At 44.0% G+C, this 144,179-nt stretch overlaps 1 protein-coding gene across 1 annotated transcript; it reads right to left on the bottom strand.

Moving 5' to 3' along the window:
* Nucleotides 1-48,478: 48,478 nt before the first annotated feature.
* On the bottom strand, nucleotides 48,479-142,765 carry ZNF507 (zinc finger protein 507). The gene is made up of 7 exons (XM_069217603.1): nucleotides 139,964-142,765; nucleotides 100,745-102,885; nucleotides 86,937-87,051; nucleotides 81,529-81,640; nucleotides 79,000-79,104; nucleotides 58,276-58,410; nucleotides 48,479-58,141 (listed from the first exon to the last, which is right to left on the bottom strand). Exons 2-7 carry the CDS (start codon nucleotides 102,878-102,880, stop codon nucleotides 57,778-57,780), a joined length of 2,967 nt encoding a protein of 988 aa, XP_069073704.1. The 5' UTR covers nucleotides 102,881-102,885; nucleotides 139,964-142,765; the 3' UTR covers nucleotides 48,479-57,777.
* Between the last annotated feature and the right edge of the window lie 1,414 nt (nucleotides 142,766-144,179).

The raw sequence follows: 144,179 nt of genomic DNA, 5'->3' as shown, positions 1-144,179 counted from the left end.
AGAGGCCAGGTGGAACTGGGTGAGTGCCTGCTTGGGAGAATGAAGGATAGGGGAGTGCAGTCTCTGCCAAATCTTGGCCCAGGGCAGTTGGGTGCTGGAGATCGTGTCGATTTTGATGCGTGTGCACCAAGGGGACTGACCCAAAGCGTTGTAAGTCGTAGGGGAAGGGCATTGTCATCTTCGATCGCTATGTGTGCCATGTATTGAGGCGGTCTGTGCGTATAAGTAGCAGAGTTTATAGTCTGGTGCATTCAACTAACCCCCCCCTTGGCATAAGGTAGAATCAGTGTTTCCCAGCGTTTGCAGGCTTGACGCCCTTCCCAGGCCAGGGAGACTAGATATGATTTGAGTGTTTTAAAAAAAAATGTTGCATCAGGGGTATGGTAATGTTGTTGAAGAAGTAAAGTAGCTTAGGGAGGATAACTATTTTAATCAGTGCAAAACTCCCCATCAAGGAAAGCGGAAGCGTCTCCCAACGAGCAATCTGCTTCCTGATAAGTTCATAGTGGTTCCATAATTTTTATGATTCACAGTGTCCCGGTGAAGCCAGATTCCAGGTATTTGACAGGCTGTGTCACCCATGCAAGCAAGAAATCCAGTGCTCAGGGCACCGTGGCGGGTATAAGGGGCAATATTGTGGACTTATTCCAGTTGATGGAGACCCCTGAGACAGTGCAAAAAAAGACTGAATTTCCGAATGACCAGGCTTAGATTGCGGATGGGGTCTGCCAAGTACAGGGCGATGTTGTCAGTATATAGGGACACTATTAAGTATTAAGAATGCCAGTCCCCTCTGGCCACGGAGTTGCTTTATTGCACATGCCAATGACTCTGAAGCAAGGGCATACCGGAGGGGGGAAATGGGCAACCCTGTCTGGTACCCCAACCAATGGGAAAGGACTCAGAGAGCCCCTCCCCCCATACGTATCCAGCTAATCGAGGAAGTAAACAGTAACTTCACCTTGTTAATAAAGTGCTGCGGGATGCACATTCCTGCTAGCTCTGCAAATAGATGTGGCCATTCCAGCAAGTCGAAGGTCTTGGTCACACCCAAAAAGAATGTGACTACCTCCTGTGTTGGGTCAAGTCGAAGTAGCAGGTCAAAGAGAGTGCGCAGGTTGTAGGACGGAGTTTTGCCTGGTATGAAACCAGACTTATCCAGAAGGACCAGCGAGGGCATCAGCACGGTCAGCCTGTTAGGCAAGATCTTGGCCAGTATTTTGATGTCAATGTTTATAATGGATAGGTGTGGTACGAGTCAGGACTATCAGGCTCCTTGCCAGGTTTTAGAAGCATGCTAAGGACAGATTCCTGCATCGAAAAGGGGAGTTCCCACCACTGGAGTGTTTCATTATACACTTGTAAAAGCAGAGGGGCTGAGGGTCATGAAGCATTTATAGAATTCAGCAGGGAACCCATCACCCCCACACCCTACATATGCGAAGCCCTTCTATGGTTGATTGTACATCATCCAGAATGAGTGGTTCTTCTAGGAGGCACATGTACGTCCTTCAATCCATGCCAGTGCCATCCGGTCAAAGTATTGTGCATAGTTCTCACCATGTGGTGCAGATGGGGAGAGTATAAGGAAGAGTAGTAGTCAACTAATTCCGTCAAAATATTGGATACATCATAGACTGTGGTGCTGTCTCCTTTCTTTAAGCAGGTAATAGCTTGGATATGCCTGAATGGCCGCAGTAGCATTGCAAGGGCACGGCTCAGCCTCTCAGCCTTAAGATGCTCCGGGAACCCTATCCCTAAGGTCAAATACTTCTACAACTGGGGAGAGGGGCATGTCTCCCCCACAAAGCCCAAATGGCCCACAGAGACCCTATCCCCAGGACCATATTTTAATTAAATGGGAGGGGGGGTGCATGGCCACCCTCTCAGAGCCTTAAAAGACCCCAGGGACCACACCCCCCAAAGCTGAATAACATAATTAAGGGGAGGGAGGCCACACAGCCCCCCCCCCCCTCCCCATGCCACTGTGACCCCGAGGACTTCAACTACCAGAGCCAAATGTCATAAGAAAGGGGATGGGGAGCGCAGCCCCCTTCTCCAAGCCTTAATAAGCAGAGAAAAAACCTTGCTCCCGTCAGGAAGGTGCAAAGCTGGCTCCCTGCTACACCCAGGATGGATGCATGCAGGGGAGCAAGTGGGGCATGAGGACCCTGGGGCTCACCCTACTGCCCCCAGTGAAAGCTGCATTGCCAGTGCCCCTTGTGGACACTGGGGCACCCACCGTAGGACCAGTATTGGCTCAGAAGTGGTGCCTCATGTCCCCCTCCCTTTTAAATTATTTTCAGCCCCTGGGCTTGGGGTCCTCACAGCCAATATTGGCCTAGGGAGGGGGGCTGCACACCCCTTTCCCTATAAATGAATTTTGGCCCCAGGGAACCAATATTGGTTACAGATGGAGGGCCACAAACCTTTAAATTAATGTCGGCCCCAGGGCATGGCATCCTCGGGGCCAGTATTGACTCAGGTAGTGGGGCTTCCCTCTCTTTAAATTAATTTCGGACCTAAAGGTGGAGTCCTCGGTCAGTATTGGCTCAGGGAGGGAAGTCCCACAGCTCCCTCCCCTTTAAGTGAACTCTGGCCCAGGGGGATGGGGTACCTAGGGTCAGTATTGCCTAGGGGACGGGTGCCGTATTAGTTTGGGGAGGGGACCACGGCTACCGCCCCCCCCCCATATTAAATAAAAGCATTGTGGCTCCCCACCGGCACCCAGAGTAGGTGCTGGCAGGGGAGCCAGTGGGGCTGTGGGGGCCCTGGGGCTTCCCCATCCCCTAATGAAACAAAAGTTATGCGTCTCCTTGTAAGGCCTGGGACATCCATAATGGCATTGAAAAATAAAAAAGGGGATAAAAGAATTGTAAATGAGCAGCAAAAGCAGCTCATTTATTATTCACTGCTCCTAGCAAGGAGCAACCCACAATGCCCTAGGGTTTTTTTCAAGTGTATTTTTTCTTGCTGCTGGTGCCCACAGAGAAGGGCGAGGCACCACCAAACATTGTTTTAATTTTGCAGGGAACCGCAAGGAGTACAACAGTTCCCCAGCAACTTAAAAAAAAAAAAAAAAACAGTTAGCTTACCATATTTTTTAAAAGTACTCCAAGCCAGAGCTGCATGCTCACCAGCTGGATTGCAGAGACTTCTAGTGGTTGGTTCTATAGTTGTTCTTTGTGTCTTGAAGAATATTAAAAGAAGGGCTCAAAGTCATGTTAATGCTTATTTTAAAAAGGCTTTATTCGAAATATTTTATAACAATCACTTTTATTGATTTTTGTCTGAATTTATGAATCATGCATTTGATTATAGTTATTGGTGACTTTTTGAAAAAGCCAGTATGCTTGCCTTACTTAAAAAGACAACCTTTATATTGCTACACATAGCAAGCTATGCAGGAAATGGGGGGTGGGTGTGAGACCTGGTCAGAGGCCAGGCCCTGTGCCCAACTCACTGCTGTGCTGTGCGCAGCGCGGGTTTGGCCACCAATGTGAGTTTAGGGTGGGGCCTGGCCACAGGTGTTGACTGACACTTGGGGGTTACCCTATCCTTCCCCACCGCACACGTTTCAAGGCTGAGTGCAGCAGGGAGTTGGGCTCCAGCTCCAAAATTACATAACTCAATATGTGTTCTATGAAAACCATTGACAGCATCACTGCAACATCTGAAATTACATCATCCATGACAACATTGTGCATGCCGGGGGAGTAAGGTATTGTTACTTTAGGGCAAGAGATATAGTTACTTGAGACAGCTATAACTGGTGATTTTCAGTGTTGTTTTTCATTTAAAATGTTATATTTTAGCTGACATTTTTACCTAACTAGTATGCCTCTTTAAGCTTTGTTTTTTCAGGTAACTATAACTCGTGCCCTTGCCATGCACAGTTTTTTTGTCAAAACTTTTACTGCAAATATTACATTGATATTATCAATGTTGTTATCAAAAACGTCATGAGTGCCAGAATTTGTGGGGTAAGTGGCAGTGCATGGCGAGGGCATGAGTTATAGTTACCTAGAGCACGAGTTAGAATTACTTGAGATAACAGATGAATTTCTATGGTTTTGTACATTTGAAATGTGGGCCTAACTATAACTTCCTTGTAACCTTTGGTTTCTTAAGTGAATTTCTATGTTTTTTTAAAAATTCTACTTTCTAACTATATTGTCCCTCTAACCTTTGTTTTTTTCTGTAAATTCCTATATTTTTTTAACGTAAAGTAATTGTCATTACTGTACATGAATCCAACCACTGCCATGCACGGCCAGTCCCTGTGGCCAACCCCCTAATCACCCAACCCCACGCTGCACATGGCCTTTGGCCATTTGCAATAGGAGTTAGCCACAGGTCCGTGTGACCCCCCTCACCCAGGCAATTTTGATCCCAGGGACCCCATCTCCCAGGCCCCGGCCTTCTAAAATTGATATTTTTGGGGCGAGGAGGGCCACATAGCCCCCTTTTTAGCCAAATTCGATCCTGGGACCCCGTCCCCCAGGCCCGGCATTAATATACTTAATTTATTTGGGAGGGCAGCTGCGTGGCCCGGCCTAAACATTTTTTTTTTTTTTTGTGGAGGAGTAGGCCCATGCAACCCCCCTCGCCAGACCGATCTCCAACCCCGGGACCCCATCGCCCTGGGTCCGGCCATGTCACCTGGGTGCCCCCTGGGGGCCCCCAGTTAAAATGGTTGGGGACCGCGGGGAGCCTAAAGGCCCCCACACTCCAAGCAGGCTCCCCACCTCCTCTCATGAGAGCAATAGTTTCCTCTGTTTCCCTGACTGCATCTCTGCAAGCAGGGAAACAGAGAAAACATCTGCTTGCAGCAAATGAGAGTTATTTGACAGCTCTCACTTGCTGCAATCGGAGTGTTTGCTCTGACTTGGCACGAGCTATCAAAGCTCCCGCCAAGTCAGGGCCAACAATTATCTCCCGGGGGGCATCCCGGGACATAGCAGAAGCTGGCCCTAGGAGGCGGTGGTCCCTAGGGCCATTATTGGCTCCACGAGGGGGGCCGCATGGCCTCCCTCCAACATTTCCCTGGGGCCAGTGGTCCTCCACAGACCCACCTATCTTATTTAAATTCATCCCCGGGGAGGTGGATCCCCAGGGCTGAGAGGGTGGCCCCCTTGCATTTAATTCTATCTTTGGTCTCGGGAAGGTGGTGGTCCCCAGGGCTGCGTGGTGGCGCACTGCCTCCCACGTACTTCATTGAATATTTTCTCCGAGGAGGTGGTGGCCCCTGGAGCTGCGGGGGGGCTGGGTGTCCCCCCGCATTCAATTCTATGTTTGGTCCCGGGGAGGAGTGGGTCCTCAGGGCTGCAGGGGCCGGACGACCCACTTGCATTTCATCTTATATTTGGCCCCAAGAAGGTGGGAGTCCCTGGGGCTGCAGGGGGGCCAGACGGGCTGCCAACACTTCCTTGTTGAAGTGTTGGCAGCCAATAAGATCTCAGCACAAGATCGGGTGTGTTCACGGAGTCTTCATTTCCCTATATATACAAATTTGTTTTTCTTTAATTTCACAGAAACTACTGAACGGATTTACACCAAATAACAAAAAGGGGCACTTCCTGGACCAAGAGCTACCTTTCTGCCAAATTTGGTATCATTTCATTCCGTCCAGTGGTTTGGGCGCTATTACTGTTCAAAATCCCTTTGGAAAAAACGTATGGGTAAAAAGCGTTTTGGGACCCCCCTTTTTCTCGGCCCCCGTTTGACCGATCATCCTGAAATTTCCAGACAGCAGCTGAGGTGAGAGTTGTATTTCTTTGCAAAATTTTGCGAACATTATCAAATGGTGTCAAAGTTATTAGCAAACCAATAAGCCCTTTTTCTGTAGAAACTAGGTTGTGACTATAACTAACTAGTGGCGACCACCACTAGGTTATATATATATATATATATATATATATATATATATATATATATATATATATATACACACACATATATCTATACATATAGATTTATATATATTCACTTAAAAAAACAAAGGTTACAGGGACATTATAGTTAGACTCATATTTTAAATTAACAAAACCATAGAAATTCACCAGTTATATGTGGAGCTCGTGGAGGGATGGCCTGGATGTAGGCAGCTGGCTTTGTACGTAGTGGGCAAATTTAAGGGCACACGATGAAAAAAGTCATGTCGACCCCTATTTGGTTTACAGGGCTTACTTTAATAATCCCAAGCGCTCTATTAATGGTAGTGCGGTCGAGTAGCTCATGTTTATCAGAGGGGAGTGTTAAGCATTTGCTGCTCACACAGAGTCAATAAATGACACACACACTCAAAAAGTAATCTGAGACCAATTTATAAAAAGTACACAGATCTTTAGATATTTTAGACACCAAGAACATCAATATTAGGTAAGTACTTTTGGAGTTATGAATTTTACAATAAACAGTTAAAATATACAGATACCGGTTTTGAGGCAGTAGCCTCGAATGCAGTAATGTTATCCTAAGGAAGGAAAGACATATATTGCAAACAAGGTACTTGTAGTTGGGGTTCGGGGTGCGCTTTGGAACGTAAGGAGCTAGGGGACCAAGATCCAAGCAAGCACCAGAAGTTTCTGTTTATCTGCCCTGGTGTGTTCAGGTACTAAGGTGCTGGACGGGCTGGTAGCCTCGAGTCCTACTCGGTTGAAAGCAAGGGGCACCTATCAACAGTGGCTGCAAGGGAGGACTTGGGGATAAGTCTGGCAGAACGCACAGGGTGTTCGGTCGTGAGGGTCTTTAGAACAAGCGGGGCACAGTTGGTAGTCATGAAACCGGGCTTGGGGGCTTGGGTGCAGAGATGTTTGGCTGGCTGGCCACGTGTGTTGGAGGCTCTCATGTTCTTGGGTTGACCTGCAGAGGGAGAGAAAAACACAGCAGCGGGGCCACTCGTCCCTCACTGGGCAGGTCAATTTTCAAGATGCTGGTGTCTGAGCTGGATGACGAAAAAACCCTGGCTAGCGCTAGTGCCCCGGTACTCTGGGTATTGATGCAGGGTGTCTCTGGGAGAGTCTGGTGTCTCGAAACTAGGTAGAGAGACAGGGCTGACCTCCTACAGCCACAGCAATCTCCTCCTGGTGTGATGATTCCTCGGTTGGCCCCCTTGGCCAGCAAATTGTTGAACCAGATAGATGTGGTTGGTGCCTGCAGATGGTAGGGTATGGCTACTCTGACCCAAGGAACATGCTAGATGGTGGTGAAGTGCTGGACAGTCCTCCAAGGGCTTGGGAGAATGCACTGCTTTTGGACAAGCTGGGTCGGTGCAGCTGCCAAGGTACCAACAGCAGGGCAGGGCTTGGCGCCAAGTCAGGTGTAAGTCCTCAGTTCTTGCGATGACTGCTCTTCTTTGTCCTTCTGCTCCCAGGTAGTCGAATCTGTTGCTCTGGTGTCAAGGGGGTCCCCTAAATACTCACTTTTGGGACATTAAGGGGAATGTAGGGTAGAAGCCAATGGGCTGCCTACCCCTGGGGTGACTACACCCTCTATGTGACCATTTCCTATGAGGAGTGGGCATAACCCTGACCCAGAGTTCCTAGTTTCCCAAATCAAGATGGTGAAACCCTTCCTCGACTTTCCACTTCAGGTGGTCACTCTTAGGGGTGTGCCCAACCGGTAAGTGTGACACACCTTCTGAAAACCTAATTTCCCGCCTGCTCCGGTGCCAAATGGGCCTCAGAGAAGGGGGTTGCATTCCCAGGTCTGAGGGAAGCCAGGGTCAAATTTCAAAGATGGCAGAGGCTTTGAAGCCTCTGTCTGGCCTAGATATGCTAAACTGCTAGCCATCCTGCTGAAGGAGGTGATAACACCTTCTGCTGAACAGGCATTGTTACTGGCCTCTGAGAGCGCAGACTATCCTTTGTAGGGTGCCAGAAACTCGGCTGTGGTGGCAGGCTGGATTACGTCAGTCAGCCACCACACTACAGGGCTGGTTGGGTTTCAGAGGGCACATCTAAGGTGCCCTCTGGGTGCAAGCCAGAATATATCTAATACTAGCATCAGTACCGATTTTTTATGACGAGGCGTTTGATACCAAACACCACTATTTTCAGTGAAACCATCATGTAGCTAGGTAACTCGTAATGACCAGTGCCCATTACATGTACTTGAAATGGCTCCCTGATCACTTGCAATGTCTAGCAATAGAATTAGGTATTACAGGGACACATCTGCTCATGCAGGGGTGCCCTCATATGTAGTATAATGCACCCTACCACAGGGCTCTAAGGCCTGCTGTAGGGGTGACCTCCTTGCAGTATGAGTGGGCTTTGCACACAGGGATTGTACAATGTTGTGTTTTCTTAATGGTTTACACCATTTCACACAACCTGAAATGGCAGTCTGCATACAGTTTGTGAGTGGGTTAATTAGGGTGGCATAATACATGCTGCAGCCCTTAGGAACCCTCTTTAGTACCCATGCCCTGGATACTAGGGGTACCATTTACTAGGGACTTACAGGGGTGCTAAAGTCATTGCCAATTGGGTTACAATTGAATATTTGTTTTGTTTTAGGGGAAAGAGCACTGCCAGTGGGGCCTGGTTTGCAGGGACCCAGTGTGCTATCAATCAACAACATCAGTGTCACTGAGCAAAAAGTGGGAGTGTCCATGTCAAAAAGTGGCACTTTCCTACACCTGAGAAACTGGACTAAAATTGCAGACTTCAAGAAAGGCGCAGAAGAATTGCACATTAAATTGACAGACAGTCCTAACCTTCAGAAAATCATAAGACATTTTGTTACAACAGCACATAGAAAGTTAGGGAAACACTCCTTGTTCAGAGGCAAAATATCTAAAAAATAAAAAGGAAAACATTGATTTAACACGTGCTTTATTCGATCAGTCGATCATCAAAGCAAATATACAAGGAAGATAATAATAAATAAGATAAAATCCAAAATAGCATATAGACATAAATACATAAAATATATTCCAATTTAAAAGAAGAGAAAAAACCTTCAACAGTACACAATACAGCTACAGACCCCCCTGCAATTCTAAAAGAATAAAGATAAAAAGTATAGGCCGCTTATAATTAAGATACAGTCCTGATAACAGAATTGCGTATGCGCCATGCTGCCAGTAAATATTTGCTGACAGCGTAGATTAAAATCTTAGAGTGGTGGCTTTTTAAAATCCTCAAGGCGGAAGCGCAGTCTCTTATCCCTATTTCACGGCAGATATTACAGATCCACTTAGACCTGGGAAGAGAGTAAGCGGGACAAAAGAACATAAAATGTTCAACTGTTTCAGGCATTACGCCACAGACAGGGCATATATCTGTATCTGTTTTTGTGCCCCATCTGCACGTCAATGACTTCAGCGGCAGTGACCCGAAACGGAATCTGGCATATAGGCTTTTACCTAAAATATCGTGAATAGTATCTAGGTATGGTTCAAATTGTGGATACCATGTGAAGTCTGTGAAGAGATTGGTTAAGCTGCCATTGGCTCTATGGATAATGTAGTCATTACATACATAAGACCAATATACGCGCTTCAATACATTGGAGTGGGCTTTTTCCAGTTTATGTGGTTTTTCCCAAAAATCTACGAGTCCTAATTTATTAAACCATCTAGATACGTGTATGACCCAGGGAATAGTGGTTGAGTTAGAACATTTTAACAGATCTTGGAGTGAGGTTTTATAAACATCCAATTCTGGTACAGTCCATAGCCTTATCCAATATAAAAGTGGTTTTAAAATAATTAAGTCAGCTATACGTCTCAAACCCAGATCTAAAAACAGCGGTATCAATGGAGTGCTTGGGGGACAAGCACATAAGGACCTTGCAAAGCTATTTTCACCAATAGTTAGCCTATAGCAGTCCGAAAAAACCCAAACCTCCGCACCATAGGTAGCGGCACCCTGTGCTCTGGCAATATAAATCTTAGTTGCCTGGGAGACAGTTTTTGCTGTCGTACCCCTATAAAAACGTAGGATAGATGCTGCACCATGCTGCAAACGACCCACGCTTTTATTAACCTGTTCTACCCAATTCAAATTATCAGTGAGTCTTATACCCAAATAGTCTATGGAACAAACCTTATCCAGTAGATTCCCTTCTAAGTGAATGGTACATTTCTTCCGTGCTCTTGAACAAAGTGCCATTAACTTAGTTTTCTTGAGATTCAACTCTAAGCCGTAATCTCGACAAAAAGAGTTGAATCTATTGATGAGAGTTTGGAGGCCCATAGGAGACTTGGAAATAAGAAGAGAGTCATCAGCGAAAAGGAGAATGGGGATTTTTTGAGCGCATAGGGTTGGGGCATCGTTCTGGCATGTCATTAAAACCTGTACCACCTCATTAATAAAAATAGAGAATAAAAAGGGTGCCAACACACAGCTCTGGCGAACCCCCCTGTTTATCGGGATTTTGTCCGTTAGTTCGCCTAGGTTGCCCCATCTCACTTGCGCATAAGTATCCTCATGCAGCCGCTTCAGAAGTTGAATTAAATTGGCTGGAGTCCCTATTTTGTGTAGCACCTCCCACAGCTTTTCCCTCGGAACTAAGTCAAAAGCTGATCTCAGATCAACAAAAGCAATATATAATGGTTGGTTTGCAAGGGCTGTGTATTTCCAGTACAGCACGGCCAGTCTGAAAACCTGGTCTACTGTGCTGATCCTCGGTCGAAATCCAGCTTGGAGGGGAGAAAGAATCTGCTGGTCTGTGGCCCAATGAGTTAGTCTGCCTAGAAGTTGCTTGGCAAATATTTTTTGGAGATTGTCAATTAAACTAATTGGTCTATAATTTGTCGGGAGGTTTGCGTTACCCTTTTTGTGAATAGGTATAATTTCGGCACCCTTCCATGTCGTGGGGATCTGCCCCCCTTCAGTGATTTTATTAGATAGTGTATTGATGTACCAGGTCCAAACTACTGGCTCAGAAGAGTAAAGGTCCCCCGGGATTTTATCTGGGCCTGGGGCTTTCCCAAGTTTTAGTGAGCGGATGGCCTCGGCAGTTTCTTTGATAGTGAAACGGATGTGGCCCTTACAGTCCTGTAAGTCCCCTTCGTGGGGGACTAGGCCAGGAAGCACATCCGAGAAGGAGGGGGGGTTTTCGGCCACTTCCTCTATGGCTGAGATCTTGGGGGTCTCAATTTTATCATATAGACTTAAAAAATGTTCGACCCATCTTTCTGGCTGTATATGGTTGCTAATACCAGTCCTGCCCCCCTTCTCTCGCTTGCCTATCAGTTCCCAAAACAGTTTATTGTTGTTGGATTGAGTAGCGTCCAACAACTCCTGCCAGATTGTTTCTTCCCAGTTTTTTTTGGCTCGGGTGATAGATTCTTTGTAAGTGCGTCTAGCTAGTTGTATTTCCCCATGAGTCCCTTCTATAAGGGCACTTTTTAATCCTGTCTTGGCCCTGTGGCAGGATTCGTCGAACCATGTACTAGAGGTACCTCCTTGGTGTCTCACCCCAGCCTTCTTGTAGAAGATACGTTGGAGTCTTACAATCATATTTTCGTGTATTGATAAGAGAGGGATATCATTGGGGTCATGGTCATAATATGGGGCCAAGTTATCTATAAAAGCCAGATAGATCTCACGTAGCAAATAGGGATTTGACTGAACCTTTGGCCACCTAACCTTCGTAGATTAATTATTCAAGGTGGGAGTAGGAACCATGGTAGTTTGGTTATTTGATGTTCTATCAAAAACATCCCCTGACATAGAAAGTATTATGGGGAAATGATCGCTTTCACATCTAGCATCCACCTTCATATCTTTCAAGAAGGGCCACAACCTCACATCCACTAAGAAGTAATCAATTACACTTGTGGCTAAGCCTCGTTTGAAAGTGGGTGCAGTGTCCAGGTCAGAGGGCATGCGGCCATTACATGCCCTGAGGCCGTACTTCAGACAAAGAGATGCCAGTTGGATAGCTACACAAGAGTTAGGGCAAAAACAATCGCTAGTCAGCTGTGGAATCCCCCATGTTTGGTCTTCTTCTCTGTGAGACCGGTTAGTATCACAGAGGGTTCAAAGGTACAGTTTACATCCCCAGCTATTATCAGATAAAAAGTTGGTTGTAGGGTATCTAGGAAGTCAAGTAGCTGTTTTAAGATCTGGGACTCAGTCCCTCGGGGTACTGATCGAGCGTAAACATTGATAAACATGATATTAAAATTCTGCTGAAACGTGATTTGCAACCCCATCAGATCTGGGCTATCAAATTTTAAAACCTTGGATACACATTGCACATTTTTGTTTAATAACATCAGAAGACCTCCTTTTGCTCGACCCGTCAGTTTTGTAGATGGCTGGGCCGCCGTATTAAACGAAAGGAACCCATCTATAGTAATCTTCTCCTCAGCCCATGTTTCCTGGAAAAGGCTTATATCTTGGGTGTTTATGTATGAGCACCAGTCAATATCATCTAGTTTCCTCCCAAGGCCAGCTAGATTCCAAGTCATAATTGATAGACCTTTTCCCTCAGAAACAGAACTTGAAGTCTGAACGTTAGTTTCCTCAGGTATCGACTCTTTAACAGTAGGTCCATGAGAAGCCGTCGGACTGGGTTCCTCAGAATCAGGCCCTAAGGTTGCCTCCTGGACTGTTGCCAGTCATACAGGATTGGGCTGGGTGGTATTGCCACACCTAAGTTGGTTACTTGTAATGTTACAACATGGATGACTGAAAACTTGCGTCTGGCCTTCATCCTCCAATACTGTCTCTAAGGTGATACATCCCCTCCTTTGTTCCGATAGATTACGGGTACGGTCATTAAACGCAATAAGGCTTTCGACTAAGGTTCTGTCATAAAATTCGATAGAGATTACATCGTGGGTTGACCCTAAGAGGCACCACCGCTTGGTGTTGCGGATATCTGAGCGTATGACCGATAAACAGTTTCGTTGGTGACACAGCCAGTGAGTTACCTTGTTAACCCTAGACTCATGGTCCTCGCTAAGGTCCGGCAACAATTTCGGGACTTTTTTCAAAAAAAGAATATTTGTCCTGGACTTGGGACATTGGGTGTTTGACAATATGGCTGGATCACAAGGATTTCTCTGATGGAGAGTGGCACTGATTGGACCGAGGGAAGGTTTGGGGGCGAGCGAGTCACTAACATTTGATGAAACATAAGACCTCTTAGACAGGGGGTTGTTAATCTCTTTGCAGCTCCTTATTGGCAAATAATTTGGGAAGTCTTGGGGGCGTCTATTGGGAGAAGTAGAGTTTTTCATAGTATCCCCCTCATCTGTTGGCTTTTTGCTGGCTTGATACTCCTGTGTGAAGTTATCTTTAGAGCGTGTTGCATTCACATCTGTATCAGCCCAGTGTGTCTTTCCCTTTTGATAATCAATGGCCTGGCCCCCCTGTACACGCCAGGTAAGTGGAGTTGGGTCAGTCACTGTATGGCCTTCTGTTCACCCCATCGTTTCTTAAATGGCATTTGCATCCAAGTTCTGGTCTCTCCTGCAAGCATTTTGCCAGTTGTAACACCAAGGACCTGACTTCTTCCACTCTCTTGAGTATAAGGGAGACTTTAGGCTCAGTGAGAGAATACGTTAAGTGAGGAGGAGAAGCTAAAACTGGGGTACGAGGGATAACCTCTTCATTACAGTTGACTACAATGGGATCAGAAGCTCTAGATGTTTCGTCCTCCTCGGCTAAGGCCTCAAACTGGTTCCTACAAGGTATATTCGGGATCAGTTTGATCATAGGACTCAGTGGTATAGTTGAAATAGGAGCACTTCCCTCTCTTCCCACTTGAGGAGACCCGCACTTATGCGAGGAGTCATTTACCTTGTTTATTAGGTCATTAGAGGGAGAGGTAAGTGGATGGTGTATTGCTAATGAGGTCACTTCACTGTTAGTCAATGTTGAATCCAAGCCTGGATCTTGTGTCTTTTTTTTAAAAAAAGTATTGAATCCTCCCAGGGTAGACTAAGGAGTTTTTTGAAGGAGGAGGACCATTTTGACTAGAAGTACAATTTAGTATCGCCTCAACCTCTTCAAATAACTGGTCAATCTCCTCAAAGGGTTTTTGGGGCTTAATAACTGGTTTAGCAGAACGCTTCCTCTGCTTTTTGCGGTCAGTCAGAAGGTCCAGGGGATCAGCAGCTTTCCTCTTTCCCATGGAGCCGGGGAAATAACAGCTACAGATGCCAAATAAAGAATGGAATGGTTTAAATCTTACTTGTATATAGGACAGCAAATGAAAGAAAGTAGGCCCAGCCCAGCCTCAGTCGGCCGTTGATGGGCGTAGACGGGCCCGTCTTGGCCCGGTCTTCGCCCGGGCGCGTCCCGCAAGGCGGGAGCGCTTGGTCGGATTTAAAGGGCTCCTGCCCTTTGTTGCTGAAATGTCCGTGTCCTGCTCCGGCCCCCGGTACAGTTGCAGCGCGTCCCGCGAGGCGGGGGCGCTTGGTCGGATTTAAAGGGCTCCTGCCCTTTGTTGCTGAAATGTCCGTGTCCTGCTCCGGCCCCCGGTACAGCTGCAGCGCGTCCCGCGAGGCGGGAGCGCTTGGTCGGATTTAAAGGGCTCCTGCCCTTTGTTGCTGAAATGTCCGTGTCCTGCTCCGGCCCCCGGTACAGCTGCAGCGCGTCCCGCGAGGCGGGGGCGCTTGGTCGGATTTAAAGGGCTCCTGCCCTTTGTTGCTGAAATGTCCGTGTCCTGCTCCGGCCCCCGGTACAGCTGCAGCGCGTCCCGCGAGGCGGGATCGCTTGGTCGGATTTAAAGGGCTCCTGCCCTTTGTTGCTGAAATGTCCGTGTCCTGCTCCGGCCCCCGGTACAGCTGCAGCGCGTCCCGCGAGGCGGGGGCGCTTGGTCGGATTTAAAGGGCTCCTGCCCTTTGTTGCTGAAATGTCCGTGTCCTGCTCCGGCCCCCGGTACAGCTGCAGCGCGTCCCGCGAAGCGGGGGCGCTTGGTCGGATTTAAAGGGCTCCTGCCCTTTATTGCTGAAATGTCCGTGTCCTGCTCTGGCCCCCGGTACAGCTGAAGCGGAAAAACATTGTATTAATCACACTTTTTACCTTACATACAATTGCTCATTAAAATGCATACACAATATATGTGGTATCAAGTTCAAGAAACCATAATTTGCAATGAAGCAAAATGGAAGCAGAAGGCAGCAAGAGTACTAAGGTCGATTATACCATTTCTTTTTTCAGAAGAAAGGATAACGTTGAAGAATTAATTTTGGCTAGATTATGTAAAAACTAGCCAATAGTTTAATACCACTTGGGTTAGTTCAGTTTAGAGTGTCACTAGCCTTCAAACTTCTACCAGATCCTTTGTCCCTGCAACGCAATTTATGTAGGACAACCAGATAGGAAAGTAAAGATCAGAATCAAAGGCAAAGCCTCCTCAATACGTACAAGGGAGAAGAGGCACTAGTGGTCGACCATTTGGGCAAACTGAGAAGGATTTAATCTGTTTTAGCATGAAACATATAAAAGCAACCCTAGAAAAGAGACAGACATATAAACATTAAATTTATATAAAAATTGCAGTGAAACAATACAGAATGTAGAAAGAGAATGAACTGCATCAATACTTCATCGTGGTACTTACACTGCCTCCTAAATAATCTCTTGTAAGCATAACGTCTTCTGAACCCTTTGGTTGAATAAGCCAATGTAGGTAATTTTGGTTCATATTCCACCCAATAATATCTCAAAGAACAGTCAACATCTCTAGAAAGAGCAATATGAAATTTGTAAGCCGCTTACCTATACTTTTTACCCAAAAGTCGAAGATTGGTTTTAAATTTGGATAATAAACGAGTTTAATTCCATAAACTATAACATTATGCACTGCTATAATTTTTACTATTATGATTATGTTTGTGTGAAAAGGACTTTGGCTGTCAAAAAATCAAAACTTTATTCGGCTAAGTTCACAGCCATAAAAGTGCTTGCCAACATCAATACATATTTAAATAAAAAGAGAAAATCAATTATAAAATTCTGGTTATAAATATGTGAGCAAAAAAGCACAATTAAGATGACTTTTTACAAAAACTGTTTTGCCATAGATTAAAACGATTGCTGTATAAGCCTCAGTGATAGAAATAAAACATTAAAATCAAACAAACATCAAAAATTCATTAGTCCATGTCAGTATCTCTTCCTAGTGGTTAATGAGCATCTTATAAAATTGATCACAGCATGGGACACCTCAAGGCACCCTAGACGCTCTGAAAATAAAGAAGCTTCTTTATGGGATCTAATACCAGAGAACTTTTCAGATGAGTGGTGTACAGTGATCAAAATAAAGTGCAGTGTACTGTGTCTGGATCGGTCATCACATGGGCACATGGGAAGGGCTGTAAACTGTAAGTCTTGGATGGGAAAGGCCAACTGTAGATGAACAAGATTAAAGCTCAGCCTTGCGAGGAGGAATCAGTGCTATTCATTTGGAATGAGATATAAATTAAGCTCTGGAGCAGGACTAACAATGCATTCCAAAGAGGCTTAACAGGCTGCATTGTACATAATTCCTGCTTGCGGGCATTATGGTGCCAGTTAAAAAATGTGGCCTTTCAACAATACTGTTGTAAAATGCAAAGTGTTCTCTGGGTTTGTGTACAGCTTGGAGATCTCCATTTCACTAAATGTGTGCCTAACGTTTGTCAGCCAAGAAATAAGCCGATATTACTGCTCTGGTACATTGGACTTTCGCGTTTCTCCACACTCTTAGCCACAACATATGGGGTTGCAATTTAATATATTCCTCTGAAAAACTTAAGCCAATCTCTGCACGGCAGAAGATGGTGGATGAGGCTTGTGGTAGAGCCAGAAGTCTACGTAAAAACTTATTTTCAACCTTTTGTATATGGTTGACATCTATGTATCCCCACACTCCGGCTCCTTATGTACCAACAGAGAGACATTTGCTCTTAAAGATGTGGACTATATCATTCACTGGCTTGTGCCCCAGACGTTTAGTGAAACAAAAGATAGAATCAACTGACCTATGAAATTCGAGAGCACTCATTTTTAATAAAAGCTTCCAATTGCTTGATATGTCCGTCAGGATTCCCAAATGAGTGAAGTGTTGAAATTTGTCCACCTCCTCGTCTGACAAGGTTAATATCTTGGATTTAGAATATTTTGGCCCACATTTCATTACAAATGATTTGAAGGTCATTCATTAAAGTATAAAAGGCATCCAGAAAGACCTGAAAACCGTTTGCAGTTATCGCTAATTACACTGCATTGCCCACATATAAAAGGATTAGAACAGAGCGGGAGCCTATGTTGGCCATGTCATTCCCCATTAAACACAAGATGTTTTCTAAACCATTAATATAAAGTAAAAAAACGAAAGGGGGCCGTAATAAAACCCTGTCGAACTCCCACACTAGAATTTATTTTAGGAATTAATTCACCCTCAGTGCTATATAGTATCTTCACTGAGGTATGCCAGTGTGCCCAGCGGAGCAAATCTATCAGTGCCTTACCTATCCCCATTCCCTCCATTATATCCCAGAGTTTAGGACATTGCACTGTTTTGAAGGCACAGGTGAGGTCCATAAAGGCCAAGTGCATAGTTCCTTTGTTTACTCGGATGTATTTTTGAACAATTAGATGAAGATTAAGCCACTGATCTAAAGTGCCCAACCCAGGGCAAACCCCAAACTGCACATCAGACAGTGCCCTGTTCTCAAGTGCCCATTCGTCCAGTTGTGAGTGTGTTACCCTACCTACGATTTTGACAGTGGCTGTCAAAAACCTTACCTCTTATGAAACCATTTAAATGAACATTCAAGGATATAGCAAAAAAAAAGAATACACTGTTCCTAATAGAGGAAAGTGGAAGAAGAACACAGGGCAACCCTTAGGTTAGAAGCTAGTGCCCTCACACATCCCATCGGATGTCATGCTTCATCATCGGGCAAGCTCCTCGTCAGACCTGCGCTGCAATGTCTGACAGGCACCCCTGAACAGGGGCTCTTTGCCAGAGATCTTTTTCTCAGTAGTACTGTGCCGAAAAAAGATGTCACGTGATTAGTGGCCCTATTCCAGGCACCACGTAAGCGAGGAGAGAGAAGAAATGGAAAACAATAGGGTAAAATTGGCTCAAAACCCTGGCAGAACATCAAATTTTAATGGACAAAAGAGGGTGATGGCCAAGATAAAAACAAGGGGGAGAGTGAGGGATGAGATGATGCTCAAACCACTCTCGCGCTATACCTAGAAATACGGGTTGCGGAATTAACCTAAACCCTAAGGCAAAGGGTCGACATGTTTCGTGTCTGAACGGTCCCAAGGGATCCAACAACACTTCATCAGGACCGACAAGTCTATCTCAATATTTCTCCTAACAAAATATCATTATAAGGTACAAATTGTCCAAACTGTCAGTCATATTAAACTCCAGTCACTTACATTAGACTAGCTTGAAGTGCAGTCTTATTGTAAGGGTCATCCGTCCCAACGAGAGGATCGGGTGTCATAGTAAAACACGAGCCCAGAGGAGAGTAATGATATTCAAAGTCGTAGCTCCTCAACCCAGGATCTACCCGCGGCTGTGTTCCTGCAGGAGTTTAATATGACTGACAGTTTGGACAATTTGTACCTTATAATGATATTTTGTTAGGAGAAATATTGAGATAGATTTGTCGGTCCTGATGAAGTGTTGTTGGATCCCTTGGGACCGTTCAGACACGAAACATTTCGACCCTTTGCCTTAGGGTTTAGGTTAATTCCCCAACCCTTATTTCTAGGTATAGCGCGAGAGTGGTTTGAGCATCGTCGCATCCCTCACTCTCCCCCTTGCTTTTATCTTGGCCATCACCCTCTTTTGTCCATTAAAATTTGATGTTCTGTCAGGGTTTTGAGCCAATTTTAACCTTTTGTTTTCCATTTCTTCTCTCTCCTCGCTTACGTGGTGCCTGGAATAGGGGCACTAATCACTTGACATCTTTTTTCGACACAGTGCTACTGAGAAAAAGATCTCCGGCAAAGAGCCCCCGTTCAGGGGTGCCTGTCAGACATTGCAGCGCCGGTCTGACGAGGAGCTTGCCCGATGATGAAGCATGACATCCGATGGGATGTGTGAGGGCACTAGCTTCTAACCTAAGGGCTGCCCTGTGTTCTTCTTCCACTTTCCTCTATTAGGAACAGTGTATTCTTGTTTTTTGCTAGTAAGTTTGGGAGAACATACACTGGACCTGTAACTTCCCTGTCCCTCATTTGTTTGTTTATCATTCAAGGATATAGTCAAATACAGGAAAATATGACTTTAATTTTTATTTTCTAAACCATCTTTATTGGCGTTTCAACAAGACAATACAGTTAATCACAACATCCCGTGCTGTGAGGGTTGAAACATTAGGTCAGAAACATGACAATGAGCCACGCGGGCATTACTCCACTCTTTACATTTAGAAGTACTTCTGACAGTAATACAACAATTGCTATAACTGTTTGCAAGACCACGCATTGCTGCATAGTGAACATATGTAACGGAATCTACCACTCAGTCCACCCCATGACGTCATGTAATCCCTCTAGTGTTAACCTGCAGGAACAGAAGAGACCCTTCCACAGGAGGGAATGCAATTTGGTCTGTTGGTGCCGTGGAAGGAGGGGCAGGGGTCCTGCCCTTAATAGGCACCAGGCAGGGAGGACAAGGAGGGAGCAAGTATGGAAAGAGAGAGATTAGGCCCCTCCAATGCAGTGGAAGATAGACTTGTGTTGTGTGAGTCTATTAGTCCGAGGGGATGGGCCTGTCTTGCAGAGTCTTGAGGGCAGTCGGCCGGTCCTCTCAGTGAGACGCAATAGGTCTCTTTCGAAGTCCCTGGGGCCTTGCCTCATTTCAGCATCGCCGCTCGCCTGCACGTCAACTCTGCCAGCGTTGCGGCCTTCCAAGACGTTGCTATCAGCCTACACACTAGCAAGAGCCCAAAATCTAGCCCCCCTCTTTTTTCTGTCCCTACAAAGGCTGAGTATACAGCCGGGTAAAGAGTTGACATCATTGCGGCCTATGGCGAGGAGCAGTACGTTCAAAAATCAGTCAAGAGGCTTTGGGCTACTGGGCAGCTCCAAAGCACATGTAGCATGTCTGCCTCCGGTGTGTGGCACCTAGGGCAGGCCGAAAAGGCCGTGGGATAGATCCTGAGTAGTCTGGCTGGAGTGAGATACGCCCTTTGTTGTATATTACGTTGGATATATTGAAAACCAGCGTTCCAGGACACTTTGCGTGGGTACAGTAATATCCTATTCCACTCCTTTGGCGTAAGTGCACAGTTTATATCATATCAGGTCCCCTTAAGAGTGGCCAGGGGATACTGTAGTGTGTGAGCCTGTGCTTTGCATAGCTGGCTAATAAAACTTCAGTCTTCGTCCATTATGTGCACAGTGTGCATCAATGGGTGGGGGCCCGGTTCCAAGTCTGCTATGTCCCACAGTCTGGCTAGCACACCCATCAGCCTGCGAAAGGCATGTAGTGTATCTCCAGGTAAAAAGGTCTTTTGTACTATTTCCGTGGCCTCTCACTAGAGGGCTGCCCACCTCATCTACAAGTCTCCTTGCGAGCCAGCGGACGGGCCACTGCAGCTGCGCTGCCAAACAGTACTTTTCAAAATGTGGGGCCCCAAGATCCCTGCACTCCATCAAGAGTTGTAATTTTGGGAATGCAACTGGTTGTCTACCCTTGCTCCAAATGAGACCACCCAGCATGACGTGCAATGTGCAAAAAGTAGTGCATGGCACTATCACTGGCAAGGGGGAGGGAGCACCAGAAGGTGATCGTGCGGGCAGAGGGATGCAATTGCTTTCGTGAGGTTTCTGTCTATAAGGTCACAGGGCATATGGTACACATTGATGCCCAAATATCGGAACGAGTTGGCCTCCCAAGGAACCACAAGCATGTCCACCTCCACGTGCTGTGGGGGGGCAATATGGGCAAGGCAGGAACAGACAGGTCTTCGTCCAGTTTATTTCCAGTCCTGAGGCATTCTGAAAGGAGTCTAGTGTATCCGCAATCCCTGCAGTGCCCGTCCTGATGTCCCTGATGTAAATAAGATTGTCATCAGCGTGTAGGGAGACTGCATGTGTTTTGTCTCCCAGTGCGATGCCACAGGCCTGACCTACCTGTCTCAGTCTTTGTGCCAAGAGCTCCATTGCCAGGCCGAATAGTAGCAGCGAAAGAGGGCAGCCCTGACCTGTGCCTCTGCTAAGTGTAAAGGGGCCCATTATGCATTGATCTATCTTCACCATGTCAACTGGATCAGGATAGAGAGGTTTAAAAAGCTGTAATAATCTGTTCTGTATGCCCACCTTCTCTACACTTGTGAACATAAATCCCCAATCTAAGGTGTTGAACGCTTTTTCTAGATCTAAGACCAGACAAGCTGCAAAGGGCCAGTATTTTGGGGTCTCTTCTGACACCTGGTGCAGCCTGTGGGTATTGAGGGACGTGAATTTGTTTTCGATAAATCCCATCTGGTCTGGGTTTACTAGATCCAGTAAATGTTCAAGAAACCTTGCAGCTATTGCCTTACTCAGTATCTTATAGTTGTTGCATAACATCAATAGCGGCCTGTAAGATGTTATTCCAGGGGATCCCGCCCCGGTTTGAGCAGTAGGATCAGGAATACCTCATAGGGGGTCGCAGGTATTTGGCCCGATGCAAGGGAGAGGCTCTACACCTCCAGGAGTTTAGGGCCTAGGATAGCTTCATAGGTTTTGGAAAGTTCAGTTGCCAATCCATCTAGACCTGGGGTTTGCAGGTGGGAGAGGCTCAGATAACTCCACAAAGTTCCTGATCCATTAGAGGGCCATTGAGGGTCTCACAGTGTTCCAGTGCCATTGCAGCTAATTGGATCTGCCCTAAAACTCCCCAGTTTGATCCCAACGATAGATGGGAGGGATTATATAGCACACGACAGTGAGAAAAATTGTCTCACGTATGTCTTCGTGGCTAGTGTTCTCAGGGAACTGCGGATGGCTGTGATAAGAGTAGCAGCTGTTTCAGATCTCAGGAGCCATGCCAATAAATGACCCACTTTATTGCCCTCAGCATGCATTTTGCCCTGGTATGCTTTAAAGTCAAGGCACTGCAGTGAGTTAAGTAGGCGTGTATGACTCTCTCTCCGCTCCACCAGCACAGCCTACTTGTTTGAATCCCACTAGCCTTTCCTGCTAGGGTTCCGGCTAGTTCTCTACCTGCGTTAGCTCTCTATGGATAGCACCACTTACCTCTATCACTGTGTGCATGCAATGGCTCTGTATTACCAATTTCATGGCATCCCATTTCACCAAGCGGGTGATAGCAGAGTCCCTGTTGTCAGCACGTAAGTTCGGAGGGCATCCCTTGTTGACCGTATCCTCCAGGGTAGGAGGCTGTAGCCGCCATGTTGATACAGCAGTAAGCAGAGCTCCCCATGCTATCTGCAAAAGCAAGGGATTGTGGTCAGATAGGGTTTTCCCAAGACACTCTGCTCGTTTCACTTGTAGCTGTATGGAGAGGCTGCACAGCAACCTGCCCAAGTGCACGTGCAGGTCATGGGGCGACAAGCAGTAGGAATACTCCCTTCAGGTCAGGTACAGTGTACGCCAACTGTTTGACAAGGCCCAATGTGACAGTGGGACAGGTAGGACACGGTGCTGATCACAGGAGAAATGGGCAGTAAGGGGGGTGGAAGCAATCCACTTTCGTGTCCAAGTCGCAGTTCACATCCCCGCCTATGAACCAGGGCAAATGAGAACACTGCAGCATCAAGCCGGAGAGGCGTGCCGGGAATTACTGCTGTGCTACATTCAGAGAATAAATGCTCTCCAGTAAGACATCTCTATCATCCAACTGAACCTCTACAAAACATATTGGCCTTGAGGATCTGCTACAACCCTTGCATTCCTGAAGGGGACTGAGTGTCTTACCCATAGGAGTGTACTCCTAGCATACCCCGAAAATGTGATCCTATATAATTGGCCATGTCAGCTCTTCTGGAGCGGGCTCCTTTCTCTCCTTTGGCAATATCCATCTCCTGGAGGAATATTATGTGCGCCACTCTACGTTTGACATATTGGTGTACTGTGTTCCTCTTGCACGCAGTTCCTATCCCCCCAGACATTCTAGGTTATAATAGATTCCCAAGCCATGGTGTGTGTGTGGCCAGTCAGGACACTATGAGGTGTGTAGTGGGTGAGGGGCTGTGTTATAGCGGAGGGCTGGGCAGAGTGTATAGAGGCATCATGGCATGTCATGCAGTGTAACTAAAACAATTAGCAATTTTCCCAACTCCCATACCCAGGCTGGCAGAGTAACATCTAACGGCCTAAATAATGAACACAGAATCTCTTCAGAGAAGGGCTACGAGCATTAAAACACGTCATAGCCAAAGTCCTGTGGGGGATCAGGGAAAAGGACAAAAAAGGGGGCAACTGAATCCTAATCAAATGTACAAAGTGTTTGGTGGTAGTGCTCCACAAGGCCCGATGATGGTATGGCCCATAGTTTCAACATCAAATTTATAAGTAGTTGGCCATCTAGGTGTAATATGCCAAGCCCCCGCCTACCCACACAGAATTAAACAATGTTATCAGCAGTTTGTGGGGTGACGAGCGGAAGTGCAGTCAAAGTCGCACTGTGTTCAGAGGAACTGGATCCAGACTCCGACGGCTCACTGTCCGCTGCGGGTTGAAACAAGTTCTCTGCCCACATGCTTGTAGCTGCTATGAGTGCCTGCTGTTGCACTTTTTGAGCCTGTTCTGGGAATGGTACACCAGACAGCAAAAGTCCGCTGCCTTTCTGGGGGCATCTGCCACATCCTGTAGCAGTCGCTCACCTCTGTGCATTCGGTGTTCCCACCACAGGAGATTTGTAGCTGCATTGTTATACCCAGTCCCAAGCGTCCGTGGGTTCTGTAAAGAAATATCTGGTGTGGTTTGCTAATACTTTTAATTTGGCTGGGTAAAAGAGCAAGTAAGTTAGGTCAACATTGCGCAGCTTTTTCTTCACTCCTGCCAGTGTAAAGTCTGGGAAGATGAATATGCGCACATTGTCGAACGCGAGGGGTTCGGGTCCTTAAGCTGCCTCTAGGATTGCTTCATTGTCACAGAAGTTCATGAGCGTGGCCACCACTGGTCTTGGTGCCCCCCCTGGGGGAGGATAGCAGGGTGGCACCCTGTGTGCCCTCTCCAGCAGAAGCAGGGTGACAGACCCCCAGGAACCACAACTGTGGAGAGCCAGTGTTTGAAGAAAGAGACTGGTACGGCCTCTCTGCGCCCTCTGGGAAGCCCACGATCCAGATATTACTTCAGTGGGATCATCCTTCTGCACCCTCCGCTCTATTTTCAAGTGCCTCTTATCTGGCCGTCAGGTCTCAGACCCTTTCCTCCAGGTCTGTTGTGGCTGGTTGCAGGCTTTGTAGGGCGGCTTCGGTATATGTAATTCGGTCAGTGAGCTTCCGCTGGTCATTGTGTAGCAGACTCAGTTCCATTGCCATTGCCATTGCATCCAAGCGGCCCCCAGGGTCCTGGCTAGTATCAGCTATGGCAGCCAAGATCCTGTTGAACTTTGCATCTCCAGGCTCTGGGGGAATGGTCATCTGTGGCAAGTCCAGCATTTACAGTTTGTGGCCTCCTCCCCGTGTCCAAACATCCCAGGGGCCGAGCTCCTCCTGTACCTCGGTGCCCCATGTGTTACCTGGGGTCGTATAGAGGGGGCAGGACTCTATGTTGGGGCCAAGGGTTGCGGGCCTAACCAATCCAGTATTCAATAAAGTGGTGATTGAATGGTGTGAGAGGCATTGGAATTAGGGATCCCAGCCTCCGAGGGTCCCATCTCAGTGGATCATGCCCAGGGTCAACTGCAGTCAGACCCAGAGACCCACCTCACCCCCCAGGCTGAAGTGCTTCTGGGTCTTGTTGGGGGAGGGGGGGCACAAGCAGTCCCCTTGTGGGGTGGTTGGCAAAGAGGGGGGGGGGCTCAGGGCCTAGGCACATACCCTCAAGCACTGTAATAAAAAAGGGGGACACGCGTTCCCTCCTCCCGTATGTGAAGGGATGGTAGCCATAAGAGTACCAGTTGCTGTGTGGTCCACTCCAATGAATCTCATCAAGAGGGCCCCTGTGAACGGATCCTGGGACCCAACTCACCCCCTAGGCTGTCCCTCTCTTGACTTTTGTCACTTGGAGCAGCACAAGCAGTCCCTGTGCATGGCATGCAGTGCTGAAAAGAGGGGGGTGCAGGACCCAAGCACCTCCCTCCTTAGTGCACTGTGAGGTGGGCCTCCCTCTCACCACTCATAGTGGCAGTCAATGTGGGGTTGCAGGAGGGCACTACAGTCCTTTAACATACTGGGGGAGGTGATGGGAGAAACCACAACCCTGAGGAGTGCCTTTGTCAATCCGGGGTGCACCTGATAGGGAGCTGTCCCCACTGTGGCCTATCTCCGTTCGTCAGGATCCCCATGGCATGTTCTAGGCAGGGTCGTGGTCTCCCCCATCCTGCTGCAGTTGGTTTCAAGGAGAGTAGGGGGGGGACACCGCTCCCATGACAAATGTGGTACCCCCGCAGCCTCACAATTGCATAGCCTCAGGCGGCTGTGTCCTCTGGGGTGGCCCTTGTGTCCTTCACCCTTCTGCACAAGGCCCATCCTGACCTAAGAGTTCCTGGACCTAAGGCCTCGCTCACCGCACATCGTCCCAAACATGGGCTCCACAGCTCTACAAGACCACCATGAGGATCTTGTTTGAATAGGTAACACTAGCAAACATTGTTCTTACAAATAAGTCTGAAGAGTTAATGTGACTTCCAAAATTCCACCTAACTTTTACAAAATACCTTTGGGTTCAAATTGATAAATACTCACTTATCACCCGATGTGTAACCTATAGTTCAAAATGACACCATCTGTAGCACCAAATGTTTTTTTCATATAAATTGCTCCCATTCGATCAGCAGACCAAGGAGCAGTTTTAAGCAAGCCATCTAAGTAAATCAGCATGCTGCACTACATCTATAGGAGGCGATTATATCTACACTCCAATAACGATTGCATCATGGGAACAAGCATGTATCAAAGTCAATAGGTCTTACTTTAAATAGAGATTGACAAGCTGTTTTGGGCTTTATGTTGGGAAAAAACAAAAAAGAAATGCAAAATGTCTCCAGGTGCATTACGACACATGTGACACGTGCTATGCTGGAATGTTTTTTCTTCATGAGAAAAATCATTGCAAGATGGCCGACAGGATTATAATTCATGTGCACACGACAGGCATCTTGGAATGGCTTGTCTAATAATGAAACATCATTCAAGATGACTAAAATGACTGCCGATGCATGTGCTTGTATTATGGTGCAACAGTAGCCATTTTGGAATTTTATTAATGTTAATTTAGTGTTATAAAATGGCAATGAAAATTTTAGAATGGTGAATTAAAACAAAAAACAAAGCTCTCTGCCTTTCATCTCCTGATGTTAAGCTATGGCTTGCTTTTTTTTCCCCAATCGGTAAAGATCTCTTGTGCCATACTGGTGATAAGTGACAACAATATTTAAACAATGACATAAAGAAATGTTAAATGGTAAGGTAGTGTCTACCCAATTTTACTTAGATGGCAGTGACATGTCAGAGCTGCTATGTGGTCTCCTGTCATGAGTGAACGCTTGCAGCCAGTTTACCTTCTTAATCAGCAGCATTTTGCGTTCTGGGACTTACTTCGAGTTTTATATTTATCATTATAAATTATGTTCAACGTGCTATATATATATATGCCAAGGGGCAGCAGATGTTGGGATTAATAGAAGAATGGATGGATGTGATGCTTTAGGAATCCAGTTTTGTTACGAGGGTGAGTCTCCAATGCATGACTGCTGACACGAAAGAGAGAGAGGGAGAGAGGAAAGGCTGTTTATATGCATCCCGATCAGCTCCTGAAGCATCCTGGCATTAGACATGTCATTGGTAAATAGTTAATGGAGTCTGTCCTTCAATCTGAGCCTGCTTGTCTCATTAAAAACAATACAGATTGATATATTTATACTTTATTGAACTGATTTTTATTTTAAGTAGCTGGTAGATTCCAATCCTCGCTCCCATGACCAGTTGAGCACTTTACAGAGAATATGTTGTTGCATCAAGGCCATCTGTAACATGTAAGTTGCTCTACGTATGACAATGTCATACATGGCCATGATGAAACCAGATTATAGAAACTAGATTCTGAAGGGGAAAATGTGGCTATTGAGGGTCGAAATATGGAACTCGGATAATGCAACCTAAATAGAAGTTATTCTTTTACATTGTACAGAATTATGCATTTGTACATAGTTTACACAAATGTATTTACAATTTGAGGCACAGGAGAGGGTTGTCACCAGATCATAACTAAAAACCAGTACACATTGCATACCAGCCTGCATATGATGTGGGTAGAGCTTGATCTCCCTAGTTGCTCATTGCAAAATATGGAAAAAGTATGCAAAATGTAAACCCCTCATTTAATACACACTGAGGTTTTGATTTGTGAAGAGGTAACAGGTGTATTTGGGCTAATAATAAATATGAAACTTGGATAACTTTGTTTCTTTCCATATTGTAAGTAATCAAGTCATTTAGCTAAGTTCTCAAATCACCTAATCCTTTGGCTTCTTCCATGATACCAACAAACCAATAATTTAATTGTTGGGGTCAATCTTGAGGTCTTCATTCCTTTGTAGGAGCCTCTTATTTGGTATTTCAGTTTCTATACATCCAGAATAGAACCCCTGAAACATTCTGAAAGGTGTCCTTGGTGTGATGAAACAAGCAAGTAGGGGACAACTCAGACATAACCTTACCCTCCAACTCCATTCTCCAGCTAAAGATGCACAAAGATGATAAGACAAGAGTTAGAGTGAAAATAGGGGTGACAAAAAAACAATGGACTGGACTCCTCTCATGGTTTCGTTCAGATCTTAGCAGAGCGTTGGGTAAACCAGGCACAATAACAGCATGACTCCCTTTCTGATGGCAGGAAGAGGAAATAACATGAGTATATTCACTGGGAAAGCAGAGAAAACAATTTAACTCAAAGAAACAGCTTACTGCATACCACTTCCGTGACAGCTATGCATAGCATTGGGTCATACAGGAACCATCTCGAATCACAGTGACAAGATGATAGGTGACAGTATGCGGGAGACCTTAAAGTAGAAGAGGCACACGCCAAACAAGAAATAGTTGTTCATTCAAGAATTTATAAACCTGAAACAGTAAAGCAACCAAATTAAAAAGGATGTAAACTTGTGTCAGCGGGAAAATCAGAAAAACATACGTAGCTGGCAGATGCTGTGGTGCATCTCATGTGGTCTTTTCTACAGCCCTGACCTTCTTGCCTGGGAAGGCTTCAATGGAACTCAAACGTGTGCTGACAGGCCTACAGCTGCTTTCTGCTGCCAGCCCTCCATCCCCCTGTCCTCCATATGCACCTTTCAGTCTCCTCAGGACTATGCAAGCAGTATAGCCGCCTTTTTTGCTCGAAATCTGTTTTATTGAGTTTTCACAAAGTTATACAATGCAACAAAAAGACAACAAAAGGGAACAGCGCATACCAATATCATTGAAAATTGAACAATGCAAGAAAATCAGAACAGTACAAGTAGGCTGTAACAGTAAGGTCACCATGAAAATCTATAGCCTTCTTCTGATACGTTTCCTACGTGCTGTGCGACCTTCAAGAAGTGACTTGTCACCCTGATTCCTTGATGTCCTGACATGTGAGCTGCAATATTCACAACAATGGGAGGAATGTTCATTCATACAGCAGCCTAAAGTCCGAAGACTATGTTTTTCCTGCCATTTTAGACCATTTGGAGCTTGTGATCCTGTAGGATATATCATGCGTTCTGGACCCTCCTACATGGTGACACGTCCAGAAAGGTTAACCTTACACATTCCATGATGCTGTGTGTTTTTCACCCACTATTTTACTCAACAAATGTTTAGCAGTTGTCCTGCAACAGTACATTAGGTTGATTAAATGTTCTTCAAAGTGCTCTGCAAATCGTGATGGTGACAGAGTTAAAGACTTTAAAAGGCACAGAGAGTGAATATTTGTTTCCTTTTTCCTCCTATAAAAACTCAGGCATTTATGAGCAATGGTTGATTAAAAGATAACCTGGTTAAAATCGGTTAATTCTCCGTAGTTCAGAAATTCTTTCAATTCCGAGTTCGATTTCCGTTTTAATAATGTCTCTTGCTACTTGGTGGTGCCACCAATTGATCGTGCAGATGATGTGGTCCTGTGTACATTTTCTGCCCATATTCCACTGCTTTCAATAGTGATGCCCCAGCTATGCCCATGAATGCTCCAGAATGTTTCATTAGTTTTCTGTTACATACCAAGGATGCATATTGATTACTAGTTTTTAATATTTATTTATATAATAAATACATCTACAAAAATTAGCTGCTATGCTCATAATCATGTTTTACTTTTAAAGGTTAAATAGGAGGAGCTTGGTAGCCTCTGTCTCGGGAGACTAGACGGCCTCACGAGTGACTGCTCGGACAAGGAGGAGAGACACCGGTCATGCAAGGCTTGTGCACACAGTAGTTTAGTCAGCAGTGAGCCACCATGCAAGGGAAGGCAGCAAGCAACCCGCCGCTTAAAGAAAGCTTTGGAGGCTTCTCTCTCCAAGGTTTACTTTTTAAAACTGGTGAGACATGGGCCAGTATTTAGTGCTCAACAACTGTGAGACTATCTTTCCTTTGCCTTGTATCAAATAGGGGTTGTAAAATTGCAAATCCTTTCAGCCTCAATTTTTTTTGTAAGTTGGCGATCTTTGCCAAGGGTGAAGCTTGCCGTTTTCTTAACAAGGGGTGCTGCCTTCAGTGACCCTGCGTAGGGGAGGGAAGTGAATTGTTCCAGTGACTCCAAAGGCCTGTTCTAAATTTGTAACACTTCGATGTTAGCCAGTCTGACTCTGGAGCACACCTGACACGCATCTTGAACAAAATATTACCAGATGAAATTATTACCAGTTTGAACTGCTTTGTATCACCACTGAATAGAGACTTCTCGTACTCTTGAGAATTTTTGACGGTAAGATGAATTCTATTAATAAGTAGTTTATCTTGGAAAAAAATACTGGAATGTATTTTTCCATGTAGATTAACTTGCTGACTGCCTTTCAAGAACTTAGATCGCTTTATAAACCCCTGTTTGCAGTCGCAACCGGTAGGATTTCTAAAGTGAGAGGTTACATTGTAAAGGAGGCCAGGTGAAATGTGTGTATTTATCAACTAGTCACGGGGTTTTAAAATGCGCTTTACACAGATTCTTTGCTAATTGGTATGAAAAAAAAAAAAGGTGGTAGCAGAATGGACAATGGCTGACATTCTTTGAAAGAATGTGACACTCCTTCCATCTACGTTTGTGGTATTACAGACCAGATACATTTAAAGTAACAATAGGAACATATGATCAATGAGCCACCACCTGCTGGACTGCCTTGACATAGCTGATTTCATGGCTGGTATGTGAAGGTTTGAGCTTATCTTCATACATTCATCAAACCGATTGTTTCTGTTTCTACTTTTCTTTCGAAATATTGAATTTTAAATGTAATTTCTTCTTCTATTCTCTCTTCAGATCTTATTTTGTAAGCGCATTTATTAGTGCTCCTTGCTTTTAATGTTGGGTCAAGGGATGTCCAAATGTTATGAATTTTCCACGTCCATTTCTGTGCAGTTTTCTTTATTTTTTTACATAAGTTGAGACCCATCTTGTGTCTGTTTGCTTAAACACTGGGCAACAACTAACTCAACAATCCCTACCACAACCTGGGCAAAATGTGTAGCTACAGGTTTCGTAAGGATAGTTGGCAATTTTAAAACCCTTTTTTTTTCAAAAAAGGACTATTACTTCTAAACAAAATTCTAAAACTAGCTTCTAATCCAGCACCGCCGAATTTTAATTGATAAGACGGAGCCCCTGAAAAATAGACGTCCATAGCCAGCTTGTTTATGGTAATAATCCAGATAGAGCCCAGGGTTCCCAATAGGATTCCATATCATAGCCCTAACATGACGAGTATAAGGATGAAGCTTCACAACCAACCACTGTGCTTAAATGTTAAATTTAAATGCAGGCAATCATGTCTCAATCCATGCATATTTTAGGTGTTGAAATGAGGTTTAGAGCCAACATGTTTGGGTAAAACAGAGGAAATAACCTTATCTAAATTTAAAATGTCTCTATACAATGTAGACCTGATGATGCATGCAGGGATATAGAACAGGAATGGGACAATAAGAGTAATCAAGACATTTCAGACTGATGCATGGACTGGGAAAGAAAGAGGTTCTTCTCTGTTGGAAAGTGGATTATTGGTAAGGACAGGTAAGTACCTACACTTAACGATAGGCCACCAACCCTGCTAGATTCAGTCAGGTCTCAATAAATTAACCCCAGCTCAACCCTTGGTAGCTTGGCAACGAGCAACAAGGCTCAACTTAGGAGAGAAAGGCCCTCATTACGAGTATGGTGGGCGGCGGAGGAACCGCCATGAAAAGGCTGGCAGTATGGGGACTCGTAATTTGAAGGGCAGTGCTCAGTGCTCCCCTGGTGGATTACAACCGCCGGGACCACAAGGCTGCCAACTGGCGGCAGCCTGGAGGTCTCAGCGGTTCGACGGTGGCAGCTCCCCCACGGTCATAATATGGCGGTCTTCACCGCAGGCCCATCAGTGGTGGACTACCACCGCAATTCTGGAGTCAGTAGACCACCAGACTCGTAATGAGGGCCAAAGTGTGTAAAGCATTCAAGTATCACAAAACAGTAATTAAATAAAACACAAGACACAGTTTAAAAATCGAAAACCAATTTATAAACATAGAAAATATGTTTAGCTTTAATTTGACACTGAAACAAATACGTTCGGATAAGGGGAACCGGAGCTATGAATTTCTAAAGAATTAATGTTTTCTAGCGCATAGAAACAAAAAGCGCTAATCTGATCATCTGGTCGCACCTCGACTGGGGCAAAGTCAAAGTTCCAGGCTGACCGAGATGGAGTCCTGCTCGGCTACAGCAAGCGGGAATCCTCGGTCAAAAGTTTACATTCGGACGTAGTCATTTTCTTGAAGATTTTCTTCAGCGGGACAAAGTCACAAATCCGATCTGACCTCTTCAGATACACGTCGAATGAGACCTCGGTGAAGATTTCTACATTCTGACTTAGATGATTTTTCAGGACAGAAATTTTAACCGGTCCAAAGCTAAATCTTGATCGGACGTCCCTGGAGCCCTCCTCGGTTATGCTGCGCAGGAAGTCCTGGTCAACTTTTTACCCTCAGTCACTTTTTTGGAGCTTTTTCTCTCAGATGTTGGACGACCCTCCACAGCAAGCCAATTTTGAGTCTATGTTGTCAGATTGCCTTTCCAAGAGCCCCCGTTGAAATCCTGGAAGTCCGGGGCTCCAGAGCTTTTCAGCAGGACGAACCTGCACGTCAGGCCGGGTCGCGGTCGACGTAAGCTGTCCTGACTCTTGACGGCAGCTTGGTCCCTTTACGGAGATTTTTACAAAAAGGTCTCTAATCTTCTCCAAACGTCTGGATCCTCTTTCAGCCAGAAGGTCTTTGAAAGTCTTTTAGGAGTTCACAGCTCACCCCAAGGTTCCAGCGGTCATCTGATCAGTTTCTTCAGGATTTGATGCAGGGCACTCACTCTGGTTAGCAATTTTTTACCTGAAGCAAGTAGGGAGTCCCTTTCGGAACCAGTTGAAGCCAGGCAAAGTTCTTTTTGTGGTGAAGCCCAAGTGTGCAGCTGGTGCAGTCCTTCAGAGTGCAGTGTCCAGGTGCAGCTCAGGGGTCCAACCGGGCAGTCCTTCTTCTGATGTTCTTCCTTGTAGGGCTCTGAGGTGTGGGTGCAGCTCTGCCATATTTATCCTTGCTCCTGGGTGGAAAGCAGGTGGACCCTAGTTGTCCAATCACAGGCATGCTCCTTCCCCCTTTGATGGCCACTTGCTGGGAAGTGTGACAAAAATAAATCCCAGGGAGCAACATTCTTCAAAAATCCAACATGGCTGAAAGTGATCTTTGGAGGTTAGATCTGGGTGAGCCCACTAACTGGTGTGGCTAAAAATCCTAAACACACCCCTCTCCTGCCCTCTTCTAATCAAAAGGGCACCTAATTGTCTGGGGTTGCAGGAAATGGGGGAGCTCCTGAGCTGCTCCAAATGTCCTTCCCTGCCTTTGAAGACCAGTTTGGCTGCTCTCCCCATCCTGTTTCACCATCTGCTGAGGCAGATCTCCTCTCCCAGGCACATCCTTTGTGTTCAGCCCAGGCCTCTTCACGCCTTATCAAGGCAGCCTGGCCAGGCTGCCAGAGGCTGGCCAACAAGAAAAGGGCATTACAGAGCTGAAGTTGGCAACTTTTAGGTGGAGTTTTAAAACTCTTTACCTGCACTAGTTATATTAAATCCAACAATGTCAAGTTGTGGGATTTATTAGAACAATTAATTTTTTTACAAACTCAATGGGGACTTTGTTAATTAAAATAAAGTCTCTCCATGTTAGCCTGCTGAGGCCACTCACTACAGTAAGGGGAAACAAATTTGGCTGTTTCACCTCACCAGGGCTTATAAAATACTTTTTATAGTTACATGGCACCCAACCCTAGGGGCACATAGGTGACATATGTAAAAAAAAAAAAAAAAAAAAAAAAAAAAAAAAAAAAAAAAGGTAGTTTAAGACTTTGGAAGCACTTTAATTCAAATGTGCATATACCTTTAGTGTAGAAGCAGCCAGAAAGGCAGGCCTGCCTTACAAATGACACTGGGCACCTCAGCAGTGCACCTATGTATGCACTACCAATGCTGGGGTCCCTAAACCTACATGCCCTACCATATACTAGGGACTTATAGGTAGGTTGATACTGCCAATTATAATCAGCCTAATTTGCATATTCACATTACATAGAGCTCTGGGACTGGTAAGAAGTACCTGGGGCACAGCCAAAAGTCAGTAACCACCAGTATCTGTCCAAAAAGTCTGGGTGTGACCAGGACAAAAAGGAGGACTTTACTACATTCTCAGAAATGGAAGAAAAAAGATGGGATTTAATAAGAGATTTCAGAATCGGAGCAAGTCTTTGTATGGTGCTAGAATACTGGGAATGAAATAAAGGGTGCAGGGATTATTGCTGGCTGTAAGGGCTGCAGTATACATGGGTATTCTATTGATTTAATGTTAGTATTTTGTTTTTCTATAATGTAACAAACATTACTGTTGACCCATTTTCCATGAGTTCTGTGCAGCTAAAGTTACATTTCTGTATTGCTAAATTTACAAACAATAAAAAGGTTTAGAAACTAATATTTACAGATTACAATGCTTTCTACTTCTCAATACTGTATATCAACAACTGTGTGCTTATCCCCAATTGTCATTATACAACCTCAGGTGTGTGGATGCTAACATGTATAGTGGCTGAAGAAGCATCCATTCATTTCTTGGCACTTGCAGTTTAACTGAAGTGAATGTTTTTTCTTTTATGTACTTTTGCCAACACCCTACTTCACTTACAGTAAAAACCAGTTCTGTGTTGAGGTTTGGGATTCTGCAGGATGTTCCCCTCTCACATTTATTTGTCTATCTGTAAGGTCTGGATTTTGGGAAGATCTTTGTTGATGGCTTCAAATGTGGTGGATTCATTCACTTATTATTTTAATCTCTCTTGGCCTGTGAAAGACGTGTGGTGTTTATTTGTGCTGCTACTGTGTGTTCATTCCTTAGCTGTTAAACGTTTTGGTTATGACTTTACGTGTAGCATGTATTAGCGAGGGGTTTGTTTGGCTGGACAATATGTCTTAGCGCCAATACTGGTATAATGATGTGCTGCATATTTGTTTTCCATGTTCAGTGGCTGAAGCCTTTAAAAAGCTGCCAATCTTCCTAGAGCGTTTATATTATTTGTTTCATAATATGCTCACATACAGTTAGTCTTCCGTGCTTGTGTAATAAATTGGAGCATGCAAACCTAATAAAAAAACTCTCTAGTTTTCTCATCACAGTCAAGTTGCGACGTCTCTAGTTACCAGTAATAAGAAAATGAGGAAGCTTTTCTCCTGTAATAACTTAAATTTAGTGCAGTTGAGTCGTGACATAATGCCAGCTACCTGAGCCAGCGGCCAAGGTGAAAGGTTATGGAGTTACATTACTGCTGCAGTTCAACCACTTTTTGTTCTTATGATTTGCGTGTTTAAAATGAACAGTGATGCTCACGAAGGAGACATTTTTGTAAACATGTTTATGTTTTTTGCACCCTATTGTTCATTATTGACCAAAAAGAATCTGCATGATTGTCACTTCTCATCCTGAGTTAGTCTTTTTTTTTTTTTTTTTTTTTTTTTTAATCTGAATGATATTAAACTGATCCGAATATGTTTTTGCAACACATTACAAACAGTTTTTGGGCGTGTTTAATTATGTACCACAAATTCTGCTTTTATTCTTGTGACACCAATGATTTAAGCAGTTTGTGGGATGGGTGATAGTTTGTCCATGTGTTATAAGGAAAAAAATATTCTCAGCTGTACATTAAAAGGATACTGCGAGTCACCAAGGAGTTTCATGACCTTACATAGGAACTCGTATTTCAGTGCCATTCCTCTTAGAACTCAAAGAACTCCTTCTGAACTTATAAAATGCATATAACGCACATTAGGAGGTACTTTATCCCATATATTATTTGTGTCCTCCCACTTTCCATCATAGTATGTCCAGTGCTTACATTACTTGTTTCATACAAGATCAGTTGCTTGAAAGCAAAGTTTACTAACAGGAATACGATCACGATGCTGAGATTTTTGATCTTATATCACATGCCCTGGTCTGTGGCATTCAGTATTTTAAGAATAATTACCTTAATTGTCAGGATCCTACCATGTTTACCCTATGGCATTTTCCGTGGCCTCTAATATAAACCATGCCAGGGGTGCATTCACACAGTTTTTTTCCTATAAAATCAAATCCGCTAATTGTAGAAGGGGAACAACAAAGGCAGCACTTGAAGGCAGAGGGGACAGGAACTGCAGAAAGAGGAGCTGTGGCATGGTGCCACTTTTTATCAACTGATATGATAATACAGGGAAGATAAGCTCTCAAGTTAATTTAGGGCAGATTGCTTCAGAGATAGCAAGGGAGCAGCTGGAGAGATAAGGACAGAGTAGTGTAAATAGTGCACAGCATTCGAATGCAAATGTGCATAAATATTTTTGCCATATCTTCATTAGTGGATTGCCTTGCCTTTAAACGAGAAACAATATTGTTGTTAGCACACCACTGTTTAAATTGCTATTTCTACAATAAACATTGTGAATATAAATCTTATCTATTAGTCTAATAAGTGTTTTTTTTCACTTTTGTCAGAATAAAGGCCTGATTTAGATATTGGTGGACCAGTTACTCCGTCACAACAGTGACAGATATCTGGTCCGCTAAAATTTAAACTCCATTAAATCCTGGGCACATTGTTCACATCCACTTAAAAACAGTTCCTTTCTCTTCATTGACAAAGGTAGTTTAAAGTGTGTGTTTTTTATTTTATTTTTATATCAACTTTAAATACCAGCAAAGTGACCATTTAGATAGCGATGTATTTTCTCTTTTTTTAATGGGTGTGTTATTGTTACATGACATTAGAGTTGTTGAAGCTCTGAATCATTGGTTGCATGGTGATTTACTAGTGTTGCCTTTACTAACAAAAATGATAAAATGCACGATGCAACTGAAAGGCACGCTCTTTAAAAACATAAATAAGACAGCCACTTAGGAGGCTGTATGTTATATTTGTTTCATTTTCTGGCACATTTTTGCAAGAAAAACAAAAAAGGACATTGCGCTACCATGGAAGATCAGATCTACTGGTTTTACCAATGCTTGTTCTTTTTATGCAGCACCCAGGTCTTCCATATATTTCTAGCTGCATAATAACGTCTTCAATCTATGCTGATTTGCAGAACAGGAGGGTGTCCTCCCTGTGCCATACACAGCAACCTAATATTATTGGGTTTTGCCTGTAGGCTCTTAAGGCTTTTAAAACAGGGATGAAGAAAAATAAAATAGATGTCATTTTCATTGTTATTTAAATAGCCTGCATTTTTCTCCCATTTTGTGAGATACCCCTGCAGCGGAAGGGTCTGAAATCTAAAAACTTAAATGCAAATTTATCACATAGCGGGAGACATTTGGTCAAAATAGATTTCTCTCTCTTATGTTTTATGCAACAAATAAGTAGGTCCTGATTAAGTCCTGGACGCCATATTCCATTTTTCACACGAGGTTACTTTTTCAATATGTTGTTTAATCAAGGCAGTTATTGTTTAAGTAACGTCATTAGAATCTGCCCACCCTGGATTAAGCTCAGTCTCTAACAATGATTGATAAACAAGAACCATCCAGGGGACCCAAGAGGAACAGAAGATCCTATTTGTTCTTAGAATAGGTACTGAATGATAGCTGTCGCCTGGCTCATAGAGAGCCTTGCCCAAACAGTATAGGTTTAGGACACGATCACTCATTTTCCTTGAAAATAAAATTATGGGATACCAAAATTAGTTTATGTTCGCACAACACTACAATTCAGCTCCTTGCAAAATGCTGGCTTCAGCTTTGATTTTGAAAGTTTCTAAGAATGCTGTAAAGCAGCCCTCGCCCCTTTTCATGTTGCAGACTGCAGGAAATTGAGAGGTCTTTGATAATACACCTGTGGTCTTAGTTACCTGGATACACGTGACCCTTGACTCTCGGAGAGCAATAATGGTACAATAAAATATAAACATTTCACGGCCTGATGAAATGGTATTTGCGTAGAATATTTACAGTGCAAAACACTAGCCACAAGGCCATGCAGTACAAGAGACGAAGACTACAGATGTACGTTAGGGACAGAAGGGCATCAGAAGTGCTTTTAGGTTAGGCAGATAATACAGATACACAGACAGCAGAGCTAGGCTGCACTTTTCTTACAGATGAGGCCTGAGACAGAATGTCCTTTTTGACACATAATGATAGTTAGATGATTAAAGATTATCAAGAAAGCTCACGATGTGACTATTTTATGAAATTACTGCCACAGCACCAAGAAGGTGTTCTCTGTGAACAACCAAATACCCAGATGTGAGTGCGGTGCTCACTGTACCACTGGAACCAAGCTAACCCTGACTGTAGAGCCCAAATCAGGACAAAACCAGTCCTGGGTTGCTTGTGTTCTGGTTTGGAGATGACCTGGCCTGGCAGCTCGGCCTGGACTGTTCCATAGGAGTAGGGTCAAGACTGATGTGCATATGGCAGGGTCTAATCTGAGGTGGCATGGCGGGCAAAAGAACGAAACGGTTGGGATGCTACCCCAATTCTTTGCCAGTGGTTAGACTTATTGCAAGTATACTCTAATCACCTTTTGTGTTTTGGAACCTACAAAATGATTCCACAACATTAAGTGCCCACGTACCAGTATGGATGATCACTCACACTTCAGACTTAAATTACTCATTTTTGTCAGTGAAAAGCATGTCAATAGGAACCTACTTTTCAACTAGTGCATTTTAAGATTCTCAGGGCTTCATTATGAACCTGGAGGTCTCATGACCGCCATGTTCGTGGATGGCGGTCGGACTGCCGCCAGTGCGGTGGTCCAAGCGCCATATTACGACCGCGGCGGTCGTGCCGCGGTCAGATCCCAAGGATTGGATATCCCAGTAGTCTGACGTTTGTGGCGGTCCCAATCTGCCAGGGCAGTGCTGCAAGCAGCGCTGCCCTGGGGATTACGACTTTGTTCACCACCAGGAAAAGGCTGGTGGAGAACGGGTGCGGCGGGCCCTGCACTGCCCATGCATTTGCTTTGCAGACAGTGAACACTGCGAGGGTGCTGGTGCACCCGGCATCCTACAGAATTGCTGCCGGTTCGATTAAGAGCTGGAGACAATGCTGTAGGGTGTTTCCCGCTAGGCAGGCAAGCGGAAACCCAGGTTTCCCCTGGACGAATCAAGCCCCAGGTACCCCATCCCTCAGGGCCCAGCCATGTCACCTGGGCAATCCATTGTAAGTGAAAAGCTTTGGAGTAGAAAGTGTTTATAAAGACATGGAATGAGGGGGTCACCCTACACCTGACTCTTGCAGAAGGCTAGATAAGTATAAAAAAGCAAGTTTTGACAATCTCATGAGGAAGAAGTAGACATGGTTTACATACTTTGGTCATGCTGTAATGGCAGTAAGTAGTCTAGGAGAAACTAGTAAATTGTACAAGCAGCAGCGTATTGAGGAAACCTAGAAGAACCTTAATAGAGAAACATATAGCTAAATGGATAGTGGCAGGCACAATGGGTGCCCAAACATTACTACAAATTATTTTTCTAATTTTGAGGCCACTCACTGTATTACATCTCCCTAGATTGATGGATACCACAGTTAGGGATGTAGTATAATGCATATCACCAGCATGATTTGAACTAGATAGCAGCAGCCATGAGATTGGGTTAGTGGGTGCAGGAGTGAGCAATATAGACAGAATCATTCTTTTTGTACCAAGTGGTGTTATAAACTAAAGAGGTATTTAGAAGGTATTTAGTGGGTTCACTCCACTTCTATTTTTCATATATAGTTCATCATAAGAGAGGGAACACACTCAAGAGATACTTTTAGTTTCTTTCATAGATTTTAGTTTTAAAAAATACTCTCCCCATTAATGATTTCTAGTGGCATGCTTCATTAGAGAGCCCTCAACCAGATACAATCCGGTTCCGGGCAGGCTCATCTTTGATCATCAAGGGAGCTCTTCTATTCTGGGGAGTGATTTGGAATTAATATTGCCTAGGGATACTCCATGCTTTATCCTAATATTTATTACAGGATCTACTGGCAAGATTAAAAACAAATTGCAAAACTGCTGGAGAAATGTATTGACTCTAGTATCTGAGGTCTACATGTTTCAGCTTAAACTTGTGCCACAACTGGTCAACTGGCTTTTTTTTTTTTTTTTTAAACTATCCCAATCCCCCCTAAAACCCTGGCCCTTGTTTAAAAGAAAACTAGTGACCCCCGTAACCCATCAAAACCCCTAAAACCTTCACCTACCCCTAAAAATAAAACGACCCCACCCCTAAAAGAAGATCCTGTCTCTTCTCTCCGCCCTTTCACACCACTAGACCGCTCTCTGCCTTAACCACGCATTTGCGTGGTTTAGGCACATGGGTGGTTAAGGCAGAGAACAAGGCAGTCGTGGTTAAGGCAAGCATTGTTCTGCTTGGGTTGTAAACATCCATGTGGCTTATATTCCCATTCCGGAACCCTAAAAACCCTTTTCTATGCCTAAACCCCACTCATCACAGATCCCTTAAAATCCTGCACCACCCCTAGACTCCGCACATTCCAGAACCCTATAAAATTCTCACCACCCTGAAAAACACCAGCTCATGATCCCTAAAATCCCTCACCTCTAAACTCCTGCATCCCTGAACCTTAAAAACACTTTCTCATTTAATTGCCACCTATCACTGAACCTTTAAAACCCCACACCACCCTAAACTCCACCCCTTCCTGAACTCTGGAAACCCTTCACATCCCCAAACTCCACCTATCACTGAACCTTAAAAACACTCACAAGCCCTAAACACCACTCATCCGTAACACCTATAAAACCTCACTGGTCACCCCATCCATGAACCTTAAAAACTCTCACCATCCCTGAGCTTCACCCATTCCTGAATCCTATAAAAACCCTCAATGCCCTAAACATAAGCCATTCTTGAACTCAAAAAACCCTCCCTACCCCCAAGAGTAGCCGAAGGGTGCGATTTTGGACGTTTCCTTAAAATTATCTTCCCTTTAATTTTCAATATATTTGTATTTCCTTAAGACTGTCTTCACTTAACATTGCTTTTCCGTGATTTGGTTTCCTCCAATGTGGTTTCCCAGTTTTCGTTTTTCCATTAATTCAAAAAACAACAGCTGTGACTGGTTGAAGTTGAAAGGAAGGTTCCATTACTGAAGTTGTTCTCTAGACCCCATAGACTGGATGGCGGCATTGGACCTTCATGATGCATTTTTCCATATCCCCGCCCCCTGCAGGCACACAACCAGATAGCACATCTGTGCCTCACAGTGGGCCAGGAGCATTTTCAGTTGGCAATGCTCCCTTTTTGACCGCAGCAGTTACCCTCAAGTGTTCATTGAAGTGATCACTGTAGTCGCAGCAAACCTCAACAGGTTGGGGGGTACCAGTCTTCCCCAACTTTGGCAGCTGGCTGCTGAAGGCAGGCCTGCACTAGGCAGTTGTCAACCATCTCCAGACAACAGTGAAGGCCTTAACAACATTGGGATTTACTATCAATCTGCCACAACATTGGGATTTACTATCAATCTGCTCAAGTCACCTCTGACTACTTCACCGATGCTCCTGTTGATCAAAGGTATTCTGTATACAGTATGATTTTCTACCTTTCCCCCGGGGCAGTGAGTGCAGAACATTTAAGCTATGATCCATATGTTTTAGCCTATATCCTGGATCTCAGTGCGGATGGCTCAGAGGCTCTTGGAGTAGTTGGCCTCCTGCATACTGCTGGCAAAACATTAGATGGCATGAGTGGGCTCTGCTGTTGGACCTCAAATCCCAGTGTGCAAAATATCAGGGAATTCTGTCAGAAGAGGCTCTGTGCCTCTGGAAGTGGCTGGGGCTGCCAAGGAATTTCTCTAGTGGTAAACCATCTGGCAGGTACTTTAAACGACAAGGCAAACAAACTCAGACGCTTAACAGATCAAATATGTCAGAGTAACCTGCAGGTGGCGCATGGTGTCTTCCAGGAGTGGGGAGAACCCTGTCTCAATTTTTCTGCCACAGCCGAGTGCGCTTGGAGATTGAGTAGTGGCCTTCGATATTCCCCCGAGGTTGTGGATGTCATCCTGGCAACGAGGTGTCCCTGTGCAAAATCTGGACACCAACCTTTGGGACAAAGTTATGGATTGGTGCAACATCCGGTAAATTAACCCATTACATGCTAGATTTTTTTTAAATTGTGTTGTTTGTTCTTACCCTACCACAAGCAAAGTGTTTGGACACCGATAAGGGTTACTTATAAGCTCTTGACTTTTTTCTGGTTGCCAGATCAGCTTTTATTTAAATCACCCTTTGTGAGCAAATGTTTGAAAGGTTTGCAACATTTGTTTCTACGAAAACCCATAGTAGCATTACGACAGGGGAGACATGAACTTAGTCTTCACCTTTTTGATGTGCAGCCCTCTTAAGCTGCTGCACAGTTGCGTTTGAAAATTCTGACTCTAAAGACAGTTCTCATCGCCAGAATATCAGCTAGATGTGCAAGTGAGCTGAAGGCTGTGCCTCTGAACCCGCCTTATCCCATGTTCTTTCCAGATAATTTGGCGTTGAAGACTGAGATTCATTTCTACCAAAAGTGGTCACTCTTATGTCCGACAGGCTTTCACCCTACTGACATTCTCTAATCCATCTTAACCCTTTAAGGAGGAAGAGAGTTGGTCTCTAAGAGGGCACAAAGCTTTTACATCGATTGTACAAAGGAACGGTTCAGGGAGGATCTGGCCTGGCAGTTCAGGCTGAACTGTTCCTATTGAAGCAAGGTCAAAAATGATTTGCATATGGGTGGGTCCAAACTATGATGGCATAGCATGCAAAATAAGAATGGCCTGTGATGCGGCCTGTGCAATTACAGTGCCCGAGATTAATTCAGTCATTCCAACCATCATCTTTTTGGTATACTTCAATATTTCAGGTTTAAATCGGTTTTGTTAATTTTCAAAGAATAGACAATGAAAACCTCAAACCTACATCTGTAGGCCAGTGAGGAATAGCAAAGAAGAATAGAAGCGAAAGTGAACCAAAGCAAAGGGAGGACAGAAGAAGAGATTGGCAGAGGCAGGAGGAGGATAAGGGAGAAAGGTAGGAAATGATCAGCTCAATGACTCTCAATATCAAGGAGTATAGTATGTGTAGGACAGGTGGTTAAACAAGGCCAGTTGAGTTGCTGCTCCACTCCTCAGGTGGTGTACTGGACCAGTTGCGTGAGGCGAAGGACCCACAGAAAGGTTGGGCAAGACAGTTCACTGAACTCTTAAGATAGAAACCGTATGTAGGGCTCTCAAGTTTTATTGAATTGTGACAATTTCCGGTTGACTATTGACATAAGCTTCACCATACTCCATCTGGATAGAATGGATTGGTTAGCTGCACACAGACCAAGGGTAATAGCCCTCTCCTTTGCCAATTGTAAGGTGTACGTTAAGGCGTTGGGGAGACCTAGTAAAATATAGCTGGGGAACCAGGGGGCGGTTGGTGCCATACGTCTCGTCAATGTCTGCCAAAATGTCAGTCCAATTTTGCTGTATTTTGGGGAAATGCCAAAGAATGTGTGCCAATGTTCTAAATGCCCGCCTTGCCTCCAGCATCTCTCATTCCCACCCTGTTTTATTTATCTGTTCTGGCTGGAGTGAAGTTCCAGTAGTGCATAATTTTGAGTAAGTTCACCTTCCCAGAGGCAATATAAGTAGTGGTACAGGTCTAGTGTAAAATGTCAGACCACTCTTTAGGGGTAAAGGGGTGTTCGCACTCTAGTTCCTTGATAATAGTGTTAAGAAGGGAATGCCCAGACCACCCTCCGCCACCGGTAGCTATACTTTTTTTTTGCCATTCATGCCTTTCTACCATCCCACAGATAATCTTCAGTTAGATGTTGTAGTTTACCCAGAACATGCTGGGAGGCATCAGTGGCAATGTCTGCATAATGTAGAGTATCTTGAGGAGTAAGGTCACCTTAAGTGCTGCAAGCCATCTCAACCAAGAGAGAGATTACATCACCATGGTGATTCCAGATATGTGAAGATGTCTGCACACTCTTTCCACAAACAGATCCATATAGAGGGCAAAATAAGTGGTGACAAAGGGGTGACCCCATCAGATACCACCTGCTTCATTAAAGGGTTGTGACAATAGCCTATTAATCCGGACCTTGGCTACAGGATTGGTGTAACTACACCATATCCAACACCGGAATTGGTCTTAAAGACCCACCTTGGCCAGCATCACCTGAAGGCACGGCCAGTGGACCTGGTCTAATCCCTTCTCAGCATCAATAGAGAGTGGAGTGATGGGGTGCACCTATAAGGTGGAAAAGGCGCTTGGTGTTGTTGCCACAGGAGTGAACAAGGCCACTGGACCCTGCATATAAGAGGGCGAGACAGGTTGCCAGTATACTGGTGAAGATTTCAGTATCTATATTCGTAATGAGATTGGGCGATATGAGGAACAGATTTCCGGGTTCTTGTCCTTGCCCAGTTTGGGAAATACTGTAATTTTAGCCTCTCTCATGGTGTCTGCAAGAGAGCCAGATATGTGAAAAGAGTTATTAAGGCAGGCAAGGAGAGGGGCCAGGGGAACTGCAAATGCCTTATAAAAATCAGAAGTGTAGCCATCTTGACCAGGTGTTTTACCTGACTGCAGGCAAGTTATAGCTGTGAGCACTTCATTGGGATGAATATCCCTATCTAATTGTAAGGCATCGCCTACAGGGATGCGGTCCGTTTGGACCTCGGCTAAATAGGACTCAGCGTCCCTCAGATCAAGCGCTTCTGCAGTGTTTAGCATTGAGGCTCAGTATTTTAACCATTTGCTAGTGTACATAAGAAGGCCAGGCCTACAAGGGTGGTGCAAGCAGCAGGGCAGCTTAGTTAACACTTCCAGAGGCATCCTTGCATGCGTCGTCGGGCAAGAGGAAAGGAGGGGTACAGCACAGAACAAAACTGGAGCATTTTCCTCTCGGGAACATACTGAACAAAGTAGAAGGTGGCAATCTTGTGGGCGAAGGATTGTCTCTGCGTTAGGTTTGGGATGAAAGTGGGGCTCCGTCGCTGTACAGGTGGAGTAAAAGTAATGGTGGGGTGAGGTGGTCAGGGGTCTTGATACCAAGTCATGGTGGACACTGGTGCTTTGGCAGTCATGCCAGATATCCAGCAGATAATAAGCAGGTGTTCCAACTTTTATTTGTCAGCATCTGATGCACTGTCTTGGCATTGGAGCTGATGCAGCAAAGCCGTCCTTTTCTTGTGGCTCTGTTTCGGTGGGTTTACCTGAGTGCTTTTTCACTGTGCGCGAGGGACGTCATGGCATGGTGGATGAGTGGGGTGGGCGCTGCAGCTTTCAGTGCTCGTTTGCAACCTGTTTTGGTGCCTTCTTGCTAAGTATGGAGCGAGCCACCCCAGAGTGCGGAGTGCCGGCATTTCATTGTTCCAGATAAAGATGAGCTGGAAGGGATGGTCCACTTGTATTGGACTCCCTTCTCTAACAAGAAGGCAGTGGTGGGTCAAAGAACTCTACAGCGTTGGAGCATTATAGGTGATAGGTCTTGGTACTATCATACCTTCTTTTTGTCAAAGGGGATGGCATTCTGATTTCGCACTGCAGACAAGATGGCTTCTTTCTGACGATAGTGGTGAGTGCAGGTCAGAATGTACTGAGGCAAACCAGGGGATTTAGCTGGCTCGCCGGCCTGCTCTAAGGGTGTGGTTCAGGACTATGGCTTTATCCACAAGAGTCACATGGAGGAAAAGACAGATGACATAATCCTCCAGTGTCCTAGAGTCTGCCTGAAGAGGTACACCCTTATTTCTAATGTTGAAGCAGTGAGACTTTTCTTCAAGGTCTTCCAAGTGCCATTGCAGTTCCTCGTTTCTGTTGTGTACTTCCAGTGGTTCACATCGATGGTCAAGCTCCTCTTCTCTGGAGTCACTAGCTTATTCCAAGGCCCCTCTTAATGCCCTTGACATCCGCAGCCATATCTTGCTTGAGGGCTTAAAGTGTTGAAAAGGGTCTCTTAAATTATTATTTTTTAAAGCACGAGTGACTGGTGCTTCCTCCTCTGGGGAGGTCCATTGCTGTTGCAGTCACTTGGGTGGACACCACAGGTGAGGCATCCCAATGGTGTTCAGTTTTTTGGGAGTGGGGTTTACTGAACATGCCTTTCAGGGGGGTGTCTTTTTTGTTGCGGTGAATGGGCATTTTAATACCAGGTCTGACCCTTAATGGGTAAGAATGATAGCTGTTCTGACAAATCTTTCCTCCCCCATTCTATAAGGAGTCTTAACTGGGCAGCCTGGAAACAGGACAGAATGTGCAGGACAGATACACTCCTGTACTACAGCGGCCTACAGAAAGTCTTACTTGTTTTGCCAAATGAAGGGATTGTTCAAATTTTGGAGCTTCTTGAGTAGGGACAGTAGGATTACCAATAGAATAGTTTGAAATAGACAAAGGATGTGCGAAAGGACTCTCATCTTTATTACAATTCTACCTAGCCAGGAGAAATGCTAGGCATGCCATTGTTGGAGGTCTTTCATTATGTCTCTGATGAGCAGAGCATTGCTCATGGTCACTACCTGTGAAGTGGTGCAGACAATCACAATCCCCAATTATTTATACTGCTGGATGAGCTCGAGATAGGGATAAGCCGTTGAAGTTGGTCTATTATGGCTGTTCGAGGGTGCAAAAAAAAGTTAGTTCAATGCTACTACCACAGTATACTGAAAATGACCTGAGAAATACTATTTTGTCAGATTAAAGGTTGCAATTTATTTATATTGGCACTGTTTCTATATAGCGTTGATCCACTTTGTGGTACTTGGGGACTAATAGGAAATAGGATTCTTTTAAAAGAAAGCAAGTCAAGGAACACTTCAACCAGGCAGGAAAAGCTGGCAGGGCAACAGCAAAGAAGGTTGGAGGAGTAGAGGGGGCAGGAAAGAGCAGAAGGACGGGTAGAGAGGCTAGGGCCATAAACACAGAACATGGATTTGCAATGATTAAAAATGGATGAACCTGATCACCCGATCAATGAGGTTCAAGTATCAGAGGACATACGGACATCATAACTTAATTACTGGTGATGGCATCAGAACCTGACTTTGCATAGGCAATAACTCTGCTAATAGTCACCTATGTGATTTTACCTCTCTCTATCCTGGATTTGGTTAAATAATAAAAAATAAAAAAAATACATAGGGAAAAAAAATCCAAGTTTCAAACCATACACACAGAAGTATTTTGTTTAATATGCTATTTATTATCACTGATGAGGATCAGGAGAGGAATCATGATCAACCTGGAGCTTCACTTCTTAGGAGTCATAGCTCCTTCTCATACTTAACAATGGTAATAAAGATCATATTTCAATGTGCATCTGCATATGGCACAGTTGCGGTCGCCACTGTGTAGGTAAAAGATAGTCAGAGTTTCCACAGGCAAAGCATTTTTTGCTTCACTAATAACCTTGACAAAGAACCTTCACAATGCTGAACAAAAAAAAAAGGCTAATCTACCTCAGCTCCTTCCTGGAAAATTCAGGAGGCAAGAAAAAGTGGGGTCCGATAATGCATTTTTCCCCCATGCAATTTCCATAGTGAGTTTTGAACAGCGAAATAGAGAAAACAGCTGAACATAATGACACCATGTTTGGTAGAAAGCAAACTCCTTAACTAGAAAGCATGTTTTTTGTTATTTGGTGTCAATCTGCTTAGCAGTTTTGGAGAAATTAAGGATACAAAAATAAGGATTTGGAAGGTTGGTCCTGCGGGACTCCCACAGAATGGCAAATTCGTTTTAAATCGGTCAGGAGGACTTTTTTCCCCCTGCCAGGCAGTTCGGACCCGTTGGACCAAGAAATCTCACAGGTTCTACAACATGAAAGAAAATGCTGCAGCTGCCATTACAGGAAACAGAGACTCTGCAGGTTTGTGTTTTTTTCCTGGAGCCAACACCAAAAAAACAAACAAATCATATCTAGCGCACCAGTAACGCGGTTCTCTCACTGGAGTATTTGACCGATGTCTCAGGAGTCCTGCGGGACCACAGATAGCCACCCTGTGTTGTTCCTGCATGAGTTAGTGCAGACGTCGACTCCTTTGCTCCAGTGGAGTCCTGCAGCACCAAAAGAAATAACATTAAAAATAAACAAATAAAATGGGAGGGAATTAATCTGTGGCAAGCTAGCCACTCATTAGGTGTTGGCCGGGGGTTGAGACCAGTTATACTTAGGTAATTTACGTATAATTGGTGAATGTTCATTGGTATTTTGGTTTTAAAACTTTTTTTCATTATTAAAAGACCTAAGTAGAACGCCACTAACTTTTGGTTGCTTAGGGGAATGTAAACTTTTTTTTAATTTTATTTTTTAACGCAAGTTAAAATCTTACTACCTTACTTACGTGTGACTCTACTTTAACCTTTACGTTTTAAAGTCAATTTACTGTACAGACACACAAAAGGGAGTTCAATGAGTTACAAGCAGTTAGCTTCTGGGTGCAAGCTGGAACAAAAAATTCTAAGGCACATAACCAACACCACATTCATCACATGATCAGTCATCAGCTCCAAAGTAACTGGATCACAGATGGCTATGATAACATGATAAAGGTAGACAGGAAAGTAAGACCGATAGCATATGAGAAATCCAGTGCTTTAGTATCAGATTGCTGTAAACATTAGAAAAAAGCACAGACTTAACAAAACATGTTTATTACCAAAATATAATAAATGGCAATACAATGGTAAACATGTATAAAGCAAATTAAATTATTTTAACATTGCACGGTATTTCTTAACGCTGAAATAACAGTACTACAGACTGCCCCTTTACTTTGAACAGGCAATCAGTTCTAATAAAAACACAATCCTAGAGCTTTAGGCTTAAGGCATGCAGCTAACTGTGCTGGGTAATCCCATAAAGAACATACCATCCTATTTGAATAAAATACAGTGACATAAATAAACAGTTGTGAAATGTCAGTCAAAGTCTAGTTTTGCTATAAAAACAGTGATCTAGTGTTACACAAAAACATTTTATTATAAAAATACACATATCCAATGTCTGAATATCAAACTCAAAAGTCAATTTGTATTAAATATATATTTGTGTTACTTCGAGCACCAGCTGTACATTTATTTGAGGATTCATTAAGTGCTTATGAAGACTGAGATAACTAGGTGTATGCTGAGGCCCTCGCTCCTTGTAAACATCTGTATTAAGGATTTCTGAATCACGGACAGAGGGGCTATTCCTAGATCAGAAAAGGAAAATCAATACAGGCAATGCTGGCTTGATCATGGAGATTATTCCAATACGTCATATTATCTATTTGTTTGTGGCAATATTAATGGAAATTGGGTTTTATACAGAAAGGAATCTGGACATACTAAAGTCATTTTTCTAATCTATTGTTCCCTTAAAACAATGCATTAACAAGGCGTAAAGCAACTTAAGAAAAGTACCCTATATTAAAATATTTGATTTAGTGCTACTGCGGCAAAACCCAAAGTAAAAATATCAGTGGTTCACTTACAATATTATTTTCCCTGCTACCTTGCTTCTCTGTAGAGAACTGCAAGACTTCAGTTTGCTCAAGCTCATGTAACTGCTCAGCAAGTGCAATTGTCACAAAAGACGCACACAAAGCAACAAGCATGTAGCGATAAATACTAAAATAATGAAATGTTTTGTGGTTTACATCTCAAGTAACTTTTCTTGTACAGGACAACTGAATAAGACAAGACTGTGTTAAACTTTTTGGTTGCTAAGAATGAGTTGCTCATCTCATGTACGCCCCGTTTATTGGTGTAAGCACACATTAATCGAGAAGACTTCACTCTATATGTTACCAGAAAAAAAATAAGTAGAAGTAAAGCTATATATACTTTCAGTGCCAAGTCATGCATGCCTGCCAACTTCAGCCAGTAGGTCAATAATTAGTTAGTAGGCTAGTAACTCAAATGGAAAGGAACTATTGAACGATGATCTTTCTGACTTAACGGGGAATTATAAGACGATTACTGTGATCACTATCCTACTTTGAACACCTAACATCTCAATGTATAAGAGTCTAAGAATGTGATGAACAGAATTCCGACAGCATCAGGAAGTACTGCCCAGGCAAGCAGGTTTGGGAGGGCTGACTTATGATATGCATGGCCACCAACTCCTACATGAAAATTGTTTACCCTTTCTGGACAACTTTCCTGTCCTGAGAATTGGCTACATAAAATGAATGAGACTCATCTTAAGCATTCTTTGTGGGCACCACTGCTATTTATATAAACAGTCACTGAACCCAGATCACTCACGACTGAAAGAGGTAGCCATTAATGGCGTTTAGTCTAACCACTTCACGTACTGTTCAAATAAGTGTGTGGCAAACTTCAAGAAGGGAAATGTTAGGCTGGGCAGCCTATTCTAGCAAAGCAAAATGATTTGAAGGAGTGACTTAATATCTCCAGCTCAGTCTTACACTGAGTAAGGACTTCATCTGATTTTAAATTTAAAGTTCCTTATTATTGCTTGAGAGAATATCGACAATATGACAGGCCAAGCAGCAAGAACATATTACACCTTTCTTGCCATATGATGGCCAGTAACCATCTTTAACTGTTTCTCCGTTACATCAATGAATAGCTGGAGCTCATCCCACCACGGATTTCCCACTTGATTGCTCACTTCAATAAGTGCTCCACAACAGTTATCACAATTTCTCGACTTCTGAGAAGTGTCATGACCCTGTGGTTAAATTAAATTATGGCTCACAGGATGCTTGAGACACAGGAGTTTGGAGATTAAAATGTGCTACCGCCTCTATATGCATACAACTTGCTGTGGGCTGTCCTTTAATAACATACAAAGCATCAGACTGCTAGTTTGTTATCTGATGCAAGACAGTGTTCACAATGCTACTGAACATAGGGTTATGGTAGTGCAACATTTTCAGTGAAGGATTAAAGCCTTCTGCTTTGGATCGCGGGTTACCAGAATAAATGTTGTACACACCTACACAGAATCATAAGTAACCCTTAAGAGTACAGGAATTAAGAGCCCAAATGTGCTTCAATGGTACCACAGATCAGAGGACTAAACACGTTTAATGTTCGCTTACAGGCCTTAGCATGCAGCAAGCACTTTTCGGCAATGGAGTCTAAGGGAAAAGGCTGGTCTAATCCTTAGAAAACGCAGGAGGCCTGTTCTATCAAAAGAGAACAAAAAAGAGCAAGCATTTGCAATGCAATGGGTCTCGTCTTTATTAGAGTTAGAGCTATTAGCGTTGCACATTCCTAACTGAACTTTTCTTGCCACTTAAAATTGAAAATGAAAAGTGAAACAGTTGACATAAGCGAGCCGATTCAAAGCGCCATGGCCACCATGAGGATGAGCACAAAGGAGAGTCACAAAGAAAAAAGTTTGCTCACAGTCAAATGCATCGGCAATTGTCAATGTAACAGGGGCAGTCTGCAAGGTGGTAACAAAACCGCCCCAAGCAGGTACAAACATAAAGCATTTACCAGTGATAAAGGATTTTTGAAAGGTAAGCGCAGGAACCATTGAAAGTAATGGGTGTGGGATGGATGTGGTTAAAAGACCACAAAGAGTACAACAGGCCAAAGCATTTGCACGCTCTAAGTAAATATGAAGGGGCTAGAAATTGAAACCAGGCTTTTAGGTCACTAGCACCTATAGGGCTCAGTTACAGAGAAAAAGTGAGCTACGAAGACCAACGTTTTTAAAACTATGCCATAAAAAAAGGCAATCACAATAGGGTTACAAAGCAGAATGGAACAATCATAGCTGTGGTCGGATCTGGGCTGACAAGACATGGATCTGCAACGCATGTTTACCTAGTGTCTATTAACTTTAGGGCAGCTTTCAGTAACATCGATCAGGTAGAAGTGGTGGGGCACAATGGAAATGCGGAGTCTAGGCTGGTGCTACATGTGAAACTGGGGAGGAGTCAAAGAAGTGCTGGTCTGTAGCTGTATATAGTAGTAGAAAGAACTGTCACGAAAATTAAAATGAAATAATTTCTAGTTTTAAGTGCTATCTCAAAAGATTTCCGCAAAACTGTTGCAACAACAGGTTGAGAAGAAACTAGTAATGTTGGAAAGGTAACATAAGGATGTTTCTGGGCACTGTCCACATCTTGTTGAAATAACTCTGTTAACATAAAGCAACATGGAACTGAGGTCAAATTAAGAGTGTAACAACAAGTCACAATTTTAACAAAAGAGGCCCCTTTAGCCACAAGGGGTAAAGTGAATAGGCAAATAGTGAAAATACTGCAATACCTAACAATACAATGAAATTATAGAACAGAATGACATAAATCACAGCTGAGCGAACTTCACTTTTTCTGAAGAATGCTTGGCTGTTATTTTGAAACCATTAAAAATTGATACATAAAAATATCATTATAAAAGGCTATATTTATCTAATTTACGTCATGAACGTGGGCCAACATTCAGACCTAGTATTAGTTATAGGGCATTTAACTTGATAATCAACCTTTTACATCACCCCGAGAGAATGAGCAAGTCTGAATGGCCCTCAGATAGGCTCTTCCTTTGGTTTACAGGCACATCTGTGTGAGTGACAGCCTCTGCCTTTTTGTCTCTCTCCCTCAAAGGTTGTGGGCAAAATTATTATTTCATGACGCCCTGTCATAACAATGGTTCTAAGGTGTTTCGGTTTGTGACCCAGAGGATATCAACAACAGTTCACAATTATCTTTTCTATGTCATTTGCTCGCTATTTATTTTGAAACCCTTGGCAGCCACTGAAGGTGGGATTCTCATTTTTTCTTTTCATTGTTATGCTTAGTTTCCCTTCACAGATATTTTGTCTAAGCACAATGGACTGTCGGAACACAGTTATAGAAAGCCTGTGGATTTAAACCATTATTAATTCGAAAGTCAGGACTAGCTGAAGCTGCAACAACTTGATGTGAGACCACTTGGCAGCACCTTCTGGATAAAATCCTAACAAGGGGTCATATTTGTAATTTTAGTGATGTAATGTTTTGTCCCTTGCAACACATTACTGTATGCTTCTAGTGAACTCCACTTTCCTTATACATACGGAAACTTCACTTGTAAACTTGGTATCTGAGCAAGCCCAGATCAGTGCTCTTGCTGACAGGTTTATTACCTTAAAATAAAACAATTAATACAACCAACTCATACTTCATTCTAGTTCTTGAAGCAAAACATTAATTGAAGGAAGGGTGCATATTGCATGTAACAGCACGTAAATTAAACAAATGCACAACCTCTAGTAACATGACAGCTTCAAATTTCACGGGTATGAGAGAATTAGAGATGTTATTAAGTTAAAGAACCTGGGTCCTGATGTTCTTTAAGGACAGGTCAGTCACAATGCAGTTAGTGTATTACCATACCAGTGGGCAGCGAACTACCCTTCATTTTACAATTTGAATCATGTACTAATCATACAAAAAATAACAACAGCTACTCTATGAACCATCATGGGCCTGGGGTAAGTAACAGCACTGGCTGTGGTACACGTCAACAAGTTTACATTATTGTCAATAAATCAATCAACTAATCAAACATTTATTAGAAGACCATGCTTTGCAGAGACAGTATGAGGAAATCAACTGATCTTTTAATATTTTACCCAACTTTCTTTTTTAAATTTAGCACCTGATGGTCATGTGCTCAGACAGTGACAAAATGACATACATAAAGTAAGCGACTATGCAAAGCAAAACACAGCTAAAAACACTCAATTAGGTCAGCAAGAATGTTGATGCTAAATAAAATGTATATATCTAACATGGCTAATTAAGACAGATTACCTTTTATAATTATTCATTGCGTCAAAGGCGTTTCAACCCCAAGGCACTCATTTTGAGTTTGATGGGTTTTGATGAGCAAATGCCAACGTATCAATTTCTGATTCTAAACGGCATTGCTGCACTGAAATCCACCAATGACAAGATTTATCCTCGGAATGGGGAATAACCACATCGATCAGGAGAAACAAGATCCTTTCCCTTGTGGTCTTCCTAGGTTCCAGTGAGAAAACAGACATTTTCCACTTTCTTTGTAGAGAGGGAAAATGGCTGGAAAAGCCAGTAGGTGGTGAAGTGGGAGGAAATAGGTCAGAGCGGACAATTGTCTGTCTATTGGGAGCTCTGTCTGCTTCCCCATTGTTGCTGCAGGGGCCATGTGTGGGATGGGCTGTAAGTGCTGTCTGCAGTCCCTGCAGCAATAAACACTCACTGACTCCAGGTTCAAAATTCTCATGTTCGTAGAATGCGTACCCATAATTCTGGGCCCGATGAGATTTGGCACTGCAGGTGGATTAATTCTATCCAGGGTTACACAAAGAGAAACATTCTGCTATTAGTAACGAGAGCATAAGTTGTCAACTGGGTTATTAGGCCAAGAATTTCAGAGCAAAAACTGTGTGAACGGTAAGCACCTTTTGCGCAAAATCAAAAGTATAATGATGATTAGAATTCGGAAACCTATCAACTGATTTTGTCATGTGTCTGATCGCATTGTCTTCTAATTAATAAGTCTATTTATTGTTTTGCTACAAGAACAATGTGATTTGTTTTTCTGAAAACATAAGTGTCTCTCTCGATATATACACACACACACACACACACACACACACTAAATATCTCTCTCTATATATATATATATCTCTTTCAAGTGGTGGCCACCAATGATCAATCTTTGCAATATTCCCCAGGGTGACTCTGGCCTGTAGCAAGACTGGAATCGTTTTGTAAGCAGTCATTAGCGGCTGTGATGTCAGGTTTATGTGGAAAGTACTGTCAAACAGGTCTATAACATCAAGGTTAGAAGCAGATAAAGTAATGATTTCAAAACCCGAAAAAATACCACATGACTAAAATTACAACTCAGGCCCAAGCTTAGGCAGTTAAGAATAAACTGTCTTAAAATGTAGACGCATTTCACATCTCATCCTTCCAAAATATTCGCCATCCTTAACAAAAGACATAAGCAGACAGACAAAGTTAGCACCAATAAAAACAGTGCACTAGTCTGTGTGCACTAATTTCTTTTTGTGAGGAGCCAAGCAGGCTTCTGAAAAGAACATCTTCACATAAATACATTATAAATAGGATTAAAAATACAAAATTCAAATATCACTACAAAAAACATGACACTCAGGTATTTTAACCCCAAAAGGGGAAAGAAGGCATTACAACAAGAATACAAAACAAACTGATGATTTTAAACTTGTATCAATAATAAGACTGTTTTATAGCTCACCTTTTAAAATAATTAGGATCACCTTGCAGAACATTTCAACATTAAAAATGGAAGTCTGATGTATTGAAAGCAACTAGAGCCTGTTGCCTCTTTAGGCAAACAAGAGGTGATCTTCCTCAGTTAGTATATTTTTATGAGTGGTGTGCTTTGTGTACTTTGCATGGATATGTTTCCAGCCAGTCCTGCCTCTCTGGTGCATATACTTTCCTCATATGCATATGTTGACCACTACAAAAATCGTGAGCTAAAGTTAATATGGAGGAATGATACAAACAACAGTAAAGAGCCTACACACATCTACTTCTGGTGCCATATTCAAAACATTTTCCTTTCTCTTACCCCGATTTTCCCCACTGGAAGCAAATTATAAAACTGAGATGCATCAAGAACGCATTCTGGGAAGGACAACCTAATACCTTCCTGAAATTCTCTATAAGAATAAACCGTCACTATCCTTTTTAGATATGAAGCGGACCGGGTTTAAACCTCATTGATCACGTAAAACCATTGAAAAATAAAAATAAAAAATAATCACCTCAATGTGGAGTTTCCAGAGCAGAGAAAAGACGAGAATCTAAATGGAGCCTAGGTCTTTGTGACAAAAAAAAAAAAAAAAAAAAAACTTGCATCTTAAGAAACCAGGATTAAAAAGAAAAAGATTTTGTAAAGTCATTTATGATATAATCTCCACCACTCAAAGGGAGGGGCGCAGTTAACTGATCATAACACAGGGAATATAATATTTAGGCATAACAATAAAGCCACTAGCTCTTGAAACTCACACCACCTGGCTCCATCCAACTGTCACAATTGAAAGAGATTTAGATAGTCCAAAGTGAGGTCCTGAGCCAGTATTAGTAAATCACCCAAAACAAACAACCCAGAAATGGTAGAGAATAAAATACCCTGCTACATGAGACATTAAATTCAATTATGAGGGCTGTGCAGAATGTGTGCTTAAATATACATATAAACATTGACGATCAAAGTTGGCATGACCAAGTACGGGTCATCAGAATGAAGAAACATCTGTAGTTTGTCCTAATATTTGAAAGAACTTTGTGAAGTAGAGGAGGGTGCAGAAAGGCTTGGGTGCTTTTCTAAGCAGCTGACCAGAGTTATGGTCTAAGAGCCATGATCTCCACCCATCTAAATAATGAAGATATTTAGAGCTGTTCTATGTGGGAAGGTTTAATTTTTGCAAATTCCAAAGTGTTCCAAATCAGTTGGAAAACAAAGGAGGAGTGTCTATGTCTATATGCTTAACTCTCTCTTCTACTACTCATAATGAACAGGGATAAGAGACAAAGTCAGACATAATGCTCCTTCAAAGTTTAGATACATGGAGAAAACAATACACAATTACCGATCCACCATAATGTGTATAACTTAATAAATTATTTATTTGCTCAAATTAAAGGTTCTGTAAATATTGTGGTAGTATGAGCATAAGCTTTAGAATCAGCCAACACTTGGCTCACTCAGTCGATTAATATTTGAGCCTTTTCAAAGTAGTATCAAACCAATCAAATGGTTAAGTTGCTTCTGGGATGAGCAAATATCACTTTCCCATAAAAAGTAAATTTTGAAGACCTGTGCTATGCTTTAAATTAGGACAATAAAACTGGAAACACCAAGGTAACATTCACACATAAAATCCTTATTTTTCTGGATGGCCATTTGAAATGAAAAGGAGTAAGCATAGATGAAGGTTGAATTTGGAGTACTTAACTAGATTTTTGAGATTTTCTTTGGCAGAGTTGCTGCACTGCAGTTTCCTGAAAGATCAGTGACTGGTGTGTATTACTTGCTTAGAGAAGAAAAAAAACCACAATGGGACGTAAGAAATCACTAGTATGGACGTGTTATTTCTTCAAAAAGTCATTTCAGGCTCCAAATTTGTGAGCACCCTTAATACATCTGCCTGTACAATACAATATCAAAACCAAAATTCAGCCTAAAACTAAAAACAAATATAAGTTACTGCACAAAATAAAATATGGTGCATTTAATACTTATAAACAGAATGACACTCAATCAACTGTAACAAACATTAACTGCTACTTAAAAAGTTGAACTCAGTAAAAAAAAAAAAAAAAAAAAAAAAAAAACACAAATATGAAACCACAGTTGCACAAACTGCAACTAAATCACTGTACTAGACCGCCGCTATGTTAAACCCTGACTTGTTTTTTAGTATGTTCAATGGGACTCCTTAGTGCTTGAATGATGTTGCCATGTATCAGAAAGTGCTCTCTCCAACAAGGGTTCAATCATCCATTACAGCAACGGGCAAGTGCATCCAAGTACCCAGCAGTGGTGAGTGAACAAAGGGAGGATATGGAAGTCATCAGAACTGGCTCACCATTCATTTGTCAACTCACGAGAACAAAACAAAAAGCCCTGGATTAGATTGACGTAGAAGAGGAGAGTCTAGAAGCCATGTTTATGGAAGCTCCAACTTTAACTGCCAAGGTCTAAGAGATAACTGGAGTCAGAGGAACACAATTTTTCAAAATCACTAATCACGAAGAGAAAACTATGCTATGTTACACTTCCCTAAACCATTTGGTTACGGTGGACCCTGCATAAACAGTGTTCCAGTAGCGAACCAGCATCTTTTTCAAGGTCTCCACTAACCGCGATTACTCTGTGCAACACAGATTACAACATGTAGCTCAAAGAACTGAAAATGTTTTGCGAACGGTCCTTACTAGATTGTACTTTGAGCAGCATTTTGATCCTTATTTAAAATAATGTTGATTATTTCCCCCTCGTGTTCTTTCATGTGATCCATAAGAAGTTCTTTACTGGTAGATTCAAATCCACATATACAACAGCAGAACAGGAGGACACAGTATTCCATACTCGGCCGTGGCTGTGCCAAACTGTTTTCTGAAATGTGCACAACATTCCTTAAAATGCTTCCTTTTTGGACTTCCTCTGAAGTAACCATCTCGCTTCTAGTCTGGCTTGCCAACTCTGATAATGACATCAAGTTCTCCGGCGTTTGAAAGAAAGATTCTGACATATCATCCGCACCATCTTGTACACTACTTTGGGTTTCCTCTTGAACCCTTTAAAATAAAAAAATATATATATGTAAGTGTCAAATAATAAGCAGGTTCCAAAGTTCTCAAATAAATAGCAACATCTGAACAGGTCACATTTCTAAGATTACAAGACCAATGAACATTCAAAGTTGACACACCTGCTGCTCTGGGATATTGCGTCATTGATGGCTTTATTCACTTGTTCATAATTGTAATTTTGGTCACTTGCATGTTTCCACATATGTGATTTCAATGATGGAGGGTGACTACATACATACCCACAAAGGGAGCATCTAAAAAACAAAAAAAGTTGGTATTTGTCATGTTAGAACATGCCAGTGTTTGAGAGACAATTTAAGATAACAAGATCACTGCAATTACTACCTCATAACAGAGATTCAACAAAGGTCACGTTTACGTATTTAGCAGATACAGCATTTTGAACATGATTGCTCTACAAATGAATAAATCTTGGTATGTAGTAGAGTAAATGGGAGAGAAGGCGTAATCCTGAAGACCCATCAGCAAGCAGTAATCCACAGCTATTACCATGTGGATTGGTGGAGGGGACTATACATGGACTGATCAGAGTATCAGGAGACAGACAACAAGCAGCTGTACAGGTAGAAGATAAATCACTTGAGCATTCCATAAATTAGTGACAGGCATGTAGGTGGATACAGGTCACATTTTCATAGTATTAAATGCAGCAGATTTCAAAGGTGGATGAGAAAGGACGGCAGCCTAGCTGTGGTGATGAAGCTGGAAATGCAAGTGAAATATATCAGTGTAAAGGAAAGAGCTAAAGGTTATTAGAAACAGACTGGCTGAGCCTGCTGAACATGAGACATTCAGGTTCCAGGTGACATGCACATACTTGGTGCCATGGACATGGCTTCAGGAGATATCCAAAGCTAAATGCAGGGCGCTTGATATGGACCTTACCATGGAGAGGGAACAAAACAGGCATGACAGAAAATTCACAATTTGTGATCATTTTTCAAAAATGCTTATAGGACTCCAAACCACTTCCCCTCGCCTCACTCAAAGCCTAAATTTTTTCCTTCTCATCCCTCTCCCTCAATATCTCCTAGTTAATTAATTTGTAATCTCTTGCTTGTCCTCCTGCACAAACTAGCAGATGTTGAGGGATAGGCAGGGTGTAAGGAAATGCCTCCTTGGCATGGTTACCCCCTGACTTTTTGCCTTTGCTGATGCTATGTTTTGAATTGAAAGTGTGCTGAGGCCTGCTAACCAGGCCCCAGCCCCAGTGTTCTTTCCCTAACCTGTACTTTTGTATCCACAATTGGCACACCCTGGCATCCAGGTAAGTCCCTTGTAACTGGTACCTCTGGTACCAAGGGCCTTGATGCCAGGGAAGGTCTCTAAGGGCTGCAGCATGTCTTATGCCACCCTGGAGACCCCTCACTCAGCACAGACACACTGCTTGCCAGCTTGTGTGTGCTGGTGAGAACAAAACGAGTATGTCGACATGGCACTCCCCTCAGGGGGCCATGCCAACCTCACACTGCCTATGCAGTATAGATAAGTCACCCCTCTAGCAGGCCTTACAGCCCTAAGGCAGGGTGCACTATACCATAGGTGAGGGCACCAGTGCATGAGCACTGTGCCCCTACAGTGTCTAAGCAAAACCTTAGACATTGTAAGTGCAGGGTAGCCAGAAGAGTAATGGTCTGGGAGTCTGTCAAACACGAACTCCACAGCACCATAATGGCTACACTGAAAACTGGGAAGTTTGGTATCAAACTTCTCAGCACAATAAATGCACACTGATGCCAGTGTACATTTTATTGTAAACTACACCCCAGAGGGCACCTTAGAGGTGCCCCCTGAAACCTTAACCAACTACCTGTGTAGGCTGACTGGTTCTAGCAGCCTGCCACACTCGAGACATGTTGCTGGCCCCATGGGGAGAGTGCCTTTGTCACTCTGAGGCCAGTAACAAAGCCTGCACTGGGTGGAGATGCTAACACCTCCCCCAGGCAGGAGCTGTAACACCTGGCGGTGAGTCTCAAAGGCTCACCCCCTTTGTCCCAGCACCGCAGGGCACTCCAGCTAGTGGAGTTGCCCACCCCTTCCGGCCACGGCCCCACTTTTGGCGGCAAGGCCGGAGGAAATAATGAGAATAACAAGGAGGAGTCACTGGCCAGTCAGGACAGCCCCTAAGGTGTCCTGAGCTGAAGTGACTAACTTTTAGAAATCCTCCACCTTGCAGATGGAGGATTCCCCCAATAGGGATAGGATTGTGACCCCCTCCCCTTGGGAGGAGGCACAAAGAGGGTGTACCCACCCTCAGGGCTAGTAGCCATTGGCTACTAACCCCCCAGACCTAAACACGCCCTTAAATTTAGTATTTAAGGGCTCCCCTGAACCTAAGAATTTAGATTCCTGCAACTTACCGAAGAAGAAGACTGCTGAGCTGAAAACCCCTGCAGAAGAAGAAAGAAGACACCAACTGCTTTGGCCCCAGTCCTACCGGCCTGTCTCCTGCCTTCTAAAGAAACCTGCTCCAGCGACGCTTTCTCAAGGACCAGCGACCTCTGAATCCTCAGAGGACTGCCCTGCTTCAAGAGGAACAAGAAACTTCCGACGACAGCGGACCTGCTCCAAAAAGACTGCAACACTGCATCCGGCGACCCCGCCTCGACTGGTGGAGAACCAACACCTCAGGGAGGACCCTCCGGCGACTCCGAGACTGTGAGTAACCAAAGTTGTCCCCGCTGAGCCCCCACAGCGACACCTGCAGAGGGAATCCCCAGGCTCCCCCTGACCGCGACTGCCCGACTCTAAAATCCCGACGGCTGGAAAAGACCCTGCACCCGCAGCCCCCAGCACCTGAAGGATCGGAACTTCAGTGCAGGAGTGACCCCCAGGAGGCCCTCTCCCTTGCCGAGGTGGTGGCTACACTGAGGAGCCCCACCCCCCCCCCTTGCCCGCCTGCATCGCTGAAGAGACCCCTTGGTCTCCCATTGATTTACATTGGAAATCCGACGCTTGTTTCTACACTGCACCCGGCCGCCCCAGTGCCGCTGAGGGTGTACTTTTTGTGTGAACTTGTGTCCCCCCCGGTGCCCTACAAAACCCCCCTGGTCTGCCCTCCGAAGACGCGGGTACTTACCTGCTGGCAGACTGGAACCGGGGCACCCCCTTCTCTCCATTGAAGCCTATGCGTTTTGGGCACCACTTTGAACTCTGCACCTGACCGGCCCTGAGCTGCTGGTGTGGTGACTTTGGGGTTGCTCTGAACCCCCAACGGTGGGCTACCTTGGACCCCAATCTTAACCCCGTAGGTGGTTTACTTACCTGCAAAACCTAACAATACTTTACCTCCCCCAGGAACTGTGAAAATTGAACTGTGTCCACTTTTAAAACAGCTATTTGTGTTTTATGTGAAAAATATATATGCTACTCTAATTATTCAAAGTTCCTAAAGTACTTACCTGCAATACCTTTCAAATGAGATATTACATGTAGAATTTGAACCTGTGGTTCTTAAAATAAACTAAGAAAAGATATTTTTCTATACAAAAACCTATTGGCCTGGAATTGTCTGAGTGTGTGTTCCTCATTTATTGCCTGTGTGTATGTACAACAAATGCTAACACTACTCCTTTGATAAGCCTACTGCTCGACCACACTACCACAAAATAGAGCATTAGTATTATCTCTTTTTGCCACTATCTTACCTCTAAGGGGAACCCATGGACTCTGTGCATACTATTCCTTACTTTGAAATAGTGCATACAGAGCCAACTTCCTACACAGGGGAAAGAAGAAATGTAGGCTTTGAGTAGGACGAGGGGAAGCAGTATGGTGTCCAATATGCATTATAAAAAATGTTGTCCCAATGTGGAAGATCTGAGAGGAAATAACTGTTGCTGGCTTTGCGAGTGAGCATGTTTACAGTGGTGTGAAGTGAAGAGGGCAGTAATGGTAGTGTTTGTGCTCGGCATTTTGTGTTTGGCTGAAGAGAGGTTCTTAGAGCAGTGGTTCCCAAACTGTGGGCCGGGGATCCCTGAGGGTCCGCGAAGCCTCCTCAGGGGGTCCGCGGCTGCTTAAAACATTTAATAATATTAGGTCCCAGCTATCAGTAATGACTCCTCGGGGGTCCCCGTGTTCCAATAATGATTCAGTGGGGGTCCCCGGGCTCCAGTATTGATAAAATGGGGGTCCACAGAAGTCAAAAGGTTGGGAACCACTGTCTTAGAGCAACAGGTTTGGGGTTTATCAAGAGGGGTGTAGAGGTCTAAAAACATTTGTTAGCCTCAAGGTGCTTAGCCAAGAGGACATACTGGGTTCCATGGATCAGCCTTCAGAAGATATCCCAGGATGAATCCATGGTGTTAAAGAGGGTAAAAGATCTGAGTGAGAAATGTGTCTCAGAGGCTTATCTCGATGTGCATATGAGATTGATGAAGCTGATGGAGTGAAGAGATCATTGTGAGCTAAAGAGAAAGAGCTCAGATTGAGTCAGGGTGTATTTTGCATCTGGAGATGGATGGAGGAGGTGTGATGGGAGGAACTGAAGGGTTATATGTGTGTGATGAAATCAGTGCCCAATATGAGTTGTGGTTTCTACCAAGTGACAAACTGTGGGATGGGTAGTTGAGGGTGGGTAAAAAAAAAAACAGCTGAGAAAAGACTAGGTTGTGTGATTCTTGAGGTTTGGAGTCAAGTTGCCAAGGATAACAAGAAGGGCAAAGTTATGTTGCTCATCCAATACAGTATCAATTACTTAAAAGAAGCATTCCTTGATTCAAGTGAATGGAAGATGTAAATGATATACGTGTGAAATAAGATGCAGACTGTAATTATTATCTGTGGTAGTAAGTAGGTAAGGGTGGGCGGAACTCGCAGTTACCAAAAAACACCCCACAAGATTTTCACAGAGTTCTGCCAACGAGCAGAAATAGGCATGCCACTGCGATTTAGCACCTGAAGCCTGATTCACACTGAAATGTCAGGGCGCAGCTACTCGAGTTGATTTTACTGCTGTTCCAGTAGATTTCTACTTAAGCAGCAGCCTTCAGACCATGAATGGTCGTGATGGCCTGCATTGGAAAAGTCTCGCTGAATGTCCTCATAACAAGTGCAAATCACGACAGGGGACACCAAATCTTGCTCACTAACTTTCAGCATTGGAGTCGCATTCAAGAAAAACTCCTGACATGCTGCGACTGGTGGAATTTTGCCAGTACTGAATCAGCAAAATTCTGTAAATTCTGCCGGCAGATCTTAATATTTCGTCCACCACTATTAGTGGGATGTCATGTAGTAGGATGGAGGATACAGTTAGTGTCTTGTTCAAAAGCATTTTGGCTCCTACATAGTTGATGCTTTTCTACCCAGAAAAACGTTATTTCAATGCAGAAACTACAGTTGGCACTATTGCATCTTTAGTTTCCTTTTTCTGACTATACTTATAAAGGGAACAATAACTTTTAAAATGATGAATCATCTGAAAAACTCCCCAGTCGGTCTAATGGTAGTTCGGGCTTCCAAAGTACATCTGCATCACGTCTTGCATACAGAAAATCAAGGTCACCTGTTCCTGACTGACTTTTAGACTGTTTTTGACACATCAATCACTGCATCCTTGTAAGCATGCTTAAAGTGAGAAGGAATGCATCAAGGTCACTCACCTCACATGGAGAGGCCTGTAAACTATATTAGGGGATGAAGTCCATGTTCATAATTCATTAAGTGCTGAAGACGTAACACTTTCACAGTGGAATTCTCTTGGACATAGTTTCCCTACCTTCTCTATCACAACTTCCATGCAACGTTTATACAAGTTTATTTAGCACACTTATTAAAAGCCTAAGATGTAAAAAAAAAAAAAAAAAAAAAGAAAAGGGATGAAAAGCTACACGTATGTGTCAATGTTGAGGTTTATGATGGTAAATTGAGAGGCTTGTGGAAGAGAACTTAGGTAAACTGGTGCATATTGTTCATGGTACTTGAGTGCTGCAGGAAATACGAATGAATGAAAAGATACTTGTATTGTGCACAGCTGCTACTAAAGAGTGTTCTGATGAGGTGTCTGAAAATCACCGCCACCATGTCAGCTTTTTAGAACACTTTAGGGTTTGCTAAGAGTCCTGTTGAAATTCTGATTCAGGAGCAGGCTATGCAGAATGTCGGCACTAATAGAAAAAAAGAAAAGAAAAAAAAACTCAGCACTCTAAGTTTCTTGCACATCAGAATATGGAACAGCATGGAGTAATACCGAGTTATCTTCCTTCCTAGCAGCGGAATTGCAATAATGGAGTAACACTAGACCTGGTGAATATTATACACAGTGGCATCAGTACTTTCTTGGTGTGATATTAATAGAATACAAGACTTCATAAGAGCCACTTGATGCTGGCACACAACTTAGTATATGATCCTAGCTCCAAAGTGGAGCTCTCAACACACACTTGTTGTGCTCCTGTTTTTGTCACATGAGGGCAATCTTGTTGCATTTTGTATGTGTTGCATTCGGTCAACTGTTTGGCTAGGCTTGTGCATAATACTGTGCAGCGATCTTAACTTAATCATCCTATGTCCAGCAACGTGGATAACATCACTCCATCCTAAGCAGGAGAAAGGTAGGAACTTAAACAGTATCAGCTGGTGGACACTTTGTTACTGCAATAGAGAGAAGGGCTAAGTTTGAAGGAAGAACTAAAGGGACGGGTGTCTTCCTGATAATTAAAAACATGAATAATAAAACTATTGAATAAAAGGTGTTCTGAGGCGCAAGATGGTGCCCGTGTGAGCAGTCTTGTCAGCCACTCCTCTCCCAGCTTGCAATATGATGGAGTGCTGGTAAGTTACCTGTGGTATGTCTGATCGCCCTGGGGTACTCCTGGAGATACGCAAACAGATTTGCTGCTTGCTCGATGTCAGAGCATCGGCAGCAGCAGACATGACCTGGACTATTTGGTGTGCAAGTAGAGTGCTGAGACGTACAATGCACTGCAGACATACGGGGTGCTGGGCATAGAGGGCAGTGCTAGGTGTCCTCGGGAGAACTATGCCACTGAAGAGCTTACAACTAGCCCGTGAACAAGCTGGAGGAGACACTTTGGGCAGGACCTCGCTAGACAGCCGCAGGTGGCAACAGATCATATAACCACGAGTCTTGCTATGAAAGGCCAGGTAACAAAACAGACGAACCCTGGGCATCAAGTCTGGCTAAATCTATCAGTAAGGACATTAAGGCTCTGGTAGATGGTGTGGGGCTGTTCATGGCGTCAGATGACCCTTCCCTGCCCCACCCAAACCCAGGGGATGCATTCTTCCCAGTCACGAACTAACTTTCATCATGGAACTGAGATCTGGAGGTCCAAAGAGCTTACTGGTTTCCTCTTATACAGAAGAAGTAGGGACACAGGCAAAATGAAACCACAGACAGTCCCAGAGCGGTCATTGTGTACTTTGGCATTTATCTGTTGAGGCAGGCCATATATGAAAACGTTTTGAGGAAGTAACTTTTTTGTTAGGCCAGACTTTTGTCACGTAAAGGTCGAAAGGAGATGGAAGCTCAGACAGCTAATTAAGCCATTCCAGGAGTTGGGGGCCGAAGTATATTTGATGACCCCCTCTCGCCTCAAAATCACATTCCAGGGCAATACTCGGGTCTTCACATCGGAGATCAAAGTTCAAGAATACCTGGATGAACTTTTAACTGCAGAGTGAATGGCAAAGGGATCTGGGTTTGGTAGTGGCAAGCTGGCTACATTGATACACTAGAACTTGTTATGGTTAGGGCTTATATAGTGCACAGCTGAAGTGCTATGGCGATAGCCACCCTTGTCTTATATTTTTTTTTTCTGTTATTTTAGATGGAAAGATTTCTCTTTTTTCCTGTCTTTTTTCTCTCTCCATCAGTTTAGAGTGTTGGGTTCTTACTGAGCTGGGAAGGTAGGTGAAAAGGGTGAGCTTGGGAGTCGTCGCTCAGGCCAAGGGTGGTCGGATTGCCTCAAGACGTAGGTCTGGGGATGGGGGAGGTGGGAGGTATGGGGGGGGGGGGGAAGTGATGGGTCCAGAGGGAGAGGAGGGGAGGGGTTTGGGGTTTTAGGAGGGGACATGCTAGAAGTTTTGGGATAGGGGTGGGTACCGAGGAGATGTGAATTTTGAATGATTCCGCGGACAGGTTTACAGTCCAGCATGGAATAGTTGAATGTGTTCTCCAAGCAAGGCATGCTGTTATATGGGATCAGTCGCAACTGTGATCTAATTTTGTATTACAGCGTACATAACCCAGTTGTGAATTGTGACTGTCAATATATGTGGGCTGAATGACAATGTAAAAAGGAGCAGAGTGGTGGAAGACCTTAAAGCTCTGAGGGCAAATATAATTATCATTCTACAAGAGACGCACACTGAAGGAGCTGGGAAGCATTTGCATGAATCCCTTGGCTTCTCACCGATTGCTTGCATTATAAAGGGTATTAAGACCTGAGGGGTAGCCATATTTGCTTGTAAAAACATGTGCGATTCCAAATTGTGCTCCTCAGACACATATGGGAGATTGTTGAGCATCAATATTTCTCACATACAATCACATTATGCTCCTACGGAGCAAACATAGATAACCTTCACTTTTTTATTTTTCTGAGCACTTAAATGGATTTACGGTCGACCCCGATCACACTGTGCAGGGACTTATACATTAATCAGGATGGAGGGCATCTTGATGCGGCCGATAAGGACTATGCTAGTCAGAAGCACAGAGTTTTAGGGCCCTTAGTAACCCATCTAGAGATGGGTCACTTCTGCACTGCTCGACCTTTCCTCGCACTCTCATACCAAACATTGAGTTGATCATCCACCTGGAACTCTTTGGTAGGATCAAGTTAGAACACCAATGCTCTTTATGGGTCCAGGTGGTGGTGTCTCTCCTCTTCCTTAGAAAGGATGAGGGGGTGCGTAAAAAGTATTCAAGGTGATTGATTGGCCTAAATGAAAGGGCAGGACCACGTCTGATAAAAAGGAAGCCTGGCCCGAAGTAGCACTTTGTCAGGATAGATGGAAAGGTAGGATGGCTTAGATGACAATGCCTGCAGCTCACTCACCCTACGGGCAGATATGATGGCCACAAAAGAGGATGTTTTTAACAACAGAAGCCTGAGAGGACATTTATGAAGCGGCTCAAAGGGAGCATACATTAAGTAAAAAAACAGATTAAAATCCAATTGGGTCATTATGAATGCCGATGGAAGAAACCTATGGGTAAGACCATTAAGGAATCTACTAACAATAGGAGGATGTGGAGTCTTGGATAACCACGCTCTTGGGGGTCAGATGTTACATCAGGAATACTAGGTCATATGAAGCTGGCGTATGGCAGTGATTGCCTTGTTCACAAGAGCCCCTATCCTGGATTTGGACCAAGTCCACAGCAAGACATCAGTAAAGGGCAAAAAGGGGTTCAGCAGAAGACTACCCAGGCTGAAGCACCTCCGTCAGGAGGTTAGTCCGGACGGCCACTGAAGGCAGCACGAGGCCCAACACCTCTCCTTACCACCATGGAGTAGGACGCTTCCTCCTCCGTAGCCAGAATAGGGAGAGAAAGGATGCCACTGTCAGGGGAAGTGTTCAGACCACTAGCATCACCTAGGTCCGTCTGCCAGTCCACGGGCTCTTCAAGCTGGTATTCCAAAGGGTCCAGCGACCCCTCCCAATCCTCACCATAACCTAGCCCAAGAAAATAAGGATCAGGATCCAACCTAGGGAGCAAGGCCTCTGCCGAAGTTGAAATCTGCATAATGTGACGCTGGTCCAGCTTCGTGTCAGAAACGATGGTGGGGTCAACACTGACCATGTGCAATGCGGCATCAGGAGTGTCGGTGTCTGAATAGTCATCGGGGAAGGTCGAGATGGTACGATCTATGCCGGTTCAGATTGAGGAACGGATCCATAGGTGCCTTCAAGAGGCAAGGCTGAAGCTGCTGGCACAGAACCCCAGGGGGCCCCTGACAACTCTGCAGGGCCAAAGATGCTCCAGCAGAGTTGGACTGACCAAATATGAGGTGCATGATCTCACAGAACTCGCCGAGTATGGCAGGGTTTGCTCCAGCTCCCAGAAACTTAGGGAGGTGCGGTGCTGACCTAGAGACACACTCTGAGGACAGAGGCCTGGAACCACAACGCTCCTTTTTCCTCTTTCCATTGAACGATGGATGGAATGAAGTTGAGGATTGTTTGCTCTTCTTAAACTACTTCTTGTGCCTCGACTTACCTGATCGTCCTGAGGACTTGGAGTGGGACAACGAAGAATGGGGGCTCCAAGACTGTTCTCAGGACCTTCCCGTTGACCAAGATCGGAAGCGAGCAGAGTGGAGTGCTGGGCCTCAAGAAGCTTTAGGGACCGCTCCCTCAAAGCTTTTGGAATCACAGCCCGATACGCGTAACACGATTTCAGGATGTGGTCGTGCTCCAAACACCACGAGCACACAAGATGCAGATCAGTCACAGACATTGACCGATGAAGGGATTAGCAAGACTTGAACCTGGTCGTGCGCAACGACATCGACGCACCAGGAGTGAAAACAATTCAAAATAGTTGACAAAACTTCAAAAAAAGACCAATCAAAAAGTGACTGAGGGTAGCTCTTCTTCGAATCTACACCAGACTAGAGCAGAAAGAAAGTAAACTGACATCAGGAGGCCGGGGTGGCACCTATATAGGTCCTGCAACATCATATCCAGCGTGCACAGCACCAACGACAGACGCGGAGCCAGCCAACTCTACCTGATGGCATGCAGGAGTACTGATCAGGAAAAAATATCTGGGTCCAGATTGATGCCTGGGGGAAATTCTAAGGTAAGCAATTTGCAACTAGAAGTCTCTATCAGATAATCCATACAGCAACATGCCTCAGTAAGAAATGCTCTTGAATGAGTAAAATTAAGCCAAAAAGGCAATCATGAGAACTGGTGAGAAAAGCAGTAGCCATGCAGCATTTTATTGTATTTATTTAATACTGTCTACTGCTGAATAACTGCACCCCATGAAAGAGGAAGGATGTGTAATTGCAATCTAGACTGGTACTTGGAGCAGAAACTACAAAGACTTTAAAAGGCCCAGATTCCATCTGTAGGAACCTGGATTGGTGGGTACACACATGAAAGAAAACACTCAGTTGTACAAAAATAAAGGTACTTTATTTTTGGAACACAATACCACAAAATAATAGAAGGGCAACCCTCTGCCAGGAGGTAAGTAATACACTAAATATATACACTAGTAATCAGAAATAGGCATAGAAAAGGTTAGAAAATAGTGCAAATAGCAATAACCAATAGTGACCTTGGGGAAAGCACAAACCATATACTAAAAAAATGGAATGCAAACACAGGACTCCTACCTAGGTAAGTGGAATGTGTAGAGGGGAGCTGGGAGTACTAGAAAACCACAGAGGTAAGTAACACAGTACACCCCAGCGGCCAGGAAAACAAGAGTAAATCACTGGAATTTCCCCAAACCACCCAAAAGGAGGAAAATAAGAAAAAGAAGACACCCAGAGAAGACTGCAAGAAAACCAGCGGTGGATTCCTGAAGAGGACGACCTGTGGAGAGAGGGGACCAAGTCCAAGAGTCACAGTGGGGTCCAGGAGGAGTAGGAGCTACTACCCACCGAACTGTACTTGCACGAGTTGGTTGACGGTGAAGAAGAAAAAGGTCAGCACTGCAGCCCTGGAGCCGGAGAAGAGTTCCTGATGGATGCAGAAGATGTCCCACACTGGAATGAAGATTGCAGACTTGTGTCGGTGCAGGAATTCCACCAACAAGCCTTGGCAAAGGCAAACTCATGGCTAGTGGAAAAGTGGTGCTGCTGGGGACCAGCAAGGCCCAGGAGGATTCAACCCAGGAGAGGGTGTCATAGGGGACCCTCAGCATAGCCGAGAATCCACAGGAGCAGAGGCAGCACCTCCAGGAGTCCCACAGGGCGGGGACACAGAAGTCGCAGAATGAGCCCACGCAGCACTACAGAAGAGGATCCCACTCTGCCGGAGAACCCTGCAGAAGGCTGTGTTTTGCAGGAAGGAGTGCTGGGGGCTGGATCTGCATGCAGCCTGAAGATCCTTTGGAGGAGATGCCAACAAGCCTAGGCAGCTGCAAAAGATGCAGTCCATGGGTGTACTGTCCTGCTTGGGAAGACAAAGGCTTACCTCCACCAAAGTTGGACAGCTGGCAGAGAGGACCAAGAGGACTACTCCGGACCACCACATGTAATGCAGGATCCACAAAGCTCAAGGTGAGGGGAGATCCACGCAGCCGATCGTCATTTGATGTAGGTGCCAGAGGTTGCAGGGGAGTGACTTCTTCACTCCAAGGGAGATTTCTTCTTCTTATGCAGGCTGAAGAGTTGCTGTTTTCTGAGGATGCACGACCGGGGAAATGTTGCAAAGCTGGCAGGAGTTGTGGAAACAATGTTGCAGAAGAGTCTTCTTCATTGATTGCAGCATTGTCAGTTCCTTGAGTGTCCAGTCGCAGTTCCAGTGGCCGGAAGTCAAAGTGAAGGCTGCAGAGGAATCCTGAAGGAGTCTTGCAAGCCGAATTGGAGGACCCACCCAAGAGAGAGACCCTAAATAGCCCTGAAAGTGGGATTGGTCACCTAGCAAGGTAAGCACCTATCAGGAGGGGGCTCTGACGTCACCTGCCTAGACTGGCCACTTAGATGCTCCAAGAGTTCTCTGCCAACCTTGGAAACAAGATGGCAGAAGGCAGGGACCCTCTGGAGGAGCTCTGAGCACCAACCCTGGGGTGGTGATGGACAGGGGAGTGGTCAATCCCCCTTCCATTGTCCAGTTTCGTACCAGAGCAGGGACTAGGGGTCCCTGAACCAGTGTGGACTGGTTTATGCATGGAAGGCACTAAATGTGCTCTTCAAAGCATACCAGTGGCTTAGGGAGGCTACCCCTCCCAGGCCAGTCACACCTATTTTCAAAGGGAGAGGGTGTTACCTCCCTCTCCCAAAGGAAATCCTTTGTTCTGACTTCCTGGGCGTGTTCAGATCAAGCAGCAGGAGGGCAGAAACCTGTCTGAGGGGTGGCAGCAAGCTTGAGCTGCCCGGATAACCCTGCAAGACCGGTGGCAGCAATGCCGGTGGTCCTCTAAGGCACCCCCAGAGTGCATGGAATCATACTTCCAATACTTGCAACAGTACTCCGGTATGATTCTGACATGTTTGATACCAAACATACCCAGGTTCAGAGTTACCATTATTTAGCTGGACGTAGGTAGTGACCTATGTCCAGTACATGCCTAAAATGGTGTCCTCGCACTCACAAAGTCCAGGAAAATGGATCAGGAGTTTGTGGGGGCACCTCTGCTAGTGCAGGGGTGCCCTCACACACAGGTACCTGCACCCTGCCCTCTGGGTTGAGAGGGTCTACCATAGGGGTGCCTTACAGTGACCTGTAGTGAAAAAACAGGTGCATGAACCCATTTCATGCAGACTGCAATGGAAGACCTGCAGACTCCTTTGCATGGGCTCCATATGCATGGTAGATTAACTGCTGCAGCCCATAGGGATTCCCTGGTACCCCAATGCCCTGGGTACCCAGGAACCATATACTAGGGACTTATATGGGTTTACCAGTATTCCAACTGTGGAAAGGTAAAGGTACATTTACCAATTTAGGTAGGAGAGAGCATAGCCACTTGGGTCCTGGTTAGCAGGATCCCGGTGAACACAAACACATTGACAACAGGCGGAAAAATGGGGGTAACCATGCCAAGAAAGATGGCCCTTTCCTACACCATCTAATCCAGTTAGGCCGGAGGAAGCTGAAGTTTGCGCAGGGGTTCACCCCCAAGCCCCTCTCAGACTATCAAAGGTCAATAAACACCAGTCAGGCAAGCCATACCTCAGTTCCCAATTACAGTGGTACCCTGAACGTGCGAGCATGAGAGGCAAAACACATGGTGGTTGCTGCCTAAACAATGCAAGATCAAACATGCTTGCCTTATATTACCTTGCTGACCTCACCCCTCCATACATGGCCAATAATTTTTGTGGATCCCAGAGGCCCTTGTCCTTTCCAGTTTACATAATGAGAACCCCAGAACAACTTCCACATTCATTATTAGCAGTGCGGACAACACAGGATAAAAATATTTTTTTTTTTTAAATGACAATGCAGTCTTGCCCTGCTTCCATTATTTCGCCTAGGACAGCAGCATCGCTTCAGTTTGGTAGCTCTCAATTTGCTCAGTCTTAGCCCAACTCATTTTGGACCCGTGAGCCTTGTAAAAAAACATTTTAAATATGCTTCCAAAAGTTAACTTCCCTTGCAAGCTCATTTGTCTGGTCTGATCCCATTCTGGCCCTCTCCTGTCCAATAACTGTGTCCTCCCCTCTAGCCAGATGCCTTTTCTAAAACAAAAGTTGCCAATAGGTGTTATTTTCTGTCCTGGACAACTCCTAGTTTAAAACCCTCTGAACGTTGGTCCCAGCCACATGTATTGACTGAATCTAGTGGAGACTGCCGCTTTGACCTGCTCTGGGAGCACAGAGCTTTTTTTCTGCTTAGTTAATGCAAGAGCGTTAAAGTTTTAGACCACACATACATATTTCAGGGAAAATGTATACTACTACCTTCCACATTAACGCTGGTTGCAAAGTCCCAAGCCAGCCTTGCTAATTCCTTGGTGCTTGGTCCCATCCTGCTGCCTCTCTGCATTGTGGCAATATGGCCCCCAATCTGCCTTTCTAGCATTAGAAGATGCAAAGCACGATAGCACTGCCAGCACGCCACACAACATTAAAGCTGGTCACTATCTCTTGGTCTAGCCTTGCTGAATCCTACAGAATTGGTCCCATCCTGCCAGCTCATCCTACTGATGCTAATCAACATCTGAAGATGAAAGTATGCTGAACCCTGCCAGCCTGGAATATCAAACTACACACTACCCCTTGAAGGCTAGTTGCAGTGCATCGGGTCAGTCTGGCTGACTCATAGGAACTTGGTCTCATGCTCTTGACTGACAGCATTGCAGAGATGTCGCCCAGACCCTACAGTTATCAGCTTTTCAAGTTGAAGTAACTTGAGCCCTGTCCACTAATAAACTTTACACACCTCTAACACTGACCAATTATATCTTAGTGGCAGGCTGGTGCAGTTGTCTGGACTCTGGCGCTCAAGACTGCCAAGTAGAAGAGCCTCCACTCATCTGCAGTATTGTACTGTAGCACTGGTATAGCTATTACTACACCTCTGTGGGATGGTGAGGGTGGTATTTTTGTTTTGAGTATGTGTGGGAAGTGTTGTAATGCGTGATGACCACCGTGTTTCGTCTATTGTGCTACAGGGCGCAGCGCTTGAAGGTTGAGTGTATATGAGAGATAAATGTGAGAGATAAATGCACAAATTAAAATTGCAAAAAGGACTAACCAGCTTAGCCATGGGATACTGTGTGCCCATACACTGCTGGAATCCACCTTTGGTTTCTTCTTGTCTGGTCCTGTACTTGCATATCCTTTTTCCAAGTCTTCCTATTAAGTCCTTGGGAAAACCAGGTACTTACCTCTGTTCTCCTGGTCGCTGGAGGGTAACTCTGGTACTCGCCTCTTGGGGTTCCTAGCTCCTCCAGTCCCCCCCTAACAACTCCACATCCTTGGGTGGGGGACTGCATCTCACATTACGCTTCCTCAGTATATGGTTTGGCCCTCACCTAGGGCCTTCACTATTTTCATTAAGTATTGCCAATGCTTGCTGTTTTTATGTTATTTCCTAATTGCTGATGTGTAAATAGTTAGTGTGTAATTACCTCCAGTTGGAGGGGGAATTGGGGCGGAGGGGGGCTAGGGGGATGGACTGCCTATAAGAATTGCTGTGTGTTACTACAATAAAGTACCTTTATTTTTGTAACACTGTGTGGTTCTTTCATGTGTGATAAGTTGCTGTGCGACTATAGTGGCATTGCATAAGCTTTACATGGCTCCTAGAAAAGACTTGGCTGCTCATCTACATCTACCTCTAGAGAGCCTTGGCTTCCTAGACACTGCCTACACTTCACTAATCAGGGATACCGGGACCTGGTATAAGGTGATAACATAATAGGTGCTCACCACACACCAGGTCAGTTTCCTGCAGTAAGCATGTGCACAAGTTGAGAAATACATTATAGACACTGACAAGGTGAGAGTGACTACATGGGTGTCTACTCACCTTTATTAGCCATAGCCTACCCACAGCACTCTTGCACCTTTAGAATAAACATGCTTACGCCCATACTGGGACTTACTGCTTTTCACCAGCAAAGGCTAGGTGCGGTTATAACGAAGGAAGAACAGATTATTTCTCAGACAGCCATTTAATGTATACCTTGTCTTTCAGTATCTTAAAACTATCTCAACAATTGAGAACTCGAGGGAGTGGTAGGTTTTGTTGAGGCCTGAATCACTCAATTCACAAAGAAGGCATTTCAGATATCAAGGGTGTAAGGAAGGGGCAGCTCATCTACAGAGGTGTAATGGGCGTTACCCACTGACCCCACTAATCGCAGCCAGAAAAACTGAATATTTCATTTATTTCTACTTTCATTTGCATTCTAATTGTATTCCATTCTGATAATCAGGCTGACGTGACACTTAGTGGGTGACATCTCATTGACGGCAGAGCGGTCTGCCCTCTACAGTGCGTGACCAGCCTGGCATGCATACTTCAGTCTTTTGCAAGCTTTGCTATGATAAGGAGCCTTGAGAAACAGAGATAGCTCTGTGATCTCAAATGGACGGGTGGAGTGTCCTTGCCCAGCCAGTCCTAATGCTGCTCTTGTGCTATTGCAATAAATAACATGACCGCAGCATTTGGACTGGCTGAATGGGCTCTGTAAGAGGACGCAATCTATGCTTGCTTTCCTACAGAGTGTGTGCAACAGGCAGAGTGGGGGCAGGACTCAATGACATCACTATGATATAGCCAATCATTGAGGGTCTTTCTTTTGCCACCACTTTACAGATTTGCCATGTTTCTTCTGATCCTTGTTTTGGCTATGCTGTAGGACTTTTCCTTTTTAACACTGCAACTCTAACTACTAGGGTATGGAGAGGTGGGGCAGACCAAAGTGTGTGCCATCATCTTGTCCTGTGCAGCACTGCTGAGCACTTGCACATACCTGTATGTGGCTGTCCCTGCTCGCACCATGAAGTACTCTCCTAGACACCGAAGCTACCGGTATTGGCTGTCACCCAGTGGTGCATGATTTTCTTCAAACCCCTAGTTTTACTGAGTGGTAAAGGAGACTGGTTCGCCATTTATTTCTTTTAGTGGTGAACACTGACTTGGTGGCAACGGAAGGCTATTGGGTTGGGGGTAGGGGAGGGGGAGTGTACCTTGTAAACAGAGGTAGTGCAATCGTAAAACAGTGTGAAGAATGTGCTTTACACAAGCCTGACATATCGAACTGTGGACTGCAGACATGTGGACATGGGTGCTAACCTTGCAGCACTTTGTATGTGTCCTTGTATTATTAAACGACTAGTGTACACACAGTACTACCTAAACGTTCCTCTTTTTTTGTTCAAAATAACATCTAGTTTATGTTTCAAAAAGCTCGGACTGCCACTTGTGTGTTAATTTCAGTCTTTAGTTACAATCTGCCTCTGCAGGTTCGAGGACACTCACTATAAATGCGAGAGATGCGCAGCAGTCCTTATGGTGCAATATAACTATTGTCAACTGTGTATTGTGTGTGCAGTCCAACTTGGAGGCCGTTTTTGCCTGATCATCGCCCAAACTGCATTATTATTGTTTCTGATTTGGGGCTCTTCATATTATGACAAAATATTTTCCCATCATGTTGTAGGAGAACATTTTCATAGTAATGTTTAAAGATATGTGCAAACAGGTTGTGCTAAACTGTACATATGCGCAGTGGCAATTTGTGTTAGATATTTTTCATGTATTTTTTCATTTAATGTCATCATGACCTACGGGATGGGGTCATTAGCTGGTATAGTTTCAGTACGAGCAAATAAAATGTGTCAATCAAACTAATTTTTCAGATATAAATGTCTGACTGCGTTGGAGACAAAGCCAAGGGCTGCACACTAGTGGCTGCAAATCGATTTTACAAACGTACTTTAAGGGACAGCAAGTCTGTGGTGAAATTCGCTAAACAGCTAGTTAAGCAATTTGTGCCTGTCGCGGTCATCATTTATTAGAAAGTGAAACATGTGTGTTTCTGGTGTTTCTGGTGTCTAGTTTAGTTTATCTTACATCTGAGCAGAACAGTTCACACTGCCTTTTCCATTCTATACAATGGTGTGTTTATAATCACCATCATGCCCATAATATTTCTGAGGGGCTCTGACATTACTAAGTAGGTGAACACTGTAAATACTACCATGTAACACTTAGCAAAGTAGAGATATATCTGAAGGTTTCCTACATTTGATTTGTACATTTCTCACAAATTATGGTGTGAGATTTCTTCTACGTTTTGCATTGGTGTAATAAAACAAAACAAAGCAAATATATTTTGCTCCATTTTTTATTTTAGTTTGGCTCTTAATATTAGGCATATTACATAACGTTTTGTGCTTTGAAAAAAAAAAGAAATGAAGAACAAAGCCCCGATTTGCAAAATTTTTACCTGTTTCCTAGTAGGGAATACGACAAATACAGTTTGCTCAATTTAATTAACAGGGACAAGTTTGAGACCAAATCAATTGCCCCAAGGAAAATCATTTAAGATAGTCATGTCATTCCTAAGGAACCAAAGAGCTGGAAATTTCAATTGTGTGTACAATTCTCTCTTTAAACCTTCTTCAAATTCCTATCCAAAATGCTGTAAAACACATCATTTTGTCCTATATATCTCAAAATGTTCATGGAGGGCCAAATAAACTCTCCCCCACAAACCCTCTTTGGGTCACCTGGGGTCACTAGTGATGTCGAAGTCACAAACAGCTTTTTTGCTCCGCCATTTTTAAAACTTACCATCCATCACTGGTATATGGCACACTACCTCCGCTGCATGGCTGAGGAAAACAGCATGAGAGCACAAACAGGTACCTTCAAGTAGCGAGGCTAGCTTAGTCTTGCCGAAACAAAAGTGTTTCTTCAAATTTCTTTACAAAGCATATTTATTTTATTCACGCTCTCCTAAATGTACCCAACCCCTGATCTTTACCGTGTTCCATAACCTTAGCCTTATCCCTTAGACCAAACTGTGTCTTATTAACTTGTAGTATTTTCAACCCCTTCATTTAAAATACCTATTCCCAGCAAAATATAAAATACCTGTCAATCAACTAAAGGGCTTTTCAAAAGTTCAATGATGTATCCAAGAGATTATAGAATCTTACGGCATCCTGGTATATACTATTTTGTCTACTGTATTAATTCCCGACACCAATCCTATTCTAGATTGTGACAGTGCTCAGTTTTCACATTTACCCAACACCAGTTATCCAAAGTATAACACACAGGCTGGAATTATTTTATGATGTAGAGCTCATTAGTGTTAACAAATGAGCAAAGAGAGCTCTGTTCTGTAAGTGTTACTGGTCTACCCGCTTGGTTTAAGTGCATAATTCCAGTATCCTTAATCTCAATATAAGGAATACTATGGTTGCTGTTCCACTAACCATGGAGGTGCCATGTTTTTTTTTCCGGTCTGACTCTTCGTCTTGTAGATTAGATGTCAGTTTTCCATCTTCGGGGAAGTCTATATTTGGTTGTTTCGCGTAAATTGCTATAGACATCTATTGTCATCAAGCATTGCCAAAGGGCTTCTAATTCCCATCTGGTTATGAAGCTGGTATTTACCTCCATAAATACAGTAAGATGTTCAAGGGTGAGGCATGGACAAGGGAACCTTGAATGTCTTGTGCAGACATAAGGGGAAACCACTTTCCAGAGAACTTGAAATTTAGGGCATGTTCATTAGATATCTAATTTGCCAGTTTGGGATTTGGAGTTGGAAGAGCGTTGTTTTAGGGAATGTGGGAAGTGGGAAGTGTTTCCATGTCGCTCTTGATGAACACCGAGGTGTGGTTATCATGTTTATGGGACGAAGCACATACCAGTGTGTTGGATAATTAAGTGTAAGAGAGAGAAACAGTTTTATGGTTTTCAGAATGCTGTAGCTTTGAATACCTCTGTAGGTCCCTTTATGGTATTTCAAATTATTTAGTTGGCTTAGCTGGTTACTGCACTGGTTTGTCCAATCTTAGGTTCAGTGTACAGGGCTTTATTTTTGTCATCTCGACCAAATTATTTTTCTTTGCAACATTCTTTGTTCAGGTTTCTCAGTAATGCTAGTAACCCCTTATTCAGTTAACTGTGTCAAACGTTACTGTGCATCACTTTGAGCATGAAAATCTTGCTCAAAACAGGAAGTGGAAACAACAAAGTCTTTGCCATATTTTATGATTATTGCCTTTGCCAAAGCGAATAACCTTTGAGTCCGATTCCCTGACTGACTTTCTACAGACTGGACAAAGTGACCAAAACACTTAAGCTGCGGAAAGAGGTCAGATAAGGAATCATAAAAACTGAATACTATACAGAAATAACAATATACATAAAACCTAAAGCTTGCTTACATTTCTAATTTAAACGGTATAAAACTGAATAAACAGAGAAAAATACAAACACAGCTAAGAGAAAAGACATTAAACTTCCTGTAGACGTTGCATTGGGGTTAGATCACGCACTCCACCACCGTAAGGTAAAATAAGTACAAATAGGTTGAAGCACTTAGAAGCGTTAACACACATTTCTTATAGTCATTCATCAATGTTTTTCAGGAAACATATCAGGTGCGCCAGTGGCAAATGCAGACCAACTGAAAGGCAACCCAATAAAAAGACTTCTGTTCAGTGCTTGGGTAAATAATAACTCGTACATACTTGTACTGCTCCATAAGCTCCACTGCTTGGTGCTCCTGTGGGTGGCGTTTCATATGACACTTCAAACTATTCATGTTTGTGGTGGCAAAGTCACATATGCGACATCTGAAGGAAAATAGATTGGTGAAAGCTATCTCGAGCTTGCTGTGGTAGAAAACATTATTCAGACAGTTCCGCATATGACACTCACACCTAACGGTACATTTAGAGATATTTAGTGTGTGAATATTTTGAATCCGACAGTTGTAAATGACAGGACCCAAAGCAGTAATTTCTTTCCAACATAACTTTCTGCGTAGAAAAATTAAATCAAAATAGACATCATGGAATACTAACTAATAAACTCCTTCCATACATAAATTACACACTTGGATTATGTCGATTTGTTTGGTGGCAAACAAGTATCTTTCATCTCTCCTGGCCGTTTCAGTGAATCAATCATTTCTAAGTTCACAAATTCAGCACACATTAATACCCTCTGGATGAGATTCATTTTTTGAATGTCAATAAATGGACAGTGATTTCAATCTTGAGCATTAAGGGGGAATAAGTCACCTATGTCTACTTCTGCATTTAGCAGCACCCTGTATGATCCACTAGAACAATTCCCTATTCCAAAGAACAACCACTTTGTGGAAGGCGCTTGCATGTTCACCTCAACCAAAACACAGCATTGGAAAAGCCAGTAGATCTAACCCACAAGGGCTATTGGCTTTGTCAACGTTTAGCCATGTTGCACTGCAGCATAGCTGTCGTGCAGCAACACCATGACACTCAGCGCTGGTGGGTAGTAGCGCTTTTTTGTTACTCCTGGTGGGGAGGACGCCAGGTTGAGGAGGCAACATTGACAACAAGTGGTGTGGGGAAAAAGTCAGTATGGCGCATCCGGCGACGTTTCTGTCACATTACTTTTTTGTGTTATGAGGGGGGGGGGGGGGGGGAACAGGTGGTTGTGGACAAGAAACACAGACGAGGGAGTGGAGGAAGTAGGGTGACAAGGCAAGAGAACACCACACAAATCTCCTTCGCACAGACATACATACTTACTTTGCTGCTAAGCACTAGAAATCCCACATTCGCACACACGCTACTGCTCCACATTAGCAGAAACTTCACTACCACAACAAGTGGACAAGCTAAATCTGTGCAGTGGCGCCCCTCTCCTAGGGACACACTTCAACTATGGAAATCTAAGGTGAGCACAGAGGCTTTGCCAAGATCCTGCTCTCTGCCGTAAAATGGTAGCAACTAGCATGCTGCCCCCAAAGAGCATGAAATATATAACCACTTAGTCCAGTGGAAAGGTCAGTGCTAACTGTCTCAGTGCTTTTTTTCTGAAGGAGATGCAACAGGGACGTAAGGTGTGGTAGGAAAAAAAGCATTGTGACGCACCCGGGACTGGCCACATGAGAGTGCTTTTCCCAGGATGGGGCTGGGAGGCAGCAAAGAGGGACTGGAGAAGGTCACAACGCAGACAGCATGTCGGGTGGGTGGAAGGGAGAGTAACAACAAGGAGAGCTGGAGTGGGCAAGCAACATGAAAAGCACTTGTGGGCAAGCAACAACACTGAAAGCGGGAGGTGGCTGGAGAGAAACAGTAACACAGACAGCGGGTGGGGGGCAAGCAATGACACAGACAGCGGGTGGGGGGCAAGCAATGACACAGACAGCGGGTGGGGGGCAAGCAATGACACAGACAGCGGGTGGGGGGCAAGCAATGACAGTCAGCGGGTGGGGGGCAAGCAATGACACAGTCAGCGGGTGGGGGGCAAGCAATGACACAGTCAGCGGGTGGGGGGCAAGCAATGACACAGTCAGCGGGTGGGGGGCAAGCAATGACACAGTCAGCGGGTGGGGGGCAAGCAATGACACAGTCAGCGGGTGGGGGGCAAGCAATGACACAGTCAGCGGGTGGGGCAAACAACAAAAGTCAGTAGTGGGGCAAGCAGCAACAAAGTAACCAAACGCACAGTGGTAGAAGGCAAGCAACAATGAGGAGAGTAGGACGGGAGGGGGGCACAAGTAACACAGAGTGAAACAACATGGAGGGCAGGGACAATGAGGAAACAAGGGAGACTAGAGTCCAGTGCTTTGAAAAAAAGAAAAAAATAGCGCCCAATTAGGGAGTAGTGGAAGGACACAAGTACTTGGGTGATGCTTCAAGGGAGGGATCAACATAAGAAGTGGAGATGAATGCCACACACACCAACTAATGAAAAGAAAGCATATGAGACTGACAATTAAGCCAATCAATGGGAAACAGTGAACAGCCCCTACGCCCCCTGTATGTAGGAAAAAACAGAAAAAAGGTCTTGCATGCGCTGTCTCAGGTGAGACATATCAATATGAAGTCCCTCGATCCTTAACTCTTTATATTGCACCTACCATGCAAGCGTTCCGCTGAGTATTCCAGAGCCACTTTGGAGAGTAGGCTCCAACTTCAGCGCATACAATCATATATTAGTTTAGTTGAGCCAGAACCTTGATTACCAGTTTTCTGCATTTTCAATTTACAACATTTCATGCTCACCTGTAGGGCTTGTCAGAGTTATGAATTCTTCTGTGATTTCGTACACCTATGTATGAGATACTCGTATATTCACACACATCACATTTGTAGAATTTCTGGGATGCAGACTGAGCTATAAAAAAAATAAAAAAGTAAAGGCACTGTATGTTGGACCACTTTTTACTTTTTATTTAGTACAGCTTTGCTGATAACATGCAGAATTTGTACAGGGCCTGTGCGGGATGCAAATGGTAATTTATCTCTGCAAATATTTCAACATTTCTCTGCAAGCCTTTTTTATGTTTAGCAAAAATGTATTCTTTGGAATGCTACCAATGAGACAGACAAAACACTACTAATGCAAGAAAAATTGTGCATATGGAGAACTGAAAAGTGGACTAAAGAACTATGAAACTTTGCATATTTTGCAACAAATTATTTCAATACATGACGGTCCTATTAACAAAGTTAAATGTATGCTGCAAGAGGCAGAGCACTGATTAGTGCCCCTTACTGTTCATTGCAGGTTAAAATATTACCTACCATATTTTCCGGTGTATTAGACGACTGGGCGTATAAGACGACCCCCTACTTTCCCTGTTAAAATATAGGGTTTGGGCCGTATACCAGCTTATAAAACGACCCCTGGCGTATAAGACGACCCCCGACTTTTGAGAAGATTTTCATGGGTTAAAAAGTCGTCTTATACGCCGGAAAATACGGTATATGTAATCGGGTTGCTCTCTTTTCTTCCAACCGTGGAAGGTTTTTAATTATAAATGTACTACAAATCTGGAAAGCATTACATGTGATTTTCTGTAGGTCACAGGTAATTAATGTATGTGGTTAACCTGTGGATGAAGTACTTAAGGGTCAGTGACCATTTCAATTTAAACAAGCATTTGGAATGCAATGGGTCTCGCGTTTGTTCGCGTTAGAGCTATTTGCGTTGTAAATTCTAACTGGACTTTTGCCACATAAATTGAAACTGAAAAGTAAAACAGTTGACAGAAGCAAGCAGATTCAAAGAGCCACTGTCGCCGTGAGTGTGAGTGCGAGAGCTATTGGTTCCCTGCATGAATGTCTAGAAAGGATCGCAGCTGGGATTAAAGGCAAACCGAAACTGGAGAAGGGGCCATCACACGCTGTAACAGAAGGAAGTGAGATGGCCAACAGAAATGTTCACTTAGTTAAATCGCCTAGGGATTGAACGCAACACACAAAATGAGGGACTATTCATAAAATGCACATATAAAAATGAAGCATTTAAGACAAGCACATCAATGAATGAATAACAAGAGTGGGGGTGGATAAAAGCCCAGAGAGAGATTACAACAGGCTAGAGCGCTTGCATGCTCGACCCTAAAGAGGAATGCAGAAACCGTTAACATGACATAACAATTTGATCATGTTTAACAATATCATCATTCACATCAACAGAATTTCATAGAGTATCATTTGAAACCACCACTTACCTGGATGACTGAAACAAATCACAAAAGGTTAGTAAAACTATTACTCAAGAAAGCCACACTAGACCCTACCAAGCCACGCAATTATCAGCTACTAGTTCAGTCTCAGCCAAGGTCACTGCTAAAATTCGAAGACAACCTAAGCATTCACTCCTGTGTCCTACGCGACCTTGACAGTGGGCATACACCCTCCTTTTCAAACTGTCTCCACTGTTTATGCTGGTAACAACCATAGTATAGTATTTCTGGACATTCCTTTGATTTTTGGCACAATTTTGCTACTCACAAGAAATGACAAAAGCATCTTGACAAGATGTTGGTCGGCAAAGTTTCTACTTGGACTAAATGTCACAATCTATATAATTTGGTAAATGTAGATCGGAGTTCACAAGACATGGGAGTGAGGTATTCCTGCCACTGAAGACATCTTTGGCCTAAGTGAGTTAATTACAGAGTCATGGCTCACAGGTTATTCATATGCAGGTAGCAAGCAGCTTTTACTCAGTGGCTCGACTTCTATGGCTATAGAACGCTTTGACAAGATGCATGCGCATTATAGAAGCCTTGATGAAAGGCAGCTCATTAAGGCTCAATGCTTTCAAATACAAAAGGTCCAATTTCTGGGAGTCTTGAGTAACCTCAATAAAGTCAACCACAGACATACCTACACAATTTCACATTGTGGCAAAATGCAAAATCAAAAACCTAAGAGTTTGACAGGATAGTAGATAGATAGGCTTTATTTCAGCAGTAGAAGCACAGCCACAAAAGCACAGTACAAATGTTAAAAACAGTAAAAAACAGTCTCAAGTCTCACACAATCAGCAAATGAATAAATACATGGTAAACCAATCAAATAAAACCATACAGGAAGTACCAGCAAGACACAGCTTAACACCATTAAAAGGCCATTAATTTTCTTTTGGCCAGGGCACACTTTAGAAATGAGAATGCTATAACAGTGTAGGAGAGTTCAGAAATACACCAGAGCCTCAGCACTTCTAATACCACATGATTTAATTAGTGGAATGAGAAACATTTTAGAGTAAAGCCTATAGTACATACAGAAGAAAGTAAAAGGGGCAGATGAACACATTTGTAGGATCAAATTAACACAATGGAAAGCTTAAATGCCTGACCATATCAAGCCTAAATCTAGTTAAAAAGAGAGCCCCAGGTAGTATTCGCCCAAGACAGATGCGGTTCCATGTTGTGGGTGGTTTCCAGGTTAACGTACTTCCTAGAAGAAAAAATTAACTTTTAGACATTTCACATTCATGTCTACGCTTTTTATTCCTAGTTAGAAACACCCTCATGACCAAAGTTAGGTCCAACTTATATATGGTGGAGGGGGAAGAATAGAGTTCATGTGTCCCCTAACTCAGACAATTCCTTTTTTAATGTATAGGAACCAAAGAATGGCTGGACCTCTAACACAAGCAAGGCAATCCAAGATCACTTTGCTGTTTAAGCTTGCATGTGGATTTGCCCAAATAGCACAACAAAGCACCAACAGGGCCAATTTGAAGACATTGTCAACAAACCCAACACCAAGCTCCTGACAGACAATGTAAGTGGCACAGGCTGGTGGTACACCCGACAGAGAGCGTAGGACCCTCTTCTCTTTGGTTTGGAGGGCAAAAGTGTTGGAATAGCCCCATATACCAGCCACATAGTTAACAAAAGGGAGGCATTTACTCCTAAATGTCTCCAGCAAGGGGGTCATAGGTTTGTTTTCTGCCGATGTGAGATGCTAGGCTGTAAATACACCCAGCAGCACTGGCAAACCTTAGGGTGGGTTTATACTTACATGATCCCCAGTTTCCCTTGGCATCAAGGACCACCCCCCAGGTAAACAACACCCTGGGTGGAGGTAACCGGATAGCCTTGGAGATATACACTACTTGGTTTCATGGATTTAGGTCCAGAGAGCATGGTGTAAGTTTTTGAGAGGTTTGTAGTTAGGCCCAAAGACCCCATGAAGCTGACAAATTTCTGAAGGAGGATAGTAAATAATCACATGGGGCATGGTGCCTTATTCAACTGGCAAAACCTAGCGCAGAGACCACTGCTTTTTTCTCAAATTTAGAACTATATAATCATTCCTACTAGCTCAATTACTCTATGCCCAGTATTCATGCCTCTCCAAGGCCTTAGTCAGGAAATTAGAAATAGAACTAAAAAGCTGTTGCAAACATACCAAGAAATCAAAGAATGGACCATGTATTGAGAGCATTAAATTGGCCTTCGGTGGCCCATAACATTAACTCCGAGCAGGCCTGCGTGGCTCACAGTGTAGCTTGTTGTTCATCTCTTGCCTCTCTGAAACTCAACTGAAGTCTCTCTTGGGCCTTAAGATAACGCAAAACCAGGCTTTTGTAGGGTTCATGGTTTAAAAATACATAAAGGGAAAAGAGTAATCAGAGTTCCAGCTCTCCTATTCTGAATCATTTAGGTATGAGAAAACAATACTGAAATGTGACAGTATCATTTCAAAAAGCTATCAATCTCTATGAGAAAGGGGTTTGACCGGCAGAAAGGAGGTTGCTATTTTCAGCTGTGTCCAGCAAACCTCCAATCAGGACTTCATGAGTCAAGACCAGGCAACATTTTGATTTGTTTACAGGGAACAAATCCGAGGCAGCTGCAAAATAAAAGTTTCATAGTCATTTTCTCAAGGGAGCCTTGGGCTCACTTGAAGGAACAAACCACCTCTCCTCATTCCCCCACCACCACCACCACCACCAGGCAGTCACATTATACGTCTATAACCTAGTGTATGAAGAGGCCCATTACAGGTGCCATGGCATTGGTAAAGTAGTGAAGACATTTGTCAATAAGGTCAAGCTAAAGAGGAGCACCATACACCTATAGCAAAATTCCCTCATTAACTCCGTCTAAGACAAGGACTTGAGTTATGCCTGTGGTTGCATGGTGGAAATAAAAAAATATTTCTTAATGGCTCATAGTCCCACACTATGCCCCAATAGCCATTTGGAAATAATTTAGCAACTGAGGTAGTGGAACCCAGGATGACACAAAAGATTCCCTGACATTTTATTACAATAAAAAAAGGGAATAAATCTTCTGAGAGATTCTTGAAATAGGCACCAGTTTTACAATATGAAGAGCTTCTCAAACTTAAAAGGAATGCTGGAAAAAACACAGACAGGGGTGGGAGGAGATGACAGCGATCCAGAGTGGGAGGAGGGTTGCTGGAGAACCTGAATTTATTTCAGAACCTGATAGATTTCAAGGGACCCATGGATCTTCTCCAAGTCCTTAAGATATAAGGGGACACCAACACGAAGAAGTAAGATAGCCCTGACCAGTGTTGTTAGACTGTCTGTTATGCTTCTGTTACCAACATTATGGAGGACTGCCTAATTTACTTTGCAGATGAAGTGGAGGTAATGAATTGTAATATAGTACTTCTTACTTCCATCTCTATCAATCAAAATACCTTTCCTGCCTAGCTCTGCTGCTGGAAAGCTATACATTCATTGAGAGGTATTAGTTTTATTTAAATATTGCCACTTTCAGTGAGGCAATGTCAGGTCTGCCCAACTACTAAAAGAAACCATGAGATTTTGGTTTACTCTCCAAATAAGAGGTAATCTTCTGGCATAGGCTCTAATGGGCAAGTCGCTTTCAACTGCATTCTTGCCTCCAAGGAAAGTCTATCAGAGGCTTGGAGACCTAGGCTAATATGATCAGGCCATCTAATTACAGCATTAGAGTGCATGTCAGTAAAAAATCCAAAGGATATAAGCATTAACCCAAGTATGCAGAATTTGGTATTTGGAATGTACAACATTGTTTTTATAGATGTCACACCATATTTTAAAAACAATTGTGTTCTCAATAACCATCTTAATGAATGAGAGCACAGCACTGGCAGCAAGGTTTACAGTGTACCAACTCAGTTTCTAAAATCTACCTGAACAATTCATTTACCTTCAGAAGTACTTTTTCCCTCTACATTACTATTACAAGCAGGTGATGATTCGCTAGCCGCTGAGACGGCATCCTGAAGACTGTGCTGATCTCGCTCATGGTTTCTCAGTTGGCTCTGAAAGACACAAACTAAAGATGATCAGGTAAAGTCATATCGGTTTTGTTTTCTTTTACACATACAAATCCTAATTTATATGGAGATCATTTCTGTGTGCCTCAAGAATAGAAGACAACCTCTTAATTTTATGGCATGGAAAGAGGGGAAAAAGGCTATTACAGTAAGCAAATCACTGGTTGATTTTGCTAATCGAACTGCAAACTAACCACATGCAGTCAGACGCTCCACCCAAACAATACGGCTCTGCGATGTCTCTAGCAACTCTATGCCATGCTCTCTGGCGATATTCAATACAATTAGCATTTCCTTGACTAATCAAGCTTATCACTCATAACACAGGCCACCCAATTTCGGACAAATCTATCCATTTCTGGATCCATTCAAGACCACCAAACATTATACCCATTTCTTCTGGTCACTAAGTCATACGTCCATGACCTTTTTGCAATATCTCAATTTAAGCTTCATCCAAGACATGCCGACACCAACATCTCCACTCTAAGAACAATCCTATCCTTATCTGGCAATTCAGACCACACCAACTTATACTTTAACAGCACACCACTATTCGCCAGTACCAGAGGCCAGCTAGTTGCTGTATATTTCTTCAACCACCACGAAACGTCATCCACATCAATACTGTTCACCTACTCTTCTATGGTTACCGCTCCATTACAATCATATTTTACACCAGCTACAACTCAATCCTTAACTATTTCATCTTCCCCACCTTCTATATGCAAGCCAGACAACTGAATATTTATTTTTCAAGAAAGAAATATTAAAACCAAATGTATATTCCTGTAACCCCATTGCTATACAATGAGTGGGTTCTACCCACACCCTTCCATTTTAATCAAAAGCTTGTGGTTGGTTCTTAGTTTACACACTATAGCTTTGCACTGAGCTGCAGTACTCCCAGCAACACACCAGAACCTCCTTTCCTATTTCTCAGTAGCTGTTATCAGCAGCTCCAAAGGTCCTCTATGCAAAAGCCATCAGCCTCTCTGCAGCATTTTTCTTCTGCATCATCACAGCCATAATCCATATGCACTAGCATCAATGAAAATTATCTTGTCGTCTGTGGCATCACATCGTTTCAAAACCATAGCCTCAACACTTGGATTATGTCAGCCAACTGGTCCACAAATTTTGTAATATAGAAGTATATAGTTGACTGGATTAGGAGCATTATCTATAGCTCCCACCAAATTCATCTTTGATCCAACCTCAACACCAGATACAGTATGTTTAATATTCCCAACTACCGCAACCACAAACTTGCAATCCTTTATCCTCACTGTCAATCCAGATACCCTCACAATGCTCAGTTCTTGTCACACCACCATGTTAACTAACGCTTGCCCCCCCTGTATCAATATATCATCCTGAAAACACTAAACTGTAGGAATACCTTAAATAACTTGTGAACAGCCCGCTGGGAAAAAAAAAAACAAGCTGAGACATAAGTTAATCAGAAAATTTATTTCTTAACAATTGTTATGTTTCATACTATCTAAGGTGCTTTGTGACTGAGGAAGTCGAATTATTTAGTTCTAAGTGTTCGACAATTCATGAGTTTGAAATACCTTCACCTCTCAATGTAGTCAATATCTCAAATGATGGGGAGAGGGTGTCTTATCCACCTATCTACTGCCATTCAGACCATGTAAATCAACACACAATTACCTTACCTTCTGGTCTTAACTTGAGGCCTTAAGAGGTCCTATGACCTTTCCTTTACAAAGACTTTTCAACTCTTCTCTCAGTCAGTCACATTTCTGCATTAGTACAAGTCTGGCACCACAACTTCCCTCAACGAAATGCGATATATAGTGGAGAGAAAACATGGCGTCTGCAGGGGCGGCAGCGCGCTAAGGCGCTTACCTGGGTCTTTTTCTACGATTGTTAATGTCGGGAAACGTCATTGCCGGCATCAATAAAATGTGTGCGGTTTCCCTTCTCGAGACGCCGACCGTCTTCCCGGGATCCTCAGCTGGATACAGGCTGGTCTGGAGCTCCGACGCTCACGTCGAGTTGCAGCGTGGGTTCCCCTCTGAGGGAACACCGGCAGAGTCAGCACAAGCACGGACGTGCTGCAGTTCACGCAAGGAGATACGGAGACACCGAGGATGACAACGGAGGAGGAGGAAGCACAAAGGTACCAAGGGAGAGGGGCCGTGGTTTGGCCCCTCCATAGGGAAGAAGCCAATCGGCGTGAAGTGGTAGGACCCAAGTTGGGGGAGAGCTTGGAGGAAACAGATTGGGGCAGAGGTGACGGCATGAGGCGAAGCAGGGAACAAGAGAGGCAAACCTTGCCTAAAACTGAAAGTGAAAAGGGGAATGATAAGAATAATTACAAAGTTACTAAAACTAGGAAAAAAATCCCTGCTGTCAAATCAAACCTAAAAAATATCCCCCTTCTTTAAGTCCTATCTTAAGGTAAGGTATTCGATGAGGCACTTCAGTGAACAAGCGGCAGTGGGTTGCAGCTCATTAGGAACTTCTGGCATCGAGGGAGTGGGAGACCCCCACACAGAGAATGACTTACAGTTGCAGGACCAACCGCGACTGTCTCAGGCAGTACCCCAGGCAACACTTGGTCTCACCAAGGAAAGCAGGGAGGAAACAGAGAGTTCTTTTCTCTTGCAGTTGGGAAATGTGGTGGACTGCCTGGGTTCAGAAACTAGATCAGAATTTCTAGATATATCAGATCTTCCAGCACCTGTACCTGTGGCAGAGATGTGATGATCTAGTTACCCTTCACGCTCCTACCCCGGTCTCAGTTTCGGCTTCAAACATCTCAGACACCTCATCTGAGAGGGTATTTTTGGCCTTGTCTAATGATATTAAAAGGGGTTTTGCGATTTCGGAAACAAACCAAGGGGAGATAAGGGAGGCCTGCAGAGCCTTGGAAAAGAAACTGGATCTCCTGATGGTAAGAACTCAGGCGTTGGAAGAATCCATGGAAGTAAAGAAGGTGGAAATGAGGGCACATAAGGGAGAAATACAACTACTGAAGGAAAATGGACAAGATCTATAAGACGAATTGGAGCAGTTAGAAAATATCTCCAGGAGGAACAATTTGAGAGTTTTAAATGTTCCGGAAGGAATGGAAGGAGAAAATCTCAAGCTGTATTTTAGCTGTCTATTAAAATCCTCACTTTTATTGAAGGAATGTTCGCAAGAAATAGCGAGTGATATCCAGAGGATTCACAGAGATCCTTTTAAGAAAAACCCTAATAGCAAAAACCCTCTGAAAATCTTGATAAACTTTCAAACATATACGTTGAAGGAAAAGATACTCACTAAGGCGCTTAGCCAGACAACTCTATAAGGAAGATTTTTCATTTGAGATTAGGTCAGCTCTATCCAGGGTAACTATGAACAAACTGTGTGAGCTAGGGAGACGGATGGACGAATTTAAAAAGTATGGTGCCTCATTGCAGCTCAAATTCCCAGCCGCCCTTAGAGTCATGTATAATATAAGGGAGGTTAAAACAGCGGATGAGTTGTTGGAGGTCATCAAAAGCAGGGGTGTCGAGAGAAGCTAGAGAGAGTTAGAGTGTTGCGCCCGCAATAAAAATACCGAAAGCACTTTAAAATTGGACTAATATCGGTCCACTTGAAGGGGGGATTCTCCAAGGGAAGGGGGGGGGGGGGGGCACAGTGATGGAGGGGTCGGGGGGGAGCACTGGGTGGGGAGCCTATGTGAGAAAATATGAAAAAAAGAGCCTTGTGCACTCTAGGTGTTATTAAATTAACCCCAACAGATGGATAATGTTGGGATGGGCCAGAGGTCCAGTGGTAAAAAAGATATTCAGATATTGTCATGGAATGTGAATGGCTTCAGGATGAGAGGTAGAAGTGATAGGATTTTACAGTATCTGAGGGATTCCCCTGCCCAAGTGCTAATTTTGCAGGAAACACACCTAACTAGAGACTAATGTAGGGAGATGTTTAAGGCGCAAAAGTGGGTCCCCCTTTGTCTCTACACTGAGCATGATTTCAACACTAAGGGTGTGGTTATCTTGTTCAAATGTCAGGCCAATGCAGCAATAGTAAGAGTAAATGCAGATATAGCTGGTAGGTGGATAACAGTGAAAGCACACATATGAGGAAGGAACATCACACGCTGGTAGGGTACTATGGCCCTCATTGCAATAATATGAAGCCTCTCAGGAAGATGTTTGCTCAGCTCCTGGAGTTTCCTGATCCAGTTACAATGGCAGGAGATTTCAATGTGGTTTTAGATAGCAAACTGGATAGATCGACGAAGTGTAGATCAGTAGCAAGCCCAAAATCACAGCAATATTTGAGAATGATGAGGGATTGGGCCTTGTGCGATCTGTGGAGACAGCAGGAATGAAACAGGTCTTCTCATACAATAATAAAAAATACAGACACTCCTCGCATATTGATTTTTTTTTTGGGTGGATCAGCTGTGGTTTGACTCAGTAGATGATATAGTATACCTGCCTGCTCACTTGTTAGACCACAGGGCAGTAGTATTAAAAGTGAAGCTATCAAAGGATATAGGAAGCAGGAGGTGGACGCTAGATTGCACGTTATTGTTGGATGAAGAAATCACATCCCAGTTACGTGCAGAGGTAGTGGAGTTTAAGGCTAAATTTGGGGTCAGCTCCGCTCAACGTGGCATGGGATATTTTTTAAGCAATTATACGTGGGAAAATCATGAGCCTAGCTAGCTCTAAGAATAAGCAGGATAGGTTTAAAATAGGATCCTTGGAAACAGAGATGGGAAAGTGTTGGTATCAGTTAACAAACAGTGTTAAGGTGAATGAGACGGCAAAACTGCTTAAAAAGTTAGGCGCTCTGAAGCAACAACTTGAGGCCCCTCTACAGTCTAGAGTTACAAACAGATGGGAGGCGAGTAACCTGGCTCACTCTGAATACTGAGAAAGTCCAAGGTAGTTATTAGCCTGGAAGATCAAAAAGGACCAAGTGAGGAACTCTATTAAGGAAACTGAGCTAGAGCAGACAGGGGAAAGGAACACAGACAAGAGTGAGAATAGATTGCACTTTTCTGAAGTTTTTTTCACAGCTCTATACAGAAGTAAGTGTCAAGGAGGAAGAGGTACGAACTTGGCTAGGAAGGATATACTCCCTAGTCTATCACAGGAGGAGCAGCTTGTGTTGAATACACCAATTACGTTAGGGGAATAGCAGCGACCCTAAAGGGAAGCAAAGGAGGGAAAGCAGCAGATGGTCTCCCGGTGGAACTGTACAAAGCTTTGGGAGATGTACTAGCTCCTTTTATGTTAGAATTATTTACTGGGATATTTGGGAGTGGCCCCCCCATACCAGTCTCTTGGAACGAGGCAATTATCTCATTGATTTTGAAGCCAGCCAAAATCCAGCTAAGTGTGAGTCATATAGGTCTATATCTTTGTTGAACTGTGATTAGAAGTTAAATGCAAAGATATTAACGGACAGGTTGAATGAGGTAGTGAACGGTTTGATTCATGCACAGAAGAAAGGTTTTATTAGAGGCAGACATTTACATGAACTTACTTTTAACCTGATTGGGGCAACAGATTTGGCAACTACCTACTACACCCCCTAGGCACTATAACTTTGGATGCTATCAAGGCCTTTGATAGGGTCAATTGGGAGTATTTAATTCTGATCATGAGGCATTATAATTTAGGTGACAAATTCTGCCATTAGGCAGATTTATCATGCCCCTACAGCAAGAGTTCTGGTAAATGGGAAGCCTACAGACCCCCTTGGGATATCCAGAGGTACTAGGCAAGGTTGTCCTTTGTCCCCGTTGCTATTTGGTTTATACATAGAACTCTTTGCTAGGAAAATAAAGCAAGATCCTGCAATAGTTCCCTTCAGGTGGAAATACTGGGAGAGAAAGGTAGCAATGTATGTGTACGACTTGATGGTGTATAATACAGACCGGTCAACCACACTTTCAGCACTGTTGAGATTAGCTGAGGATTTTGGCAAAGTCTATGGATATCATGTGAACTCGGGGAAGATGGGAATAAAGCCTGGAATCAGGAGTGTGATATTTGGCAAGGGATGTCGGAAATGGGCTACCTAGGCCTAATGATAAATCAGGACATTGAACAACTTGTAATGAGGAACCAGAAAAAGCTCTTGGGACACTGCAGCAAATTAATGAAGGGATGGGCTCACCTCCCCTTGACAATATTGTGTGGAGTTAGTCTGGTTAAGATGATAAATTAGCCCAAGATAAATTGTATTCATAACTCTATTCCACTTCAAATGAATAGAAGATATCTCAAGATCCAACAAGCTATAAATTCATTCATTTGGACCTTTAAGGGTATCGGGATTGCATGGAAAAAGTTACATAGGCGAGAAAGGGGAGGTTTATCACTGCAGAATCTACAACTTTACGCATGGGCATTTCAATTGAGAAACTCAAGGATGCTGTTTGCTTCACCGGATGCCACAGCAAATGGTGTTATGTTTGGGGCCCTGACAGAAACCGTGACTGGAGCAGCTAATAATTTCCTGTTTAAATTTGGTAACCCAAAGTTTTTCAAGAAAGTAAAACTAAAGGTTTTGCGAGATTTGACGACAAGTCGGCATCAGTTAAGAATAGTAACAAAAAGAGCCTATTATAGCCAGAAAGCCCCAATTTGGGACGCTCCAGGTACATTGGAATGTTTAAAGGATGTGCTAGCCAAACCTATTAGGGAAGCAGGCACTGAGTTCTGGGGTGACCTTTATAGGGAAGGATCACTGCTCCTCTGGGAGGAGCTAAAGGATAAGACTGGGGGCACTTTATTTAGATCCAAATATATTCAGTTGAAAGGTTGGTCACAAAGCACTTGAGTGAGCTGGGGGGGGAATAACTCTTTAGAGGAGAACTTGATTAGCGGTTCTCCTAGTACTAATAAGGTGTCAGTCTGGTACTGGGAAATCCTCAAATTAGTGGACAACGAATTCAAATTGCTAGAGTATGTTTGAGGAGATAATGTCTCAGGAACAGATACAAGTGTGGTGGCAAGAATCAATGAAAACCTTGTTGATGTAGTAAAATCCGCCAAATTAAGGAAAAATCCTTTGTACTCAATACATAGAGCTTATATCTCCCTTGCAAAGCTCACCAAAATGAAGAAAGGAGGAGCGGTAAATTGTGCTAAAGGTGGAGCGCTAAGTGCAACATAGAGTGTTCGGCTATTGATTCCTTCAGGGCAGAAGTGTGTGAAACGCTTTCAGAGGTAGTGGTGAGGGATAGTGTGGATCCATTAAGGCAACCCAGCTCTTCATTAAATACTTATGGAGATCTCTTTTCCCCCCTCTCTCAACATCTGATTTGCTCATTATGATTACCTGATTGGGGTGATTAGGATAAAGCACAATCCAAAAACCTTGTGCTCTTGCTACCATAGAAAGATTTTATCTCTCGCCACCACATACAATGTACTCATGATTACCATATATGCAAACACAATATCAAAGTACACTACCACTTCTACTTTCATGCCACAGTATCCTTTGAGACTGGCATCTGTCTGCTCGATCTTCACATCCTTGATAGTATTTAAAGTTTCCATGTATATAGTAGGAATGAGTCAGCCCACATATTTACCCGCATACTACTACTCTAATAATTTTCGTCCTATAATTTTCTTTCAAGGTAATCAATGCCCTTTCATACTAATCATGATTTTCTTCATCCACATCTGTGTTATCACTTCCATGATCTCTGCTGGTCATCAGGAGAGGTTTTAATATTTTCCTAACTTCAACCCTAAATTGTGATTCAACACTACAAATTTTTGCTGTGCTACACATGCATCCTTACCAACACCTTCCCAAAAAACGTTTCAAACGCTTCCATTGAATCCATCCATGGCATCAAAGGTACAGTAAGGTTTTAAAAGAACAACAATAGTGGAATCATTGTATGTTGCTTTTTTGTCAACAGAGCCCAATTCACAATTTGCTATTTATCACCACAATACAGAAAAACTAAATTATTTGATCTCTTATTTTTTTTACAGTTAACATATGAAACACAGTCACAGTCATTTCCGCAAAATACAGTCAACGCGTGCAAATTCTAAAACTCCAACTTAACAATTCTGTCATACTTCAACAAGAGATGCTCTGAAACTGTGGTCACACATTCACTAACTTTTGTAGTCCTATCTCCATGTTCAAGAAGAGGGATCCTTTACATACCTTTAACGCTGTTTGTACACTCCTTCAGCCAATCAGAACTGCTCCATCTTCTGGAAACTGAAGACAGGTGTCCAGATGGTTAGAATAAGTGGCACCTAAACGTAAACCGTAAAACTTTGCACTTGTATAGCGCACCACTCACTCGTTAGGGTCTCAAGGCGCTGTACGCATACCGTTGTGGAACCCCTCCTGGCTTTTGCCTGTGAGGCACCCACTCCAGGGCAACCCCCAGGGTGAAGCCAGGCATCCAAGCGCTGTCAGGGCCGTTGTGGAGATTAAGCAAGCTATTGCCCAGAGTTACAGAGTGGGACCCATTAATTAGATTAGGCACAGAGGTGAGAATTATCTGGTCTAAGGGAATTGAGCCCAAGACCCGCCGAGGCGGGAACTGAACCCTGGTCCCGGGCCAGATCTCTGCATCAGAGTATGCCGCTCTAACCATTGTGCCACACTTCTCCACACTCCTAACCAGTTTTTAGGGTCGAGCCTGCGTCGCATGCGCGAGCGCATGCGTATCGCTCGCGAGACGCTTTAGGTATTAGAAAAGGGCTCGGAGCCCTGTCAACATCACGTCAGTGTTTTTCATTGGTTCGTGGGCTTGCCTATTAAAATCTGCTTGTTTCATTAGTTGAAGGCATGCATACGTCATGCATTTTCCGGTGGCTAGCCCTCCTCGAGCACATCGACCAAGTACAGAAAACATGCAAGGCTCGCTGTTTTCTGTCCGGCTCGTGGACTACTTTTCTCTATTTTCCTAGCGCGATTTCGCTTGGCAGAAGTCGAGCACTTTTTCTCTATTTTCCTAGCGCGATTTCGCTTGGCAGAAGTTGAGCGCTTTACACAGTTAATTGCACTTTTTCGGGTTACGTACATAAATGCACTTTTGCCGATAGGTGAAAAGTCGAGTTTACAACGCTACCAGCTCTAACACGAGCAAACGTGAGACCCGTTGCATTGCAAATGCTTGTTGTTAATGTAGGAGTCACATGTCCGTGATCCTCTCAACAATACCTGGATGTTTGTCAGCCTTGCCTGTCCACATTTCAAGAGCTCTATCAGGTTACATTTGTGAGTTACATGTGAGAGGAGCAGAGTACATTTATTATCAGATCCTGTTCAGAGGGTGAGGAGGTGGGCAGGGGGTGGCCTGGAGAAGAACCGGCTACTGTGTCCTAACTGTGGTGGTTGAGGTTGTTTGCCATTATGTTATTCATCCCGTCCTACTATGGCTCTTCACACTGGGCCAAGTACAACCCTTTCAGCACTTGACTCTTTTAGAGTGGATGAGCAGTCAACGGCTTCTCAAGGAGGTATTGTGGGGGGGAGGGGTGGAGAGCTCAGAACGCGACAATCAACAGAAACAATACAAGTACTGCCAAGCCAGTGCTTGTCCTTCTGGAAAGAAAATAACTTTTGATTCTGGGCAGAACTCAATAGTGTACAGTTCAACAAATAGGACAGCCAGCGTTGCAGAATGTGGTGTTCTATTGTGCGGTGCTGCATAGCCTTGCTGTCCATGTAATTGTCCTCTTTTCCTGCGAGGGCCAGGATTCCTTCTATCAGTGTACCCTCCATTCTACATATCTAGGCAGGATTATGCTCAGGTGCAGTTAGCCTACATGTTTTCATTGGGTGTGTCTCATATCACTTGGCAAGCTAAGACTGGTGGTTTACCAGCAAAAATGCTCGACAGTCCAGGGGTGAAACAAGTGTAGCTACACTATCCCTTTTTCTGCTTGGATTCATGAGTGTGGGACTGCGGTGGCCGCCATTCTGCTCAGCATCAGATTAAAGACAGAGACCTTGATCTCTAAAACAGAAAATAGTTTAGCAGCAGTCGGCCTCAAAAGCCTGCTGCAAGCATGCACCCAGTGAGATAGTTGCAGTTTCCTGGCCGAGACCTCAAAAGTGATCTTTTGGGGTAGTGATAGTCCTTGCGGAAACTGTGCTGTCCGCTTAGCAGTGACACGGTCACTCACACTTTAGCGGTGGCAGTGGCACCAGATTATGAAACTGCAGCTGACTAATATGCTTCTGGCATAAGCTGCCAACATCCAACAGCTCACTCCAGGAACTCCTGAGAGAAATCAGTGAGACCTTTTCACAACATGAGGCCTCTCCTGGCACACTTTTTTCAGTCATCTGCTATCTCTGGTTATTGTTCAACAGGAACACACAAGGTCCTCTACTCTTGGACAGTCTTGCCCCCTGCAAAGCCAGACGCACTCCTTCCTTCTCTCAGCAGGCAGGCTTCTAAGATCTGCAGGTAAGCCTTTAGGCCATTTATCAGAACAGTGAGGCTTCTGGAGAGGTCGCCAAATCCAAAGGAGACTATCAATTAGGCAGACATCTGCCCTGGTTACAGAGCAGCTCTCCGACTAATCTGCGGCGCACTACCCCCCTACTTGGTCAAGAAGAACTTGGGACCGGAACAAAAATTGGATAATTTGGATCCCACTTTTATATACAATTTCCCCGCAGGGATGTGTATACAATGTCTTAAGCTTCAGAACTGGTTTGGGTTGGCTCTCTGTAAAGTGTCCTTCTTGGACAGCTCTCTAGGCACAGGGTTTGTGTAAAGCAGTGGTTTCCAATTTTTTTTTCGCCCTGCGGTTCCACTGACTTATTGGTCATGGCTCCCCATTATTTAAAAAAAATGTAAGCTGATGAAGGTATTATAATCATAGAGGTAATCCTAGTCTATATATTGTGGGCCTCAAGCAGTGTCAACAACTGAAAGAGGGGCACGTGGTTCTTGGAGAAGTGAACTGTTACTACATTGTGACATAGTGCTCTTTAAAGAGGTGTGTCGTTTTATACCCAGGGCCTCAGGAATTATATGATTCTGCACCATGTTTCACATAATTATGGATTTGCCACATTTACACACAATCTATCATCTGCTGCATAGTTTACAGATTTTAACAACAACAAAAATGTCTAGAGCAAATTAATTAAAAGTTATTAAAAATACAGTGATGAGTGTTGCTATGCTGTGGAAGGCTTCACAAAGGTTGACTTCCACTTTCAGTTGCATATTGCTGTATCTCGGTGTTAAATTAGTACTTATAGGGTCACATAATTAGAAAATTGCCTTATCCTGATGCATAATTTAGTACACTGTTCCACATAATTAGGTCCTCCCTTGCCACATAATTCCAGTGTCCCTCTCTATGCCCTGTGAGTACTAGCAGTCTCACCCAATTCATGCCACACCATGGGCTCCTGTTGTCGGTCCATCAGGGCTGCTCTGAGAGCCAGCTCAGCTGCACGGTACCCCATCTCTGCTAGGTAGAAGGCCCCCTCATACTTGAGCAGCGCAGTTGGATCCTAGAATCCCCTGCTGACACTGGCAATCGCCTCTGGGCCATCTAAGGTGCGGAGAGTAGAGAGAGCCTAGAAGCACTGGCTTGAGGACCGGCTATGGATCATCAAGTCCCAGCCAAGGCACTGCACCTCCTCCTTTGCACCATATCTCCCTCGGCCCCCTCTGCTGTGCTTCTGTTTGTAATGTCACCCTGCCCTAAAGGCTGAGTGAATCCATTTTAGGACTGCTACAATGGAACAACCAGGACCAACGAAAGCACAACATAAAAATTAATATGGAAGTATTGCGCAGACATAGCTTGACTGCATTAACCCCAACAATTACGATGTTGAGATTTGTTGGGTGAAAGGCAGTGGTCAACCCAATTATTTACAAACAAGCACCTCTTTCCAGGTTCCCATATGATAATGACCTGATGTAAAAAAAATGAAAGAATAAAACAGACAATGGCTACTCTGGGAGACGTGACAGAACACTGAAACCAAAGAAGGACAATATGTATATGCCCTGTAGTGGGTATAGTTGAGGCCTGTGAGATCCCAGAGGGTGCAGAGAGGATAGTGTTGAGGTAGTCAAGCAGAAGCTCCCAAACGGTGTGTGGTTGGTGTGCAAATGTTTGTGACACCCCTGGCTAGTTGTGATGGCACAAACAGGGTGTCGCAGTGCACAGACTGGGAAACGCTGATGTAAAGTGATGCTTCTCATAGCAGGTAGCACTCGGGTTGGCTCCAAAGAGAGAGAGAGACCAACCAATAGTAAACCAAAGGCATGCTCCATATATATCTCACAACAGACAGCACATGCTCTGTTTAGTAGGCGACAGCTAAAAAGCATAGATTTGCTTCATATCAATTTTTTCATTCATGAGATTTTACCATATGAATTGATGTATGATCAGTACTAAAAAAAAAAAAAAAAAAAAAAAAGATAAGCAGCACCTCTATTAATATTGTGTGTTATATACAGATGAACTCTATATATTCCTTCAACTAGAAGAGTCGCCTGAACGTAATGGTATAATATGTTTGTAAAACAACCAGATGGACAAAGAATTACAAACTAAACTTCACATATTTCTATTTTTTCCGACTTATTTCCATTATGTTTTTTAACTTCAACATTTAGTTTCTTTGGTGAAACCTTGAGGAATGTATACAAATGGCCTGTTGCCGAGTTTGATAGTTTGTCTACTTGCCAGTAATGTATAGCTTTCTGGGTTCACCCATGGGTTTCACACCTGTTTTTGCAACAAACTGCAAGTATGTATAAATCACGAAGACAAATATTACTACCAATTACAAAATTGTGAAAGCCATGGTTAAAACGATTTTTTTTTTTTTTTTTTTTTTTTAAACATTTCTGCCTTTTCCTGGGCAAAGGGGCCTGATGTGTCAGAGTTTTTGATCCATCCCTAGCCTGTGGGAAGGATTTACTGGACAAGGTTATAATCAGCCAGCCAATTCACGAATCTGTGACAGAACTAAACACTAGCAAAAGCTCAGGTATAATTGTAATACTCCCAGATTCTCTGTTGTGCATAATCTAATTAGATCATATCTGAAACCGAACTTCTAACCATGTGCTTTTTATCCAAGCATACAAAACTGGAACAACCAAAAGGAAAAAGAAACAGCATTTTAGTGATGTCCCTAAAAACAAAATGCAAGCAGACTAATGTTAGGGCAGCCTTTCTTGCAGCTACCATGAATAACTAAGTCCTGTTGTGCTTGCTCCTGCAGGAAGAAGTAAAAACATGACATTTGTTCTCACTTTGTTTTCCTTAAATGAAAGTTTAGTTTGTGGATGCACAGGTGTATATGAGTGTTTACACTGATAAGGGCTATTTGTATTTCAGTGGAGTTTTATTAGCTATTAAAGGTTTAAACCTAAAATAGGAAAGCCTTATTATAGATGTTTTTACTGGAAAAGGTTTATTAGCAGATGCACTTGTAATAACCATGTGCAAGTGTACAAGTGATTTTAAACTGAACATAACTATGTAGCTTTTAGCAGACACAGAAACAAAAGAACGATCTGTATTAACCAATAGGGAATTTCTGGTGCAAACATTCCAAATGATTTTCTGTTTATGAAAACTTCACTCATGCAGATCATACATTTCATTTCAAAATTAGGTTACTGGCTAGAAGCTTACACCCAAACCTTTACCTTGTAATAAAAGGACTCTTCGCATTGCTTGCATTGGTACATCCTTGTTTTGCAGTGATTGATCATGTGGCTTTCTAAGTCTTTGCTGTCCTCTGCCTTATGTTCACAGATTGGACACTGGTATGGCTGCCTTTGACGGTGCACTCTTAAGTGTTGCTTTATATATCCTTTGTTCCCACTGCTATAATGGCATAAACGACAGCGGTAAGGTCTGTCTGTATTGGGTATGTACTCCACTAAGTCAGTTCCAGAGAAGTCGGCATCAGTTGATGTTTGGCATTGTGCGTTATCCTGCAGTTCTTTTAAAATATCCTCATCGGTTGCATTTTGGTCTGTTCGTTCTCTTAGTTTTTCAATTACAGTGAGCAGGGACATGCTGATTCCCATTTTAACTGGGACTTCTGAAAAATCAGGTTTGTGTCTTTGGATATCAACAAGTTCAGGATTAATCCAATTTAAGTCATTAACCTCATCAGAATAGTTTTTAACCGATGGCCCTATTTTTGAGAGAGCAGAACAATTTGCATCAGCGGGTCTCTGCCCTGTATCAGGTGATTTAGAAGACACTTCAGTGATGCCCTTGAAACTGGACCTGGTAAGCTCTGCAGCTCGGATGGGCATAGTTACCAGGGCTTCTGCAGCTAAAGAATGAAGCCTTAGCGACTCAGAATTAGTCCGCCGACGTGCTGGAGGGATGTTCTCATTGGCTGCTTTGCCCTCACTAGGACTTAAATCACTCTCCTGCTTCTCTGGATGGCACCATCCAATAAATATTTCTTCAAGCTCTACTGCATTTTTTTCTGCATGGTAAACATATTCTTTAGAGGTCAGCTCAGATGCCTCTGAAATGAGTTTCTTTTCTACCTCAATGTCAGCACTTCTTATGAAGGGTTTCTGCAAAACAGTTTCTTCAGCGCTGGGCAGACGTTCGACTATTACATTCACATGGCCTTTTGTATTTTCACTACAGTTGATGATTTTCTGAGCTGAAGAAAGCAGGCTATCAGTGATCACATTATCCTGCTCTATATCAGACATAGTCTCTTCCTCCAATACAATTTCTGCTGTAACGGTGGGGGGATCGGGATGGCTCAATACTTGGGTCCCTTGAACAATTGATTCATTTGGCATTAACTGGTGTGAAAAATGCTCAGACATTTGAACCTGCAAAGGACGCTGATTGGGGGGACACACTTTGTTTTCCAATGATAAAACAACTGCTTCGCTCCCCTGTGGAGTTTGTGCAACAGTTGAATCAGGCAAGCTTGCAGGCTCATTCTCGTCCTCAAATACTGGATAAGAGCAGTCAACTTCCCCAGCATGTTTCCACGCATGCGTCTTCAACATTCTCTGCTGGCCACAAGTGTAGCTACAAATTAAGCACCGATACATGCCATACTGTTCGTAAGTGTACCATTTTTTAATACCCATTCCCAGCACAGATGTGGACGTAGGCGTATGTGACTCATTACAATCCCAATTTCTCCGATTCGTAATACAACGATCACTCACTCCACCGACTCCTTGAAATGCTGCATTTGAAAGATGCAGGCCTTGTTGTGGTTTGACTTTTGATTGCACAGGGGGTTTGTTACTTTCATAGTGGTTTCTAATGTGAGCCTCAAGTTCCTCTTGTTGTTTGGATGTATAATGGCACTCAGAACACATTAATATTACTTCGTTATTCTCACCGTGCTGCTTAATGTGCTCGCTTAACAACTCAAAAGAAGCACATATCGATTTACAGAGACTACATTGGTAGCACACTGTCTTTTTGCTCTGTTGTGGAATTGTTTCACTTCCGTCTTGAGCGGGGGTGTCCTTTTTAACCTTTTTTGGTGGGGACAGAGGAGGTACCTCAATATTCTTGGCAGGGAAGTCGCGAATTCCAGTTTCAATTGACAAGGAACTGTCTGAGTGAGAACGTTTCCCAATTAGCACACATCGCTTTGACTTCTCATTCTCTACTAATTTGCTGAGTTTTTGAATAACGTAATTTAATGGATCTGTTCTTTTGTAAGGTGTCCCATCTTTGATGCTGTCAAAGGTTGGTTCAATGATCGTTTCAGCGATCACTACAGCATCTTGCTCCTCAATTTTTGGCATCAAGACTGCAACACTATGTCCCTCATCCATAATATCTAAAACAGAAGAAAATAATTATGCTCAATAAGGAAAGATTACAGCAGTGCTTCAAAAGCATGTTATGTGGAAACATATTTCAATACATATTATGAACAAAAGCAACTTTTATACAACTTTGGTTTGACCTTTTGGCAATGTGTTTGTGCTAAAGTCTCATTTGCCAGAGGTGGCATATAAAGAAAAAGAGGCATATTTAATAAGAGATCCAGCCTGTAATTGTACATGTCACACAAACAAAAAAAGAATAAGAGTATGGGCATTCAGACTAAGCAAAAGGGGAAAATTTGGAGATCCAAAGAACATAAGCCAATCAATGGAAAATGGCTTCATAGATCAGGACATGCTATATTTCTCCCAAGGATCCATTGCTATGCTCTCATTCGACTTGCTAGGCTTGTGGCTCATCGAATCGTGGTAGACAAAGTTGTGCTTTATCATGTTTGGAGAAGGTTCAATAACCACTGACACTTACACAGCGATTTGCATAACATCTGTTTTGTGTGACAGATGAGGATGCAGAAGTAAGATACAGCATACAACAGAAAGTTGTGCACCGTTTGGTGACCAAGCATTCCAAATCCAACAGGTCTCACCTATGAGAGGGCTATTGGTTTTGTACATTTCTTTTAGCCATGTTGTACAGCAGGGAGGCTGAAAGTTAGGGGGAAAAAGTGCTAGGACGCAGCCAGCGCGGGCTGCAAGGGCAGTGATCTGTTTTCTTAGCATGAGATTATTCCCTGCCTCCAGAAAAAAAAAAGATTTAAAAAAGAAGACAAAAAGAAGAAAAAAAAAATGAAAAACACCACACAAAAGGTCCAGTTACCTTACACCCAAAAGAAAGTTTACCGCTTTGGCACCACATAAAGGCAACACCAAAAAGGCCATACAGGGCAGAGGGCACAGTGCCGGCTGCATCTTTGTAGCATCTTGAAACCCGCTGGCATGAATTTTAGGCACTTTGTGCTGGGGGAATGGGGGGTGACAGGGGAAACCAGCAACGAAGCTGGCGGGGATGCACAGAGCAAGCAACAATGGAGGAAGGGCAGACAAGACAACCAAAAAACACAGGAGAAGGGTGGGATGCAAGACAAGCAACAATGCAGGAGAGAGGAAGTGGGTGCAAGTAAAAGGAAACAAAGTACCTCTGAAAGCGGCAAGTGGTATAAGGACACTAAGCAAGGGAAGCAGTACTTGGGCCATGCTCCAAGGTAGGACAAACGCAAAGAGAAAGTAAAGTCCCACTTGCTTAACAAATATAATTAGGGAAATGAAAGTGAAAATGAAGTCAACCAATGGCAAGTAATGGGCAGACTAAGTCCCCGAAATAAACAAAATGTCTTGCAAGCGACAGCGCATGAGCGGTCTCAAGCGAAACATGAATTATAGGATGTGGGAGGTGAGAAGAGGGCAAACTGTCAAAGAGTTGAAGGGGTCTGCCAAAGATACTGAAGTGCATAAAACAACTGACTATGCCTCCAAAACATCTGTCCTCCCCGCGGAGAAACACCGTTTGCCTTGCAGCCTTTACCATACAGGATCTTTATCATGCAGGACCTTTACCACAATAGGTAAGTACCATACAGGTATTTGTACCTTAACCACATAGTGCTTTCCTACACAGGTAAGTGTATTTTGTTTAAAATAACATACTTTTCATGTTCCTGATTAAAGTTCTGAGATGGGTGGAAGTAAAAGGAGGTGAGTGTGACTTGAGGGTTCGGAGATAGGCAGAGGTAAAGTAAAGGGCAGTGAGTAGGCCTTGAGGTTTCAGGGGTGGGTAAAGGTAAAGAGAAGTGAGGATGACCTGAAGGTTCAGAGGTGGGCAATGGTAAAATGAGGTGAGGTTGACTGGACTGGATAGTATGATATGGACTGTAACTGTACACTATAGTATGGTATAATAGTATGGACTGTCACTGTATTTTAGGCTATGGCCTGTTATTGTAAGGTAAAGTATAGTACAGTTTGTTACATAATATGGTATGTTATGATCTGTTATTGTACACTATGGTATATCATAGCCTGTTATTGTATAGTATATTATGGTTGGTGTCTGGTATGCTATGGCCTGTTATTGAGGTGTACAACCTATGAACTTCTAACAGTATGCATAGACATGCATCTAAATCAAATCAAATCAAATCATTAGCATTTATAAAGCGCGCTACTCACCTGTGCGGGTCTCAAGGCGCTAGGGACAAAGGGGGTGGTTATCGCTGCTCGAACAGCCAGGTCTTTAGGAGTCTCCGGAAAGCGGAGTGGTCCTGGGTGGTCCTGAGGCTGGTGGGGAGGGAGTTCCAGGTCTTGGCCGCCAGGAAGGAGAAAGATCTCCCACCCGCCGTGGAGCGTCGGATGCGAGGGACGGCGGCGAGTGCGAGGCCAGAGGAGCGGAGGGGGCGGGTGGGGACGTAGAAGTTGAGCCGTCTGTTGAGGTATTCCGGTCCCTTGTCGTGGAGGGCTTTGTGTGCGTGGGTGAGAAGTCGGAAGGTGATCCTTTTGCTGACTGGGAGCCAATGCAGGTGTCTCAGGTGTGCGGAGATGTGGCTGTTGCGGGGTACGTCGAGGATGAGGCGGGCTGAGGCGTTTTGAATGCGTTGCAGGCGATTTTGGAGTTTGGCGGTGGTCCCAGCGTAGAGGGTGTTGCCGTAGTCCAGGCGGCTCGTGACGAGGGCGTGGGTCACGGTTTTTCTGGTGTCGGCGAGGATCCAGCGGAAGATCTTGCGGAGCATGCGGAGGGTGAGGAAGCAGGCGGAGGACACGGCGTTGGCTTGCTTGGTCATGGTGAGAAGGGGGTCCAAGATGAAGCCGAGGTTGCGGGCGTGGTCTGCGGGGGCGGTGCGGTGCCGAGGGCCGTGGGCCACCAGGAGTCGTCCCAGGCGGACGGGGTGTTGCCGAGGATGAGGACTTCAGTTTTTTCAGAGTTCAGCTTTAGGCGGCTGAGCCTCATCCAATCTGCGACGTCCTTCATACCCTCTTGTAGGTTGGTCTTGGCGCTGGCGGGGTCCTTGGTGAGGGAGAGTATAAGTTGGGTGTCGTCGGCGTAGGAGGTGATGATGATGTCGTGCTTGCGTACGATGTTAGCGAGGGGGCTCATGTAGACATTGAAGAGTGTCGGGCTGAGTGATGAGCCTTGAGGTACGCCGCAGATGATCTCAGTGGGTTCTGAGCGAAACGGAGGGAGGTAGACTCTTTGGGAGCGGTTTACGAGGAAGGAGGCGATCCAGTCCAGGGCCTGGTCTTGGATCCCGGTAGGGTGCGGTGACAGACGGTGTCAAAGGCAGCCGAGAGGTCGAGAAGAATGAGGGCGACTGTTTCACCGTTGTCCATCAGGGTTCTGATGTCGTCTGTGACTGAGATGAGGGCAGTTTCAGTGCTGTGGTTGGTTCGGAATCCAGTCTGTGAGGGGTCGAGCAGGTTGTTGTCTTCCAGGAAGGTGGTCAGCTGTTTGTTGACGGTCTTCTCTATTACTTTGGCTGGGAAAGGCAGAAGGGAGATGGGGCGGAAGTTTTTCAGGTCGCTCGGGTCAGCCGTAGGTTTCTTTAGTAGGGAGTCTAGGCAAGCAGCAATATCTCCGGTTAGTACAATTTAGAAACATGAACCGTAAGCGGATTTCAAAACGTATTGCATGTTTATTTGTGGTCTACTTTGCTTTGTAGCAGCGATCTGTCCCCAAATAATACATCAATGGCTCCACAGAGTACATAAATCACCTGCTCAAGAAAGTATACATATTTAGAGGTAGGCACACCAGGGACTTCTTATAGCAAGCTTGGCCAGATCCGGGCTAGGCTCGTCTCCAACAGCAAACACAAGAGCCAAGCCATCAGAATACTCAGAAAACAAATGTCACGTAAAGGTACGAGTCAGAACCTTTCGGATTAAAAATAAACGTGTATGTTTCATATTAGTACAAAAATTATATCATGACACTGTAGTTTATAAACCCGCATTTTTCCACTTCCAGTTCCATCACAGTATTGTCTCAAGTGAACCATGGGATGACAAGTGCACTGTATTATTAGCCAATAATGCTATATGTCAAGCTGCATTATTGACTATTAAACGGTGCATCTATAAGCTATCTATAAGAGTACAACAATATATTAAGATATAAAAAAGTCACTACAAATACATTCAAACATGACAAAATATGTATGCCTGGGTATGCAGGTGAGGTTTTCTATATACAGGATTATGGGTTTATGCTTCTGCTTATAAGAATATATATATATATATATATATATATATATATATATATATATATATATATATATATATATATATATATATATAAATAAAAAACAAACATTCTGTGTAAATTTCTGCACAAATTAGTGTATGACCGGCCGGGTAAGAATGTGCATATATGTGCGCACACACACGGCTGGATCTATCTGCGTTATACTAATCACACCGCAAGAGTGAAGATCGGACCCCTATTTTAAAGGGTCTAGGAGCAAAAGGCTGGGTTGACCCTGTTCCCACTCATTTCTTCTGGCTCTTGAAACATTCATGACCAAAATACAAACTCAGGGGCAAGATTGGGAAATACCAATCAATGAACGTATGCACCCAGATCCCTATATGTAGATGACATGCTCATTTTTTATAGGAGATATACAAGCTAACTCAAATTTTCTAGTGAAAACGATAAGGAAGGTTGGCGGTTTAGCTGGGCTCAATGTCAACCAGAAGATTTTGCTCATTTGTCCCATCAAGCATAATTTACCAGAATGCATAATCCGATTGGGGAATGGTTAAATAACATGGGCCATTACATTGTAAATTTTGTTAATCTCGTTCTGGACCTCCCACATGCAATGGCAGAAAGAATAACCCTATCAAAAATGGTGAGGCTCCCTCGCCTCTTGTATTTCTTCACCAACCTCCTGGTCCTTGATCCATCCATGAACATTCTGTAACATCGACTTTTTTCTGACTGACCTTATATGGGGATAGTGTAGGCATAGAGTGAGTGGCACCATCTAAATTAAAACTTTCAATCCACAGGGGGGTGGTAGGCAAGCTTCACATTTTTCCAATTATTATTTTGCCATGCAGTTCCAGTGGGTAGCACACTGGCTGGCGGGATACCAGCTGTGGGAGACAGAACTATCCCCTGTACAGATACATGAAGACAGACTACTTACAGCATAGCTTCCTGGCACTACCTACCTGGGACCACACTCACTTCTACTGAACACTGCCCAGGGTTGTTTGAAACAAGGTTTCCCTCATGCTGTATCACAGAGAACAACTCTCTACTCCTGCCTCTTAAAATAATCCCGGTAAGTTGCACTATACTTACAACCAAGTTGTTGGTGGCATGGGGGGTGACAGCCGGAGTTAACACGTTAGGAGATATGTTCTCCGGCGGGACCCTCCTGACCTTCCAGGAAATAGGTGACCAATATGCCCTCCATGAAGCCTCCTTCCTATGCTACTGCGCTATAAAGCGTGCACTGATCCTACACTGTAAACATAAATGAGCGGAAGCCAAACACCAACCCTCTCCTCTATACCCTGCATACTACTGGCCTTGGTAAATGCCTAATGCATGGTTTTGCAAGTCGTTCCAAAGAAACCTGGCAGTGGCTATCGCAGAGCTGAGAAACGGGTGGGAGGACTCCCTAGGGCAGGCATTCAATTATTCCATATGGCCAAGAATCCTACACTATCTCATCAAAATCCCCAGGAACGCCCATTTTAAATGCATCCAATTTCATATCCTGCAGACCTTACTTGACCCTCATAGGTTACATCTTGCCCCTACAGGCAGACATAATCCATATGTTCTGGGCATATTCGGCACAGCAATAGTTTTTTTTTGGTGGTGGTGGTGTTGGTGGTGAGGGGGGGGGGGGGGGGAAGGGGGGAGGAGAATGGGGAGAAAAGATGTCAACTATTACAAGAGTCACTAAAATGCCAGACCATGGTCACTGTTCAAACCTACCTGCGATGGAGAGGGCAAGGGTGACAGAGAAGAGTGCAAAAGAACAGTTGTTATTTACTGGACACAATCCTCCAAAGCCTTACAGAACAGTCCAAAAATGACTCTAGACCACCACAATGAACACATACCCCAGTTCAAACCAGACGAAACTTGACCACCATAGTGTCCCCTTATTTGCAAGAATGTTGAGTACATATACTGAGGTCTAAACCAGTGAGACACTCATTTCAACAGTAAGGCTTCTGACCCGAAACCCCATTTGACACTAAGTGACCCCTTGTATTGCTCTATCCCTAGAGGCTCTGACATCTATTCGCAAAGAAGAAGCAGCAAGCTTATCCTATTTCCTCCCATGGTGGGATTTCTGGGTGTGGTGGCCAGAGGTATCTATCACGATTTTTGTTTTGTCTTGTGCGGTTGGAAAGTTAAGCCTTTTTTTATTAATTATCTGTACAATTCTATACCAATGGGCTAAATGAGTAGTACACTGCCTATATAATGTAAGACCGCAATAACAAATGAGAAATGCAACACAAAGTTTACACTATTTACTGACTGTAATTCCCACATGCAAATACATATATGCCGTCTAGTTGAAAAATGGCAATAAAAACATACAGAGCATGAACGAAACAGGAATCAGTGTTTCATAATAAAATTATGAATGCAAAATCCCGGTCTTAACGTATTTTAAAACATACATTTTTAAAGTGTTTGATTTAAAAAACAAAACAAACAACAAAAAAAAACCTCTGCAGTGAATTATCATTAGGTTTAAACTAAAAAGAGAAACGAAGTAGTCATTTCCCGTTTTCCTTCTTTTATAGTTCCTGTAAAAACCACAGACAAGAATGCGGTATTGTTAGTGGTTTTCTTACTAGCCGCAAAAATGTACCTACAAATAGATCTGCATGTTATTTTTTCACTCATGGAAAGTGTGACCTCAGCTAAGCATGGCTACATCCAGACTGGCGGGGACCTGAAGCAATACGTGGCAAGAGAGAGGCTCTCCCAACTTTTCTTTAATACTCTTCGGGCCCAGTTCTTTTAAAAAGAAAAAGCAAATCTGTACTTCTAGATTAAGTCCCTCACTTGGCTGCAGTTTAACACTTTTTTAAACAAATGACCAGTTTTACCAAGAATACTCCTAGGAACGTGTGACTTAAATGGTTTGCAGCACTATTCCTGGAAACTTTCTGAGAATTCTCAGTTAATGCAAGTGGACAGCTTCACATACACTAGCAACCATAGTGTGCAACAACATTTGAGATAATGTACTTGCACTGTTACAACTGCACTTGTATCTTCCGTCGCGTTTCCGGCTGGTGGTATTTCTTCCTCGGTGGAGAAACTTGTTCACACAAATTTACTGTTACGCTTTCCTTTTCACCCTGGTAACAGTCAGGGTCCGAATTGCCAATAGTGCAGTCTGGCAGTGCTACAATGGTTGGTGTGACAATTCCGGATGTGGGCATGATTTTTGGCTGTTTGGGACATATTTTATGATCTTGAGGGCTAGTTTCATTGTTGGTTTCCCTGAAATTACCACAAACATTGCCTCCAGCAAGCACGAAGGCATTCAGTCTCCCACATCTTGCAAAAACATACAACCTTTACATTTCAAAAAACTGTCCGATTTTGCAAAGTGTGAGTGACGTTTTCAGTGATCTGATTCACTAATAGAGCATCTTTTATTTTTTGTTCCTGCACTTATGTTCCATACCAGTCCGACCCTGGTAATAGTAAGAGATTTGGGCCCCAATTATGAGTTTGCCGGGCGGCGGAGGCCGTCCACCAAGCTCATCCCGCCATTAGACCACCTATGCGGCCAGAAGACCGCTGGCCCGAATACAAATTCCTGCCAGCCAAGTGGGGAACAGGGCTTAACATTGATGCCAGCTCGTAATCGAGCCAGTGGCAATGTGGCGGTGTGCGGGTGCAGCAGCACCTGTCACGCTTTCCACTGCCCGTAAGTCAATGCGCGACGGGGCTGTCCATGGGGGCCCCTGCACTGCCCATGCCAGGTGCACAGGCAGTGCAGGAGCCCCAGATGCCCGCATTTCGCCAGCCTTTCCATGGCAGTTCAACCGGCATGAAAAGGCTGGCGGAATGTGGAGTCGTAACCTGCCCGGATGGCACTGCTTGCAGCGCCACCCTGGCAGATGTCAGCCACCGAAACAGCCAGGCTGTCGACCGGCGGCAACCTGGTGGTGTCGGCGGTGAGACCGAGGCTGCTCTGCCACAACTGTAATGTGGTGGTCGGACTGCCACGACTGCAGCGGTCCGACCACCACCGCTGAGGGCCTTACTCTTGGTAAGGGTAAAAGTAAATCCTATCTTACATAGGGTCAAATCTGTGACTGCTTCAGGGCAGGAACTGGTCATTGAGAAGTCTGTTAAGCTGCAGGTTTGTGGGTGCTAAACTTTAAAGGGTTGCCTACCCCGAAACAACCATTGATCACCACTGGGATTTAATGTGCTTGTGCACAATATTACATCTTTTAAAAAACATGGATGTAAATACAGAACTAGAAATGTTACCCTGCTGCACTAAGCGTCCTGAACAAGAGCAGAAAAGGAAAAGTCAAAAAAGGAAGGAAAATTTTGGAAGGTGGGGGGCAAGTCTTACAAAGTTTAATAAAACTCTAAATTAGACCTTTGTGGGCTTCACTAAAAAAAAGTTACAGGTAGTTTCACACATTGCAGAGAAACACAAACAACAACTTCTAGGTGTGTTACTGGCTGGATGGCGGTGGTGAGGTAATACTCATCCCCAAATTCATTGAAAGCGAAGTGCAACAGGTTTCCCTGTAGGTGGAAATATTTTCCTCGAGAAGGATAAAAATAAATAAAAAAAAATGAAAATGTAATATTCAACACAAATCTAATACGGATATATTTCCTCTTCTTGGGTTTAGGATTTACATCTAAAACAGGAACAGACGTGTGTTATCCTTTCTATAGAAATAGAACCAAAGTGTCTTACTGTAAAAGACCAAAAGGTTGATAAAGACCCAGACAGCCACAAGTCTACCAGCTAATAACTTGAAGCAAGAGTACAAAAATGTGACTCCTAACTCTGAGGAGCTTAGTATAAACAAAGAGACCTCCAATATCCAGTTGGAGCAAATGCATGCACTGTGCAACAATCACAAGGTGGGTGTTGTAGGAAAGATTTCAGGGACCTGGGTCAAACATAATTATTCTAAATTTCTAACCACTCTGCAGACAAATAGGTTAAGTTCATTCTCAAGGTGGTTAATCAGGAGACTTTCCTTTAGGAAGGGAACTAAATAGGGTGCATTGTAAAGAGCATAACAATGGGAGCAGCACTTATACATCTGAGCTAAGTACATTGAAAAAAATACAATATCACACCCTACTTGTGCAAAAGAAACTAACATTTTAAGAGCTTAACTGGACAACAATGCAGGAGGCAAAAGTGCAGGGTAATTGGGAAAATTCTGGTACTCGGTTAACACTGAGTTTAGGACATCTTCTGAAAGTCTGAAGGCCTAAGCCTCTGAAGAACAATGTCAGTTTATTATGGCAGTTATAAAGATCCTCACCCAAAAAAACGCTCATACTGCATAATATCTCAGGGATTCAAATTCCAACTTGGAGTTACTGCAGGTGGAACGTAATACAGCTGGGTTAATTTGAAATACGAAACAGTCAAGGGCAAGAGGCCGCACTGCTTTATAGCTATTTATAGCTATTTCCTTTACAATTATTCTCCCAACTCCCCACTCTTTTTTTTTTTTTCTCTCTCTCTCTCTCTCTCTTCCCCCCCCGCAAAATGGGTCACTTCCAGGGGACAGATCTCAGACACCTGGCATGATGCTATAGTCAAACCGCATACCATGCCAAAGCATATAGCATTAATCACAAAGCTGCTTCTACAACAATGCTTTGGACGTTACTGAAGGTACACCTTACATCTTTGTCTTTCTGCGCAGACTGGGGAGTTCATGACAGGGGTGTGGAATTCCTATAACCCAATGCCAAGTATATATTGTTTGGGGTCAATGACAGCAAGTTTTCATGTTTGTATTGTCCTTGGTATAAGTAGCCTAACCCCCTGCAGCAAACCCTTTGGTTGCCGGTTTACTGGGAAGGAAACTGTCTGCAGGGGAGGTAATATTTGTGTCCATATGTTAACGCTGTACAAACATTTATTCATGGTTCATTAATGCAAAGCTGTCATTATTACGAAACGTTGTAAGGTCACACTGCACTACTGACAGTGGTTACAGTAAAAAAAATAAAAAAAATAAAATAAAAAAAGTGTTCACAAGTTTGAAAGTTCAACAATATGAGGCTATGTATAACACTCCAAGAATGCTGTCTGATTAGATGCAAATGTCTGCAGAAGCTAATAAGCAAGATTGATGATTATTTGCTTTCAAAATAAAGTGTTTAGGAAAAAATGCAAGTAGGGAAAAAGAGTTTTGCTAAATTAGTGTGGAATTTTAGGTACTATTTCCTTGAAGCATCATATAGTAAAATGTGTTGATGTATGCTAGTATTTGCAAAAAATATTCTTAATGGTAAAATCAATGCTCCCATTTTCAACAAGATTATGGGACACATGAAAATAAACAAGCACAAAGCCAACCTAGCAGACACTGGAGATCAGTCTGTTGGTTTTGTCAATGCGTGTCTTGTTTTGACATAGCTTTTGTAACACTTTATTGCTGTGGGGGCTACCAGGCTCTCTCCATTGTAACACACATTCGGGAAAGGAAAAAAAACACAAGCATTTTCAATGCAATAGGTCTTGCATTTGCTTGAGTTAGGGCTGTTGGCACTGGAAATCCATAAATTGACTTTTCTTGCCACATAAATTGGTCAACCCTGCCTTATAATTACGTGCTTTACCGCCATATAATTCCAGTGGCCCTGCATATAACTAAAGCACTTCCATTTACCTTTTTCCTCTATCTGCAGAAAAAAATGGAAATGTTGCCATTGAGCAGCCTAATTTAAATCTTCCATGCTAATTCCAAAAGAATACCACTTTCACCACCCCACCATCAGAGTTGCTGTCTGGTTAACGGAATCCCCCCCAAAAAAGACACAAGACAGCCACAGAGGAGAAATAAACTAGAAGGGTATCCAAAGGATATCAAGAGTGTTCAAACAGTCATAATTGTAATAAGGATGTTAGGTGGGCCAGAATTATGGTCATAATTGTAATAAAGAGATTATTAAAACATATACAATTATCACATTAACCTTTATCAGAAATACACTTTTGGCATTAGACTGTAAAGCTCAAAACAGCCCCTAGAGGGCAAGACAACAAAAATATAATTTGTAAGAATCATGGTCATGTAACTACATTAGTCCTTAGAGGGCATAAGCCCATGAAAAAGCTGAACAAGAGAAAGTAATGCACTGTAACCATATATTTGGCCCAGAGAGTTTTTAGGGCTACCAGGTCTACTGCAATGATACTACAAACAATTCCTTTAAAACAAAACTTCTCCAAGCTACACAACAAAAGTTCTAGCCACTAGAAAACTTAAAAGACATTGAATGGTGGGGATGGGTTATTATTCTGGAGTCCCCACTAACAGTGTGTGGGCTCAGAGATGATGTAGACAGAAAGAGCACATTGTGATCAATGTTTTGAAGGTGGTCCCATTGTCCCAGGCCCACCACAGGCTGAATTATGAGCAAAAATGTTTTGTAAACGTAATGCCCTGCAAAGCATAATGGGGCAGGTTTCCGTGCCAGAAATATTTTAAATAGCTCAGATTGTAATGCTTAGAACAGCCCATAGAGGATACCACAATGAAAATAGCATTTGTGAGAAACATGGTCACGTAACAATATAGTTAAAGAAAATGGCAATAAATAATACAAAAAAAAAGGAAATAAATAATGCAGATTGACCATATATGTAGCCCCTAGAGGGCATGGTGCATTACATATTTTCAAAGGCGGCAGACCTATAGTAGTATTATTACAAAGAAGGCCCTCAAAACACAAGCTATTTTCAGCTGGAAAACAAAAGTTCCAGCTATGAGAATGCTTAAAAAGTCTCAGAATAGTGGGAGGAGTTATTACTTTGGGGTTTCCCACTAACCTAAGGTGAGGACCCAAAGATGATTTAGACAGAAAGTGTGTCATGCTGAACGTTTTGGTGGTAGTCCTATTGTCCTAGGACCACCAAAGACTGAGTTATGGCCAAAAATGTTGTGAAAAAGAGTGCTTACAATGCATTATGGGTCGAGTTTTCCCAGAGTGCAGTGTATATTATAGTATGGGCTCTCCAGCTGTGTCGCTTTTGCTTCAAGGGTTTCTGTTTTACATAAAGCATTTAACAATTTCAAGTGTTTTCAGGGGAGAGGCACAAGAAACTAATCTGATTAGGTAACTGTGAACAATATAACCTGAGCTTCAATACCGCCAATAGAGTCATGCTGTTGAGCCTTTTCGCACCGTGAGATCCTATGCCGCCATGCAGCACGATGGGGAGAGACGAAAAAGAAAAAATAGTTTGCCCACGCTGATGTATATCAGCAATTGTTCAATAATCCATGTAACAGGGAGGTGTGACAAAAAGAGCCTCAATGTGGAACAAACAAAGCAATTACCAATGACACCAAGTGATTCTTGAAAGGCAAGCTCATGAATGAGCAAAAAGTGATGGGAGTGGGCACGGTTAAAAGCCCACAATACTTACAACAGGTCAGAGCATTTATGTGCTCGACCTAAAAAAAATTTGGTCTTAAACAGCATACATTGCCACAGTACTTTCTGGCATTAAACAAAACTACTTTGTGTGCCAGTATGCTCCTCGTGGAAGAGCAGAATACTATCACTCAGTACAGTTAGCTGATAGATGGATAAAGACAGAAATATAGTTTTAATAAAAACAAAATGATTTGGTTAACGCCAGACGTAATTAGGGGCCCAATTTGTTAAAAAAGTCACAAAGTGCACCCATGGTATATTTCTTTGCATTAGTGGCTTTCATGAATGCACAAGAATTTACAGAAGTAGACTAGGAACTCATAATCCTAGAAAATATTTGTGGACTGTATTTCAGCGCGAGCAAATATAGATTTGTACATGCAAAAATCTATTAAGTGCTTACAAGTTCACTTTCCCTCCATCCACTTTATAACCAAACCTGGAAGAACTTCTACTTCTGCCCTTGTGAGGAGTAAATTTCCAACCTTTCTCCGAAGGAGGAAAGTTTAGAGAAGAGTTGTCAGAATCCTTAAATCATGCAAGTTAGTAAATGTGCACAGACTCCAAGGCATTCCAGCCCTGGAACTATTGCTTAGTGCTTCCTCCACCTCCAGTATGTAGATCTGAGGAATGATGGCAAAATAAAGAAACTGCTAAAGAAAGGCTTGAAATTGCTCGTATTCAGCCCTAAGACAGTATTAGCTGGAGCAAAATGTTTTTACCTACTTACATTTTTTTAATGAACATTTTATTTTGAAAGCAAATAATTATCAATCTTGCTTATAAGCTTCCATAAACATTTGCATCTAATCAGAGAGCATTCTGGGAGCATTATATATAGCCTAATATTGTTAAGCTTTCAAACGTGTGTACACATTATTTGTTCCCACTGGAACCACTGTTAGTAGTGCAGTGTGACCTTACAACGTTTCATAAGAGCGCTCACCCTAATAATAAAGGCTTTGCATTGATGAACCATAAATGAAAGTTTCAACAGCATTAATATATGGATACAAATATTACCTCACCTGTAGAGTTTCCTTTCCTGTAAACTGGCAGCCAAAGGGTTTGTGCTGCAGGGGGTTAGGCTACTTGCACCAAAGACAAAATAAACATGAAAACTTGTTGACCTTGACCCCAAACAATATATCTTGGGAATTGGGCCATAGGAATTCCACACCCCTGGACTTTAGATTACTGAATAATGAACACAGTATAAACACCTAAGAATGAGGAAAAATAAAAATAATAGTATTTTAAAGGGAAAAACATTCCCAAAATAAATTGTCTTACTAGTCCTCACACAGAATCACACTTCTTTTTTGGGTCATGTGCGTGTGATCAGGCAAAAAGCTCTAAGTCACAGTACACAACAACCAACACCTGAAGTGTGCTGACCCACTTCTCTATTCAGTAGGCTCTGGGGGGTAGACGCAAAATGTGAATGGTAGCTGAACTGACCAATAGAAGGAGAGGGAAAAGCTAACTCTAGGCTAGACAGATAAAATACAGCCACTAACCAGTTCCCTCCAAAGCTAAAGTTTAAACTCCTAAGGCCTCCCATCAACTTCTGGTCATCAGCTCATTGATTAGCGTGACCTTTCAAACTCTGCGTGTGCCCTACTGCAAGCCATTGTGTATGAGTCTACCCCATGGGTGAAGTCAGATCGAGTAATCAATCTGCTACGACTCTTCACTAAATATCCAAACACACATTAAATTCAGACTGAGCAGTACAACTGTAAAAGGTATTCCTCCGGGGTGAGGGCTGTGGGAAGAATAAGTAACAGGTGCTTTATTTGAACTTCCACTAATGACAAAAAAGTGCTGATAAAGCTTCATCGGCAGTTCTGTAATTTGAAGAACGGTGTTCCATGTTACGTTTAATCTGCTATATAGGTGTGTGCTATTCACAGAGGTTTGTTTGAACACATTATTTCCAATATTGACACTGTAAATGAAATCTCCAACTCCCTGTGTGCAGATTTGGCTCCAATAATACTGGAAAAAGTGAGAGGAGGAAGCTCAAGAAAAGAGGGGAGAGTTTCTTAATCAAGGGTTGTTTTAAGGCTTGTCGGGCGGGGGGCGGATGGTGGACCATCATCGTACACCTGTGCACTCCCAGCTGGTGCTGCCTTAAAGATGATGAGCACAGTTCCAGAAATTACATTATTTGGATCCAGGCAGTGTGCTTATTCCAACAAAAGCAGATTCAAAGGTCGCAGTTTATTAGAGGGACGATAATAAGTATTGTAGCCCATAAAAAATAAAGTGCAGACTTAGAGATTTAGAGGGGAGAATAGTTAAGAGACAGGTGGAAAGAGATTGTTATTGTAGACCTCAGGAATTGCTCGTCCTTGAAAAACAGCTTAGAGAGGCAAAGGAGGAGTTGGCTGGAAATCTAGATAGTGTTTTGCTGCAGAGATGGGAGACTAGTAAATTAGCTCACTATGATTATGGGGAAGGATGTGGGAAACACCTTACTTGGAAGATAAAGGTAGACAACACAATGTTTTTTAGGGGGATAAAACATACTGGTACGAGGGAGTGGTGCACTGAAGAGAGGGATATAGAATGGGCCATTGTTAAGCCTTTTCAGGAATTATATACTGAGGGTTTGGAGGTCTCGCAAGAGCAAATGGAGAACTGGTTATGAGGAGCATCACTCCTGAAGCTGGAGCCGAACCTAAAAGTTGAGTTAAATCACGAGATTAGTCAGAAGAGCTGTGGACAGCATTAAGGGAACAGAAAAAAGGAAAAGCAGAAGGCCCAGATGGGCTTCCAAACAAGTTCTTTATTTATGGCCCTGAAGGATCTTGTACTCCCAGTTCGTCTGAGATTCATGGAAGATATTTTTTGAAAAAGAGAATACCTTACGGCGCACATGGGATGAAGTCACAATAAATGTGATTTTGAAACCCAATAAGGACCCCAAGCTCTGTGAATGTTACAAATCAAACTCCTTGTTGAATTCCAACTATAAGATATAAACAGATTTTGGTAATAAGATTGGATACAGTGATTAGGGGCCTGGTTCATGAAAATCAAAAGAGCTTCATCAGGAGGCAACAGTTAAATGAGCTCACATATGATTTGGTAGAGAGAACTGACTTGGTTACGGAAGAGAATATACCTCTAACTATATTAGCATTTAAGGTCACCAAGGACTTTGACATTATGAGTTGGTCATATCTGCACACAACCTTAAAATATAATGACATGGTTGAGAATTTACAAGAGCAATTCAATTAATCTATAGAGAGCAGACTGCCAGAATTGCTGTGAACAGGAGGCTGACTGAACAGATAAATATAAGAGAGGGACTTTGTAGGGGTGCCCATTGCCGTCTTGCTGTTTAACTTACACATTGAGCTATTTGCCGAAAAGTTAAGGGAGAACCCAGGCACTGTACCCTTTGACCGCAATAGGTAGGAGAAGAAGGTTGTGTTATACATGGACGATTTGATGGTATGCACTTCAGACCTGCAGGGTCGTATCCTGTCTACAGCAGATAGTGAAGAATTTAGGGGACGTTTCTGGTAAAAGCACAAAAAAAAAAAAAAAACACTTGAGTGTTTTGGAACACTCCGTGTGATAGCCCTTTATTAATATAAAAAAATAGAAATTAGATACATTGGGGTGCTAGTAGTACAAGATCTGGGTGAGATGACAAGCTAATTTGTAAGAAGTTAGGACACAAACTGAAAAATTACTAAAATCATGGATGAGTCTGCTACTTACGAAGATAAGGAGAGTAAACATTATTAAAAAAAATTTAGTCTACCCAAGTTCACATTTCTTTTTAATACAATCCCCTATTATTAACAGTGGAGTGGTTTAGGAAGTTGAAGGGAGAAATATGCAGCTTCATCTGGGCCTCCAGAGGGGTTTGAATAGCTTGGAAAAAACTTCACAGGAGAACAATTAAAGGGGGTCGAGCTGCCCTGAACTTCCAATTTTTATGCTGGGTCTTAGCTGAAGAATGTGAGAGTTCTGATGAAGGAGGGGCGAGGGTGATTGGCAGGATTGAGCTATGTTTAGAGCAACGATAAGATGGGGACATGCATTTTTGGTATGAATTTAATAATTCTAAATGCTTCAAAAAACGAAAACTGCAGATTTTAAATGCAGCATGTAGGCTTTGGGTCCCAATTAGACGGGTGTTAAGGATGCCCTATTGCAGCAAATTAGCCCATATTTTGCTCTTGCTAGGAACTCCAGAATGCCTTAAGAATAACTTAGACTGACGCTGGGGTTAACAGATGGGACAGATCATCAAGGAAGACACCCCGATACCCTGGGAAAAAATGTCTTGGATCACTGGGGACTCGTTGTCTAGATTTAAATACTATCAGTTGGCCAGCTGGACTGCAGTAGGAGTCTATGGATGATCTCAATCGTGAACATCTAATACAAGCTAGCTCCCCCATTAAGAAAGGGATAGCTAGGTGGTACTGGATGGAGCCTTCACGCTGCCAGATTTAATTTGGAGAAGGGACCTCTAGACGGTGGAGGTTACATACGTCTGGCAATTATCTCTTTATACTTTATATGAATAAATAAAATCTGCATCTCTCAAAAAGAGAGATTTGTTTACACTGCACAGCCTATTGGACACCGAAAAGAATACTGAGGTTGGGCAATCAAGGGGTGAGGTCCTGTCCGAAACGCTGACTCAAGATGGTTGATGACCTACACATGTTCAAGCAGTGCCCAGTTATCCAGCTCTTCTGTCAGAAAGTAGGTATGGCTTTATCAAAGTTGTTGACTGGAGAAATTAAAGTAAGCCCTTCACTGGTGTTTTTTGGTATCTTGGAGGATAATCGTTAGTTGGTTAAATTACCTAAGACACCGAGATCAATTCGATTTGTATTGGTTTTCTTAGCAAGAAGGGAATTATGCATGAAATAGTTATCCTCGGTCTCCTTGGGTCTCAAGGACTGGGTAAAAATCACAATTTCGGGTATGTAGCTTGACAGCAATGATCCTACGTTGAGAAAGGAGGGGACGTGGTTGCCTTCTGAGAACAATTGGAGGAAGAAATAGACGGGGAGGCCCGAAACGTGAGCGGAGGGCTGTCCATTGATTAAGACTACAGTCCAACAGAAGAATGCCTTGGGCTCTTGTATATTTTCTCAAGTTCTGTTGGAAAATTCTTGCTCACGTGGAACGATTTGGCAGAGGAGTCAAGGTTCACGCAACTCATCTGGTGAGTAAGAGCCACCTGTTGTTAAATCAGGACTAAACAAACAAAAAAATGGATTCAAAGAGCTGAGGAGGGCCCGTATAGGAAGAAATAAGAGGTAAAAAGGAGGAGAAGTAAAGGAGACAACATTAGATGTTGATTGCCTGCAAAGCACTCATGCTGCTCAAAGATAGCTTCAAAGCACTGAGAAAGGAAACAAAGACAAAAGTTTGGAACGGAAGAGAGTTCTGGGATACAAGGAAAGGTGAACCCTGAGCTTCAAGTACAAACCCTGTGTTTTAAGTACATCACACTGTTAGAATTTTAACCATTGATTTCACCAGAGCAGGGCTGTCTGAAAAATACTGTTGTACTACAACTATCCCAGTGAAATCGAGAAGTCTATTACGAAAATAATTTTCCCCTAAACGATGCAAATTAGGAGCATTTTTTGCTGAAACTTGACTTCATGAACATATCACATGAAGCATTACGAAAAATTGCGTAAAACACAAAAAAGTATTTGTTTCTCAAGCAGAAAGCAATGTATAACCCCATTTACTTAATGGGAGGAGACGCATTTGACTAGAACTTGGAGAACAGAGTTTAAACAACAGTGTACCCTCTCAACCACATTGTGTAATTTATCAGTTCCTGTATCAATTAGATGCAAGAGTTCTAGAAATCAGACAACACTGCTATTCAGATACAAAAAAAAAAAAAAAAAAAAAAAAAAAAAAACAACAAAACTGATAAGACAACATGCAAAGGCATTTCTTTTGATAGAGCTGTTACAAGCCAAGAAGGAAATGCACCACATATTCTATTGGCAATACAAAAGGCATCACAACCATGAGTAGGGAGTCACAGAAAATTATTGCAGTGAGTGAACCAGGCTGTTTTCTTTGTTAGATGATGAATAATATCTGCGATTGCAGGAAGACTATCATGCACATGAAAGTCTACTGAAGATGGGTGTGTGCTATAGTCTAGAACAGTGTTTCTTAAACTTTTGACTTCTGCGGACCCCTATTTAATCACTACTGAACCCGGGGACCACCAATAAATCATTATTGGAATCCAAGGACCCCCACTAAATCAATACTAGAAGCAGGGGATCCCACCCTAAGTTTTTTCAATGATCGCAACTGCAAAAAATACACAAATAATACAGAAACAAGCGATCATCGTACAAATACACAAATGATTAATGTTCACAAACAAACTTTTTTTTTTTAAAATAACATTTTTAAATGGGACGGTTGGAGCATCTCTAAATTCAATGGAGGCCGCCGAGGCGTCAAGATGGCAGTCACACTTCAGAAGTGCTCCTGGCCTCTCCATCATCTGCCGCAGCTAGATCTGCCAGATCACCTTTGCTTTGGACTCCAGAGTCTGCCAAAGCTGCTGGGACTCCTGTGGCACTGACTGGGGCGCAGCGCAGGAGCCGGCATTGAGGGCGGACAAACTTTCTGGGTTCAAAGTGCCTTCACAGCATGGCGGCAGCAGCCTGAGCACTGGACCCGGGAGGATCATACCAACAGAGAGTGGGGTGTGGACGGGACCGGCAAGTGGGAGGTTTCTCGTATGCTGTCGAAGACTGAAGAGGACCCCGTTGGGCCCCCTCTTCTTGGCCCACTCATTGTGGGCACACCCCCACCCATGCGTTGTGGGCTGGGGAAAAGAAAAGGTGAGCCACCATAGCCTGAGGTCTGTGTGCTGGCTAGGCCTGAAGAGGGCAACCGGAGGGCTGGCGGGACCAAGGCGAGTGCCTCCTGTTTGCTGTCTGTGACCTGAGAAGGACGGTGAGTCCTCCTCCCTGCTGATGCCCCTTTCCCCAGTCCACTCTCGGTGGCACTCCCACCCTTGCGGTGAGGGGCGGGAGAGGGAGAGGTGGGCCAATGTAACTCAAAGCTTGGGTGCTGGCTGCTCCGGATGCAACATCCCAGCCAGGTGGTTTGGAGCGGGATGATAAGAGATTCAAACGGAGCCTGCCGCTGAAATAGAAACACAGACAGGGTCTAAGTGTTGAAAGCCTGCCACCCACCAAAAGTGTTTAAAGGAGTTGGATGGACTGAGACTCTGGCCCCCTCCTTGTCAATAGGTCTCACTGTGGCGCAACGGCTGTGAGGCGTCCTGGGCCCGCCACAGGTGAAGAGTGTGAGCTGAACTGGACCAGGCTGCACAAAGCAGACCAGGGGAGTAGACCTGAGCTGGAAAACTTAAAGAAGGTACTGGTGATTGTAAAGGCCCCCACCCCTCATCCTCCATGATTTTGCAGCAATGATGCAAGAGAACTTGGGGCAGGCCACGGTACCAGGGCTGGGGGGCCACCTACCGGAGTGGAATGGTACATCGCAGCTACATACCTCCCTAAATGGGGCACAGGCCAGAGTGTAACCCCAGCGACATAGTGGCCTGCGCCGCTGCAGCCCAAACACGCATAGACCAGTACGCAGTGGGCCCACCTGTGGAGGGTGCAGCCGAGCCTTGACCAGCGAGCAATTTAGCTACAATACTTCAGGCAATCCAATCATCAAGGGAGGCAGCTGAAAATAAAATAGGGGAAGTCAGAGTGAATGTCGCTGTTCTACGCCAGGACCTCCGGAATGCAAAAGCCAGGACCAAGGCTGAAATGCAAATTTCCATTATGGAGTATGATGCGAAAATCCTTAAAACTCAAGTAGCGACCTTCTGGCACGTACCTCAGGATTCAATTGCCGAGCAGAGGATGCGGAGAATCGCTCATGGCGTAACAATGTGTGTATTCTTGGCACCCCAGAGAACATGGATTCCCAGCCTATGATGGACTTCCTCGAACACTGGTTTAAATGCTGGGTACCAGAAGCTTGCAGATTGAGCGAGCCCACCTTTACTGGCAGTTGACAACACCCACCCACCCCAGTGCTTTACCTAGGCAAGTAATAGACCGTTTTCTTAACTTTAAAGATAGAGATGCAGTTGTACAGGAGGCCCGGACTCACGCATATCTGTGATGTGGCGATGCCAAGAACCTCCTGTTTCCAGACTATATGAAAGAAGTTCAGAAACAACACAGGTCATACCTAGAAGTTAAGCAGAAGTTCATGGTGATGGGGTTGCCATATCGCCTCCTCTTTCCGACTCGCCTCTGAGTAGTCTCCAATAATAAAACGTACTTCTTTGAAACACCAGCTTCGGTATGGGCATGGCTCACAGAGGAACGGCCACTGTTGCGCCCTGGGCGTATTCCTCCTCCTGAACGGTCATCAAATGTTCAATGCTGCGCTGAAGAACAACCAAACACTCAGCGGAAACGACCAAGGTCTCTGAGGTGTAAGCCATCCCAGCAAGCCAGATCAACATCTCCGATGTCACAGAGACCCGATGGCAGCTGCACAAACTGGGGTGACCACAGTGGAAGAGGCAGTCTCCGAGTACAAGGGAGCTATCTGCATAGCTCTCTTCTGGTGGTGCAAATTTGAGGAGTGACACCAACCTATCCCACAGCCCTGCCGTTTAATACCCTCAATGGACATGACCATCAGACAACAGGTCTCTTCTGGGGGACAATGACAATTCCATAACTCTCAAGGAGATCTGAAGCTAACTGTTATCCTATTGGGGGGTCATCCGTGATCCACTGGTTGATAAGCTGATATTTTGAGTGCACAGAAGTGTTGATTATATATGGGTGACAGATGCTTCGGGTTGGGTGGGGGGTATGGGGAGGGAGTATAGGATGCTTGACAAGTTTTTATTATTGGTTGTTGAGGGTTTTCTTTGTTATGCTCTACTGGCAATCCATAAAGATAGGAACACACACCATCAGCAGACAGATTTGATCCTAGGAGTATCCATACCACTTGATGATTCCAAGGTACTGACACTGAGCGGCGAGGTTGAGGTCCGTGGCCCGACTTTCCTGAATTGTATCACAGTTTCACCACACTAAACATGGATAAGGCCCTTTGTAATTCTGTCCTGGAACATTAATGGCTGCCTGTACAAGATAAAGCGTACAGCAGTCGCGACCTCTGCCCATCACCATGGGTTGGAAATCCTCATGTTACAAGAAATGCACTCAATAGAAGAGCGTTGCCCCTACTTGGGCCGGCAAGGGTATGATTAAATATATCATGCCGGATCTGCTCGGAGATCCAGAGGAGTGGCTGTCCTGCTGCGTCGCTCCTTTCCTAGGAGGGTGGATAATGTCACCTAAGACTAAGATGGGCGATATATAAGTGTAATGGGCACAATAGAGGGCTGCACAATTACCCTAGTGAGTGTTTATGCCCCCCCGGCTGCTCGGCAGGCCTGTCTGAAAGACCTCTCAAAGGTGATACTGGACCTACCTCATGGGATGGCATTATTAGGTGGCGATATTAACAGTCGCTGACCCGAATGTAGTCACAGCGGCACCCCCCTCTAATTCCCAGCATACAGCAGCACAACACATAACAGATTGGCTTGTATCACTAGGACTGAGTGCTGTCTGGAGAGCATGGAATCTTTGGATCCAGCAATTTACACATACTTCATCAGAACACCACATACACTCTAGAATAGATCTCATCATGTATCAGCTAGTGATGGTAAGGCCATAACTCACATTTAATTCCTCTCAAGAGGCCTCTCCAATCATGCCCCCTTCCTTTGTGGGTGGAGATGGATGGAGATGGAATCCATCCCCTCTGGGGTCTCAATGCCTGGTATCTACAGAACGAAGCCTGCACTTGATAACTGCATGCCGCGCTACAGGCCTACTTTGACATTAATGAAGGAACTGTCCTCTCCAACTGAACTTTATAGGCGGCTAGTAAGACGGTGATCAGGGGTTTAGCTAAAAGGATTCGTGTGCACCACAGAACAAAAGCGCTGAGCACAATTGATGCATTTAGAGGCTCAGGCCTTGTGGCTTGAAACTAATTTAGCAACATACCCTGGGGAGGCAGAATACTGTATTACTTTGGAAGGAGACATGCAATCAATCCATGGAGGCGGCCAAACAACTGTGGCACACATTCACTTCCAGAATATACAGGTTGGGGGGATGGGGGGTGGGTGGGTGGGAAACAAAACTGGGAAGCTGCTATAGTGGCTGGTATCTCAACACCAGTAATCCATAATTATTCCTGATATCGAGGATCTAAAAGAGGCCAAGAGGTATACACTCCTGGAGGTGGCAGGAGTGTTTGCCGACTACTACCGCTCACTCTATACTGCTTTCCCGGTAGTGGACCCCAGCTATTCAGCCTAATTCCTTACGGAAGTTCCACTTCCCATGCTGCCTGTCTCTGAAAGAGATATCCTAGATGAGCCCATTTCAACTACTGAAGTACAATCGGTGATTTTGGATCTTGCCACTGGAAAACATCAGGACCAGATTGCCTCCCGGCTGAGTAATATGCAAAGGTTTGAGAAACCTCAACGCCCAGACTTTCAGCCCTCTATGAAGAGGTAGACCACACCGGTGCCTTCCAGCTGTGTTGGATAGGGCGACCATAGTGGTGATTCCCAAAATCCAGTCTCCTTCCCAGGCTTGTGCAGAATATCACCCCATCTAACTTATAAATGGGGATATCAAAATATTTGCTACAATACTGGCAGCCAGTCTTAAACAATTATTGCCCACTCTTATACACCCTGACCAATGTGCGTTTATGGTGAACCATTGTACGTGCCACTGCATCTGAAAGCTTCACATAGCTTTGGCCCAATGTCATCGATTGCCTGGCGATCTGGCATTCATTTCTGTGGATTTCAAAAAGGCGTTCAATATGGTGGACTGGAACTACTTGCATTTAGTGCTGCAGCAGACCGGTATGGGCTTGCAAATCCGTAGGTTGATACAGGCACTGTATTTGAATCCAGAAGCCTGAATGCTGGTCAACGGCACTTTATCCAAGGCCTCTCCCATTCTATGTGGTACCTGTCAGGGTTTACCCTGTCCCCCCTCTTGTTCGCCCTGGCAATGGAATCGCTGGCGCAATTAGTCAGGAGCGACCCCTTGTTTAAGGGAAAGGGGATGGAGCAGCGACCATAAAGATCGCATAGCTCTCTGTGCAGATGATATCCTCCTATAATTGGCCAACCCAGCAGACAGTGGATCATTAAGTCTACATCTATTTGAACCTGAAACAGTGCTTTAATAAATGTATTACTCAGACTAAGAGCTCTGCATTGGTGGAATTCCTTTTATTTGTGTTTCCTCTCAGTTTAAATTAAAGCAGCACACTTTATTTCACTGCAGTGATTTTCTTCAAATGTGCACTTATGTTGTACATCATTGAAAAGTGCCTTGATAAATGTGTTTCTCGGACTGATAGGGTTGCATAGCAGAAATTCCTTTCAGTATTCATGTATTTCTTCTTAGTCTGCAGTAAACCAAAACAACTCAGCAGACCCCTCTGTAGAGGGGCACCTGGCTGCGCGAGTCAGCAGCCCTGTAGGGATTCACAAAATGGGATCAGTTGGGAATCTCGCTGCTTGGAGACGGCTGGCAGAGAACACATAGGTGTTCCTTTCAAGAGCTGCAAGCAACTTATCACCTTTCGCACACGCAATTTTAAAATTATCTCCAGCTTCGCCATGCCCTACAGGTACATGTTACTGTCACTAATCCACTGCCGGAACGTAGTCTACTGGAGGCTAAAGTACTGATGATGGAGCTGGGTAAAGGGGGAGTGTCCCAACTATATAAAATGATCAAAAATGCCCCAAGGGATCTGGACCATGTAAGATCGAGAATGACCGGGCTCGCTGGAGGAAGAAGGTTGGCGAGATGACTTAATGGCTCCAATGTTAATTGAACTAGAGTGGCCCATTATAGTATTGATAGTGATTTCCTCCCTGGAGGGGCCACTTTTGTTGGTCAGGGACCCTCGTGTTCTATATGATAAGCTTGTTTATTAAGTACAAAGTGAGTGCTTCCACCACCCGACACGCTTCGACCGCTAAGATGATCAAGAACTTAGCGGTCGAAACACATCGGGTGGTGGAAGCACTTACTTTGTGCTTAATAATAAACAAGCTTATCAAACATGCTTCCTGCAGTGCAACGGTTTGATTGTTCGTTGAATTATGGATTGGAGTTAGTTTGCCCGTTAACTCCTGCATTGGCACCGGCAGCAAAAGCACGCAGGTTGAGATGTGGTCATTTGTTGAGGAATATATAACAACTCACGCTCATTTGGTATGTCACCATGCTTTCACTCATATTGGCCCTGCAGACAAACATAACACTTCCACAGACTTCTACATGGTTACCAAGTCTTTCCTACCTACATCAACCTCCAAAAATGTACTCATTCACCTTAATAATATTATCCTCCTAAACGACTGGCTTCACCAGCATTTTAGAGCCAGAAGGATGAAGGGGATGAGTACCCTAAAAACAATCATAAAGTTAAGAAGGGCACATCCTTGTTGCTTCACAAAGCCATACACAGACAGCTTCCACCTCTCAAAGTGGTGGTGAGCCAGTCACTCTGCCCAGTGGAAGGCACAGTTTTATCGGTTTGTCAAAGCACCTTTTAGGTGGAGAAAGGAGTAAGATTCATAAGGTACAGATAAAATAATACATGTTTCTTAACCACTTCGCTGCCAGGCCTTTTCCCCCCTCCTGTGCCAGGCCTTTTTTTGCCTATTTGGGGCAGTTCGCGCTTAGGCCCGCATAACTTTTTGTCCACATAAGCTAACCAAGCCAAATTTGCGTCCTTTTTTTCCAACATCCTAGGGATTCTGGAGGTACCCAGACTTTGTGGGTTCCCCTGAAAGAGGCCAAGAAATTGGCCAAAATACAGGGAAAATTTTGTTTTTTTCAAAAAAATTGGAAAAAGTGGCTGCAGAAGAAGGCTTGTGGTTTTTCCCCTGAAAATGGCATCAACAAAGGGTATGCGGTGCTAAACTCAGCAGCTTCCCAGCTTTCAGGAACAGGCAGACTTGAATCAGAAAACCCAATTTTTCAACACAATTTTGGCATTTTTCTGGGACATACCCCATTTTTGCAATTTTTTGTGCTTTCAGCCTCCTTCCAGTCAGTGACAGAAATGGGCATGAAACCAATGCTGGATCCCAGAAACCTAAACATTTCTAAAACCTAGACAAAATTCTGAATTCAGCAAGGGGTCATTTGTGTAGATCCTACAAGGGTTTCCTACAGAAAATAACTGAAAAAGAAATATTTTGAAATTTAGGTGAAAAAAACATAAATGTTTCTCTACGTTTTACTCTAACTTTTCCCTGCAATGTCAGATTATCAAAAGCAATATACCGTTACGTCTGCTGGACTCCTCTGGTTGCGGGGATATATAGGGCTTGTAGGTTCATCAAGAACCCGAGGAACCCAGAGCCAATAAATGAGCTGCACCCTGACGTGCGTTTTCATTCTATAACGGGTATACAGCAATTCATTTGCTGAAATATAAAGAGTAAAAAATTGCTATCAAGAAAACCTTTGTATTTCCAAAAAGGGCACAAGATAAGGTGTTGAGGAGCAGTGGTTATTTGCACATCTCTGAATTCCGGGGTGACCATACTAGCATGTGAATTACAGGGCTTTTCTCAAATAGATGTCTTTTTTACACACTCTCCTATATTTGGAAGGAAAAAATGTAGAGAAAGACAAGGGGCAATAACACTTCTTTTGCTAATCTATGTTCCCCCAAGTCTCCCGATAAAAATGATACCTCACTTGTGTGGGTAGGCCTAGCGCCCGCGACAGGAAACGCCCCAAAGCGCAACGTGGACACATCCAAATTTTTGGAAGACAACAGAGGTGTTTTTTGCGAAGTGCCTACCTGTAGATTTTGGCCTCTAGCTCAGCCGGCACCTAGGGAAACCTACCAAACCTGTGCATTTCTGAAAACTAGAGACCTAGGGGAATCCAAGGAGGGGTGACTTGCGGGGCTCGGACCAGGTTCTGTTACCCAGAATCCTTTGCAAACCTCAAAATTTGTTTAAAAAAAAAAACACATGTTCCTCACATTTCGGTGACAGAAAGTTCTGGAATCTAAGAGGAGCCACAAATTTCCTTCCACCTAGCGTTCCCCCAATTCTCCCGATAAAAATGATACCTCACTTGTGTGGGTAGGCCTAGCGCCCGCGACAGGAAATGGCCCAAAACACAACCTGGACACATCACATTTTTTCATAGAAAACAGGGCCTACCTGTGGATTTTGGCCTCTAGCTCAGCCGGCACCTGGGGAAACCTAGCAAACCAGCGCATTTATGAAAACTAGAAACCCAGGGGAATCCAAGATGGGGTGAATTGTGGGGCTCTGACCAGGTTCTGTTACCCAGAATCCTTTGCAAACCTCAAAATTTGGCTAAAAAAACATGTTTTCCTCACATTTCAGTAACAGAAAGTTCTGGAATCTGAGAGGAGCCACAAATTTCCTTCCACCTAGCGTTTCCCCAAGTCTCCCGATAAAAATGATACCTCACTGGTGTGGGTAGGCCTAGCGCCCGCGACAGGAAATGGCCCAAAACACAACGTGGACACATCACATTTTTTCATAGAAAACAGTGCCTACCTGTGGATTTTGGCCTCTAGCTCAGCCGGGCCCAGGGGGGGCAGAAATGGCCTAAAATAAATTTGTCCCCCACCCCCCAACCCCCCTGCCCCCCCAGGAGCGACCGTTGCCTATGGGGTCGCCCCCCCCTTGCGTGACATTGGTGCCAAAAAAAAAATCCCCGGTGCCTAGTGGTTTCTGCCCCCCTTGGAGCAGATTGACCTACAATCGGCCAATCTGCCCCCAAGGGGGGCAGAAATGGTCTAAATACAATTTGCCCCCCAGGGGAGCGACCCTTGCCTAATGGGTCGCTCCCCATCTCTACAAAAAACAAACAAACAAAAAAAAACCACAAAAAAAACTATTTGCCCTGGTGCCTAGAGGTTTCTGCCCCCCCGGGGGCAGATCGGCCTAATACCAATAGGCCGATCTGCCCCCAGGGGGGGCAGAAATGGCCTAAAATAAATTTGCCCCCCCAACCCCCCCGGGGAGCGACCCTTGCCTGCAAGGTCGCTCCCCTTGCGTGACGGCGCAAAAAAAAGATCCCTGGTGCCTAGTGGTTTCTGCCCCCTTGGGGGCAGATTGACCTACAATCGGCCAATCTGCCTCCAAGGGGGGCAGAAATGGTCTAAATACAATTTGACCCCCAGGGGAGCGACCCTTGCCTAATGCGTCGCTCCCCATCTCTAAAAAAACAAACAAAAAAAAACCCACACAAAAAAAAAATTGCCCTGGCGCCTAAAGGTTTCTGCCCCCCCCGGGGGCAGATATGGCCTCAAATAAATGTGCCCCCCCACCCCCCCGGGGAGCGACCCTTGCCTGCAAGGTCGCTCCCCTTGCTTGACTGCGCAAAAAAAAGATCCCTGGTGCCTAGTGGTTTCTGCCCCCCTTGGGGGCAGATTGACCTACAATCGGCCAATCTGCCCCCAAGGGGGACAGAAATGGTCTAAATACAATTTGCCCCCCAGGGGAGCGACCCTTGCCTAATGCGTCGCTCCCCATCTCTAAAAAAACAAACAAACAAACAAAAAAAAAACCACAAAAAAAAAATTGCCCTGGCGAGAAAAAGGTTTCTGCCCCCCCCGGGGGCAGATCGGCCTAATACCAATAGGCCGATCTGCCCCCAGGGGGGCAGAAATGGCCTAAAATAAATTTGCCCCCCCACCCCCCCCGGGGAGCGACCCTTGCCTGCAAGGTCGCTCCCCTTGCGTGACTGCGCAAAAAAAAGATCCCTGGTGCCTAGTGGTTTCTGCCCCCCTTGGGGGCAGATTGACCTACAATCGGCCAATCTGCCCCCAAGGGGGCCAGAAATGGTCTAAATACAATTTGCCCCCCAGGGGAGCGACCCTTGCCTAATGCGTTGCTCCCCATCTCTAAAAAAACAAACAAACAAAAAAAAAACACAAAAAAACTATTTGCCCAGGCGCCTAGAGGTTTCTGCCCCCCCTGTGGGCAGATCGGCCTAATACTAATAGGCCGATCTGCCCCCAGGGGGGGCAGAAATGGCCTAAAATAAATTTGCCCCCCTCACCCCCCCCGGGGAGCGACCCTTGCCTACAAGGTCGCTCCTGTTGCGTGACGGCGGAAAAAAAAGATCCCTGGTGCCTAGTGGTTTCTGCCCCCCTTGGGGCAGATTGACCTAAAATCGGCCGATCTGCCCCCAAAGCGGGCAGAAATGGCCTAAATACAATTTGCCCCTCCAGGGGAGCGACCCTTGCCTAAGGGGACGCTCCCCATCTGTAAAACACAACAACAACAGGGGTGTGGAATTTATTAAAATATCTACTTGTCCAGGGGACAGGTTGCTTCTCAAATCTACTTGTCCTGTAAAAAGATCTACTTGTCCCTTTGGTGCCATGTAGTGTGGCGACAAATTATGGCAGCAATCTCATTATGTAAGAGCTCTGATAATAGCCTCTCTGATTATGCCAGGGCTACCACCATAGTAGGGCTTGAATACTTGCAGTTTCAATCCCTCCTGTAGCAATTTCCTTATTTTGCCACCTTTCTGCAGATCTGTATACTGGGGCTGGAGGAAGCAGTAAGCAATAGTTCCAGGGCTGGAATGCCTTTGAGTCTGCAAACCTACTAACCTGCATGTTTTAAAGATTTTCACCAGCTTCTCTCTAATATTTTCCCATAATAAGAAAGGTTGGACATTTACTCCTGACAATGGCAGAATTAGAACTTCTTCCAGGGTTGGGAAGAAAGTGGCTGGAGGGAAAATGAACTTGCAAATGCTCAATAGATTTTCACATGAGCAAATCTACACATCGTATTTACCCAATGCTAAAATACAGTTCACAAATATTTTATTGGGGTACGACATATACCATGGGTGCATTTTTGTGACTTTCTTTAAGAATTTGGGGCCCGATGTAGGTAGGTTCAGATTTGCGACCTGCAAATTGCGAGTCGCAAATCCGAATGTAGGATGGTGTCCCTAACACCATCTGTGATTCGCAAGGGCTTTGCAAATGCCCACCTCATGAATAATCATGAGGTGGGTCGCAATTTGCGACCCCCTTGCAAATGGCGGCCCTCACAGGGATGGTGGCCAGCTGGAGACAGCAGACCACCATGTCTGTGACTGCTTTTCAATAAAGCAGTTTTTGTTTTTTTGTAATGCAGCTCGTTTTCCTTAAAGGAAAACGAGATGCATTAGAAAAACGAAAGCAGAGCAGGCAGTGGTCCGCAGGACCACTGCCTACTCTGAATAAATGTTTACAGTGACATTCACAATGGGGAAGGGGACCCATGGGGACCCCTTCCCTTTTGCGAAAGTGTTAGCACCCATTTGAAATGGGTGCAAACTGCGATTGGTTTGCGCCCGCGGTCACAAAACAATCCTACATTGCACTGCGAATCACAATTTGGAAGGGAACACCCCTTCCTAATTGCGAGTCGCAAACCCGTTTTGCGATTCGGTAACCAGGTTACCGAATCGCAAAACTGGGTTTGTGCATCGCGATGTCCTTTTTGCACGTCGCAAACAGCAAAAGTCTCTGTTTGCGACATGCAAAAAGCTACCTACATGTGGGTCTTGGTCCCTAATTAGGTCTGGTGTTAACAAAGACATTTTGTGTTTATTAAATTTCTATTTCTCTCTTTCAGCTGGCTTTACTGTGAGCGATTGCATTCTGCTCTTCCACAAGAATCATATTGGCACACAAAGTAGTTTTGTTCAGTGTCAGGAACTACAGTGGCAATCAGTGACGTAACGAAACTGGAGGGTGCCCCTTTGCAAAGAACATGGAGGAGCCCCCTCTCCAGACTCACTCAGGGCAGGTGCTGTGCTGAAGGGGCCCCCTGGAGGGCGGCTGCAGGGCCTTTGTTATGCCACTGGTGGCAGCGTGTGCTTTTAGAGTTCAAAAACTTTTTGGTTTTTTTTTGCCAGTGTTTGTTACAATGTTGAGGGCCTGGTAGCTCCCACAACAATAAAGTGTTACAAAAGCCATGTCAAAACAAGACACGCATTGCTGAAACTAAAAGACTTATAATAATATGTCAGATCAGTTGGCTTTGTCAGTGTTTGTTTATTTTCATGCTTCCCATAATCGTGTTGAAAATGGTTACACTGATTTTTCATTTGAAATATTTTTGGGAAATACTAGCATGCATCAACACATTTTACTAAATGACACTTCATTTGCATCTAATCAGAGAGCATTCTGGGAGCATTATAATTAGCCTCATAGCCTAAACTTTTCAAACATGTGTATACACGTTTTTTTTTTTTGGTACTGGAACCAACGTCAGTAGTGAAGTGTGACCTTAAAACATTTATTTACAGCACTCACCCTAATAATGAAGGCTTTCAACTAATGAACCATAAATACAAGTTCGAACAGCATTATCTTTGGAAACACATTACCTCAACTGCAGAGAGTTCCACTCTCTATAAACAGGCAGCCAAAGGGTTTGTGCTGCAGAGGGTTGGGCCCACTTGTCCCAAGGACAAAGTAAACATAAAAACTTGTTGCCCTTGACCCCAAACAAGATGTCCCGGGCGTCGGGCGATAGGAATTCCACATCCCTGAACAACAAAAATCCCTGGTGCCTAGTGGTTTCTGCCCCCGTGGGGGCAGATCGGCCTAATAAAAATAGGCTGATCTGCCCCCATGGGGGGCAGAAATGGCCTAAAATAAATTTGCCCCCCAAGGGAACGACCCTTGCCTAAGGGGTCGCTCCCCTTACGTGAAAAACAAACAAACAAAAAAAACTCCCTGGTGTCTAGTGGTTTCTGCCCCCCTTGGGGGCAGATTGGCCTCATAAAAATAAGCCAATCTGCCCCCAAAGGGGGCAGAAATGGCCTAAATATAATTTCCCCCTATGGGAGCGACCCTTGCCTAAGGGGTCGCATCCCACACCTAAAAAACAAAAGAAAACAAATAAAAAAAAAAAAAAAAAAAAAAAAGTATCCCTGGTGTCTAGAGGTTTCTGCCCCCACTGGGGGCAGATCGGCCTAATAATAGGCCGATCTAGGCCTTAAAAAAAATGACCCCCTGGGAGCGACCCTTGCCCAAGGGGTCGCTCCCTTCTGTCAATTTCATAGAAAAAAAAAAATCCCTGGTGTCTAGTGGGGTTTCAAAAGCCGGATTGCAAGCAATCCGGCTTTTGAAACCCTCGGAGAGACTTCAAAGGGAAGGAAATACATTTCCTTCCCTTTGAAGCCCCTCCGGGCCTCCCCCACGTGATCGAAAGAGAAATGCTGAGCATTTCTCTTTCGATCGCGCTGGAAGCTCTGCTTCCAGCGCGATGGGGGAGGTTGTGTGATTGTCAGGGCGCGCTCGCGCGCTGACGTCACAGGGGGGGGGGGGGGGGTTAGGGGTTGAAGGGGAAGGGATTCCCCTGTCAGCCCTGACCTAGGGGGGTGGGGGGGGCGGCCCTCGGGAGGAGCGCTAGCGCTTCTCCCGAGGGCAGCATTCAGGATGTAATGGTTACGTCCATGGCGCCACACGGGCGCTGCCATGGACGTAACCATTACGTCCGTGGCGGGGAAGGGGTTAAACACACGGTCAAAAAAAAAAACCAAGAGATTTAAAAAAAAATAAAAAATGTGTAGCAAGAGCAGCTAGTCTGACATGCCATCCAGCCCCGTCCTGCCAACTCCGCTCAGATGACCTCGCCCTCGTCCCCTGCATCCGAAGAGCGACTACCGGAGGCAGATCCTTCTCCCATCTCGCCGCCAAGACCTGGAACACCCTTCCCTTACCCCTACGACAGACCGAAGACCTGCGGACTTTCAGGAAGTGGCTCAAAACCTGGCTATTTGAGCAGTAGCAGCACCCCCCCCCCTCCCCTCAGCGCCTTGAGACCCTCACGGGTGGTAGTGCGCTCTACAAATACACTGATTGATTGATACCATCTTGAACTTGGTCAATCAATCAAATAATTTCTTAAGCGCACTACTCACCCGGTAGGGACTCAAGGCGCTGGGTGGGGGGGGAGGGGGTGGCTTTTACTGCTTGAAGAGCCATGTTTTAAGGTGCTTTCTGAAGGCTAGGAGGTTCTGGGTCTTGCGTAGGTTGGTGGGGAGGGAGTTCCAGGTCTTGGCGGCGAGGTGGGAGAAGGATCTGCTGCTGGAGGCGGTGCGTTGGATGCGGGGGACTATTGCGAGGTCGGCGGAGCGGAGCTGTCGAGTTGGTATGTGGAAGTTTACTCGTTTGTTGAGGTAGAGCGGTCCTGTGTTGTGGAGGGCTTTGTGAGCGTGGACGAGGACTTTGAAAATTATCCTTTTGTTGATGGGCAACCAGTGTAGGGATCTGAAGTGGGTGGATGTGTGTTTGTGGCGAGGGAGGTTGAGGATGAGACGTGCGCCTGCATTCAGGATTCGCTGGAGTTTTCTTTGAAGCTTGGCTGTGGTCCCTGCGTAGAGGGCGTTGCCGTAGTCCAGTCTGCTGCTAATGAGGGCGTGGGTGACTGTTCTAGTTTTTAAAGTAACCCATTGGAAAGTCTTGCGTAGCATGCAAAGGTGTTATATATACACACACACATCAACATATAATGTGGTTTGGGTGTTTGACTTCAGCCCCACAATACTTGCTGGTCAATATTACGACTTTCGAATTATGGTATTGTCTTTTTTAGGACTTTTTGTTGTAGTTCATATAATGACAGGTGTATCAGTGAGGAAATTAAACCTCTGTTGAATCCCAAGAAGCAGGCGAAAGGTAACTCTGGGAATACATTAGGACCGTCAGCGAAGTGGAGAATACGCCGTTTCATTTTGCTAAGGCTCCAACACAATCACAGAGAACATTTACTAGCAACGCCCAGAAGAAATTAAGTTTTTTGCGCGGCTCACTGACTGCCTGAGGGGATAGAAAGGCAAGAAGCTGGTGAACGTGCCCTTTCATAGTGTCCGCTACGTCTACAATATACGAAGCCAACTCAGCAACCACAAAACACATAACGACAGAATTCAGACAGTATTAGGGAACACAAGTATGCATGAATAAAGAATATTTTAAAAGAAACGTGGGAGAAACTCCAAGAAAATATTTTTACTGAATTGCCTTAAACTGCAAAACACATTAAGTCTGCAGTGGTTGGACTACTGTGGGTAGTTTGATAAAGTTGATCAAACCTGGCATTCGAGAGCAGTGGTTTCCACTGACTCTTTGCAGCTAAACTTCACGGCCCCACATGGCAGCAGCTGTTGGAAAGCTTCCAAAGAATGCGGTGGCACAGTTCGGGGGAGGGGGAGTGTATAAATGCACATCGCGCTATTTTAGGCAGTCTGTCCAGCACTCGTTGAATGGTCGGGAAAAATAAATGAATTTATTTCCACGTAGAGAAGCAGGAATAAGTGCTGAAAATGACCATCGAGATGACTCGCGGGCATGTATCTGAAATGCACCACGTCGAGTGAGACAGAACAACAGGCCACAAACCAACTAATAAAAGTTTAAAAGGCGCTTCATTAAGCAAGGTCCGTAAACCGTATTACACTGGATACACAAGATGCAGACTATAGTTCAAAACCAGAAGCTATCACCCAGGCCACCCTTAAACCTCTCTGTACTCCTACAAACCCCCAAAACAAGGTCAATTATAGCTCACAGTGATCCCAGCCATTTACCATCACCTCAGACTGTGCCCTTCTTGCTTCCCGTTGCCATGCCCTTGACAATCTTCCTTCCATCTAAAGGTGGCAATTACCGGCTTCTTCCACCTCTCTCCCAAACTTTTTTGAGATTAATACATCCGCCCAGTGATACTCTAGCCCTCTCAGACTCATCCACATCCCTTCCTTTTTCTGCCACTGTCTGCACTAAAACAGCAAACAAACCTAAAGCACAACCAACCTAAACCCCAATAATGTGATCGCAGGATAGCAAACGTTTAGGTAAAAGGGCACCCCTCATGCAACCCCAAGGCCTCCCAAGAACCAATACCCAGCAAAACCACAAACATCTTTAGAAGGAAAAACAACTATCAAGCTTTTAGAAAGGAGGAAAGGCAAATTTATACCAGTAGAAACCATATCCCGATCAACGGGCCACCAGGACCTAGCATGACCTTAAACCTTAATCAACTCCCACCTCCCAAACCATTTGGGAACCTATCACCATCCACGTCTGTTTTCGTCTAAGCCACTTACCAAACACAGGAGGGTGGGTATGCGATATTTCAACTCTCGATCATTTCACAGAATGGTAATGTCCGTAGTTTTACTATTTATACTAAACCAAGACGGCCAACAAATTGGTCCTAAATGTGGTGTCCAAGTTTGAACTTCAAAACAGAACACCATGTACAATACCACTACAAGACTACCACCTTCTGCAATGTTTATTTTTTATCTGGCATTGCCCGCCATGTTCAAGTGGCCGCATATTTTCATTTTCAACTTTAATTCATATTGTATAACCTGTTGAGCTTGTGAGTTTATTGTAGTTGTCTAAGTGGATGCAAGCAATTATGAGTCAGTGGGTGGATGAATATACTTTAATTTAAAAGCCAGACCTGTTGGCATTGACAGTGCTTTTTTGTTTCGTTTTCAGCCGTGTTAAGTTTGAGTATCTTCAACTCATATGATTCAAGACTACAACCCCCAGAATACAATGACATTTTAAATGAAAGAGAGCACTAGGAAATCAGGTGATGCACGGCACCTGATATTTGGCAGCCCCAGCAGTGTGCAAGCAAGGCTGACTACATCAAGAAGGACAAATGTGTCGCTCATATTATTTCAGTGTAAAAGGGTTTTCCACATTAACAAACAGGCCACAAGAATGCCTGAACTCGGGCATCAAAATGAGTTAGAGTGACTACAAATAGCAAAAATATTGCCATTTCGTGTGTTATAATGTCAAATAAGAGCTTGAAACAATATTACTACACATACTATTTATTATTAGATAATACTTTTTCAACATATAAAGACGCAGAGGACTCGTTTGAAAGAGGGCTGCTGCTTTCCTAAAAAGGTTATACTTCATTCAGATGCAGTAATTGTGTGTAGTAAGGCAGAGCTAATGTAAGATAGGAAGGCAAAATATGTCAAAATACAGTGTATAGTTTCCCACACGAATGATAGCGCTATGAATTACATTTTCACTATTCTACCCACTTTACCAAAACATTATTTTATGCAGTGTCAAAAGATACCGGGTGAACCTCTGCAGTAAGCCTTCCCCTCACTTTAATTTTTAACATTAGAACGAGAGGAGAAATCAAGTGAAGGAAAGGGTGAAAAATACCAAACACCTATGTTCAACCCCCAAATGAGTAACTTGCATAGCTATTTTGTCGAATGAAAGACGCAAAAGCCAATGATGTGAAATAAAATGGTTAGAATAAAATGATTGTTAAAGTATTAAACTCAAATATGTAATTCCTGATATTGGGTTTAAAAGCTGTTTTTTTTATCGGTATGCTAGATAAATTGTGATCATCGCCAAGCGAGGCACGTGTTTGCCGATAAGTGTTACCTGACAGTTCACGTGTGGATGTGGAACAAGGCGCACGAGAGAGCGGGCTGATCACTCCGCAGGACTGAAGTATTGGGTCAACTTAAATGTGCGTGGTCATCACACCAGAGAGGGCATGAAGTGGATCCCAGAATCTTACTAAAGGGTGCTGGGGGCGGCGGCAAAGCATCCTGTTCTGAGCGGACAAGGGACTTGTATCGCCATCGAGGGATAGGGGCGCATAGCGTGCTCGAAGGAGGAGTGGCAGACAGCACAGTGGTGGAGGCGCACACGTGGTAGCCTATAAAAGTTAGGAGCAGCACGCAAGGGGGAGAGGGGGTTTCTAGGGCGACAAGATGTGGTGTAAAGAGAAGACGAACAGAAGAAAAGTCCACCGGCTGATGGCTTAAGTGTATGGCATACGACTGAGTGGCTCTATTTTTGTAAATGGGTTGTTGGGACATATATTGCCAAGTGGAGAGGCCATGTGCGGTGACTGGATTCTGCATATGGGTTAAATACACAGGCCAGATGAAGAAACTGCGTAAAGGAGGAACTGAATGGAATGCCTGCAAAACATGATGCATACAGGTTTGGTACAGCGGCTGTGGCAACACACAAGCTGCAAGGAGGAACAGTACAAAACAGACAGCTGGGTATTTAGTTTCCACACGTTAGCTGAATGTACTACACACAGGGAGTGCCAACAAAGCAAGTGACAATATACGAAGTAATGCAAAGATGGCAGTGGCAATGCCTAAAACCACTGCAGTCGCTGATTTTCTGCCTCCTCCCCTCGGGTTAAAAGCCCCCGGTACCTGCGACTCCGGTGCAGTGGATTCACACTCCTCTGCAACAGCGGTGACTCCACACAGCCAAGATGGCGACACTGGAGAGTGGTCACGTGATTCATCAACTGGTCACGTGACTGCTGCGGGACCAGTGGCTGGGTGGCTCAGCGAAGGTGTGTACGTGGAGCACCGCTGACGGCTTTTGCGTGAGCAGCGTTCCTGCTAGGGGCTCGCTCCTGGGAACCTAGAAGGAGGGCAAGGTGGGTGGGGCCCTAAAGAATTGCGTTTGGTACCTTTAGGAAGATCGCGCATGCTGTGCTGCTCACGAAGACATTCTCTCCCTGAAACCGGACAGGTGGCATACAATTCCTCTACTTACGTGCAATTTGTGTATCACCTGCCAGACACCCTAGAAGTGGCCGCCGTTGCATCAGCTTTATCTACAGCTCAGCACACAGGGCCGGAGCGAATCCGGCTTACAGCGGCGTGTCCTTGTTGTAGTCAGATGTTTCTAAGGCATACGTGACAGTATACCCGATGCTGGGGGGAGACTCCCGATTTTTGAAGCAATAGAATGGCTTTATTTTGCCTGTCGTCTGCTTGAAATTGCTTCTGCTTCTATAGAAGCCAATAGGAGAAATGCACTCTCGATTATTTTATTTAAATCTGCACTTTACTCTTCTAAAATGTTGCATGTATGCTGAGGTGAAAATAATTCCTTGCGCTGTTATTTCATATTTTACGCATTTTTGTATACAGTGGACATTAGACAAAGGTGCAAGAGTGCTTTATGATAGACAAAAATGGTTCCAGAAGGTCCCAAATTACAAAGTAGCAGCAGTGGCGGCTGCCACTCAACTGCGCATGTCTGTTTGGTCAGCCCAACACGGCTGGCTAAACAAACATGCGCACTTTGTGCTGCAAAACCCTTCCTACTGCCCTCCTATTGCCCCCTCCCTCCAGCCCGCCCGCCTCTTACTCCCAGGAAAAAGGAAATGGCAATAACATTGCGTTATCATTTTATTTTTCCTTTCCCCACTAGCGGAGGAGCCGTCCCTGAGTAGCAGGTCATTACATAAGGCACAGAATTACAAATATAAGCTTTACCAATGTTAACCTAATTAGAAACATAGATCATTATACTGAGTCCAAAATTCAAAGGGTAGATCCTTACATAGAGCACAGAGTTACTACTGTTTGAAGAAGTAGGTATGCCAAGTTCCAGTTTGGGACTAATGTGACAGGTAGTGCAGTAAATCTCATGGTCAGAGGCTAAGCAATGTAGTTGAAAGAGCATGTTCTCCAGGAGGAGAAGCTGGGATGAGGTTAGTTAAAGTGACTTTGAGAAGGACTTTCAACTCAGTTTTGCAGATTGCCCACAAGTTGGTGATACATAGTTTTGGGACTAAGGAGTTCCATATTCTAATCACATATCCTGAGAAGGATTATGTCACAAGTTGTTCCTTTTTAAAGGTCAGAGCTTCAAGCATTAGCATTTTGCGGTAGTCTAGTGCCTCCAGCGGCTTAAGTTTGTCTCCCAAGTAATGTGGCGTGGATGAGTGTAGGGCCTTTTGAGTGGTGGAAGCTGTCTTATTTATGGACCTGGCTTTAGTGAACAATCAGCGAGAGTGACCAGCATAGGTGAGATGTAGTCATTCTTTTTGGCCCCATAGACCAAGCATGCAGCTCAATAAAGAACTGCTTTCAAAGGGAGGAAATGGGTTTTGGGGAGACTGGTCAAGAGAGAGTTACAATAGTCAATGCTCGAAAGCACCAGTGATTAAACAAGAGATTTCAGGTCTTGGTCTGGAATATATTGTCGGATTCCCCAGAGAAGATGCAGTTGATAACGCATATTGCTGGCCATTGTCCTCATTTGCAAGCGTAAGTTGAGTCTCTTATCTCGGATGAGTGGTGAGTCTTAAGGATGTTTGTCAAAAATGGTGGGTTTGCAGTTAAGGATGTTGAGTGAGTACACCCAGGATTTTACAGAAGTGTTGATTTCTAAAAGGAGATGATGAGGTATTCAGTTCTGGCAGGGTTCATTTTAAATTATGAGAAGTCACACAGTTTTGAACGAAGTTTAGAGGGATGACAAAATGTCCTGTAAGAGAGGAGACCTTAAATACAGTAGGGTGTCTTCTGGAAATTGATGATAGAAGATCCCTTCTTTTCTGACTAGGATTCCAAGAGGCCTCACATAAAGGTTGAATAACGTCGGAGCAAGGATGGTATCCTGAGGGACCCCTCGATCTACATCCAGTGGAGTTGAAAGACAGTTATTCATTTTTATCTTTTGCAATAATTCAAACCATTGAAGGGCTGCGCCATTGCTGTCAATTCGATTTCTGAGTATGTCAAAGAGCAGAAGGTGGTTTACTGTGTGGAAAGCGGCTGATAAGACATCAAGGCCCGTATTTATACTTTTTGACGCTAAACTGAGCTAACGCAGTTTAGCGTCAAAACATTTTGCGCCGGCTAACGCCATTCTGAAGCACCATGCGGGCGCCGTATTTATTGAATGGCGTTAGCCGGCGCAAGCAGACCAGCGCTGCCTGGTGTGCGTGGAAAAAAACCACGTACACCAGGAAGCGCCGGCGTAGGGAAAAATGGCGTTAGGGCGTCTTAAAAATGGCGTAAGTCAGGTTGACGCTAAAAAATCGTCTTATCCCGATTTGCGCCATTTTTAACGACGCCCAGACGCCATTTACATGACTCCTGTCTTAGTAAAGACAGGAGTCATGCCCCCTTGCCCAATGGCCATGCCCAGGGGACTTCTGTCCCCTGGGCATAGTGGCATGTAGGGGGGCACAAATAAGGCCCCCTATGCCACCCAAAAAAAAAAAAAAATTATACTTACCTGAACTTACCTGAATGTCCCTGGGATGGGTCCCTCCATCCTTGGGTGTCCTCCTGGGGTGGGCAAGGGTGGCAGGGGGGGTCCCTGGGGGCAGGGGAGGGCACCTGTGGGCTCATTTTGAGCCCACAGGCCCCTTAACGCCTACCCTGACCCAGGCGTTAAAAAGTGGCGCAAATGCGGGGTTTTTTGACCCGCCCACTCCCGGGCGTGATTTTTGCCCGGGAGTATAAATACGACGCATTTGCGTCGCCGTCATTTTTTTAGACGGGAACGCCTTCCTTGCATCTCATTAACGGAAGGAAGGCGTTCACGCAAAAAAATTACGCTATTTGCCCATACTTTGGCGCTAGACGCGTCTAACGCCAAAGTATAAATATGGCGTTAGTTTTGCGCCGAATTTGCATCGAAAAAAAACGACGCTAATTCAGCGCAAACGGAGTATAAATATGCCCCCAAGAGTCATAAGGCAAGAGTTGCTTGAATCTTGGACTAGATGAGTATCAGCAACCACCTGTATGTAGCTGGGCTGTTTCGGTGCTGCAGCCCAGATTGAAACCAAATTTCTATTCTTCAAGGACGTTATTTTCTTTGATGTGTTGGTTAAGTTGCTCTGCAACACATCTTCTGAGGATTTTTGCAAGCAAAGGCAGGTTGAATATTGGGTAAAAATTGTTGTGGCCATTTACATCTGCGCAATGGTTTTTTTAGCAGTGATGTGACTTGTCCAGTTTTGAGGCAATAAGGAAATGTTCCTTGGCTGAGAGAGAGATGTGGCGTACTCCCCAGCCTGGGTACCCGTCAAAGAATGCACCACATACAGAGCTATGAAGTATGTGTCTTTATTCGTCTCAATGTAACCGCAAACTTCCCATTCTATACCTACTTTCACTTCACCAATCAATCAATCAAAGGATTTATAAAGCGCACTACTCACCTGTTAGGGTCTCAAGACGTTGTGGGGGGGGGGGAGCTACTGGTCATAAAGCCATGTCTTGAGGTGTTTCCTGAATGTCAAGAGGTCTTGGGTCTGGCGAAGGTGGAGCGGTAGGGAGTTCCAGGTCTTGGCGGCTAGGTGAGAGAAGGATCTTCCTCCGGCGGTGGTGCGGCGGATGCGGGAGACGGAGGCGAGGGCGAGGCTGGCGGAGCGTAGATTGCGGGTGTAGAAGGTGAGTCTGTCGTTGAGGTAGGCTGGACCTGTGTTGTGGAGGGCTTTGTTTGCGTGGATGAGGAGTTTGAAGGTGATCCTCTTTGATACTAGTAACCAGTGTAGGTCTCTGAGGTGGGGGGAGATGTGGTTGCGGCGTGGGACATCAAGAATGAGGTGGGCGGATGCGTTCTGGATTCTTTGCAGCTTTGTTTGGAGTTTGGTTGTTGTTCCTGCAT

Source organism: Pleurodeles waltl, chromosome 12 (assembly GCF_031143425.1).
Source record: "Pleurodeles waltl isolate 20211129_DDA chromosome 12, aPleWal1.hap1.20221129, whole genome shotgun sequence".
In the NCBI taxonomy this organism is placed as follows: Eukaryota; Metazoa; Chordata; class Amphibia; order Caudata; family Salamandridae; genus Pleurodeles; species Pleurodeles waltl.
Note: the sequence above shows the minus strand (reverse complement) of the source record. Positions and strands in the feature narration are given on the sequence as shown.

Coding starts and splice junctions, on each gene's coding strand:
- ZNF507 (XM_069217603.1), bottom strand. CDS start 102,880: ATGGATGAGGGACATAGTGTTGCAGTCTTGATGCCAAAAATTGAGGAG. Junction 81,641..86,936: donor GGGAAAAAGTACTTCTGAAG/GTAAATGAATTG, acceptor TTTTTTTTATAG/CTCAGTCTGCATCCCAGAAA. Junction 58,142..58,275: donor GCAATATCCCAGAGCAGCAG/GTGTGTCAACTT, acceptor TTTATTTTAAAG/GGTTCAAGAGGAAACCCAAA.